At 41.8% G+C, this 144,179-nt stretch overlaps 1 protein-coding gene across 1 annotated transcript; it reads right to left on the bottom strand.

Annotated features, from left to right (window-relative positions):
* Nucleotides 1-39,184: 39,184 nt before the first annotated feature.
* On the bottom strand, nt 39,185-121,546 carry FSHR (follicle stimulating hormone receptor). The gene is given in 11 exon segments (XM_059469291.1): nt 39,185-43,222; nt 48,984-49,169; nt 53,942-54,016; nt 54,128-54,196; nt 57,661-57,738; nt 60,239-60,310; nt 67,858-67,932; nt 68,324-68,398; nt 92,110-92,181; nt 121,282-121,462; nt 121,465-121,546. Coding segments are annotated over 11 exon segments (2,193 nt in total). The 3' UTR covers nt 39,185-41,994.
* Between the last annotated feature and the right edge of the window lie 22,633 nt (nt 121,547-144,179).

Here is a 144,179-nt window from a genome sequence, read left to right as displayed (position 1 = left end):
CCCCACTAAATTCTGTGACCATCTGCCCCCCAAAAGAAATAAGATAGAAGCAGGATTAAGGTACTTTAGGAAATTGACTGGTGGTTCTGAAGATATTATGAACACCTCTGTCCCCTAAATCATCTATTCAAGAGGTAAGCACTTTTTTATCCCCCAGAATGGGCTTTTGCTACTCTTTCATCCTAACCAGTGAAAGGAATGGCTGTTTCTAGTGGTGCCAGAGGAATTAGTTAAATGGTTGGTTAGTTGCTTTCTGAAGAAGCCCCTGTAAATCATCAATGGTCACTCAAGAAATACCTAATTTTCATAGTTATCAATGAGAATTTGGACCGAACTTGTGAAAACATACAGCTTTAAAAACCCATACAATTTTCTGGTAAGTTAAAAAGATAGGGGAAATAGACACTGGGATGACAACCAACCAGGATTTCTGACAAAAGGCAGTTACTGCTGAGACAGAAATAAAAACCATCAAAACTCAATTTTAATATCCTGAGACTGTCAGCCTTTTTCCTGACTATAAAACCCTTCTACATGTAATTCCTTGATTTCATTTTTCAGGGTTAGAGGTAGTTTTTACCACAAAGGTGGTTACTATCACAAAGGTTACTGTCACAGAGTTCCACAGCAATGGTGCATTTTCATTGTGGAGGATTTTCATCTGAAATTATTTATTTGGTGAGTTGGTGAGTTACAAACCACAAAAATGGATCAGATTAGGGAATGTGGAGAAGTACTAATGCAGATAACTCTGCCAGGTGGTTCAGTCTAGGATGAATTTGAGAGTCATCATCAAGAAAAATCCCTTGAGTTTCAGCCTTGGGGCAGCGAGATCCATTTTCTGCAGGGCGTGGAAAGCGGGTTCATCCTGCAGAACAGATGTTAGCACAGATGTAGTACAGGCTGAGAAAATAAACCAACTCCCAGTGTGAGGAGTGCAGGCAGTATGTGGATGTGTACCCACCTGGCAGCTCATGGAGATGGGAGCAGAGATGGTGATGGTGGTTCTTGTGCAGTTTCAGCCCACTTGTATGGTGAGTAGAGAGGTGGCTTCCCTCCAGCTGGGCTTGAAAAGTGGCTCCATGTACATTTCCAGTCGCAGTCAGTGTCAAGGAATATGCATGTGGAAACACAGGACTTGGTACCTTTGGCAATGATAGGTGGAGAAATGTGTGGGTGACAATCCTGTTTTTACATCAGCACTGCAGAAAAATGTGTTGTGCCATATTGCAGTAATGACTTACATGGCATCAGCATTCCTGGATTTTTGCAGCCATGGCATTGCTGAAATGAGAGAGTTTTTCTGTCAATGTATTCTTAAATGTTTTTTCCCCAGTCTGAGCTAAGTGTCTAAAGATTTTATGTTGATTTCACACAGTTCAGTCTCACTGTCTCCTGTTACCTTTGTGTAACAGAACAGCTACCTTAAACTGAGTAGCTTCTGGCTTCTGGCTGGGTAATTTAAAATTCTCAATTGGGAAGACTGGAAGATAGCATTTGCTAAATAATTAATCACATATGATCTTGTTTGCAGGCTGAATATTTTTACTTGTGGGGATAAACGTATGCTTGCATGAAGAACAATCCTTTTGCACTAATATGTCCAGACAAAACTTTGTTGTAGCCAATATCAAACATCCTGGGAAATCAACATGGCTGCAATGAATAGCTGTTAAGAATACAAATGAGGGAACTTAAGTTTTTTTGGGTTATCTGAAATCCAAGCTGAATGCAGCAGCAGCCCTCAAAGAATGATTTTTTTTTAATATATAAATAATTCACTGTGTGCACAAAGCCTGCATTTTATTTCTATTTAGCTTTGGATTGCTCAAGTTTATTTTCCTGGTATTTGGGAGGTGTGGAAGCATAATATTGGCCCTATCATTGCAAGCAGAGATGTAATTCTGGGAGTGGTGGGAGAGCTTGACTCATGCTGTGATTTCTTCCAGGGAGCTTGAACCATGACAGCTCCTGGTCTCCTGTTCTCTCTGCGCACCCCTGGAAAAGGCAGGGAGCAGGAAGAGTATTTTATGGACAGGGAAGGGAGGCCAAGGACTGTTTTGTACCCTGTGGTCCTGCTGAGGGGAGGCAGTCATGGCTCAGAACAGCTCTGGGCAAGAGCTCAGGTTTCACTCCTCCTTTCCTCCAAAATGTGTGGCACACCTTGCAGTGCAGCAAACAGGCAAACCTCAGAAAGGGAAGCAAAATTCTGCCCTTCCTCAAAGATCTCATCAGCTCATGCAAGGGATTTCAAATAACTTTGGGAGTTTTTACTGGTACTCCAACTTGCTGTTCTCTTCACAAACCCCTTCAGTCCCCAAATAGCATCTTAGAGATCTAAAAATCAGAGCCCCTGGCCCTCCTGCAGGCATAATAATATTTGTTTCCTGTGTATTGGTGTGTGTCTGTGCATGTTTAGAGCAGTGAGGCTGGAGCAGGGGCTGAAGGGAGCTGATATCAGGCTGAAGGACCTGTTTTCTTCCTAAACTGCTGGGAACACGTAATTATAATCGGCACCTTAAAATTTCAAAGCATCTTTCAGAATTGCTTCCACTCCATGGCAATAATTATTGCTGTACAGTCATGAGGAAACTTCACATTCAAGAACGCTTGGTGTAGTTCACTTGATGAGGACATGTGTATTCAAAGACTAAAAGAACAATAAATGGAGTTATTCCTCTGAAGGCATTGAAATTCATTCGAGCTGATGGCCTCAAATGTGTGTTTGTCAAATGCAGGTAATGTTCAGTCATACTGTAAATCACAGACTACCAGAGCTGGTGCATACTGATGTTTCATGAAAAGGATGTGCTAATGCTGCTTCTGCTTGATTTTGTCAGCTCTATTTAGCCTTATATTGGTTGTCTGTCTAATAGTGGACTGAACATGTATAATTGAATGTGTTTTTTCTTATTAAATGTAGATTTGGTTTGGCTTGTAGCAGAGGTGTGAGAACAGGTCAGGCAGGAGTCTGCCTCAGAACCTGAAGGCTTAAGCTAATTTCACTTTTTATCTTTTATCAAAAAATTAAACAGTCTATCCTTTCTGTCTGTTCTTATAGTCCTGAAAACGTGGTGAGCTGAGCTCACATTACAAGTCAGGGTCTTAACCATCCCCTGAAATAATTGTGGTTTTGCTAACACATAAAGCATTTAATTAAAATGTTGAAGGTTTATACAACCCTTCAAACCGGGAGGCTGCTTCCAGTTTTTAATCACATTTTTGAAGTAGAAATGGAAGAGTCTGTGGGAGTTTATTTTCACTGTAATAAATATTTCTCCTGGGTGGTGGTTCTAGGGGCTCAGAAATTGAGTGGACTTCTCTAGGGTCTTGGCACAGAGTTGGTGTGATCTTATAAGATCAATGGGATTAATAACTGGGCTTGAGCTTTGTTCCTCACCAGTAACCTCCAGCATCGGCTGAAGCCTCCTGCAGCCTCCAAAGGGAGTACTGGCCATGAAAAGGCAGTGTTTGACTACCTGAATCACTGGTTTAACATTTATTCCACTCCTTTTTGGCCTGTATTTAAATTCCATGTCTGCTGAAATGTCTTCTCAAAGTGTAAACCAATTGCTGCTGGGGCTGGAACGAGCTGCCCCTTCCCAAATGAGCCCTGGGAGGTGTCTGGGTGAGCCCCAGCCAGAGCTGAAACACACACAGGGGAGATCTGGTAGGCAAAGCAAGGTGCTCAAACAATTATCAGCTTCCAGGACACAAGCTGAATAAGTGTATCCATCCTTTTGGAACAGCCTGGGAAGCTGGTGAAAGGAACTGGTAGCGCTAGAAAATAATTAAATAACCCAGAAATGCAGCTCTGGCTACCAAGGGAAATATTCAATTTTGATTTTTGAGAAAAAAATTTGCTGCTCAGTATAATTTTGCCTGAAGTTTTCTCACACTGTTTCTGCTCTTGGAAGAGGTTATGTGGGAAAATGAGGTTCTGTCCAGGGATATGAGTTTGTCTGAAGGCCATTCATGAGAGTGCATGTCACTAAGAAAGCACTGGCTCCCTCTTCATGGCTTCTGTCTTTTACTACCATGAAGGAAAAACATGAGATGTGTTTAGCATTTGGGGTTTTCATATGTCAAAACTACAAAAAAGAAGGTGATACAGAGAAGGACCAGACCACATTACCCTCTGCAAGTCCTGCAGAATTTTGCCTCCACAGACACTGCTCCTTAACTCAGTTTCTTGGACCCATCAGGGCAGCTGTGTGACAAAACTTTGCAGGAGGTGTCTCTAAAGGAGTTTGGTTTTGACAATAACCTGCAATAAGTTGAGGAATGTCAGTGAGGTGGTCTCCAAACTGTCAGAGATAAACAAGTAGGGATAAAAATCTCCCTTTTATTTTTTTGCCTTTTTCTTTTTTGATCTGTAATTGGCTTCTAATTTCAACATTTTAAAGCATTTTAAACATCCACCCTAATGTTAATTGACTCACAGTTGGGTAGCATGATGAGCAGATGCCACTTACCTGTTCCTTGGCACCCCGAGCAGATACCACCTGCCTTCTACAAGGCATCATAAACAGATTCAACCTGTTCATTGGCAGTGTGAGACAAAAACACCTTCTGTGTTCCCTGGAAAAATGAGGAGCTGCCACTTGCCCTCTGCTTATTGTCTTGAACAAAGATCTGGCACATACATTCTGCCTTGCGTCAGCAGGAGGGATCAGAGGTTGCCATTTATCTCAGGTGCACTCTCACCTTTAGGTGCACGTGGTGTCTCATTTTTCAAGAGCAATTAGGTGCAGAAGAAATCATCCCAGCAGTTACACTAGTGCTGTATTTGTGCCTGGAAACTCAGTCTCAGATCTGTTCATGAGGCTGCTGGATTTTCCCATAAGTAAAAGTTCAGGAAAGGTGCCAGCTGAGGTTAAGTAGTTTGTCATCATTTAACTTGGCTTGTGAATTGAATTTATAGTGGTGGTGTACAAAGCTTGAAGGATCTCTGAGTGTTTTGGTCAGAGGTTCTTGCTGTTTTTGAGGTTTGCTCTCTCCCTCAACCTGGCTGATCAACTGGTGGCCAAAAAAAGGAGTCCAGGTTGCAGTGAATACAAATGTTGGCTGGAATGAGCCACTGGCAGCTCCTTTGCAGCAAATGGAACCTGGAGAATTCGCTCATGCTGGAATTAAAAGCTTGAACAGATATAACCCAAAAAGTCTGGAAAGCAAACCAGAGTGTCCTGGAGGTGTTCTAGCTGTTCTGTGAAATGGTGTGAGAAGGACAGAATTCATCAGGGATTGTTCTGAGTGAAAGACTCTCGGTTTCATTCTCATCCATGCAAGGTATGCAAAATGAGAAAGCACTGCCCATTATTTACATCTTGCAGGTATCAGTCCCTGGTGCTGTGACAGAGAGAATTTTCTTAACCAATCCCTTAGGCTATGTATTTCATTTTCTCTTTCTCCACAGCTCTCCCTTTGCTGTCAAGCAGTAAATACACTTGTTATGTGTCCTCACTCCAGCAAATGACAGATTTTACCCTTAAGTATTATCTCTCATTAAGATGTCACTCCTGCCTCTCCTGCCCAAGGCAGCAGCCTCCAATACCTTTGTCTTACTGGCACTGCAAATGTTTCCCTGTCTTCTCCCGTGCTGCCTTTCATTCCTGAATACACTTCTGTAAAAATTCATAAACCCCCTCAGTATTTTCCTTTAAATCCCTTTTAAAAGATCTCCTAGGCCATGTTACCCACAAGAAACTCCTTGATTACAGACCCCTGGGTATAGAGACCACGGCTCCTTGCAATGACCTTGGTGCCAGAGTTCTGTACTGCCTTCACTTCTTCTCCTGTGTGAATAGTGGAGTTTTAATATGACCCAGGCTGCATGGAGCTCCTGCAGACATGGAGCAGATGCTGCAGAATTGTTTGCCTCCTGGAGAGGCCAGAAGAAGCTCTCCTGGGCTTAAACCAGAGCCTAAATCAGAGTGGCAGCCCAGAGGGATGGCACGGGTATGCCTTGTTCGAGCCAGGACAAAACCATCTCAATTTGTTTTTTCCTGTTGCCAAATTAAAGCTCAGTTCCAGCTTTGCTCTTCTACACAGCTGTTACATTTAGAAGCTGGGCTCTCTAAACTACTGATGAAGCTTTATTTTAAACACTCATGGTGCTGGGAGAGCAATGTTAAGCTGTGCAGCGAGTGTCCAGCAGGCCATGTGGACAACAAGATGCAGCTAATACAGAATTTCTGAGCATGCAGACATCTATTTGAGCAAGCTCTTGGGCACATCAAACTGTCACATAAGATTCTTGTGACGAGTTGGCATGAAATTCAAATTATGGGCAACTCTTGCTTTCCAGTCTGCTGACAATTTATTGGGAATTGCTCTGAGTCTCTGCTGCAGGCCACTCCTTTAGCTTAACATGACCTGACAGACAGTACCCAGTGCTGTGCTTCACGACACAAAACATCACACAGTGCCTCTGAAGAGAGAAGGGGGCAGTCCTGGGGGTAGAAATGCTTTTTAAAGCCTTTATAGGGAAAGAGAAGAGTCTTTATTCACAAACGCTCAGGATGGAGGCACTTGGCTTTAATTCCCCTCTATATCCTCAGGAAACTGGTGATGTGCTTGTAATGCAAAAATTGCCACCAGTACCACCCTAAACCATGGGTGATGCTTGGGACAGGGGGATATTCAATGACCAAATCAATTGCTTGCCTGGGGCAGCACAGTGACACCCTCAGCCCGGGTGACACCTCCTGGGGCATCACACACCAGCAGCAATTCCCAACCCAGGCTCATGTGGCTCTCAAATGGAAACATGCCTCCAGCCCCTTCTTCTGCAAGACAAATGTAAATTGCACTTAAACACCTCTGCCTAATTGAATTAGGAAATAATTTAAATCTCAACTTTCTCTCCAGGTCAGAGATACATGTGCTGCATCAGGGAAAGACTGTGCCCAGAAGGGCAGTTTGGCACAACCATCTCCTTTGTGTATGAAATATCTAACTGCATTTCAGACTTCATTATAATTTATCTTGCTGTTCCCTTCTCTACTTCTTTCCCCCCACCATATATTAGGTCCTAAAAAGCCTGCAAACTCACACAGCTTAATATGTCATAAAACTTTTTGCTACACTCTTTTACAAGCGAGTTTCAAATTAGATCAAATGAGAAACTTAGCTGACTCTGCCCAATATCTCAGCAAGCTTGGGTCCTCCCAGAAGGTCTGTACCTATAAATACCACGTTTCTGCAAGCTCAGTAGCAAAGCACAGACATGCAAATGTGAGCTGGCCTCCCTGAACCTGGCAGTGGCAAGCACACCAGCTGCATTTGCAGGCAGTTGCATTGCACAGCGAGCAGGCACTTTGGAGCAGCTCCACTTGAAATGATCTGGGAAAGCCACAACCCTCTGCCTGACCACTGTGCCAGGAAAGATGTTGGTGGGTCCCTGGAAAGAATGAGTGTGCCTTTTCCAATTTCACCACAGCTGTGGAAACAGGAAGGCACAGCACTGTTTTTGGCCAAGGGAGTGCCAGCAGTGGTGGGGAGGGATCAGGGGCTGCTGGTGTGATCAGAGCAAGGAAAGTGCAGTGCCAGTGGCCTTGCATGGAAAAGGCTGTGGGGCTGTAGGAGGGACAGGGTGCTCTGCATTCAGCAGCTGTGCTGCTCTGTCTGTGCAGAAAGTGGCAGCCTGCAGGTCTGGGGATGTGGGCTCATGATGAGCTCAGTTCAAAAGCAGAGTCACGGTAAAGTGATAAGAGAGTCCTGAGGCATCATTCCAACTGAGTGGAATTAAGGTCTTATGTGGATTTACATTCATTTACCAATTTCTGACTTTCAGGACGTGTCTCCTCCTGAATTTAAAAGTTCCATCAACCAACCTCAGCTCTTCACTTTGCAAATCAATCCCCTCTTCTCTCTGGTGGGAATAAAATTGTTGTTTGTAAGAGCTAGGATAATACAGGGAGCTGTAATTACCATCCACATTTTTAGTTCATGCTACAGCAGGGTGAAAAGTCCGTGTAATTTTTGAGTGTTCTCCACCCTCTTCTGTTTATACTCTTCTGGTAGTGAAACACAGACCAGTTTCTCCATTTGAAATTGCCTATTTTACTCTATAGAGGTGGTGGTAACTCTCTGAGTACTTGATGCAGGTCCATCTCTGCCTGCCTCTTGCAGCCCCTTTGGCCCTGACCCCAAGAGCTGATCCCTGGCTTGTGCTGCTGAGAGCAGCTCCCATTTTTCCCTCCTGACAGAGATGTGCCAGAGCTGAGGTGAACACTTGTGGATTAAGTCTCTAATTAGAAACATGGTTTCAGTGTGCAACTCAGTCTAGGACAGGTGGGAAAGGATTTTCCAGATCTAAGTCTGCAAGGATGGGGCTCAGGGGCCTTCCAAGGGTGGGAACACAGCACATACAGCACGTGGAGGACACGAGTGTAATGTCACATGGATGTGCTTTCCCAAGTCCAGCTCACAAGAGGGAACAGAAACCCTGTAGGATTCAAGGACACCTAGGTCCAAGATCTTACAGGAACTCCCCATCCTTTTGTTTGTCAGTTAGGGAAAAGTGGAGCATGAAAGTTGCTGTGCTGTTATTCTTCCTGTTTTGCTTGGCTCCCTACCCTCACATCGTTTTTAAGCTCTTCTTAAAAAGAGCTTCTCCTCATGTTCCCCTCTGTTCTACATGTGAGTTCTGTGAGATTTTCAACCCATCTCACATCCCATTTTCAACCAGTCTCACATCCCATTTTCTCCTTGTGCCCATCCCATATTTTCTCCCCCTTCTCTAATCCCTCCCTGCAAAGATTTGTTTGTCACTTTCTCTTTGAAAATACTTCTAAGCATCTTCTGTTCTTCTCAGATCACCTCTCCCCCTGATAAAATTCTGTAATAAAACCCCTTTTGACAGAATCAGGCCGTTGCAACATTCATTTTTCTTTCCCAGGCTGTGAGCTGACCCTGACTGGGTGTAGGTCAGATTTGGTGGCTACCCAGGCTACCCAGTGGCTGTGAAATCTGGCAGCTAGACAGCCCTTCAGCTATTTGGCCTACATGATGCAATTTGTTTGGTTTATGAGCACCAGGCTCTATCTCTGCACAGAACTTATCTCTTCCCTGGGTGCTGTTGGAAATGGTGCTGTCATCAGGTGTGTTGTAGATGCCATTAAGTGAAGTAATTGTCATTTGACCCCATTGTGTGGGAAGTGTGAGAGTTCAAGGAAGCCTCTGAGGATGGCTGGGCTGTCACAGTGACAGATGGGAAGGATGAGATCTGACTGCCTGATCCTTGGGTGGGCATTAGAAGGACACTGTGGTGCTCTGTCAGCCTGTCACTCCTTTCAGCTGTGCTCTAATGTCTCCACGTGGAGCTCAAACCCTTTCTTGCACAGGCTCCAGGTAAAACAAATTAGCACCTCAGTACTTTGAATACTGACTTTTAAACAGCAGAGGTTGTTCCCCTTAACTTGGTTTGTGCATCTTTGCCTCTGTCTCATAACTGATGTTTTCCTGCAGTGGTACCAGTCAGGATTAGCTGGGGAGCTGTCTCAGGAATTGCGAACTTCTGGAGATCTTCTCACAGTTCTGGCTGTGGCTCAAATAGAGATGCTGACTTTGGGATAGATTTACCTTCCCCATGGAAAGAGAGTATCTGATGATAAAGGGGAAATTGGCGGCATGGAGGGAAATGAGCGGGTGGCATTCACCCATCAAAGGGTCTCTGGGGGAATCTGTGATGGTGATAGAGCTCCTTCTTTAAATGGAGAGTTTGGGTGGGCACATCTGGGGCCCAAGGCAGAGCCTTAGGATAAAGCACCAGCTTTACTGGTCTGGAAATGATATTTGGAGCCTACATTTGGAGCCCTTTATCAATGTGGTAGCTTAGTTCAAATTAAGTTAATAAACTCATGTGATAAAATCTGAGGTAGATGCACTCAGGTATATTCCTGACTGTTCATGAGAAGGGAATGAAATAAAAACCTTAATTATTCTAGCTCTTATAAGTTAAATGAAATAAATCCTATTTTATAGGTTTTTCAAACTAAATGATAGCAGGCAATAAGAATGATGGGACAGTGGACTGGATAATGAATGCCATCCTAAACACCCAAAACAGTAGGCCAAAACCTCCTTCTCTGCATTTCAAAAGCATCAAGTTTTTCCTCAAACCTATTAATGTGCAAGAGCTGTGCACAACTGAGGTGCAAGATAGTGGAGACAAAGAATCATGTTCCTGAAATACTACTGATTCCTTAAAATGCTCTAAAATAAATTCCCTGTGTATATGTATCAGTTTGTATCTTCACTTCCATAGCCTTGAGCTGAGTAGTTATCAATAAAATAGTGTGTGATTGACTTACAGATCAAAATCTGTGAGTGGGATATTGCTGCCAGTGGGGTGACAATTCCTTCCACAGCTGGCTGGAGCTTTTGGCTTTAGAGTAAGCAATGACACCTTATTTCTTGTTCTTTACTGTTTTCTTTCACTCTTCTTTTTTTTTAAGTGCTTTTTTATTTTCTCTTTTTTTTTTCCCCAATTTCACAGTTCTCTGACTATCACACACACTGTGTCACTGCCTTTGTCCCCTGTGGTTTAGTTCTGGGTCACCTCTCCTTCCCAGTCTTGCACATCTGTTCCCTTGTGATTCTCCACTTTCTCCTCCACAGAGCAGCAATGAACACAAGCAATCATCTTCCTCTCTTTCTGCCCATGGAGGTCTCAAGCAAATATCTTAGAGGAAAAAGGGGCAAAACAAAAGAGCCTGGGATCCTCCTCTGCTTGCTGGTGAGTCCATGGTGGGAAGGAGTCTGGTGGGAAGGAGGTGGGCAGGCAGAGTGGCTGGGAGGGAGGCAGCTCAGAGATCGCTCCCTGAGGCATCCCTGGGGGCTGGGTTCAGTTCTGTCTGCTCCTCTCTGTTTCTGTGCTCTCCTGCAGCCTTTGCTCTTGGTCACTGTCACAAGGAATGAGCTGAGGAGCCCCTGGGTGGCCCAGCAAGGCCAGCCCCGAGGCAGCCTGCAGTGAGCAATGAAACTCTGCTGCCCACATCCCTCAGGTGCTGGAGGGGACCCAGACTCTTGGTGAACCATGATAATTTCTTCCTCAGAGGCACAAAGGGGTTCTCAATCAAGCTCTGGCCTCCTGAGGGCTCGCACAAGCATTTTCAGCCTCATCCAGGCCAAGTTTCACATGGATGGCTGAGTCTGGCAGCTCTTTTCACGTTAGAGGGATAATCTGCCTGGCCACAAAGAAATGATAGAACAGCACTGTGAAATATTTGGCATCTTTGTTCAAGTTGTCTTCTCCTGGCCCTGGGAATCAGAGATGTGCCACTGGATACAGTGCACACTGGAACTGTGCCTTGTTTTAGGAATAGCCCATGGAGAGGGAACCTGCAGGACAGGAATGCAAACATGAGAGGCATCAGCTGGTGAACCAGGACATGTGAAAAGAAAGCAGCCACCGAAAAAATAGGAAATAAAATATTCTGGGGATTATTTTAAGATGGTGTATTAGAGGGAAAACATTAAATTTATCAAATTTGGCTTCTAACTTACTAAAGTCAGTCCTGTCCTCACTTAAAATGCTGCCCAAAGCAAAATTCAGTGGATGCTGAACTTTCTGCAAAAGAAACAACCACAAACTGATAGAGCCATGGTCATCCTCACATGTTACCAACTTTTTAATATGGTACTATGTTACTATCTTAACAAATATATTACTGTGTTCTGTCTAGATGCATAAACTGGAGTTCATTGCAAAGGGATTTTTTTTCTTTTTCCCCAAGCAATTTGCTGTAATCAGTAAATTCTGACCAAATATTTAGTCTACAGACTGAAACTGATTTTTCTTCCAGAAGTAACGCAAAAAGATGAGTACTGAAAAATAAGCTTATGGGCATGGCTGTGTTAATCTGATTTTAGACCTAGCTCTCATCATTTTCTTTACCCTGAAAATGATGGACAGGTAAGAAAATATCTTGGCTGTAGCTCTCTATTCCAGCTGGCAGAAAGAATTCTCTTACCTTCCACCAGAATTTCCAATAAATCTATATTTAGTATCGTTCATAGTCTATCACTTGATGAAATTACTTTCCTTCGTGAATGTGCAATAAAGTCTGACAGTGAAATATGTGAGAACATTAAATTCTCAATGGCCATGTTATGAGCAAAGGTGATCCAACAAAAAATAATATACTTTAAGGAGCAGACAGCAGCGCCCTGTCTCTGATCTCATTGACAAGGCTTAGCAGTGGTAGACCTCTCTTTACATTATAAAATCATTCATTTATATGGATGTATGGGAGAGAAGTTATTTTTTCCACAGATGTGCTTTTCCTCTCCCACACAACATTTCAAATGTTTGATTTTACTAGTGTAAAGTGTTTTATTTTTTGTTAGATCACCTTTGTTCATGAGGTCTAGTTCAGTGTAAAGCCAGAGATAGAAATTCTATTAATAGAAATTAATGAAAGAAGAGAACCAATGAGTTGAGTGATACAGGCTGAAAAAAACTATCATCATCACACCCAGAAAAAATACTCCCCTCAGGCAGACTATGATTTCCTCTATCCCATTCCCTATTTGTGTTTGGAAAGCTAAAATTCTGCTGTTTCTTATAGAAAGGAGAATTTTACTGTTGGTAGTCAAGTTTCTCTGAGTCCCTGGTGGTTATTATCTACTCCTCTGACGTGGTTAAAGATCTCCTTCTATTTTAAGATGTAAGAAAAAGACTGGAATTTACTTGAGGATTAGGGTTTAAAGTGATTGATGTGCTCACGTGCCTTTTCTTATATCTGGATATTTTACATATTTTCTTATTACCTCCATTCTTCCTAGGAAAACTGCCCTTGCACAGCCTTCTGCTTTTCTCTCTCTCTCCCTTTTAATTGTGTGTGTTTATTGGATTTCATTTCTGGAGGACCCCTTACAGAAAGGTTTTTTCATATCATAGTTAAAAGGTGCTACCCTTTTATCACCCAGCTAAGGCTGAAATCCAATCTGAGCCCTCCCTTGTGGTGCTCTTTATTTATGGTATCAGTACAGTTTGTTTCAGAAGCACAAACCCTCTGCAAAACTTTCAGGATGCTTATCTAGCAAGGAATGTCACTTAGCCATGGCTGGCCTCCAATCTGATGCCTTACATACGAGCCTCACATGAAGATAATGCTTTTAATCAGAAAAGGGAGACAAGCTGTAAGAGCTTGTTCACAGTATCTGCCAGCAGGGAGCTGTGGTGGATTCAGGACAAAATCAAATTCTTTGTTTCCAGAGAGGTTTGGTCCTTGGGCTCCAAAGGCTTTTTGAGCAGCAGGACCAGGTGGCTGCCCAAGCTTGTCCTCAGTCCCTGCTGCCACCCCACAGAAAATGCCAGAATGGGGCTTCTCAGCCCTGGAGAGACAAGAGGGGCAGGGGTGAGGGCTGCAGAAGTGTTGGTGGGGTACAGGTCTGCCCTCCAGCACTGCTGGGGCTCTGGAAGCTTGCTGTGGCACAGGTGGGAGCTGATGAGCCAACAGAGCTCTGCTGCAAAGTGTCTGAGGTCCATCACTGCTGTGGGAATTGTGGGGCAATTTAATTTCCCTCTTCTTGTAGGCCAGCACTGGATTTTCAGAGGAAAGGTGTTGGTTGAGGGAATTTGGAAATAGCTGGTTATAATAGCTAAAATATTTATATTTTTATATATAATTTTATATATTTATATATTTATAGTTATAGTTTAGTTATAGTTATAGTTATAAAATAATATATATAATGTTATATATAATATATTATATATATCTACATACATAATAATATATAAATATATAGCTATTATATCTATTTATATATATATAATAATATATATTATATATGACATAAATATATTATATATTATATAAATATAATATATATATATACACACACACAATTTTATATATATATATATATAGCCAACCTGGTTTGCTAATTGCTTTTCAATTGCAGCTGACATTTCTAACGTGATATCGCAGGTTTAGTTCCAACATTTCCTCTTCTATAAGGGATCAGATAAGAACAGACAGAATTACTCATTGCATTAGGGAAGGATTTACATATATGACTGTAAATTCCTGACTGGTAAATATCAGCCACTTTTGCACTGTGATAATTTCTACAAGCTTGGAGTGATATACTGCTCATGTATGAAAAAAACCTCTTATAAATAATCTGCCTAATATCCAACTCAAACTTCTGAACTAAACATAAAAGCATAGTAACTTTCCTAAGATTGATGAAATTCTATTTGAGTTAAACATTTCCTCACCATCACTATATTTTGCCCTATAAAGGAGTGTACAGGGAAGCACAACCTTTACAGTTTAAAAGAAGCAACTTTCTGTGACATGTTATAGTTCTAAATATGAAGAATTCATTCATCTTAAAGCCTAGCTTCAGCCTTCTATAAAACATAAATATTAATTGACTTTGAATAAAAGACAAATCAGAAGATTTTATCCTTAAAACCCAGTTAGGTTCAGGTATGTATTCAGCAACATGAATCTAAAATAACAATTCTTACATAAAATACCCATAATGATTAAAATACAATTCCAAACCTTGCTGCCTTAGTCTTTATGGGAGTTTTTAGTGATATGGAAAAACAGAAGTGCTGATGATCCATACCTTATTAAGGATACTCAATTTTTAACATATGCATTCAAAATTCATAATTTTATATCTACTGGAACTCTGCTGTATACCTGCATCAAGTAAAAAAAATATCTCTGCAGAAGACAATATCAAGTCCAAATGAGAAAGGGGAGCACTTCCCACCTAATCACAGAAACAGGAGAAAATGCACCTTTCACAGCAGGACTGGTAAAAGGATGTAATCAGCAAAGCAGGGCAGGAGTCACATGTGCAGGTTTTAAAAAATCCCATTTCTGGTTAAAGTGATGAGCCACTGAGCGGCCAGACCTCTCCTAGGGAGTTTGCAGCAGTCTGAGCCTGCAAAGCAGTTATGTGGCTCTGGGTCCACGTCTGTGAGAGAGGCAGAAATTGAACTGGAGGTGTGAAGAGGTGGGAAAATTCATAGCATGCCTGGGTGCTCTCACTCAGGGGTTTTAAGTGGCTGTAGATCTCTGTGCTTTATGCCTCAGAGAATTAAATTACAGTGAATTAAAGACTCTGCTGCACAAACTCCAGTGATTCATGGGGGGAAGATTTAAGTGATTATCAGGCTGTTCCCTCCTCTGGCTGGAGACTTCTTCCAGCAGGGTCATAACTTGGCCTGCCTTCATCCTCTCTGCAGTGAGTGCTGCAGTTATCACTCTGTCTCATTAATTGCTTACACAATCAATTGCAGTTTGGATTAACTCTCGAGGCAGTGAACTGTGGCACCAGGAATTAGAACTTCCCCATCACCTGCACTTCTGCTTCAGTGCTGGGGATAAACAGAGAGGACAGGCAGGTGGAAAAGGCAGTGTCCTCTGTCATGCCAGCTAAATCTTAGCAGAGCCAGTGTGCTAGGACCCTGAAGCACCTCAGCATCTTGCTGCAGATTGAGTGTGCTTTGAATTATGTGCATTGTCCCCTGCCTGCAGGAGGTTTGCTTTGACCTTCCTGAGTGTGTGTGTGCAAACAGGACCCTAAAAAGGGAGGCTCTGCCCTATCCAGGAAAACAGGAGAGGGAGGACAGCTGAGTGTCCCTGCCACCTGTCACCCCAGGAATAAACATGTGGGAATGAACAGGCAGTTTTGCTATTTCCCTTTTTATGTTGTCTGGTTTTCTTACAGAAGCCATGAGCCTGAGCCTGCCACACAGGCAGGGATGCAGAGTGACAAAAGATCTGTGTTACCCACTTCAAGGAAAAATATACCAGTGTGTGATAGGTGCAGAAGGAGCTGAGCCCCATGGGGTGTAAGTTTGGGAGTGTCAGAGCACCTTGAATCGAAGGAAGGGAAATAAAAGGGAGTGAGGGCATGAAAAGACCCATAACTGACCTGCAGGGGCTCCCCTGCAGTGGCAGGAGAAGGGGATGCTCTGGCTGTTGTCTCTTTCTGTGCCTGCTGAGGTTTCCCATGGAGGGGTCTGCACTGGCCATGGCAGGAGGCAGGACAGCTTTCTGCCTCTTTTGCAGGTCAGGAACAGAAATTCCACACACTGGGAAGCCCAAAGCATCCATCAAGGCCAAAAGACTGGCCTGATTTAATTCTTACTTGAATTTTAAGTGAATCCAAACCAACCCCTCCCCCTTTAATGCAACATTTTGCTGTGGTGGAGAATTGAATTTACCCTTGGGAAATAGATCTGGTGATCAAATACAAATATTGTGTAAAAATGGCACTGGATTTTTAGCACCCTTTTTTGTAGCCTCAGGTTCTATCCATTTGGTATTTGATGCATTTAACTGCTAGATAGGAATTTTTAGAACCTACCCAAGTAACCACTCAGGCCTGATGGGATAAATAGCTAGAGCTCCTGGTATTGGTTCTTTGTAAGCATACTTTGAAATCCCCCAGTAATTGTCAGGAAATTTCTTGGAATGTCTTCCAACTTTTCAGAGTTTTTTTGAGTGACAGATGCTGCATTTTCATCACAGATGGGTGAGTCTCATATGCAGGGAAAATCTAAGCTGACTGCTTCTATCAGTGCTCTTTAATCCTGCACCTAATGGCTGCATTTGTCCAGGGCCACTGTGTTGTACCAAGAATTCACAGTGAACTGATTATCTGCAAGTCTGTCCTGCTGAAGAGAATGTTTGCTTGCTGTAGAGAGCCAGGGGAATGTTTATCCCACTGCTGCCTTAAAACACCCACACTTTTTCTAGGCGCCTTTGCTAAAACATGCAAGATGCCTCAGTCAGTGAGCCAGGCTCTCCAGCCCAGCCAATATTCTGCACTGCCTTGTCCATGTTTCACTGTGTGAATGTGAGGAGGCCTTTGCAAGGGTGCTGAGTGCCACACTTGGTCTGTGGACACGGGAGAGAATTTAAATAGGTTCAGAAGCACAGACGGAGGCACAACACAGCAAGCAGCACCACTCTCACTCCATTTCCCATAATGGCTTTGTTATCAGGGCTACATGGACTTGTCAAATTTCCTCTCCCCTGCAGAAAAAGAGAGAGAAGAGCTGACAACAGTACATCCCTGAGGGCTGCACACCCGGGGCTAATCTCTGCAGCTCATCCCAAGGCTGTGAAGAGGCGCCTGAGGAACACCAGTTTGTGAAGGCAGCATAGCCAGCATGCAGTTTATTTATAACAGCAGTGATACCAGGAGGAACAGTGCTTGGGGGAGGGTAGAGCTCTCCATGTGGGTTTCATATAATGCAGAATGAATATTTAGTCCTTCAGGCCCCTCTTGATGCTGTGAGTTTGCATCATTATAAGGTGGCTTGCCCATAACCTGCAGATATTAGAGGAGAAGCAGGTCATATCCTGGTGGTCATAATGCCTAAGATCCTAGGGAAATAATGTGATTAATGGGGCTGGAGGCACTTCTCATGTGCTACAGCAGTGAATTGCACAAATAGTCCTCAGCAGAACCAGCACTGTCAATAATTTCAGTGTAATAGGTCCATGTCACTGTGCTATAATGGCATCCAGAAGATTTCTGCAGTGAATGCACTTGGGAGGAGGAGGGGACAGCTGGGCTTAAGCATCATGAAGTGAATATTAGAAACATGAAGATACAGGAGGAAGTATATTTAAGAAGGGGTTTGGGCATGATTGTCTACACCATTATGTTTAAGTGTCTTCTAAGTGAGGCAGGGAGAGTTTCATCCCTGTCACAGACATCTTTTCATGAAAAATCCTTTCCTTGGGATTTTTCCTCCTGAGAATCTGAGAGGCCTCAGGAACAAAATGCAAACAATGATTATCTGCTGCTGTGGAATGCAACAGGTGGATCTGTGATTGGCCCATGTTGGTTTGTTTATAATTAATGGCCAATCACAGTCAGCTGGCTCGGATTCTCTGTCCGAGACAGAAGCTTTTGTTATCATCCCTTCTGATTCTATTCTATTCTTAGCTAGCCTTCTGATGACACCTTTTCTTCTATTCTTTTAGTATAGTTTTAATGTAGTATATATCATAATAAATCAAGCCTTCTGAAATATGGAGTCAACATTCTCATCTCTTCCCTCATCCAAGAACCCCTGTGAACACCATCACAGATCCCTGGGTGTGCTGGCACTGCAGAGCTGTGGGTGGCAGGGGAGTGGCTGGAGGATGTGTGTCTTGGTCTGAGACAGCTCTCCATCCTCTGGGGAGCTGCCTGACCAAAGTGACTCCAAAGATTTTTCTCTTTCCCAAAATGAGAGAGAATTAGGAACACTAACACAGCACGTTTGCTTCTGTCATGTTGTAGCAACAAAGAGAACCAGAGCACTGAGGCATTTAAGGAAAAGCAGATCTGTAGCAGCCTTCCTACCAAACCAAGAAGCTTGGGCAATAAATAAGAGGAATTACACATGAAAAGAAATTGGATGCCCTCAGGGGTACTGAGAACTGGTTGGAAGCCCTAAATATCTGGAGTGCCCAAATACTGGGCATGACCTCTGTAGAAACATTAAATTGTGCAGAGAGGTGTGTGTTTTGGATGCTTGTCATAGGCTGGAAGCAGTTCTCTCTGTCAAAAAGGCCATTTGTACCCCAGAGTGACCTGTTTTTGAAAGGCTAAGAGTTCTTGCATGTAGGATAGATACAGAAGGGCTGGGAGGTCACCAAGAGGCCACCAACCCCTTATAACCTAATGGAGTTCAGCAGAGGGAACAAGCAAAGGAGGCCAAATTTTGAAGCACATGTACATTCTTCCATTCACACCATAACCTTAGAGTTCCCAAATATGACTGGTAGTTTTCTAAGCACAAAAAAAACCCCCAAATGTATTTTAAATATCATTAAGAAAACCCCAGTCGCATTTGCTGATCCTGACAGGAAGGTAGACATATCCAGCAATTTCCTCTCTGCTTTAAAAAGAGATAATTCTCAAAAGACAAAACCATAATGAGAAAAATTGAAACACCAGAGTACACACAGTAATAGAAAACTCTTCAGGAAATGTTTATTAAATTTCAAGCCTCTGCAATTCAGCAGTGGGGGAAAACCAGGCCACAACCTCCTGCTGATGAGAAGGAGGGGCAGTGATTGTAAGTGAAACCAAATAGGTGTATGCACATCCATACACATTCCCAATAGGAAATTGGAGTGTGGAGCTCTTAAATTTAACATAAAATTCAGAATATTGATGAAAGAGGCTAAAGACAGTGCTGAACAGCCTGAGGAACAGATGAAACCTTAGCATTAGTACATGGAGAGTCATAGAGAAGGATGATAAAATTATGTTGATACTAAAAAACTGAAATCTTTGTCATGAGGGTGCTGTTGGAACCATGGTAGCTTAAAAATGGGGGAGGTAAAGCAGATTTTTCAGGCAGTGATAAAATCTTTTATTATACCTGCTATCAGCATGGTCAAAACTATTTGATAGTCCAACAAAGATATTGCTTCTCTTCAAAAGCTTTGCCTCAGGACTGTTCAATAATTGTTTGTTCTTTGCCCAGAGAGAAGGGGAATGATAGTTTCATGTTAAGAGCATGTGTGATAACACTTTCTCTTCTGTTCTTAATTAGGGAGGATGTTAAACAGCAACTACTGAAGTGAAACATTTTAAAATCTCAGGATTTACAGTGCTTGTATCCAGAAGCACTGAAAGTGTTGCCTGAGGAGATTTATGAACTGCTTGTGCTGATTTCTGGCAAGTCTTGGAGCAAGAGGGCTGAGGGATGCCAGAGCTAATATTATGTCACAATTTAAAAGGGTAAATCGAATGACCCAGCAAATTACAGTCTAATTAATCTAGCAGCTCTCTGAAGGAGACATCATGTGAAAATAGAAGAGGATCCATAAGTAATAAAAGAAAAATAATAGCTGAATTATTGCTTTAGGTTTATAAAATATCAATTTACTCATCTTAATGATGTCAACACAGTACATTTTGATTTCTGGAAAGCAGCAGGAACTTGCCATATTGATGGAAACAGCAGTCTGGAGATATCGTGGCGGGCCCTTTTTAAAAAAGAGAAATTAAAGTTGTTTTTATTACTAGTCTTTGTCTCATTTATCCAAGGCAAAGAGGCAACTATAAAAATCCTACCCTAGCTAGAGGAGAAGCTGCTGGTAAAAGGCAGCTCTGTAATGCAGCAGGAAAAAAGAGTAAGGACAGAGGCGGGAGAGGTATTACATAAATGGATGGACAGAAATGTGTTAAAGCATGCTTTTCTTTCTTTTCTCACCCATCTTATGCTGGGGTCACTCGAGCTTCTACTCATGCTTAGTTACCTTCCCAGGTAAGCTGAAAGTCTCCTGCAGGTAAGGCTGGGTGAGGTTCTCTGTGCCAAGCAGGTACCACTGCCAGCATTGCCTTCCTGGCCTTAACACTTTAGAAATGAGGAATATCTCACTGGTTTAAATGAGCAGGGACATCAGTCTGAAGAGGTGAGTAAGCTCAGCAGGCAAAATCTGGGAATCTGCTGTCAGGTTTGAGTTTAAAGGCAGTAAAGTGTTGTGGAGGGTTGGGGTTTTTGGGCAAAGCATTCATTGGTAGTGCTGCTTACACTGACAGAATCACACCATGTTTCCTCTCCCGTAGAATTTTAATGATTCTGTACAGTCATAACTTTGCCATTATGGGAAGCTGGTTCTTTGTTATGAACACAAGTGCTCAGCTCTGAGATCTCAAGCCACCTTTACAATCTTCATCCCTGCAATAAATGCTTCTGGATGGCAAAAGCTTCAGAATACCCATCTGACTTTTATGAAACTCTTAGGCAAAACTCATTAAAAAAACCAACCAAACAAAAAAACCCCAACCCAACAAAGCAGTTGGAATAGAATGATTTTTATTTTGAAGTACTTTGCATTTTGCTATGTATTAAAGTATATTTTGCTCTAGTCTATTCCTATATTTGTGAGCAGGATCTAAAAAGAGATAATCTCATGTAAAGAGCACAGTGACCTGATACATTTACCATTACCATACACTTGTAGAAGCCAAGTGAAACAAGAGGGCTTTCAGTTCCATGTAAATAAATATGTATTTTAATAACAGCCAATGTTGGTTCATAAAGGGAAACACACTGGGAGAGTTCTTTAGGAGAAGATTATACTCTCGATGCAAAATCCTTTCCTAGAAAGTGATTGAAAAGAAATATGAACATACAAAATATCATCTTCAACACAGAGCAGTCTTGGCTCCATTTGTTTTCTGACTCCCTTAGGAAAGTGGAAAGGCATTATTAAGGCACATCAATCAATTTTGGTAGCACCTTTACTGCCTAATATTATCATTGTGTACATACTGATAATTTCTCCACATGCTGTTTCCATAGCACATTTTACCCATCCATGCTTCCTCCTTGTAACAGTTATCACAAAAAAGTGCATAATTTGAATAATGCACGTGCACCAAGTGCTCCCTGGTACTTTGACATTATGCACCACTGGCAAAATCCATTAGAAATGCAGAGAAGAGATGGTCCCTTTCTCTCTACTGCCACAACCCTTTAACATCACACATGGCCTGTGCTCCTCACTGCCTTCTCCTTCAGATTGTATCTTCCAGGAGAAATGTCTCACACAGTGGTGCTTCCAGAATAAATTATAGGTGTAGATAGAAATGTAAAGACCTGCACTGGGTCACAAACCTGCTGTCAGAGCCAGAGTTCAGCCCTCTTTTGGATCTCCACTCACTGCAGACACAAAGTCGTAGTCAAAACTCTCAGTAGTTGTCTCAGCATCCCTTTGGCTCTTACATTTATTGCTTGCTCAGCTTGCTACAAAATAAACTGAAGAAATGTGGTGAAAGACCAAACCCTCCAAATCCAGTGTGTCACAGGACACCTGAGGACATTTCCAGAGTCCCAAGACTTCCAAAATTGACGTTTTAGCTGGAGAAAAATCCCAAACTGCCCTGAAAAGGGGCCCATCCCAAGCCGCAGAAAAAGATGGAAAGCAAAGAAACTAAAAACAGTCAGCCAGGAAACAATGATTGCTGCAGAGTGATGTATAGAAAAACAAGTTTGATTCCAAACCAGATGATGAGTTTAACCCTGAACTAATGGGGGAAAAATGACAGATGGCCACCTGGAGGGGTTTAATATCACTGAGCACATGCTGCACTGTCTCCTGTGGACAAGCTCTTGTGCTTCAGAAGAAGATGGAAAAAGACCAGTCCTTCAGAACCCATGTTGTGTGTGCTGTATAAAGAGGAAGAAAAAAGCAAAAGAAGCTCCCATGCCCCTGTGCTGCTACTCTGAGAGATTTGAGCCATGTGTAAGTGGAGAATAGATAGGATGTGAACAAGCAGTATTAACAAGTGAGATCTGATCCACTCCCTACTCTGCAGATATTGAGAATTTGGAAGTTTTAGGATTGATACAGTCTTAGTCCCTTCTTTATACAATCCCATTAATATATCATCCTCACTTTAAAACAGTGGGAGGTCCCAGTTCCCACTATCTTCTATGTAAGCTACTTCAGTTTCATTTTTTTTATTAATCAGAACCAGTTTTCTGATTTCCAGTCTGAACTCATTCTTGATTCACTCATGGCTATTTGATTTTGTATCAGTACAGTTTTTAAACTATTATTATTTTCTTGGTATGTGCTTTCAAACCCATTTAAAGTAATTATGTTGATGGTGATGTCACCAAGAAAACCGTGTTTGAAAAACAGAACTGGGACAGGCTACCTTTTCTGGCAATGGGTAGTAGCTGTTGACTGACTGAGGCTGTGACTACTCCTGAAACTTACATTTTTTTGGCTAGTACTATTGAAACACTCAAACCATTTCACAATAGACCTCTTGCAAGTTAGAAGTGAGAAAATTATGTAAGTGAGTCCAGAATTAGCATTTCAGAGAGACCTGGGCTCTCTTAGGACACACAATGCAGTATCTGCATTAGCATCTTTCAGCAGAACTGAAGTGTATTTTGAAATTAATTTCCTGCCCATTTCTCCTCACCCTACTTTTGGTTCCCACTGGGGAGTTGTTTTGGACCAAGTGGCCTTTTCAGAGCATGCACCTGCTGCACTCTGCTTGTGAATGTGGGTTCAGCTTTATGGGCCCAGACTAGAAATAAACACACAGCAAGAACTGTTCACGTGGGCGCTTTGAACCCAGCACAAATATCCTGGGCCTCTTCAGATTTTTCTCCCCACAGCTCCACTCCTCCTGGGCTGTGCTACTTGATCAATTTTACATGTCCTGCACGACCACAGCAAGGTGATTTCAGGATCTGTGCCTCATGTTTTCCATCTGTAAGGCAGGACTAACTTGTGGTTTTCCTTGAGACCATTACAATTATTGATGACTTGTGCTGAGTGCTTACAACAGTGATCACAGCAATTTTTATGACCTTTCCTCTTTGTGGTACCAGAAATTTCTCATTGCTGTTAATTAGCAACCAACTGAGAAAAGGGAAAAAAGAGAAAAATCACTGACAATTAATTTACTGAAAAAACCCATGGTTTGTGAAGAATTGGTCTTAATTTATTATTTATTTTTGAAACAAAAGAACTTTTTCAATGCTTTACATTACTTTTTAAAATTTCCACAAAACATGGTGTTTTCCATTTAAACTTAAAAAAATTTTGCTTAAACTATAAGGCCTGATTATATAACAGAAAACCATATCCAACAGAAAACTATATTCAAAGCATTTGAGTTTTAGGTCAAATATGACTTTTTGCCTCTTCCAGAATGTATGTCTTTCCTAGAGTTTTCCTGTGGCATTTTTCAGGTACATGTGAATATTTTGATCTGACCTGAAACAAATTTCTTATAAATTTTCAGATGAAATGCAAAACTGGGAAAAAAAAATACAAACTCACAATTTCCTAACTTATCCAACAAAACACTGAATCCAAGCAAAATAAACCGAGAGCGAGATTACTTCTGAAAGAAAAATCCTTGTGTAACCTCAGTACTCAGCACAAGCCTCCTGTGGTTAAACTACATCACTGGAGTGCAGCTTTGAATCCTAGAACAGTTTTTGGTGCACTAATACATCATTAATGTGTCTGCCTTTGCCTCTGAGCTGGCAGAGCATCTCTGCAGAACGTCTCTGCTGGAGACAGGAGATGTGCTCCCTCTGGGAAGAGGGGTTTGCAGCTTCATGCAGCTCAGGCAGCAGGGAGTGCCTGTCCTCAGGGGGCAGCCACCATAAACAACTGGGGCTCATATGCAGATGTGCTGAATATATTCACACATTTAAAGCACTCTCTTTACACTGAGTCAGGCTCTGCTAGCAGTAACAAACCCTTTTAGCACAATTTGACAGCAGCTCGGATAGTTTTCTTCCTGTTTTTTCCCCTTTCTTTTTCTCTCTCTCCCTCTCTCCCTGTGTCATGAAGCAAAGACAAATATGTCAGAATTTCTCTCTTCTTATGGTTGCAGCTTGAAATTTTAAACTCAGTAACTCCCTTCTACCCAGCAGTGAGGAAGATTTTCCATCATACCCAAAAGTCATGTGATACTCAACTGGTTTCTGGTCCTAGCTCCAGCAGGGCTTTCTTTGAGATCTCTTAGTGACTGCAAATCTTAAACAAAGATTGCAAGTGGAATAATTTAGCTGCCTCCAGAGCAGCACAAATTTCTTGTGTCAGGATCTCCATTGATTTGTTTCATGATCGTCAATAAAATCCACATGGCAAGTGTTCTGGGCCTTCATTCTTCAGAGCTCACATGCAGGAGCAGATAGAATAGACTCCATGCCAGTCCCTGTTAGATATTTGTTATGTACCAGATCATTCCTTTCCTTGTGTTTTTCATAGCCCCAGTGAGCTGAATGTGGAAGGCTGCCCAGGTCTGTAAACCACAATTCTCTAGCCTGCCTATAGGAATGGACACACTGATTAACTGCAGGGAGACAATTAATTAATACAAGATTTTGATGCTGTAGAGCATCTGCTCCAATAAAGACAGGCCAAGCACTTCAGATTCTAGAAGAAAAATCATAATGCTATATGTAGCAATATTTCAAAAAAAAAATCTGCTTCTGCCTATGACCCTCCAATCAAGCAGATAAAAAAGAAGAAAGAATTTTTTAAAAAAACAGTCTGGTTTTGTTTAGCCAGGGGGAACAGTGCTGGGTGGATCTGGAGGGCTCTTGCTGCGATTCTGCTTTGTGTCTGCATTTGTTATTTCTGCCCTCATCCTTGAGGCAGCAAAACAGCCAAGGAGCCTTGAGCTAGCCCTGAGAAGAATATAGTCTTCTATCTATCTGAAAAGCACTCTGTGCATACCTGATGAGAACTGGATGGCTCAGTCTGGGTTTACACCATGATTTAGGCAATGAGTTGCTCAGTTTTGTCCCTTCCCGGGTTTAAGGTTAACCCTGCACTGTGATCGTGTTGTTAGGGTGGCACTCTGTATGCTCCTAGGGTACATCATATTTATGTGATGTGAGGTGGAATGTCCTTTGTCTTCAAGCCTTCAGTACTCTCACAAGATCAGTGACAGGAATGAAATATTGAGGAACCCTACAATCACAGAATATGCTGAGTTGGAATGGACCCATCAGGACCACCCAGTCCAGCTCCTGGTCCTGCACAGGACAGCCTAAGAGTCACTCCATGTACGTGAAAGCTTTGTCCAAACGCTTTTATAGCGCTGTCAGGCTTGGTGCTGTGAGCACTGCCCTGGGGAGCTGTTCCAGTGCCCAACCACCCTCTGGGATATAAAAACATATATGTTATGAGTATATGAATAAAGCACACTTTTTGTTGCAGATATTCCTTTACTTATTACCTTAATAATTACTAATTAATACAATTCAGGCAATCCCATTGGAGTGAGTCTGTAGTCTGCATGCGGTGAGAAAGGCAGCAAACTAGGAATTCTATTTCATGTTCTCATTTTCCTCTTACACAAACCCCAAGTACGTTCCTCAGCAGACATGGATGCTCACTACCACTGCTTCTGACAAGAAAATAAATATTTTCCAGGGCACAGCCTCTGTCCATGGTGCTGGAGACCTTAGGTACAGCTTTAATGGGAGCAACCATTCCACAGAGAGCCCCTTGTTCCTCAGACACTGATTCTCCCTCCTGTGGTCAGGTTTTGCTGTTGTTGGCAACCTGGCATTATGATTTTCTTGGAGCCTAGTGGTTGATTGTTGTGGTTCTGATGTGTTGGGGGTAAAATCAACATTCCTTGCGCACCTTTCCCTTCTGGGTGTCAAAAAGCATTGAAGGGTTGTTCAGTTTGCTTGCAGTTTTTCTTCTTTCAGATCGTATTATTGCATTGAATCTAGCAGTGTTGTGGGTGTTTGGGGTTCATGATGAGCAGAATGCTTGCACACATTCCCTCCCCAGGATTTCACACAAACATGACAACCTTTCCAGGAATAGCTCCAGGAACATGGTGGTGTTTTAAGATTCGTTTTGTGGGAGTTTTGCTGCTGCTGTTTTAATTTGCAGACTTTTCTCAAATTTTTCAAATAAATTGTCTCTTGCATTGTTATAATTAATAAATAGTGTGAACATGTTGGGCCAATATAAGATACTTATATTCTTGGTATTTTATCAATAGATTATGGTGGTACAGGTAGCAATGCAGAAAAATCAAAATAAGTTTTCTTATTAAAGATTTAACACCAGTTTCTAAGTGTAAGCACCAAAGTGTATCTGATATTAGGCAAACTAAGGGAGAGCGCCAGCCCTGCAGCCCATTTAATCTGCCTATATTCAAAATTTATAACCTGGGCATCAACTTTTGTCCAAGCACATATGGAAAATACTTATTTCCACAGTCTTCACAAGGAAACTCAGAGGTTCTTCTTCCTCCTGAGCATGTGGAGTGTTTTGTAGGAGCTACTGGGACCTCAGGGAGCTGACCTCTATATAGGAGTTGTAACCTCAGTATAGCAGAACTGACTCACAGAGCACCTTTTTATTGATACAATAATTCTTTTGTCCCATAAGCGGAAACACCCCAAAATGCATAAAAATGTCCTTGAAAGCACAGTGTAAGTCTTTGCTAATGCAGAGAGAGAAATCCCGAAGTGAATCTGCATCTCTTACAGGGCTGGAAATAATCTGTTTCTCTGGATTTTCTTCTAGATGCAATATATATTTGAGACAGAGGAGACACAGCAACAAAATGACATATTTTCAGCAGTACATGACCAAAGATGCATCAGGATGAAATCTACCTTTTTGCTGAGTGAATCTCTTCTGTCATGCTCCTGTAAAGGTTCCTTCATGTGTGCAGCACTGTCTCCAGTTCCTCACCTGGTATTAAATGCATCCTGTCGGCTTCAACAGCAGGGGCAGTGGAATTAAAATTTGGGGGGTCTTTTACACAGCACAGGAGAAACTACAGCCATGGTGCCCATGGTCTGACTCAGCCCTGTTACAGCCATTTTTTTTTCCTGTGCATATTCCAGTTGACATGCAGGAGGCAGCAAAGTGCTGAGCACTTGCAGAATGGTTGCAGAGGGGTTAAATTCTCATCACCTGCCTGTGCTGAAGTCCCTCCAGGGATGGGTTTACAGGGTTGGCCATGGGTCAAACCCAACCATGTGAGCATCCCTTGAAGTTCCCTCTCACCCTCCCATGCCAAAACTGAATGTGTACTTCAGGGACCCTCACAGTCCTTTGCTTTCCTCAGACCCTCAGGAGATGCTGGGTGTCTTGCTGCTTTTCCATAGATGGGACCACAAAAATTTCCTTGGACACCCCATCCTAACTCCAAACAGGTGTCTCCCACAGGTGGGAAGCAGAGGAATAATGAGGGCAAGGTCACAAGCCAGGGTGGAAGAATCCAGCCTCTCCCTTCCCTCCCTGTGAGCATCCTTGCACTTTAATCACACATTTTAATCATGCATTTTGAGGTAAACTTTGTGCTGTTGTCCTTAAGGGAGGACTGTTTCTCGGTATAGGCATGATGTAATGCTCCTTTTTTCACTTCAGAAAGAAAGCAGTCATTGCAGTCTGTGCCTCAGTACTGCCTGTGCAGTTAAATAGCTCACTGTGCAGCTGTGTGTGGGAGCACACCACAGTGCCAGCCTCAGACAAACTCATTTCCCAGGCACAGCAGCACGGAGCAGGAACCTCCCTGGCACAGGGCTGACCTGGATGGGGGAGCAGGAGGGGACAGTGGCATGCCAGAGGCTGCTGTGCCTGCTGTTTGCCATCTGGGAGGGATGGCATCATCCCTGCAAGGCATTCTGTGAATGAGGCAGAGTGAGCACTGTGGGATTGGATTCCTGAGATGGACCCGTCCCACATGGCTCAATCACCTCAGCTCTGGCTTCACAGTTCTCCTCGGAGCCAGAAGCTGCAGCAGGAGGCAGCTGTTGTGCCCTCCAGTTTGTGGCCTCTATGGGAGAGTTCAGACATTTGCCATGAATGAAAGCCTGTCCTTTCCATCACCTTGCAAGCCTGAGGTCCATGAGGCGTGGAATGAAAATGTCTCTGTGGGCAATGGGAAACGTTTCCCTCGATGTTCAGCAGCTTGGAACACTCCCCAGAGACCAGGACAAGGGTGAGCTACCCAAGCAGGTTGGATGTGCCCTTTGGGGCGCTCTTTGGGTGCTCACCCACCTCTTTGGGTTTAAGTGCCTGCTCTCTTTGTGCCTGGATTGCCCCAGGAGCTCGGTGTTGTCACGGGCCATGCCCATCATTCCTATGCCAGCTTTCCTGGCTGCAAGCTCTTCTGTATTCCCATAGGCAAAATGTCTGATTTTTATGCTGTTCAAAAGTTCTCAGTTACTCAGAAACTTCTGTCAGCTCCTGCTGCTCAGCCTTGGTTTTCATGTCCTTCTCTGAGCCTGAGCCTTGGGCATAAAAGCCTATTGTATTGCCACAAAGCAAGCCCAGAATTTATTAGTATTTTTACAGTTCCACTAGCACAAAGTGACTGCTGTGAAAGTCCATCATGATAAACTCCTCTGGGATGTGATGGCCTGAAACGGATCAAAGTCATGCAGGAAGCAGAGCAGTGAGTGAGCATTTCCAGCTGCTGCACGTGTGCCAGGAATGCTGGAGTCCCTGAGGACTGAAACAGAGGGGAAAAAGAGGTGCCCAGCATGTCCTGATGGCAGCCAGCACATGGGCATTACTATGAAAAAGGTGGTGGAATGTTTTGTTTAAATGCCTCACCTAAAAGCCTTGCAAGGTCAGAAGTTCTCTGGTATAATGAGCACATTTTCCTGGGATATGAAAGTATAGGATTTGCTAATCCACAACTTTTTTACTGATTGAACTGGTTAGTAAACAAAAAAACCCTCTCTGCAGCTCTGTGGAACCTTACTTTCTAAGATGGAAAAAATGAATCAGAGGTCAAAATCCATCTTTGACCCGAGCAGCTGTACAAGTCACTACATTTTACTTTGCAACAATCTCAAAAGTGTCAGGACCTTAAGTCTCTGCAGAAAAATTTATGCCATTTGTCCAAACTGGCTCAGAGGTCAATGGAAGCTTGACTGAATATAGAGTGTCTGTTGCTATGTGAAGACTGTTGGTCTGTGGCCTCAAAGCAAGAAGCCAGATCTGCTTTTTCTTTTGGAACCATGTGCACATTCTCATTAAGCTACACTAAAATGTCACATCCTTCTTCCAGATAAAGTAGAAAAAGCTCTGGGAGGAATAATTTTGGTCTAAGAGAAGTTTGGAGGAAGACGGCAGCAGCTGCTTCTCCCCCAGTCATGGGAAGAGAAATGGTTAAATGAGCTGTCCAGAAAAATTTGGTGAAGCTGAGGCATGAAAAAGGAAAAGGATATACTCCCTGCTCCTGGAAAGCCTGAGGTCCATTCCTGGCAGATGCACAAGTGGAGTCTAGATGGACAAACAGCTACTGAGCAGCAGGGTAGCTAATGCCATCCCATTCATATGCTAAACACCGGATGCTTCAGAAATCCAGGGCAGCTGCTTTCTGCGTTAAGAGGAAAAGGAAGTTTCTGAATTATGAATATGGATGGTTGAGACTGGGTATTCCTTGCAACTGTGAGTTAATCCCATTAAGGGAATGGATAAGAAACCACAAAAAGACATTCCAGCTACAGAAATAGGAGGTGGTCACAAAGCCCCAGGGTGCTCTCAGAGAGTTGATGTGCCCTGCACAAGCTTGGCCTGTCCTCTGGTCCCACCTCACCCAGCAGGTGGGGACAGCCCTTTGCCAGGTGCCCCCATCTGTGGCTGCTGTTCCCTTGCTCTCTGCCCACAGGGCTTAGCAGGCAGAGAGAAAATGTGCTAAGAGATAGGAATGTGAAGGGGGGGAAATTTTGTGTTCACAGCAATTTCCCAGCTACTGGCATTTCTGCTTTCTGGAGCAGCTTCTCAATCCTAGGAGCTTGGCTGGGCCACCTGTGGAGTGTGGGCTTTATACATCCAGTCAGCCTGATTTTGTGGCTGGAGGCTGCATAGCAACACTTTTTTTATCTGGCAGTGCTTTTAAAGCACAGCAGCTTTCTTTACTATTCCTCTTATTATTAAATGCCAGCAAATGTCCTGTAAATAATGTCAGAGTGTTTCAGTGTTTTTATAACTACTAGCATCCCTTCCTCTCCATCATAATGTACATAAACCTTCTGAAGGGTTCAGTCTTCGGTTTCAAAAGTCTATCCCAAATCAGGACAGATCCTTTGGGCTAGGCCAAGGTTTATCCTTCTTCTCCTTCTCCTTCTCCTTCTCCTTCTCCTTCTCCTTCTCCTTCTCCTTCTCCTTCTCCTTCTCCTTCTCCTTCTCCTTCTCCTTCTCCTTCTCCTTCTCCTCCTCCTCCTCCTTCTCCTTCTCTTCTCCCTCTAAGCCCCTCAGAAGAAATTGTCCCACCCATCAGCCTCTTGATCAAGCTCAGGTTTCTTCCTTGGGCCTCTCCAGTCTCTCCTCTCAGCTGCTTGTATGCTTGAGGAGCACAGAATATTCCTGTCAGAAGTGAAACATCCAGGCTGGTTCAAAGAAATGTAACAGGCAGGGAAAGGGCCGAAACAGAAAGCACTTGAGCAAAAAAGAGGGAAAGAGGACATGTATGCCCTGGGAGGTGGTGGAGGAGAGCACAGAATGGAATTACAGAAATGTGGTGCAACTTGGTGAGCAGTGAAGGAGACAAGAAGAGCTGAAATGGTAGCAGAGCTGCAAGTGCCTCCTGCTCCTTGTGACCAGACTGGCTGTGTGCTTTCTCCTGCTCTGAACAAGTGCATGCTTTAGCTTTTAGAATACTGTGCACAAAGAATATGTAGACCTGGGGGGAAACTCTCCCCCCACCCAAAGCCAGAGCCCTTGAGTAGCTGTGGAGCTCAGCTTGCTCTCATGGACCCTGCACATCATGCCCTTGAGTAGTTAATGGTGTTCAAGCACTGCCTTGTTTTGGTGTCCTGGCTCTTAGCAAGGAGCAAGGAGCAGGAAAAGTGCCCTAGCAAAGCACAACATGCTCATTTCCTCATTTCCTGAGCTCCACTCTTGCTCTCTTGCTCATCATATGCACCTGTATAAAAAAATTCTCACTAGAACAAGGGACCTGTGTGAAACAGAGGGGAGGGCAGGGATTCTCTATTCTGCTGCCTGCTCTTCTCCACACTGCCCCCACCCTCTGTTTGACTTTAATGCCCACCCAGCAGGTGGGACAATATGTGTTCACTTATTCCACATGCCTTTCTCTGCCGGTTGCTCTGCTGCAGAGCATGAACAAAAGCAATTCTGCAAAAGCACCGAGGTCTGGCTCTCATTTTGCAGCACCTACCACTCTGTCTGGGGACAGCACACCTTGCATATCCATTTTTGGGTTTGCCAGGCTGCACAGAGCTCTGGTGACCTCTGAGGGGTGAAGCAGAGGCTTGAGTCAGTCTGCAGACCCTGCTGTGATTGCTGGTATTTGATATCATTGCCCAGGAAGCAGAGAGGGATGGGGTCCTGGACTGCCTGTCCTGTGCAGGAGTGAGGCAGTGTCCTGGTTCAGAGCAAATTTGGGAGAGACCCCCCCAAAGGGGCTCCTCTAGGAAAGCAGATTAAATCACCCCCTCCCCAAAACTGGTCCAGGAGAAACTACCTTCTTGGAGAAAAGTGGAAAAAACCTGTTTATTAAACAATAAAACCTAAACAATATTAAACAATAAAACTCCTTGCTGCTCCAAAAGAGATGACAGAGTCAGAAAGTTCCCTCCCTGGATTGAAGTTCATCTCACTCAGTCCCTCCGGCGCTGGAAATGTCACGGCCCAGGCCCGGCCTGGTGGGCCTCAGGTGTAAGCTGCCAGTGCTCTGCTGGGTGTTCAGTTCCAAAGAAAAGGGAAAAAACCACAGTCCAGGGAACTTCTCTGCCTCAGCTAGCTAAACTGACTAAAAGCAAAAGAGAGCTCTATCCTGCTGTCTATCCACAGACAACACAGTCTGGAGCAGGAATGTGTAGGAGGAGGGCAGTGACTGAAAACAAAACTGCGCGCTTCTACTCTCCCCCCTTCACTCTCTGGAACATGTCTTAAAGGTGCAAAACTTATTATTCAGCATAAGCAGAACAAGACAATTGGGGATAAAAGCATCATATAGTCAACCCAGGGCAGGCAGGAAGAGAGTTTACTCTGCCACTAGTGGAGATATCCCTGCCCTGACCATACATGGGAGGACTGCAGGAGGGCTTTATTGTACACAGGCTTTCTGGCACTAGGAAGGGCTTGATTAGGAAAAGATTTCTTTCAAGAAAACTGTAAGGAAATATAGAGATAAAACCTAGAGTGATGAGGCAGTGAGATAATTGCACACAGTAATGGTGAAAGTGGTGCTTGGTGACGAAACATGAAGGTATTTTTTGTGTATGCTTGTAAATTTGGCTGTAATTTAATAGAGGAGTTAATTGGGCTTGTTTCTAAGTAAGAGCAGATAAAAATCCATGTCAGAAGCAATGACAAGCCCACAAGACAGATTTGCTGGGGGTTTCATGATCTTCCAGCCCTTCAGCCACTCTCTTGCAGAGGGAAGAGTGTTGGCTCGAAGAGGCTGAGAGCTGAGACACTCAAATCAGACATTCCTTCCCTTTGCTTTCTTCCCTCTGTTTTTTTTTTTTAATTTTTTTTTATTCATACAGCTTGAACAGATAGGAACTCAGGCGCTCCTGTAGCCTCTCTGCCACCTTTCTGTGATTTTCAGCTCAAAAAAGGCTGCCCTGATCCCAGGCAATAGGCAGGAGTCACCTGTCTTTTGGGGAAGGATTTTACCATGCATTTCGCTTTAAAAGAGTGTGTTTTAAATAGCTCTGGTGCTATTGTGTGATGCAGAGCCCTGGAGCCCGAGGTGCACATAAACAAATGTGTGTTGAGAGGGGCTGGGGGTGACGGGGCAGCAAAGGGACATTTGTCATGGGCGAAAGACATGAAAGACAAGCCTTCCCTCCTCAACATGCAATTTGCTGCAGTGCAGAGGGCCAGCACAAAACTTACACATCATGTCAGCCCCACTTTAAAAGGTCATTTTTTGTGGAAATAGTCCTTGTGCTGGTTCTCTGAGCAGGGATGGATATTGGTCTCTGTGCAGAGCATTGTTTGCTCTAGGAGGCCCAGCTTAAAAAATTAAACATTGCTTTTTTTTTTTTATGAGCCACCTCAGTGCAAATCTTTTCACTCCCCTTGAAAGAATTATTTTTATAGGTGTATTTTAAGTAAGAGAAATTTCGTTCTCCTTGTCATCCTCTTCCCTCCTTCCCCAGCACTTTTCCCTCAGAGTTTGCCAACATTAAAAAGAAGTATAAAACCTTTGAAAGCCTCACTAAGACTCTCTCCTCAGACAGCCATGTTCTCTTTGCTCACTGAAAAACACAGGACGTGCAAGATTTTCCTTCAATACCACCTGGTTTCTGGTTACAGCCTTAAGAAAATAATTCTAATTCTGAAATATGGCAAAAGCTCCTGTTAAGTACACCTTCCTTCCTTCCTTCCTTCCTTCCTTCCTTCCTTCCTTCCTTCCTTCCTTCCTTCCTTCCTTCCTTCCTTCCTTCCTTCCTTCCTTCCTTCCTTCCTTCCTTCCTTCCTTCCTTCCTTCCTTCCTTCCTTCCTTCCTTCCTTCCTTCCTTCCTTCCTTCCTTCCTTCCTTCCTTCCTTCCTTCCTTCCTTCCTTCCTTCCTTCCTTCCTTCCTTCCTTCCTTCCTTCCTTCCTTCCTTCCTTCCTTCCTTCCTTCCTTCCTTCCTTCCTTCCTTCCTTCCTTCCTTCCTTCCTTCCTTCCTTCCTTCCTTCCTTCCTTCCTTCCTTCCTTCCTTCCTTCCTTCCTTCCTTCCTTCCTCCCTCCCTCCCTCCCTCCCTCCCTCCCTCCCTCCCTCCCTCCCTCCCTCCCTCCTTTTCCCTCCCTCCTTTTCCCTCCTTTTCCCTCCTTTTCCCTCCCTCCCTTATTTGCAGTGCTCCTCACCCTAGCAGCAGTGAGTGCTTCTCCAGGCTTACCTTTCAAAAACCTTTTCATTCTTTTGGTCTTTTGGGAGGGGAAGAAGACCACGAGGATAAGAAGGGCACTGCTGGAGACCGGCCTTTGTGTCAGCAAGTATTAATTAAAATAGGGCAGATCATCATCTTGTCCCATGAAAAACCCTTCCCTCAAACAGTTTCCCGAGACCAAAGGGATGCTCAAAACCCCAGCCTTCAAAGTTCAGAGTTCTCCCCGTGAATGTCCATGAATCCTGGACAAGTGAGGTCCCTCTGGAGCTCTCTGCCTACCTTGTCTACATGCAAGTGTTAACTGGAGCTTTGCAGAGCTGAGGGAAGTGTGGAGATTGCATTATGCAAACAGCCTCAGCTCCTCGCTCACAGCCTCGGGCGCTGCCATCTGTGCCTGCTTGGCAAGGGGAGCCAGGCACAGCCCTGGTGGTGCTTCTCACCTTTTGAACAAAGTGACAAAGGGTCTTTAATTATGAAAGAAGGAACTAGAAGCCACTTGGGCTGCAACTCACAGGGGGACTCTTCACAGAAAGGAAATGTATTTGCTGATGAATTATTCTGAGAGAGGAAGCGAACCAAAGGATTCCTGGATGGTTATTTTCCAGAAATTAGGTCAGACCTAATTAGTTGCATAATTAATTGTCTGATTGCCTAACTAGTTAACTCTTAGAGACCTTTATTGACTCCTGGTGACAAATGCATGCGTGCATGTTTTACAGGGGAGGTCCCACTGTGCTTTACACACTGCAGCTCAGCACTGTGAGTTCTGGGACACAGCACTGGTGCTGCTGTGTGATACATGGAGGTTTAACTACAGCAACAAGGGGAGAGACAAAATTGTAATTACATATGTTTACATGTGAGATTTGGCTGCCCTTCAAGGGTCCTTCGAGGTGTTTGAGCAAGGGTGAGGCTGTTCTGAGCACAGGTCACCAATTTCCTCCTCAGCTTCTTGTGACTTCACAGCTCACCCTACTCAGGGATGAAGGCAGGTCTCTTCTGGTGAGCATCAAAACAGGACTAGTACCTGCAGCTTGAACAGTCAAACTGGGAGGTCTCTAGTGAGGATCTGAGAATGATGACACTTGTCTGGTTTACACAAGTGCAGAAAGGATGGTGAAACTGAGACCAAAACCACCACCAACCTCATGTCTGCATAATGGTGTGCTGTAGGACAGACACTGAAGCTGAGTGCTAGTTATGATGGTATTAGGTGTGTGGAAAAAAATATCCTCAGTGTTCCCATGAAGAAAAAAACTCCACCTTGCTGGAAGAGAATAGAGTACTGACACCTTGAAGGCTTTTTCAGGGACTAATGGGTGTTTTGGTGCACTCCAGTGTAATCACATGAAAAGATGCCGCCATCCACAGAAGGAAGGAAAACTGGTACTAAAGGTGGTGGTTGTGGGCAGCAGTGGTTTAAGAAGCAAGGAAGAAAGAAAGGATTCCAGGAAGGAAGGAAGGAAGAACAAGCATTCCAAAAGAAAGTTAATGTTGGGTAGCAGGAGAAGTTGCTGGGAAAAAAAAAACCTCAAACCTTGGTTAGATTGATGTGGTTGAAAACAGTACCATGGATATGCCACCTCAGAAAAAAGCCTAGTTCAATGCAATTTTTTGCCCAGTCCAGGCTATTAACTCTGTAGAGAAAGAGTCTTTTGGGACAGGTACAGCACTGAGCAAAATCACTGTTTCTGGTGTCATTGCTAAATTTGGTATTTGGCACAGCCTCCTGACAGCCAGATCCTATGGTTATACTCAGAGACCCCTTGTATCAGGGAATCCTCTCTGACTGCAGGCCTTGGTGGCAGGAAGGAAAAAATAGAATGGCTTTGGGCTTTTCTTTGATGTGGGTTTTGGTAGTTCTTGGAGCATTTGGGGGTCATTTAAAAACTGCTCTAATTTGGGTGTGCTTTTCCAGCTTTTGATGTCCCCACTTTATCCAGACTATGTTTCCTCCCCCATCCTTCTGCAGTCTCCCCAGGGCACTTAGGGTTGCCCCATGCCACCATGACATCTGTTAGACAAGACAAAAATGCAGCTGGCAATGTGGGAGAGGAAAATTGTGAATAATCTATGTAAAAATTAGGGTCACCCCTCCAGTAAAGTCCAGAGAATTTGTAGAGTCAGAGAGAGGGATCTGTTCATATCACCCTGATTTTTGGAAATTGTCCCGCTCAAACAATGACAACTTCAAAGCAGAATGTCTCAAGCTTGGCAAAGGGCCAGTTATCCTCATAACAGTCACTCAAATAACAAAAAAGGAGAGGCAGAGAAGCTGCAGGGCAGCATAAGATGATTTGTGCACCCAGAACAGAGAGCTACGAGCAGAGTTCTGGTCTTCCAGCCGCTGATTTCTGAAGAAGTGTTTCTAAGGGATGTGGATTCTGTTCCTCACATGACTGCAGGTAAAAGCAGAGCACTTCCAAGCACAGATGGCACAAACCATCATTGTGGAATGGGGTAAGGCTGAGGCAATGAAGTCTAGATGTCCAAGGGCTACGTGCCTGTCCACACAGCACAGCCAAGAAAAGAACAAAATGTGAGCATTTAAAGCTAATCAGACATTTGTAGCTCACAATAAATACCCAGAATTGCAGTGCAAAGGTGACTGGTGCAGTGTGGTGCCTGGATGGCTCCTAAAGGAGCTGCTATCTCTTTTTCCAGAGACAGCACATACTCTCTCATATCAATATTTTGCTTTTAAACCCCACTGACTTGAACTTTACCTTTAAATTTTATCTCTCCATAGGAATTTTTCCATGCAAATTTCTGTTGCTCTCTTCCTGGGAACTATTCTTCAGCTAAACTGCCCCTTTATAGCAGAATTTTAGCACTGGATATTCAAATGACTCAACAGAAATGTCCATATAGCTCAATTCTGCCCGGCAATCTTCCACCCACTCACAAATACAGCACGTTCCCATCTGTGCACTGCTCTCATTGTGAACTTGTTGATTTTTCCTGTTCTTTTTTTGGTGGAGATATGACTTGGTGCAGGCGTTCAGGCTGGGGTAACAAAGACCCAGGTGACACATGGCAAACTCTGCGTGAGGCAGAAAACAGAAAATACAATATTTTAGTTACAGCAAGTTTAAACAAAGCATATATCTGATGAGTTGGGCCTGGAAACATATTTTTGCCTCACCCAGCATAATTTCTCTTGGAAAACCAATGCTTTACAAAAGATTTTCAATGGACTTGGAGAAGTGGAGAGAAAAGGGCTCCTCTGCAGTTTCTTAATGTTTGAAATCCATTCCTGAGTACTTTTATCCCTAATTAAAGGTCACCTACTGGTTTGTGAACAACTGTTAATGAAGAGTTTAATTATCCAGATGACAGCTATAAAATCCTACTCCCGTTCTTGAATATTTTAAAGCAACAATGCCCAGACTTTCAAATATGTGCTTGTAGCCAAGTACTCAGACAAAAGCTCTCAGGGAAGAAGAGTGTGTATGTGCAATTCCCACTTGCATACACCATGGGAGATTGCTTATGCCCATATTAAAGATGCAAATCTGTGAGGAGGTTTGTGTGTGCTTGCTTGACCATTTGAACCAGACCTACCTTTCTTTTCTGTTCTTTCATTCAGGGAGGGGAGGGATGGTTAAATTATTCCTTGAGGATAAATCATTTCGCATTATTAACTCCTCTTAACAACAAGGCTGCATAAATTAAATGTAAGATTATCTGCTGTGTCCTCAGTGGAATGATTAGGAGGGAATCTACAGGAAAGAAATGTGGTCAAATGATTTGAAGACTTGCTAAATGGGATGCAAATCTCATCTTGAATTCTTAACAAGCTCAAACACAGACCTGCCTTCTAATGAGCAAACTCTGCTTGGCATATCTGTGTAACCCCCAGAGCAAAGCTGTAAAGAAAATGGATCATGGTTCATTTTCTCTACCAAGTCAGGATTTTGTTTTTATTGGCACTTTTGACCAGGTGCTCCTGATGCTCCTATTACCTTTACCCATGGTGGCAATTTCTGTGATGCTGCTTTTAGTCTGCCAAGCTGAAGTGGCCCCATTTCTCATTTCCCACCACAACACCTGATGAATGTTTATTGGGGAGGTCAGGTTTGGGTTGTCCACAAGGTACATGCCTGAAGGGATGATATTTCTATCAAACATATTAAGAAGTTGCTTTTTGTGTTCTCACTGCCAGTACAGTCTCTTTTTTGTCACTCTGGTGATGGCACTGTAAGGGCAAACAGAATAATAACTCTTTAACTCAGCCTTTTTGGGGGCTTGGTGAAGACTAAAATGCCATGAATTGCCACAATGAATGTCAATTCTACCCATAATAGACAAATTATCAGTTTTTCCCTGTGAATCAGAGCTAGGCTTTGATTCAGTTTCCTCATTACCTTTGGTCTGTCTCTCCTACTCACATGAGCATATGTGCACACGCAGTCATACTCTTATTTGTTTGAGCAAAATACTAAACAAAAGAGAATTACAAACCCTGGCTCTAAAAATGAGGAGAAAAAATTAGAATGATTAGAATGCATCACATAAGAGGAGCTGTTCATATGAATTAAAGAGAAAAAACCATGCCTGTCTGAGTTCTGTCAATGGTTAATATCTTATTTCCTAAGAAATATGAGTTAATACAAGAGATTTGTTAAAACAAAGACAGGTCAGTCCTCCTGTGTTATTTGCTGACGAGGTTTCAAGCACACCTCTCTGTGCTTTGTTAACTCTCCAGGAGGGTTTTCTCTGCAGAGTCTCTCATCTGTAGGTCACAGTGACCTGACTGTGGGGGCTGCACTGCATAAATGGAACTCTCCAGATAAGCAGCAACATTTATTGCATACTTTGTCAACATATCTCTGGCCACACACTTGTTCTCAAGGCACTCTGTTTTGATATTGGTTTTATTAAAACAGATTTCGGAAAGGGAAATGTAAAATGGTTTAGGGATTGCAACATAAACATTTTGTTCAAGAGCTGAGGAAACCCACACCAAACACCAGCAGGCTTTTTTGTACATTACAAGCATGGACAAAATGTATCCTGAGGTATTTTTTTTTCTTATACTGCTTTCTTCAAATAAAAAATAATGATACAAAAGTACCAGTATCTCACACAGGAAAAGACACAGGTTGCACAATGTCCTTCACAACGTGGAAGATTTTTCAAATTAAAATCAAAAGAATAGCTAAAGCCAAGGAGATCTAAGGACTGGAAGAGGGAGAAATTTGTCTTGGTAACTGCACAGTCAGTCTTTTAGCTTTGGAGCTGCCACCAGAGCTCCTGAGCAGCATGTGTGGGCAGGATGACATATTCTACACGGGGCAAGGTGTCCAATTTTGCAGGCTTTACCTGCTCCTCAAGTACCAACAAGTATCCTCTGGAGGAAAGCCCATGGGCTAGGAGGCTCAATCCCAGGCCCTGGTCTGACTCTGGGTACAAGACAGAACCCTGCAGGGTCTCTTTTAAGGGATGTTAATTAGAAAAACATATTTAACTGTGTTCTGATTCTGCAAATGTCTGGGCAATGGGTTTGCATGGAGTAGATGGTCTGTATCAAGCTCATGTGCCTGATTTATCTGTGAGAGGATTTATTAGACTGGCTTCTAGACTGCTGTGCTTGTGTTTTCCTGAGCTGCCAGGTCTCATTCTTGGAAAATGGACAGAGCTCAGCCAAAAAAAGTGTGACATGACATGTTGCAAGAATTTTGCATATTTATCATCAAAAGTGGGGTAGTGTTTGCCAAAGAACATCCCTCAATTTTAGGCAAATAATAGAATCAGGACCCTTTAAAAAATATAACTAGATTATTTGTCATTTCGGAACATCGTCATTCAGTCACTTCTATCGGGATGGGTTTTAATGGCTGCACACCAGCACACAGTATATGACATAAAGCATTGGTGAAAAAAAATGATTCCTCTGAGTAGTCAGATGATCTTCCCAGAGATGAAGTGTCTTTTCCACTTTTCTCTTTCGTTCTTCCTTTTCCTGGATCTTGGAGGGAGTGTTACTTGTGTTGAGTAATGAAATTTCCCCCGCCAAAACACACTGTCTTTGATCTCCCCTGTTTTATGCACTAGGGAGCTGATAGTTCCTTCCCTGGCTAGGCTGAATGAATAATCACCTCCTGCTGTTATTCACATAAGATTCAGATGCTGAAATGTGAAACTGATGACAGGGGAAATTATGGATAGAAGCATCACGATTTGCTACTGAAATTTTATGAGCTGTAGGCAGGGAACATTTAAAGCACATCACATTTAACCATGGAGACTCCAAGCTTTTATAATTTCATGGGGCAGAACTGTGAGTTGTTTGTGAGATGGGAATGAAGCCCAGACTGCTCTCCTGGTGTTTTCTTTATGCCCACATATCCACACACAGACACATAATCAGCATGAGAAAACCCTACCCATCCATAAATTTTGTTGCAATTTGGAATGATGAACCATGCAAAAATTAGATATTCAAATCATGTAAAAATTCTGTACATTCATTGAGATGTTAGTAAAATCCCCTGTAAAATCAGAAAATCTTGATTTAAACTTTTTTCTTTCTTCTTTTTATCGTTTTTTTTTTTTTTTTTTTTGGTTGTTATTTCAACATATGCAGCTTGTGATTTATTTCCAATCTGGACCAGCACGTAATAATGTGTGCACAAAGGATTTTTTTTAGAAGAGAAGGAGAAATCCTGAAAGGAGTATACAAAAAATTAGGATTTCACATTAACTTTTGTGCAGGGATTTAGAAGCCACATCTAATGTCATTGTTCTTTGTGCAGCCCAGGCAGTATAATACACAAATGCTCTTGTATGGCAAACCTGACTCACAGGTCTTGGTGGAGCAGCCCATTGGCTCGTGCTGGCATATCCAAGGCTCTCAGACACACAATTGAATTCAACTTTAATTGTTGTGAAAACATCTTTAAAGAACACCCTTTTTATTATGAGGGGTTTCTCTTGCCCTTGCTCTTTCTTACCTTGAAAACAAAACCTAAACCAAACCAACTCTTTAATACAAACTCAGAAAAAACAGGTTTCTCTGAGCCTGCCAATCTAAACCAACACAAACACCACCCAAAGTGACACTTCTGTGCAGGGAAAGACAGGTCCACACAGTGTGGAACTGCAAAGATCCAGCATAACTGGAGATGCCTCCTGCCTCCCTGCTGTGCTCAACAGAAATGGAAACATCACGAGATATTCTCATTCCTAGCAAGCCTGTGCTGGAGGAGGGCTTAAATTGGCCTTCTGTCTCCTGTAACCCCAGGAGATGTGATTAATGAAAAAAGCTAATTATCTGTATTGCTATAACACAATTCACAGGAAAAGAAATTAATTCTACTTGTTTTTTTTTTTAAACTGTATATAACCGCTACTTAATTCTCAATAAGCAACTAACAACTCCCTAGAATGAAGGGAATCTCTGCCCGCATGCTGGGAGATACCAGTTTGTGATCTCATTTATTTCTTGAGACAGTTCTACATGAACACTTCAGCACTTTGTTCTTCAAGAACTGATGAAGATGGTATGTCATCTCTGATGATTGTTCATTGAACAAAAATAGGGAATTGGAAAGAATTTTCTTTTCATAAAAAACAAGTTTGCATGCTATGCTGAAGTCATTATTCAAATTCACATACTTGCAAGTGATTAGCACACCGCCTCAGACATAAATTTATGCAAGCATTTCAGTTCAAATGGTTCAGGGGAACTAAAGAATAAATAGTGCCATCACCGTTTTTTGATGCAGGAGGGCAATGGCCATTTCTTGTGTGGAAAGTATGAGCAGACGAGGAGATCTCTGTTCTGTAAATCTGGGCTTGCATTTCACAGCAACCAAACTTGCTCAGGAGAATGAAGAAATCCCTGCGGAAAGTCTTGGTGAAAATGGCGTAGAGGAAAGGGTTAGCGCAGGAGTTGATGGGGTAAAACAAAACCAGCAGGATCTTGGAGTTGGACACCGTGATGAGAGGAACCTTGAGCGAGGCCGATATGGCAAAGAAGGATATTGGTGCCATGCAGAGGAAGTCGGTGAAGATGAGTATGGCCATGCGCTTGGCGATCTTGGTGTCGCTGTTGGAGGAGACGACGTTGGGGTTGCGCACGGTGAAGTAGATGCAGGTGTAGCAGACGCAGATGACCACGAACGCCAGCACGTTCAGCACCAGGAGAAACATAACATAAACCTGGGCAAAGGGTGTCTCTATATCCATGGGCAGGCAGATGCTGACCTTCATGTAGCTGCTGACCCCGAATATGGGGAGGAGCGCTACCGTGAAGGCAAACACCCAGCCAAAAGCCATGACGGTCACGGCGTGGCGCAGGCGCACCTTGCGGTGCAGCTGCATGGCGTAGGTGATGGTGTGCCAGCGCTCCAGGGTGATCACCGTCAGCGTGTACACCGACAGCTCGCTGGCAAACACCGTGAAAAACCCCGCAGCGTTGCACCCTGCCCCGGTCTGCCAGTCTATGGCATAGTTGTAGTACTGGCTTTTGGTCTGGATGTCTACAGAGGCAATAAAGAGCAGGTAGATTCCTATGCAGAGGTCGGCAAAGGCAAGATTGCACATCAGAAAGCGAGGAACTGTGAGTTTGTATTGACTGCTTATTAAAATAATGAGGACAACAGTGTTCCCAGTAATGGCTAGAATGTTGATGAACCATATCAGGACTCTCAGAATGTTGTATCCCATGATATCTTCACATGGGTTGAAAGCATCAGGTTTGGGAGAGCAGGCTACATTCACTACTTCATTGCATAAACCATAGTCAAATTCATTCTCTGCTGGGTCAAATCCTATGCCATAGTTGGAAATATAATCTTCAGCTGCAGACCTTCTCTGTAGTTTTTTGCCAGGCTTCTCCTCAAAGTCTTGCTTCACCTGAGATATGCTACATATAGGATGCAATTCGGTCCTGAAATTGTAAAAAGAGTGGAGTTGGAAGCTAAGAAACACAGTATGAGGCAAAAAACAAACACAAAATCCTCCAGTTTCCATTAACAGCACAGTTTTTCTGGTTAGCTGATTATATAGATTACCCTGGAGCCTGAAATTAATAGTGCGGCTGGTCCCTATTTATAAATACTACAAGAACATGTAAATGACTTGGAAACATCATAAACTGCACAGGAAAGGAAAAGCTAATGTTTGCCTAACACTCAGGATGCAGTTATCCACCTGGATAACACAGTCTGTAAGAAGCCTCCCTCATCAGAAATTAATTTCTCACCTAAGCTGTCACTGACAAGCATGGGGGCAATGCATGACAATGAACACCGGTGTGACACTGAGCTTTGAGGAATGAGTCAAGTCAGCTAGGAATTCTCAAATTCCCTCTTTTCTAAAGGTTTTGACCACCACCATGTTGTAACTCTGCCAGGGCACAAAACTCCATTTTGTGCTGTTAATTTTTAGTATCTCATATCATATTAGTGATTAGCCAGTAACACAAGTAAATAGCACAAATAAATTCATTCAGGATTCCAGATAATCTCTAGATGACCGATGCCAACCGAAAGACAAGGCACAGGAGACCATTTTGCTTAAAAACTGTTTTTTAAAATAAGTGGATTAGGAATCAAGTGAAGCGAAACCAAACCAAACCAAACCAAACCAAACCAAACCAAACCAAACCAAACCAAACTGAATGTTTTAAGGCAAGCAGTAGTTGCTTTTGTTTCTGTCAGAAAGCATTTTTAAAACATTTTAAGATTTTTTAGTAGCACAAGTAAATACTAACATTTTTGATAGTTTTGTGTTTGGGTTTATTTTGTAGAGTATTAGCTCTGTGCCCTTCTCCATGCATAGACTACAGAAGAAACAAATATTTTGGCTGATGATAGAAAGATGATCACCTCCAACAAGATCATAGATATCAAGAAATATCAAGTATAAACATGAAATGAACAATGAGTTTTTACAACAGCTCTTTGGCTGCCTTAGAATTTGGTTGTCCCATTAACTTGCATCCACAGTTTTGGATCTAATCTGAGTTATGGAATAAAATACTTGATGTTTTGTTGTAAAACCAACCCAGTTCAGCTCTGCCTACATTCAGCTACAAGCCAGACTGCAGTTTATATGTGTAATTTCTAGGAAAGGACCCCAGCTTATCTTCCACCCTGACTCTGAGTACAGTTGAGAGAAGAACTCTCTAGGCAAGTAAAGTTGAAATTTTTAACAACTGGTAGCAGCCTAAAAGGGAGAATTCTTCTTTGTAACCTAATTTTACCTTTTGACTTTCTGCACTCACTACATCTTCTGAAAATTGAGTTTAAAGGGTCTGCAAGAAAGGAAAACTAATGAAGGTCCAGCACCAGAAGGTGAGGGACATTTCCTATGAGATTCTGAACATCCTCTACCATTATCAATATTTTTTATCTTGACTGTCAACTGAGTCAGAAAACTGATTTTCTGTGAGGTCAAATATTCACTATGAAGGTCACAGTAGCAATAACAAGGCATTACATTTTGCTGTCCTGTGTTCTACTCGCATAAGGATGAGTGAAGGGTCCAGAGTATTGATCAATATATCAACAGCTCTCTGGCTGAAAGGGAATAAAGGCTTCCAAGGAGCAATAACAGAGAAAAAGTCCTTCATTTTTTAGTGCAACAGGCACTTGGGGGCACTGAAAGCTACAGCAATTGGTGGTTCTTTGAAAATGAACTGAGGGTAATGTTTGTAGCCAATCATTTCTCAGCATGAGGCAAAAATGAAGTTTTTCTAAAATTTTGGAGGCACTGCCTGGACCTAAATATATACCCAGGCAAGAGTGATTTGTAAGGACAATTAAATATTTCTGATGATTACACTTCATTAATTCTTGACTTATTTTTACAGCCTGTGTCCCAAATGAAAGCAGGATCCCAAGGAATAAGGTGCTTGCTCCAGGGAAGGGCAATGGGGAGTGTCCTGCTGGTTCCCTGTACTGGCAGCAGGCAAGATGAAACTCCCAAGGGAAGGAAGAGCCATCCTCTGATACTGACTCTTTGTCATATCTTTGCCCTCTGTTTCTCCCCCTTTGGGCTGTGCAGTGCACTCAGAGCAAGTTAAAACATCATTTCCCAAGGGATGTTTGGGTCCTTGCTTCCTGTTGCCACCATGGGTGTCATCATACAGTTAATTCATTCCCTCTCTTTGTAAACTTTCCTTACTGTTTAACATTATTTTGCTCAAGTAAACTAGAAGAATAAACTGCAGAAAGGGCAACCTGGAGAACAAAATTGAAATTGGCAGAGTGCTCTGACAAAAATAAACAAAAATTACTACCTTTGTACAAGTTGTTATTTAAGTTGTTATTTTATGCGCCTCATCTGGATCTGCTGGCAGCAGGATATTGTGTGCTGAGAAACATGCTCAGCAGAATAAATAGTCTTGACCTGTGTTCTGTAATAAGTCCTATCTCAAGCCAATCATCCTCACCAAAAAGTGCGATTAAGTGAGTTGTGAGCAACTGATAGTATGTTCTTGTGAGATGAGGCCCAAACACCATTCTTGATGCTGCCACATTTTTTGAAAAAGTAGGATTTCAAGTGACAGCTCCTCCAAAAAATAACGATCAAGTGTAAGGACAGAGTCATATCAATGCCATTCTTTTGGGCAGAAGGTGATCTTTATGTCAAGGAAAGCCAAAATCTTGCTGAAGTTCCTAATGGCCTATGTCAAGTTGAGGGTTTTAACATCCGGCCTCTGCCCTATCCATACTTCAAGGATATTATTTTCCAGTCACAGAAAAATGTGAAGGGAGTTCAACATACTGTACTAGACTTGTCTTAAGAATGCAGCTTATCATTTCTTAGGCCAGCACCATATTATTCAAACTACAGATCAATATTTAGCACATAATCCTTATTGGAATGAGAAAACAAATCAAAACTGTCTTATGTTTTAATTGTGTTTCTTAGACTGGCAGAACTGTGCTTGATGTGGCATCCTCCAAAAGTTAGAAAGCGCTGTTGCTGTAACAGGTTTAAGCTTTCTGTTATCACAACAGCACCTGTTTGCTGCTGCAGACAGTTTTTGGAGAGGTGATTGAGCATGATCCACTATGGTAACTTATTTTATCTAGGGATTTGAGTGCTGCAAAAGTCTCAAAAAGGGGAAATCAAACATGAACAGCCAGCCAGAAAGGGGCTGCACATCCCTGTCTTAATTCCTTCCCAGAGTTCTCATGTGAACACCAGCTGCTGCTGTGATCTTTAGAAATGCACTTCTGGGGTGATGAGGATGAGACATCCTTTTTGTACTCCCTGGACTGCCTGGAAGTATTTTGTGAGCCAAATGGCCACAGGGAATGTCCCTCTCCAGTGAAGGTGCATGACAAGCCAGGTCACACCAGGGCTCCCACCACCACAATAAATCCCTGCTGCTCTGAGCTAAGCACAGCTCTCACCAAAGGAATATTACACATTGTGTGATCAAGCACTATGCAAAGTATTAATAACTTCTAAACAGCCTGAGCAGCCTTCAGTGAACACGCAGCTTGTGCCAGCTGTCATGAAAACTGCTTTGAAATGAAAGAGGGTGTAGCTACTGTATGTGTGACTAATCTCTGCTGAAGTGTATGGTAATACTTTCAGTCTTCAAACCAAACACATGCATCCACTTTCTCTCTCTTTAATCTGGAGAGAGGATCTCAGTTTCACACCAATTTCACTACAAGAGACATGACCGTGTGAAAGAAGTGAAAATTTTTAATTATGTTAAAAAAGAAGCTGACAGGAAGGGTTCATGTAGGCAATAGGTTCTCATAATTTTGCATTTATGCCTAATGTTTGGTAGAAAATAAAAATGGTAACTGTTAAAGGCATGGATAAATATTCCCAATTTGGTTCTGCTGACCAGGCAAGTGGAGTTGTGACCAGACTTGCTCCAGAAGCAGCCCCACCAGGCGTGGTGCTCCAGCCCAGCCTCGAACATCCACACTGGGGCTGTGTGAGCTCTTCACAGCTTTCTTGGCATTTCTTTGCAAAATTACACTTACCCAGGCTGTGCAAAGGGCTCTGTTGTGTTCTCCTTGCCTTCTTGCTAGCCAGGGAAAGGCTTCCAAAAGTGGGGCTGTACTAAGGGGTAGTGGGTGCTGAGGACTTCAATTCCATGTGCGAGTGTGTGGCATGGAAGTTTTTCAAAGCCCAGGTGAGGGGACTAGACACTGAGAGCTCACCACAGGGTCAGGACTATTTCCTCCTGTAGCTTCCCTTCAATAGCAACTGTTACTTTGTTTTTGAAAAGTCTAGTTGGCAAATTTAAGGGCTGGATTCTGGGATTTGGGTCCTGATTAGGCCCAAGCAGCCCAGAAGCCAAATAAATCCCGTTGAAAATATCAATCAGAGTGATATCAGTGTTCCTTTGCACATCCATAACTAAGCATGTTTTCACTGGACTCATCGGAAAACAACACTTTGCCACCAGTTCTGGAAGGACTGGACCCATTTCTGCTCAGAAGCCACCAGGCACTGTGTCTGCATAAGACTGCACAAGTGTGTGGAAACGTTGTCTGCTGATCAACTGTTCTAGTGAAAACGTAGCATTTTGGACCAAAAATGGGTGATGGATTTTGTCAGATACTTCTGTCATCACTACAGTCTCCACCATCACACTTGTGCTCTTAACACAGTTTTATAAACACATGTAAATATTTATTAGTTATCAGCAAACTCAGTTATCTTCCCTTGTCTGGAGACAATACAATGCTAAAAGTAAAACAAAGGGCTATTAAAGGGTATTAAAAGAGAAGCTACTAACAGTTTATGCTTTCTCTGCATGGTTTTACTTTTCTTTGAAGTTTTATGCCACTTCTGAAGATGTTGTCTTGAATTGTAACAATGGTTCATAATTTGTTTTCTCTCATGGTAAAGTCCAAACCTTTCAGGACATGAAGTGAAGGAAAAATTTCAAACAATACCAAGGGTTTTTGTAGGAAACAGTTCTTCATGTTTTCCAGTGGCACAGATTCAGAAGGTTCATTAACTACTAAACGTGAACGTTTCAAGACTGTGTGACTGAGGTGAAAATACTCAATGAGAATCACTGATACCTAAAGCCTCACTGCAACTTGGTAATGGAAAATTAAAAAGAAGCATGTAAAATTGCTTTTGGAGCCTAAAAAGGCACCTTAGCCTCCCACCCTGCTCTGTTGAGTTGTGTGAAATGGATCTGCTCAGAAAACATGTCCCAAATTGCAGTGAATGTGGACTCAACAGAAAATGTATCTGTGATGCTTGGCTGGGCAGTGCTCCAACTTCAATGAGGCTTTCCGAAAGAAGAGTTTGGGATCACTCAGTGGTCCTGTTGCCTTCCTGAAGTGATGAACAAGTGTTGACCAGCTTCTCTGCAACCACAGCCTTCCCTCCAGTCACCTTCTGAAAGAGTTATCAAATGTTTCCTGGTTAATATCTTCAGTGTGGCTCCAGGCTGGTCCCAGTGAAAGATGGATTTATGACAGGTGAGGGCAGAGTTGTGCCTGGGGAAGGTGCTGATGCTATCAAAATTTAATAATTCCCTGTGTGCACTGTGTGGCATGCATAAACCTGGACGTATTGTGTATTCATTTATTTCCATCCATTTACTTACCTGCACTGAAGAGACCTTTTCTATCCACACTTTGAGGAATTTTATTTAATTCACTATCAACTGCTGAAAAGCACCAGAAAGAAAAACAAGTTAAATCACTTACTTTTGTCTTTTCCAGTTTGTAAATGCACAGCAATGGCTAGGATAGGTGAAGTTTGCCTCAATCAAAGATCTAAATTTGCTTAAGTCAGGAAGCTTTTTTAAATTGTATGTAGACCTTGCTCTTAGCTTCTTAATGAGTTCTAATCCATGACTTGGCAGGAAACTGATTTTCGTGCTGGAAATATCCCTTTAAGAAAACATATGAAAATCTTGGTAAAAAGCAAATTTACTGCTCAACAATGGATATGTGTTTTATACTGTCCTACTCATTCTCTGAGCAGTGACTGGAAACAGATCAGCTGGAAATCAACACCGAAAAGATGATCCAGTGCTAAATTGGGTGTTCCTCCAGCAAACTGAGGTAATATCCATTGCAAACAACAATCAAGTGGTGTTAGTCTGTGAGAACAAAAGAAAAAAAATCCCACAATGTTCTGGATGGAAATTAGCAGGCACATAAACTATTACTGCAATATGATGCTGAGCTTAGTAAATACCCAGAATTGAAGCAATCATCCCATAATACTGTTAAAGGACAGACAAAATGGCTGATGAAATCACAATAGAAGTTTGCTATACGAACATCACATCATGGGAAGGCTGCTGTGGAAAAGGCAATAAACACAAAGAGAGAAGCTCACACGTGGGTACAGGTTGGGGATATCAGATTTTGTACTCATTAGGAAGAAAAACATTAAAGAGAGACAGGGGTGGCCTTGTTCAGCCTGTTAGGAACAAAAAACTCCCAACAAAACCTTCTTGGATGTTTAGAAAACAAATATAGCAGAGACTGAAGCAAAGAAAGGGGCAAGACTGCAGGAGTTGGGAGAGATGCGTTTGTGTGAAGGCAATTACTGTGGGACAGGCTATCAGAGGCAGTGATGGAATCTGCAGCCATGAATGAACTAAAGGGAGCATTAGAGGGGCTTTTAAAAGGAAACACGTTCTGCATACACTTAATCTTGACTTGTGCAATGCAAGTGAAGAAAGGGAAGAAGGACCAAGGGTGCTCCATCTCCAGGCTAAGAGAAAATCCATCCCCGTCGTTCCAGACTGTAGCAGCTGGGGCGAAACATCTCTGCAATTCCCTTGCAGGAACCATGTCCCTCAGATCATGACAGCCTGAGAGCAAAGGTAAAAGTGAATTGCACAAAATCACTCTTCCTCCTTTCAGCCCTGTGCTCTCACAGCCTGAGACTGATCCAGGATGCAGGGTTTGCTGAGGCTGCTCTGCTCCTTATTCTCCAAGAAAAGAACAGATTTCTCCCTAATCAAGGAATTGGACTGACAATATTTGCAGTTTTCTCCATGTCCCCTCAAAGGTACAATTTCCAGTTCATCTTTGACAGTGTGATGTCAGGACATTTTATTTGATCTCTATCACCCAACATGCACAAATTGTTTTTATTATTGCATTATTACAGGAGAGTGGTGCCATGTGAGGGGGAGACCAGGTTTTAGCAGCATGTAATAAAGTTTAGACAGTTACTATGTACCATACACACATTTGCACCTCTGTTCTCTGGTCTAAAAAGCAAAATGAGTACCAGGAAAGGGCTCTATTTGAGCACCAGCCAAGCGTAAGAAGTTTATAGGCAGATGATGAAGCAGTTTGTAAAATTGGTAAAGAGGATCTTGTGTCCATGCTGTGCCCACAGTTGAGGCTTTACATCCAGGCTCTGAAGGAATGTGCCACCTTCAGCAGCTGGACAATGGGCTGTGGCAGAGAGGAGCAAACACAAATCCCACTCCTCTGCCCCCAACTGGGACTGTGGCTTTTACAGAAGACAGATTGGTGTGTTCCTAAGTGCTGTGAACTTCTGCAGGGCAGGCTGAGAGAAGCCACACCTCTCACAGAAGAGGTCCTGAGGTCCTGGGCCTGTTTCTACAGGAGCTAAACCTGGCAGCTGATGAGAAATTTTGGGCCATCGATTTCTACCTTGGACGCTTGAAGAGGCAATTAGGCTGCAATGAGCAGCCTCAATTTTCACTCTGATGCTGATGCTGCCCTCAGTGCTCTGCCTAATGAAAACTGTCACCAGAGCGTGTGCTCATGAGTCAAAAACTAAACAGCAGGTTTCTGCTTAAATCCAGAGACAGCAACTCTCATGGCATCATTAAGAGAATGTGTAACTTCTTAGTTCTGAATAAGAGCACAGGAAAAAAAAAATGTTTCCTTTGGCTTGTTAGATAAAAAGCATGACTGCATCCAAATTGGTTTTACACTGTGTGGAAATAAATATGAATAGGGATAGAGCTTAAAAATATCTAAAAGTTTTCTGAATCTTTCATCATCTCTAAATAGTTTCAAAGATATTTAATAGTTTTCCCAGAAAGACTTGTTACTTATTGAAGAAACTTTTCTTTTTATGCTCATTATCACACATAAACAGATGTGAGTTAGGGAAAGTGCTTTGCATACCCTGTGGGTTTTTTTTCAGTATGTCTGTGAGGGATAGCTATGGATACACCACTGAAAAGCCCCAAAAAGCAAACACAGACATTGTGCAGGTGCTTTAGTAAATTACTCCACTGAGTTACCACACACACCTCAGCACAGAGGTTCTTTGGGATGCTGTTCTCTAGTTAGAGGCTTGATAAATTAAATAAGTCTGATGGAGAAGATTATAAAGTGGCAGTAGGAAATCAAACCAGAAGGCATCAGCAATTGAAATACATGTTCTTGTGTTATTGTTGCTTGGCTGTGAGTCATCAGCCTTGGCAGCAGCCGGTGCAGGAACAGCAAAATGAATCTGCCTTCTCCTCCAAACACTTCCCTTTCCCACTGGGAGTCTCTGTTGGATTAGCAGAAGTACTGACCAGCTGATGAGGTCTGAAAGACACCTACAGAAACAGCAAAAAATAGCTCCTGGAGCAGAAATCAGAGCAGGATAGGCGGACTGGAGAGAACAATTTTCTTCGTGCTTGTATTTAAACTGATCTCTGCTGAACTTCAGGGCTCAGCTGTGGAGCTGGGGATCTGCTGGAGCTCTCCTGCAGCATCCAAATGTGGGACTATCAATGAAGAAAAATTGCAAGGGTGAGATGGGGCACAGCCATGGCTCGCTCTGCACTGAGCCAGGACACAGCTAGAGAACCAAGGATGCCAGCAAAGGCTGGTGCAAGCCACTGCAGCTCTGAGAGGAGCTGCAGACCATTAAATGAAACAGTGCAGCTGAAAATTGAAGCTATGAAACTCAAAGTTGGAAAGAGAGTCTATATCTGTGTAGAAGGAATATGTATAGTTGTGGGATTTATTAGCTATTTGATTTACTGGCTTACTGTCAACGCAGAAATCCTTTAACTCAAAATTTGATGTCTTTCCCAAAGAGAGATTCTAATTCAGCCAAGAGCTGTAAGTCTGAGAGAGGAATTAATTTGTGAAACTCTGTAGCCTGCACAAGGCCCATGATTGGTGCTGTCTATTTGTGTTTCTTTTACATTACTTTAATATGATGGATTATAAAATAGAAGTTGGCATTAATTGACTCCTTAACACTGGTCCAGGAAGATCAGGAGTTAAACCACCTTGATATTCATTCTATTAGAACACTGCAGTCTGCAACACGGATTTGATTGCAGCAACAGCAAAAATATGATTTGTCCCAGCAAAGATATGATTATGGGTCAATCATTTCCACAAGTGAAAGCACATCCCTGGTGATGGATGAGTAAGAAGGCTCTTCTCTCATGATCTCAGCCAGGATAAAAAGGTAATTTCCCATCCACAGAATAGTGGATGTATTGGTAATGGAACAGAAAACTTTTTACACAAATAACTCAGTGTTAGAAATTGAACTATCAAATGAATCTCAACTACAGGCAAATCAATTTGATAAACCTCCAGAATATGATTGTATCAAGTATAGCTTGCAAAGAAAATGCACTTATTTTTTGCTACAGGAAACAATGATTTCCCAAAGAAACACCTAAGATACTACTGATTCAAAGATGCTCCAGTGTCAGTCTTTTCCAAGAAAAAGAAGATGCTTTGAAGGAACAATGGAAGTGGAGCAGAATGCAGCAAGCCCAGCTCTTTATATCATAGGTGCACTGATCAACACACAGTGGAAAATGAAGCCTTCAGATGAGCTCTGGACTCAATTGAAGGTTAATAATTTTTTCTCCCTCCTCTTCAGATGTGTAACCACTCTAGCATCTGTGCAAAATCTTCCAACAGCTCCAATGACCCCTCTCACTTATTTGGGGTGACTTTTAGCCCTTTCTGGACAACCAGGGTAGATGCAAAGAGAGAAAGGCTCCAATGAATCAGTGAGATGAAAAAAGAACCTCACATCCCTCTTGCAGCCCTTACGTGTGGTGCTCAGAAACACAGGCAGATGAGCAAACTCATATATTTTTGGAGGCTGTGGCAAACTGTGGCTTGAGGTAATGGTGGCTGAGATCCATGAGCATCCTACTGCTGAATTTCTACTGCTGAGTTATTGATTCCCACCTCATCACTCACCAAGGACATCCTGCTGCAACTGGGAGGGATGTATCTCATACCTATCCCAATCCCCATCCCTGTAGGATGGGAATTTCGCTTCAGAATCAAGCTGCACAGATGCAGGGGCAGATTTTCAGTGGCAAGTAATTCAGATTTCAGCATTAGAACCACTCACCCAGTCTTGATTTTGCTCAAACAGAAAACCAAAAGCTTTTTTTTTTTTAGCAGAAAAAACAAAGCAGAATGACTCCTCTCTTGATCCAGTTTATGACCCTGGATCTAAATCTCTCACCTTCAATACTCACAAAAACTTGAGGACAAAGTGAAAATAAAAGTTCTAGACTGATATTTCAGTTATGGCTTCCTTTTTTTAAAATTCAGAGCTAGACCTCTGGTCTTGACCTCCAAGATTTGCAAGATGCTGAAATCCAGACTGGCATTCATATGTTCTTCTCTGACCTTTTCTAAGGAGTCAGTAATGAGAAAAATGTTATCCAACTGCTACTTACAAAACAACAGGTCCATTGGCTCCTTGGAAGACCTCATTTGGTAATTTTTCTAGGTTGTGATTATCACTTAGATTTCTGAAAAACACAATATTTTATGCTGAAACAATCTGAGACTAAACGAAAAAAAAAATCTTGCAGAAGTTACTATCTTCATTTTTCAGAATTGCAAACAACAGAAATAGTTACAGCTCATCCAGATATGTTCCATTAAATGCATGATCCTCAATGTCCTGAATTCCATTTTTATTGAGCCATCTGCAACAGAGAAAAGGAGAAGAGAGTTGTGTTCTTATTTATGCTTCACGATTGAAACGTATGCAATTCAAAACAGGGAATGTCAAACAAACAAAATTGGTAAATGGACATTGAAATGGTGAAATTTCTACAAATCCCAGCCTGTAAGACCCCAACAGTGGAGGCAGGCTTTGGAGGGGGCAGACATGAATAGGGTGGATGAGGGCAATCATGAGAGATGGCAGCTGGAGTAAGTTCCACAGTAAGGTCAGAGCTGGTGAAGATGCTGTTGCTGCTCATGGCTCCACTGGGAAGGCAGCAGAGGAGCCAGGGTGACCAGAATCTTTCCTGTTGGTGCTGTCAGTGCCACTCACTTTTACTCTTATCAAGATGCTTTTGAAACGCTGGGCCACGGCCTCACCTTTGCCAGTTATTAGGGAAAAAAGCCTGCTGCGTGCCGTGGGCTGACATCCACAGCCAGGCACGGGGAGGAGGGGAGATGATGGTCACTGAGCCAGGCAGGAGGGCACAGGGGGCAGCCAAACTGCCCAGGCAGCAGGTGATTCCTCCTACACTGCTGCCTTGACAGATTACACCCCCTGTCTGCCCTGCTGCCCAGCCCTCCCTCCCCAGGCTCCTTTCCCCAGGGGGAGGCCACAGGTAGTGAACCTGGCTATTGGAGCTCCTGGGGCTCTCTGCCAAGTTTTTACTCTGGTGCATTAGCTAATTAACGTTTAATGACCTTCCCTCTGTCCCTTCACTGTGCTAAAAATTTACATTGAGGTCAGCTCTATTTATCATCTTTACGGTGCAATCTTTCATCTCGCCTTAAACGTCACCGCGCAGCTCACGCCCTCTCCAGCAGGCAGTGACAGGGCTGATTGATGGCAGAAATGGCCTGATTTAATTAAACTGTCAGCCAACCTGGACTCTTTTCTAATTCACTTTGAAAGCTGAGCATACAAGTGACCCACTTATCTGAGGTCTGAGGTGGTGAGCTAAGGTCAGCACGGAAATCAGTCATGGGTCTGGCTGAAAGGATTGCTCCTTTGACCATGACAGGCAGATGCACATATCTCTGTGTCTATAATGTCTGTCAGGATGGATCAGGAGAGCTGTCACCGTCCCCTTCACTTGCCAGCACCATTAGACATGAGTGAGCAGGCACGGAGGAGAGACAGGTCCCTGCTTACAGCATTTGAAACATTTATTATATTGCATTGATCTTATAAATTTGTAGCTGCCAGGCTGATAGATACGTTTTTAATCACACTATTAGCACTTGCTGCATTCTCTCACTGAACATGATGTTAATGCAATGAGATACTAAGGTTGTAAAACAGTCACTGTAGCCACACAGTGTGGACTATATACTCCTGTCACCTGGCTAATAGCATCTGAGTAGTAAAAAGAGCAAAAAAAAAAAAAATTACCCAAACCCTGAGACCTCATTATAGTACACATAGATGAATTCCTATTGAGGCATATTCTCCCCTCACTCCAACCAGCATCCTTACTGACTCCACTAACTCTTATGTTAGCAAGGTGACAGTGGAGGCAGAGATCAGAGCTTGGACATGGGAACTTTTCCTTATCATTTCATGGCTAGAGCAGATTTTTAAAACTCTAAAATTCACCCAGTGCAAGAGGTCACTGTCCCTGAGGAACAGGAATTTACACTCTATTTCAGGACTGGAAAGGCTCTATCTTGGAGCCTAAGTTGCATGCAGACCTGGGAACAAAGTGGATTTCTTCCACAAATTTCTAGCCCTTCATCACCAAATGTCTCCTCAGCTCCCACCTGTGCTGATCCCATGCATAGCATAAGATTAAATCCAAATTACTGGTGAAAATATGCTTGGAGTCATCCATAGCTAAGCCTATTAAAATGGTTTCTCCCTAGAATGTGGGGGTTCAGTGGGTCCTGGATGATTTCAATCATCTTGATATGCCTGCTTGCACTAAATGATGTTGCCGTGACTCTGTTGAGTTGCTGGGATTTAAGTTTTGTATAGAAAAATGGCATATTTGTGCCTAAAATGAACTAAATTCACCACAGCACATAGAAAGCCTAATCAGGGACTCTCAAAGGGTGCATGCAGGGCTCTGTCCCACATTGGTCTAGGGATAACTGGAGTAAAGTTAGGACACTGTCTGATCAGGGTGCTGGAGGCCAGGTCTGCTCACACAGCTCTTGCTGCTCCTGCACACACTGGTGGGTGTGGGGAGCCTGTGACAATCACAGAAAATTTGGGCTGGAAGGGACCTTAAAGATCCCCCAGTTCCAAACCCCCTGCCATGGACAGCAACACCTTCCCTAGGCCAGCCTGCACAAAGCTCCATCCAGACTGGCCTTTTGCACTTCCAGGGATGGGGCATCCACATCTTCTCTGGGCAACCTGGTAAAGAATTTCTTCCTGATATAAGCAATGAAATATTTTGGGGAGAAAGGGGAAAGCCAACCTCAAGCTGCTCAAGTGGCACAGAGAGATCAAAACACCACAAAACTCTGGGTTATTTATCTTACCCTCCAGTGGTATCATGAAAACAAACATAGAATTTGTTGCGCAGTGCTTTGGAAATAAATACTTGAAAAAAGCCTGTGTGCATATGTGTGTGTGTGTGTGTTTAAAACTTCAGAAAAGTATAGAGAGCTTGTGCATAACTGATAGGGAAAAGGGAGAGATAAAGCCAAATGACTTCTCTTGGTTATTGATGGTCTGACCATGCTCCCCCACAATTGACGTGAGCTCAGTCAATTCAAACCTCGCTTTTCTCTCTCAGTGTGCCAGGTAAACCACATGGTGGGAATTTTTTCCAGTCTGGCCACTGGCTAAGTGAAAGGAAGGCAGCTTGTTAGCAAGCAAACAGTATGTTTTGATATACAGAGAGAAAGGATCAAAGAAGCCAGTTCATTAAAATACATGACTGCTCAAATCAAATGTAGGGCCAGCTAACCACACAGCTCCAAACTGCATTGGGAACCCACTTGTACCAATGCATTAACATTGTGTACAAGGAAACCACATTTCCACAACATCTTCATACATTCTGCCCAAGTAATAAATGTCTTTGAGTGATGTGTCTGACTGTAAATATTTATGAGTCGTGCCATCCTTTTGAACACAATTTGTATCGCAGGGAACTGCAGCTGTAGGTGTTTAACCTTGGCATTGGTAATTACTAAATTCACTCTCTGATGTGCTTCTAAAATAAAGAGCAGGAATAGAACACAACAAAAAAAACCCCAAAAAACCCAACCCCCCCCCCCCCCCCCCCCCCAAAAAAAAAAACAATCCAAAAGCATTCATTTGTTTCATGGCAGAGAAACAGAATACAGAGATCTCAGGGGCAAGGAGAGATGTAAAATCTCAAATTGAATTTGGAAGTGTATGAAAAAGTGCCCAACTCCTGCTATCCTTGACCCTGTTCTGGAAAAGAAATGAGCTAACAAGGAGAATAATGAATTTGCTATGTCTACTCACAGAATCACACTTTCAGAACTCAGGCCCATGAATGAATTTCTTTCAATTGTACGTATATTGATATTGTCTTGAATATCTCTGAAAAATAAAATACAATAGAAACTACACCTTTTTGTACTTCTACGAGCCTTTCAATACAATATGCTGCTTCAAACACAGTATTTCCCCCCTATATTCAATCTGAGAAAGTACTGCAGACAGAGGGTAATAACCAAAATTTCCAAGACATTTTTCTCCCGCAGAGCACAAACCTTCCTGATAAAAAAAGGCTGGAGCAAAACATTTCCAACACCCCCATACCTTCCTCCCAAATAGGCTGAAGACATTAAAATGCATATAAGCTCAGGTCTATAACCCTGAGGTGGATGAAATAGCTCCTCCAGCAAACACACTCCCCAGAAAATGCAATGAGAGGGGGCTGTGAGCCACCCCTTCTCCCAGCCCCCCTACAGAAGGAGGAAAGCCATTAGCCTTTCTGGCCTGATCCAGCAGGGCACCTACCAGCCCATGAATCATTCCCCAGCTGATGTCAACAGGGCTGCTTATAAGCTTTGTATGTGCTTAAGAACTTAAATGCAGGACCCCTGTCAGTGCAATTTGTTGAATGGACAAATAAGAATTTCTGTCTTTCCTCAGTTGTGACTGATATAAAAATATATATATATATAAAAAAAGGAGCATTCTGTTGGTGGCTCAATATAGGCCTCAAAGAAGTTAAGTAATGTTACTCATAATTTAGACTGGGGATATTGCTGTTTCCATGCTGTTTCTTGTAGGGGCCTGAATATATGTATTGTTATAAAGGAGTCCTTGTGAATATATATATGTAGTGAGAGTCCTATGTATTAGATAGGTGGGTCCTGTTGCTCTGGATGAGCTACAGCTGTGGGATCCTTGGTTGGGTAGCAGCTGTAGCTCATGAAGGGCTCTGGGATAAAAGGGGGTTGGGTCGAGAGCCCAGGAGGAGCCCCTATGGAAGCCATGAGGAACTGTGCTGCAGAGAGGAGCTGCATAATAGGACCAGCAAGAAGGTATGGACTTTAAGATGGGACTCCAGAAATATGAAATACAATAAGATAACAACAACAGTTTCTGTTGGAAAGCACAGAACAAAATTAATTATCTGCAAAGCTTGAAATTAAGTGCAAAAATTATCTCATGCTGACAGCTCCATGCAGCCACCACTCTGCACAGAGTGACACTTAGACAGAGGCTTCATTCAGAAAACTGAGGGCAGCAGGGGCAGGAATAGGGAGGGAACACAGCACCCATGTGAGTGAACTGTACCCCTCTACGAAAGCTCTGCCCTTTATAAATTTCAAGATCTGTCTTTGGGACTTAAATATTGGCACAGCTGAGGCCAAGGGGAATTCTTTTATTGACCTCAGAAGGTCCAAGTTTTGAACTGAGGTCTAGTTTGGGACTCAATCAGTATCAAGGTCTGTTTATTCTTACAGGAAAGTGAGGAGTTGCATCTAAAAAAATTAAAAGCTCTTGTTGCTACAGGACACAATAATTCCTGTCTAGTTAAGACTGATGATAAACACAAAGGTGTGCAGGTGAAATTCCCTGTTGTGCCATAGCTGTTGCATTTCCTTGATGGTTTTGAGGAGCAATGAACTGAAGTTCTCAGAATTACAAATATTAAATGTATTCCTGAAATTGATTTCTTATCTTATATGTCTGTACACTATATTCAGGCATCACCTCTATGTTTTATATGCATTTTTATTGATATTAATGGATATTACTAAAATAGCCATTAATAATTGCAGGATTAATGTTTCTGCAGGTTGAAATAATCTAATCAAACATCTGAAGATGCAGAAATTTGTATGTGAATTAACAATAAATCTTTTCCAAATGTTTTCAGTTATACTAAGAACCAACTGAGGAATGTATGTCAAAATATTTTTCAGTGAAAAAGAAACCAAGTTTTTCTGATATGCATTTTTTTTGCAGAAGAAGTGCTTTAGGAAATTGACAGCCTGTTTTCACAAAGAAAGTTTTGCACAAATTTTTTTTCCTCATTGGCACTGGAGTTTTCCATTGTAAGAATTTTTAATTTTCTGGGCAGTTTTACTGACAGAGGAAAATGGAAAAGGGTATGGTAGGTAACCCCCTGAGTTTGGGTTTTGGTGTGGTTTGCTGCTGTTGTTGTTATTTTTCTTTTCTTTGTGGTGTGGCCACTTCTGATGGAACTCAGCTCTGAGATCAGTGACTCTTCCCATGCAGGTCAGAAAATTTTCACCAGGCGACAACAAATTTCCTCTGCCACCATCCTGGTTTGGATTTCAGCTTCTGAAAGAGGAGTCAAAGGCTGTTAGCTGTCCCCTGGGCCACCCAGACACTGCAGTTAAAGGACAAGTGGTCTGTAAAGTCAAAGTTCCAATGCTTTGTAGAAGGGAGACCTGGAGAGAACTGAGACCTCCTGACCATCAGCGCCTGCAAAATCACAATCAACACTGCAGAGCTAATAAATGAACACATGGGGAATCATGTCTTGAAAGGTTTTGCTGGTGCAGAAGAACATTCAAAGACAGCTTTCAAAAAGTGAAAAGCAAATGTTCAAACTTACAGCAAAACTTTCTGGAAAGAGTGAACCTTGTGGACAGCAGGTAAAAACCGAAGGCCAGTGTTTGATATTAACCTAAGGGGAAGAGAAGATGAAGATTATTCAGTCTGCCCCTGGAAAGAAGGCAGCAATTAATGAAGAAGAAAGAATATTGGACTGAAAATGGTTGTCACAAAAGGCAGAGTTTAGCCACAAATTGGGGTTTCTCAGTAGGAAACTTGACATCGTAATTTAAAAAGGTTTTTGTCCAAAGTACAAGCTGAATTCTGCAACAGAGGTAAAGGGAGAAACCCTAACTTGGATGATAACACAGTCCCTCCAGATGATCTCAGTAAATTGTCCATATTAATTTCCCAACATATTCTAAGAAATCAACTGCACTGACACAGGATAATTATTTTCATGGTAGCTGTTTTAAGACAAAAGTATCGACCCACCAAATTTTAACCTTCCTCTATAACAGAGGGCACATTAATTCCAAGGGAAATTAATTGCTGAAATTAGGAGAGAATTAGGATATTTTGCTCCCCAGAAGCTTTGATAGTGAGGAGCCAAAACCATGGGAACATTTCAGCAGTTTGTGCAGCTGGAAATGGACCCAAGCCTCTGTCCGAGATACCTCCACCCTCCCTCTGCACTGAGCATCACTGGCCACTGCACTGTGGCTCCTGTCCATGAAACACCACCCCAGAGCTGCTGGTTCTGAAGAATAACCCTGTGCTCACTGCCACTGAGGCCACAGGTATCCAGAGAGACGGACCACATCTAATTTAGTCAAATTTTGTTATCCAGAGCAGCGGCAAGGTCAGGAAAAATGTGGTGTTGCCATGACTGGTGGCTGCTGGTGGCTGGGAGGAGGGCTCAGTGCTGGAGGGAGGAGTTGGACTGGACTGGCCTCTGAACACTTGGGAGCTTTTCCCAGACACCAAAAAGTCTCATGTTTACCCCACCAAACAAAGAGAAAATATGGATTCTTGAAAGTTTGATTACATCTTTGTGTTTTTAATATATGAGATGGTAAAGAAGGTAACCTTTCACTGAGAATATTGGTTTCTTAAAGAACACAGGATATGTAAGTTTTTGTTGTTGTTGTTGTTTGTTTTTTTTTTTTTTTTTATTCTGGCACTTAGAACAACATTATTTTATTATTAGATCAGATCATTTTCCTTTTATTTATTTATTTTTTAAACAGAATCATTCCTGAATAGCTGAATTGTGATCAAAGGACCGGTTGAGACTGGAAAAAGGTAAGATTGTTCACATGATGTTTTTTTATGAACCTAGATCATTTCAGGAGAGTTGCAGTCTTTCAGGTTTCATAATTTGAACTGAAACTGAACGTCTCCATGTGACAACCAAATCCTACATTTGGGAACTCAGGGTGACACATAAGTCCATGAAAAAGTCATTCACTTGCATAAGTACTGCTCTGAGCTCCCTGAGATGGTATCTGGGTATCCTCAGATGCTGAAAAGACAACTTTGATCTGTCTCATCTTCTAACAGAAAGCAATAGTTCATATGCAGGGAAAAATTAAAGCAGTATTAGTGAATATTCAAGAAGTCAATTTGGGAAAGTTGCTGAAATGTCAAGACTGTTTCGTCTCAGGGTTCAGAGTGGTCTGACATTGTGTTAACTTAAAAATAACAGCTGTCACGTGTGACCAAGAAAGCTCCACAAAAATGCCTGTGAAAAACTATTATATATAGTTAAATAGAAAGCATGGTTAATGAAGCAGGTGAATTATACAAGGCCCTTGTTACTTAAAACATTTCTGCACTTACACTTCATAAAAGGACTTCATCAAAAAAATTAGAAGCAATAGAAGAACCTGTAACTCTCCCTTACAATATTTAAAAATACACATTCTAAATTACTGGAGATATACAGGGTTTTAGTGGAAAGCTGCCTTTCATTTTAAATGAGTCATATGCTAAAAATCGGTGCAATCCTATTTTACAAGCCCCTTTTAAACACAAATTGTGGCATACATTTCCCCCAGCAGGAAAATGAAGGAGGAGACTGCTGCCAAGCAGTGTGTGGCTACTGCAGGGCAGAGAAGACATAAGGAGCTTTTCTTTCTGCAGTCCTTCCCCAAGAAAATCTCAATCCTCATGGTGCAGCAATGAAAGGTAACAGGGTTCTAGCATCTGCTATTCAAGCCCTGCTCCCAGGGGCAACTTGATCCCAGCATAGCAAAACTCCACATTGGCTCTCAGGGCTTTCACCCAGCATGGGAGAAAAACCATCCCCAGTGCCTTGGGTTAGTTCTGATCTTTCCAGTAATTCCAAAGTTTTCAGGGCTCAGTTTTCACTGGTGTCAACTGAGCAGCATGAGATGAAGAGGGAAGAATCTCTGACAAATCATTTCATATTGAAGTAAATCTACAGGTGGTACAAGGCACTGATTGCACAGAGGCACAGAATGGTGATTAGGAGCAGGAGAGGATGTTCTTTTAATTAAAAGCAGAAAAAAGAACTGAAAAAATATTTAGCTAGACTGCAACCTAGATCTTCCCTCTCTTTTTATTCCAGCAGCAAATCTCCAGAGGCCTTAAAGTGGATAATCTTTTTAGAATGTAGATAATCCAATTTACTGAATATCTTTCCTGCAGGACAGCTTTGTCAATATATTTGCCATATAATGTATACATCCTTAGTAACCTCACTTTAAACAAGTGTCCTCTTTAATCTGTGTTATGAGTCCCCCCTTGCCATGCATAAACAGCTTGGTGAGAATATTTTTTTTTCAGATTGCTGATGGCTGCTTTCCAAGGTATTAATTGTCTTTCTGAAAAGGCTTACTAGAGTCAATACTTAAGAAAACAGAGCACCACAATCAGCAGAGAAAAAAAAAATTTCAGAAACTAATTCCTGAAAGATTCTGGCTGCTTATCTCCAGATATAGCAATTTGTTTGGGGTTTTTTTTTTGTGCCAAATTGTAGGAGCTATTCTGACAAATCTGGGAGCACGGTTCACCTCATCAATTTACTGTGGGCATTTGCTAAATTGCAAACTCAAGGTAGGCAGAGATAAACACAACTTCGCTCAGGAAGCATTATTTTTGTGTCCCTTAGTCACACTGGTCACTTGATGGTGCTTGTGAGCCTGGTTGCAGCAGGACATCCCTCTGATTCAGGTATTCTGAAATCTGCAGCCCCCACTCCTGGGGAAAGGTCTTTAACAGTGAGGCCAAAGGAAGGAGTGGGGCATCACTTCTTTTTATTGAAGAGTCAACTCCAAGAAAAGGGTCAGGAGTTCTGTGGGGTTTGCTGCACCTGCAGCAAATGCAGATTTGTGCTTAGGAAGCACCAGACAGGCGCAAGCTGCTGAAAGACTTTGGAGTTGGGCTCTGCTCCTTCTGCAGGCAAAACCTACAATTTTGGGACCTACATTTTCCCTCCCCTCCAAGAATTCAGCTGTATGCCCTCAAAATTAACCTGTAAGAACTGTTACATTCAAATCTTTGTATTGTAAGCTGAGATTGCTTCATACAGGACATGGACACCCCTCAAAAATGAACCAAAGGACATAGATCACATATGAGAACTAATTTTGGAAAGAAAATGAGTTTGAAAAGCCATCACCACATTATTAAGGAGACTGTGGCACAGGTCTCCCTAATGAGGGCCAGATAAATAATCTTGTACCCATGAAAAGGTCAGTAAGTTACCATTTTGAAGCAGCCTGTCTCTCTGGCATATACCCAAGAAAACCAATTAGCAATTATCTTCACTGTTTCTAAAAGACTGGTGGGAAAGTTAAGGTTGCCTGTTTCTAGAAGGTTTAGGCTGTTCAGTTCTGTGTTTTTTCAGCATTTTCCTCTCCTTTGTGTTTTTGCCATACTGGTAATGATGATGCAGGAGACAAAGGGAGTGCCAAAGGGGCTGGGAGGAAATGCATTTGTCTCCAAGCTGACAGAGATAAAAGCATATTAATATTCAGCAGCTGGTGGCCATAATGAGCCCATGAAACCAACGAGGGGACTGACAAGGCTAGCTAGAGCTTCTTGCCTGCCCATAAAAATGACCCAGTGGCTTTACAACTATTTTTGTAGAAACACAGAGAAAGCCTTGCAAACAATGTGTTGCAAAGGTCATTAAACTAATGGGCTGTAGTGCCTGGGCTCAATTTTGGACATTGAGACTGATTAATTTATTTTTTTTCCTCTTTATTTGTTTTCTGAGCGATAGCCACCAGTAAATATAATTTTTTTTCTGGAAGTTTTTCTGCATTGTGTTTTAAGAGTTTTGCTACAGCCCCAGAACTGTGTAATGAATCAGAGCACGTGTCTTGAACCCTGCCAGACTGTCCCCATAGCTGGGAGCTTCAGAAGAACCACAATGATCCAAGGATGGTCTGTACCTCCTTAGACAGTCAGACATTATCACCTAATCTGTTATATGACAAGATATTGACAAAACCATGTGCTATTCCTTCCTAACTTACAGCAATTAATGTGAAAATTAGGCAGTGATGTACAGGTTTACAAGTTTCCAGGTTTTACAAGTTTCCGGGTTTTACAAGTTTCCTTTCATGGCCTTAAAATTTTTATCATTTCTGCAATAGCTACTCCACACAGATGCTTTACTCTTTTATGAATTATTTTAAACTATAGTCCCACATGTTTACAACCTTTTGCTTGTGTATTGTATAAAAAACCCTGAACAACCACCACAAAACAGAACAGAAAAAACATCAATCTATTAACCTCCTCGACACCTTACCTTATATTTTTAGTACTGCCTCTTCCCTGCATGTCACAGGAAGGAGAATATGAGGACTGGGTTACCTTTATCAGAAGGTGTTTGACACCCTTCCATCAAGGTTTCTGCTTTCTCATTAAATTAACTATCCTACCCTTTCAAACAGCAAAGCTTTCTGCCTATTCAAGGGCAAGCACCAGTCAGTGAAGCCAGGGCATGGAGAAAATGGCATCTTTGCTCCAGAAACGCAGGGGAAAACACAGAGAGAGGTGATCTGAGCCTGTTGATTTGAGCATGATGTTACTCAGCATCATGCCCTGCTCATTGGATGCACAAAGTCCCCGACAAGAACTTTGTGTCCTGCTCCCAGTCCCTGTGTTGGGAAATGCTGTGGCTCCAACAATATTGCACAGATTTATACCCCCAGCACACCTTCCTCAACCCCTGTTTTTAGAACAAACCCCACATTCATCTCTGCAGAAGCTCCCAGCCATGGAACCTGCCCCTTTTGAGCTCTCTATAGTCATGCAGGGCTGGGGGGTTTTACCTCCTAAAATGAAGGCACAGAGGGGATGCAGCATGAATCCATTAGTGGAGTAAGCGCCAAAGATGGATTTTATGAACATAAATTAGAGAAAAGCTCTGGCACAAGAATGAACATGATCTGAGGGGCTGTGAATAAACTAGAGGAAATCTTCTAGTTACCAAATCATTAAGTTTCTAGAAAAGCCTCTCCTGGAAAATGGAGGAAAGCAGGCAACAGTGAAGAGCATCAGGAATTTCAATAAAACACCTAATTAATGGGATATATGAAGTGGATCTGGGAAGAAACAGGATACAGCAGCTGGAGAGTCTCTTCTAGCCCTCCATGCTCACAGGAGAAAAACCTTGGAAGAACTTCAAAATGCACTTTCCTCTGATATCAACAAGCAAGTAAAACTAGCTCAAGAGGACAGGGGAATGGTCAGGTAGACAAGAAATCCTCTTTATTTTCAACTTGTTGCTTCTACAGGTCATAGGATTGCTGCTGCAGCTGAAATTTACATAGGTGAAATCTTTGAATGTTTGAGCAAACATGCATGAGAGCATGGAATGACAAGTGTTCACAAGTGTTCAACATCCACTAGTGCCAAGAGAAAAACTTTCACTATTTCAGATATTTAAAGTGTGAATTTACCCTCCCCTATGATTTCTGTGTCCCATGTTTAAATGCTCACTGTGTGTTCTTTAGTACGTTCACATTTCTGCTTCGATTTCATGTGAGATAAATGTGCTCTCATTCTTTCCACCCATCTGTACATCTGACAACTGGACTCCCCACAGCAGATTGTTCTGGGCATTTCACATGGAATAAACAAATGCTGTGGTTTTGTTCTTAGGTGGCCAGAGCTACTCAAAGGCAGCAGTCACTGCTGAATGACTCAGGCTTGAAATGGGAGGAAAAAGGCACATGATATATCTTCTCATGACAATGCAAACTTAGAGCTTTATTTCCCCACTGTCAAGAGAAAATCTGTGTTTCAGTTAGGCAAACACAAAATTTAAAGTTTACCAAGATGCCTGATGAATTTGATAAAGTGTGAATCAGTCAAAATACTGGGAAGAGCAAAAATCCTACTCCAAATCTAGACACATATTCCAGTTCAATGAGGGTTTAAACTGTAATGGCTTCTGTAGTGCTAAATACACCTTATCTCCTAAAGTCCAAGTCTTAAATCTCAAATCTTAAAGTAAAAATTCAAAGCAATGCCCCTTGGCATTTTTGAGCCCAGAACCTGTCAGATATTAGTGATTTTCAGAGACTTTAAACACTCCTTGGCTTACTGGGAGCTATGCTTATCAAACCAATGACCTGATTTCATACTGTCTTTATAAAATCGCTAACCAGACAATTAAATGTTTCCTTTTATGTACTGAAATGTACAAACCATGGCCAGGTTTCTCACATGAGTAAGGAAAACAAGGCTTCTTGTATGAGTGAGGTTTCTTGTGTCAGTCAGGAAGATCAGACAGGGTTTATTGTTCAGGTTGGTGGACATACAAAAGTTAAGTTGGCATCCTGCTGGGTGAATAAACAGGTGTCCTGCTCACCAAAGGGCACCATTTGAGCTGTATAAGCTGCCATCATTAACACCAACTAGTTTTAAATGGAGTCCACTGTACTTCATTGGGGTTCTAACACAGAGGAGAGATCATCAGTCACATTAAAACCATGTGCTAACAGCAGTGAAAATGTATTTGAGTAACCAGCTTTCTGTAAGGATGCATTCAGTTACCACTGAATTTTGATGGCAACTCCACAGAAGCAGATGTGGCAACCACAGAGATGCAAATCACATTCCTGATGAGGCTGGCTGAGGAAATAAAGCTGTACATACAGCTTTATTTTGCATACAATTATTTTTTATCTGTATACAGCTATATGTTTGTATTTTGGAGATCTAATCATCTCACATCAGGCATTTATGAAGACCATGGCTATAACACCACCTTTGCCAAAGAAAAAATAATCTGAATGTTTAACGTCATGTATGAGACATATAATAGAAGGCAGCACCATAGCAAAGACAGATGAGAGATTTTAGTTTTGTCTCTAAGCTTCCAGGAGGAATTTCAACCTAAATTTGTTTCTACAGATGTAAGAAAGCTCCAGCTCCTCTGCTCATCACTCATTTTCAACCTCTTGCTTAGAAAGGCTCGAGGAACTTGTGTGTGGGACTCCTCTGTGGAAGCTTTATCTTCAGCTTTTCTGAGGAATGTGCAGACATGAAAATGTGTCTTGATAACATGCAACTGGTAGTGAGGAGAGGGAACCATCCTGTCTTATCACCCAAAGTGCTCAGCACCAGCTGGACAAACACACAGGTGTGTAATTCAAAGTGACTCTAGGAGCTGTAAAGAGCAAAAGGTCTTACAAATATCTGAGGCTTGGAAGGTGTTGGAAGGCATCTTTATCGATGTACACGAGGTTGTTGGCTTTCTCAATTCTTCTGCAAAGAGGAAATGAAACATCAGAGAAAAAATATATCAATAAATTGATCTTAAAATTGTGTTTGTCCCATGATGCAGTGGAACAATATGCTGAGGTTTTCTTTTTGGCAGCAGAAGATCTGGATGATTTCAGGGAGCAGCCTACCATGGACAGGCAGACCCCACCACCTTTCGATCCTGGCAGTGATCTGAGGATAAATTTTTGCCTGAGCAGGTAAAGAAAGGGGCAGCTAGATAAGAGGATGGAAAAGACAAAGGGAGATTTCAATTGCTCCTATAATGCTACAAATTCTTCAGTGCTTACCTGAACCAAACTGCAAAACCTTTGATACTTGCCTATAATGAATCTTTATAATTGTCTCCTTTGCATTTAGATTGCTCATTACTTACATTTCATGTAGTTTGGGAAGGTTGGAAAACACATTTGCTTCTATGACCTCCAAGGCATCATTCTGTGAGATCTCTCTGAAAAATAATTTAGAAGTCAAGATATTTCAAGTCATGGTGAAGCGGAAAATGGAGAAGTGAAAAATTCACAAGGAACTTCTCAGATTACTGATGAGTTTTAAAACCAAGGGGGATATCAGATAAGAAAACAGAAATGCTGATGAGTACAAGGGGCAAGCAGCAACAACAGTCAGGAGCAGAGATCTGAGGCTGGAGTTTGTATCTGCAGCATCAGGCCTGCATGTCCTGCTGTCACCATTCCCTGTGCATTAGAAGTCAGGGTCTATCCATCATGGACTTCTGGCCTTCTGACATTGCTAATTACTGAGGGAAATTTAATGAAACCTTTTAACTCAGTGAAGAAAAGAGGGGAGTGAAGGTGACTGGAAACAAAGACAGCTAAAAAGTTCCCAAGAAATATTGCACAACTTCAGCAACAGGACACTGCTGTCTTCACTCAATGGGAAGAACAGAGATTAAAATTAAGCCACCAGCAGATGTGCCCTTGCTAACAGCAGCTGGAGAACACAGAAATGAAGAAGTCTTCCACACCTTGGAGCAAACCTCATTTGACATGGTGTGCACACAGTTAATGCCCACTTACAGCCAGAGAACTGCAGAATATAAATGGCCAGTTTTACTGCTCTCACCACACCAGAATACATCTCCTGCTAGTCCAGAACACATCTTTCTTTGCTTCCTTAATCTGTGGGCCTGGGCTCTGGTGTAATTTAGAGCTCAGGATTTCCCCTGGTGAGTCAAGTGGGCATTACTGCAGTGTCCCCTGTCCCAGTCCCATCACTTATCCTGGCACTGGCCAGGAAGGTCGAGGTAAAGACAGCCATGCCAAAAGATTCCTCACTGCCATTTTTTTTTGGAAATGGTGCCAACATGTTATTTTCTCAGGCTGAGGTCAGGTGTAGGAAGTAAAATTTGTAATACAGCTGTAATTCAGTGATATTGTCATGGTCTGTTGCATTTTAATCATAAGGTAACTGCACACATTTTTGGAATGAAACCTTGGATAAATAGATTGGAAAAGGGATGACACTTGTTCCTGAATATCTTGTTCTTCTGAAATTATGATGGTTGCAAATAGATTCAAATAGGCCTGAGTTAAAACAAGAGATTGTAATGTCAGGTGCACAGCCAAAAAAATAATCACAAAAATTAATCAGAGGAATATAAATGTGTTCCACTCTCTTCTAAGTAACAGCTGAACCATACCTGACAGATTACCTGCCCATTTAAGACAAACAGAAGCCTTGCAAAAGAAGACATGTTTTTCACCTGACCTTTTCAGTTTTAAAAAATGCCTTAGTGGTTTAATATTTTTTAGTTTAATAAGAAGTTTTCCCTTCTGTTTCCTCAAGTTTTTTTTTTTGTGGAAGAAATCCAACTCTGCTCTGCTCCAGGAGCTCTAAACTGGCTGGAGAATAGGAAAATAAAAGTACACAAGGACTGACAATAGGTGCTTGGCAGGGTACATTGAGGACTGTGTTTGTTTAGCAGCGCTGAACCACCAGCTCACATGTGAGTGTGTTCCTCTTTATTACTTAATTTTCAGCAGCAATAAAATGTTTCATAATTACTTAATTTTCAGCAGCAACAAAATCCCTGGAAAGAGGGATTCCTTCATGCCATGTGAGATATCCAGACATTGCAAAGGATACTTCAAAGAGTTTTTATCATCTTCCTGTTTGCTTTAAAAATAATTACAAGATATAAGTAGAAATATCAAGAAGAATAGAATAGAATAGAATAGAATAGAATAGAATAGAATAGAATAGAATAGAAGCATATAAATACCTCATACTCCATATGAGTTATTTATGTGACTATATAAAATTCACTTGCCTAACTAAGTCTCTAAGATTTAACAAGGTGGGAGATGTCTCACATTTTTGAGGTTTGGTTTGGTTTTCCTCATGCCCTTTTTGGGTGGTCAGGTGTATTTTTGCCATTCCCCACAATCTAAAAATCAGTTTTCTGGAAAAAAGAAAATCTTCAGAAAAAACATCAGGTTTAATACCAACAAATACATTTAGTCAGAAGATACTTCATGCCACTAAGAAGTTCAGGAAAAAAATGTTGCAGATGTGTTGGCCTTACACAGGGAAAAAAGGGTTATTAAGAAACCATAATACAGTTGTGACCTCACCCAGCAGATAGTGCTGCTGAGGGTAATAATTTTTTATTATCCAATCTGCTATCTAACTTTGCAACAACTTGGATGACACAGCTTTTTTAATGGATTGCTTAAAAATGAATGTTTCTGCATCAGAAGAGTGTTTTGGCTTCCTGTGAGTGTGGTAGGTTATTGGCTTTGTTTTGATTCAAGAAATGGAAGATACAGATCTGATTAAGCTGGGGCACCAGCAGGCCATGGCACTCTGGAAGGCTTGGAGAATTCATGGTGGAGCAAAGGAATGAAGAGAGGGAGGAAGATAGGAATCTCCAAAATGTTTTTGCAAGATTAGATTTTTAAAATAGTAGGTTTTTTGGAGATTGTGTTTTAAACAGAATTAAATAACACCTGTGTGAGGGGGCTTTCAGAGATGTGGGAAATGACTTGGCTTTTATTCTAACATGCCCATTCACAGGTACACAGGCAACAGGCTTGGTTTTTTTAAACAGGTAATGAATATAAATATGTCCATTTACAATGACATTTTTTTTGTCTTCCAGCTGAAGCAAACCTCTTTTTCAGCTAATGAGGTTATGAGCATCTCAAAGTAACAGAAGGGAAAACTGTCAGCGGCAGAAGGCAGCAACCCTCCTGGTGCTGGGTTGCATCCTCTGTGTTCAGGGGATTGCAGTGGTGAGGGAAAGGACCCTCTGTCCCTTTAGGCAATGAACTGGATCCTCTGCTACACTCTCTCCAGGAAATCCTGGTGGTGATAACCTTATGAACAATAGGCATCACTAATCTGGGGTTTGGTTGCATAATTTGTGTGAGCTATCTATTCATACCTAGCAAAGTGTGCACACCTGCTCCTGGAAATCCCAAACACTGTCTTGGATACAGGCATCCATGACATTCAAAGTGCACACCACTGCTGCTCACATCAAACAACCAACTCATCAGACTCACATCCTCTGCAGAGGAGAGCAAATAACACCTGAGGCAGCAGCTACAAAGAGAAAAAAGGGATTGCTGGCTAGTGTTTGTGCAAGTGTTTTGTCTTGCAGTATAAATACACACAAACAGATGATTGTTCATAATGCAAATCTGATTATATGTCATCAAGAGAGAAGATAGGGCTGTTATTACGTTGTTTGTTTGGAATGAATGACACTATTAGTGCTACTGGTAGCTATGGCAGGAAACCCAGCCAGCAATCCCAGCATCACTTCTCAAACAGACAAGCCTTGGAATAGATGGTGTGCAAAAAAACCAGGGGAAATTTCTTCAAAAAAAACCCAAATATCCAAAGCACCCAGTGGTTGCAAAGTGCTTAGGCATCTGCCTGAGCTTAGTTTTCGCTGCATGCAGAGTTGAAATCACCAGTGATCCTTGAAAGCATAAATTGTTCACTCAAATACATACAAATACAAAAGATGAAATAGCATTCAGTAAAGGCATTTTCCAAAGGCACAAAGGGCAACAGTTTTTATTTTTCTGCAAAGAGAATGTAAGACTCTAAGATGTGACATCACATGATTAAGGGATCTCTAATTTGACACCAAAGCAGCAAACTGGAATCACTATTACCCATTCCCAGCAACTGGGTGCAGTGTATAATTTCCATGTGTGACAGTCAGAGCCTGTGTTAAAGGAGAGAGAAATGGAAAATAATTTAATCTGCCTGCAGAGCTGCCCTTAGGCAAGGCTGGGGGTACCACTTTGTGACATCTGTGGCAGAGCACAGTGTGATCCAGAGCAAGGATTCCTCTTCAAACCAGCTGCACCCACAGTGCAACCTGTAAAAATCAAGACACATCAAAATGGCCTTTTAAACAATTCTGTTAGCAAAGGACTTAGGGTTCATGGCAGTTTCTCTGTAGTCCACTGAAGGAAAAGTCTCTTAGGCTAACCAAAGTCTTACAGAAAAAACATGACTGTATTAAACTCACAAACTTGGGGCCAAGTGGTCTAATGTTCCAAAATAACAAAAGAATAATAGACTGGAAGTTTATGTCTTTTATGACAGGAATTCCTTTCAGGATCAGCAGGGATAGGATGCAAGGTAATTTCTTCTCCCGCTTGGAAATATGACTGTTTTTAAAAATTGTGTGCTTATATATGCATGTCCATATACAGATAAGAGAGATCAGTGAGTGGTAAGTCGTGTCAAAAGAAGAGCAGAGCACACAAGAGGCAGAAGAGCAGCTTGGACCAGCATTAGCCCCTCACACAATGCCCAGGGATGTGTGATTTAGAGCATGAAGACCTTGTAGCTCCTGCAGCAGGAATGACAGAGAGAAACTGCTGCCCACCTGGTGAGTTTGGCTGTCTGATGGCCACAGTGAATGTGGGATTTGTGGATTTCTGCATTTCTTGTGGGATTTGTGGATTTCTGCATTTCTTCTCTCTGTGGTGAATTAGCATATAGGACTGCCCTGTCTGTTGAGGCCTCTGTGGTCCTTGCTTGGCGTGTGCACCTTGCACACAGATGTGGCACATGGGGTGAAGAAGGGATTTCTCCTCTCTCCAGGCACACAGTCCTGCTCTGTTCTCCTGGTGGTGACTCCATCCCTGTAAACTCCTACAGTCCTTAAATTCCCTTCCAGTGCAGGTGTGTACACAGGTTATACACCTGATCTGCTCACCTTGTATTTCCTGTGATACATTATAATTGGGTATTTATTGGCTATTACCCTTCACCTTTGATGCAGTTTTTCTGTGGCATAGCTGTCCTGTGGATTCCCAGGAATGCTTTTCTTCCACTCTGAAATCAGCAGTGATGCTGGAGGTTCAAGGTACTGATTCCCAGAGCAGGTGGCCTCACTGTGCTCTCTGTACTGCTACAAATCAACAGCATTGTGCTCATTTAAGGGAAAGGAGAAGGGAAAAAAGGCCAGCAGTGCTTATTTTCCCCCCTTTCTGTAAATATAAATGCTCTTTAGAGCAATTTTCCAGGTCAGTTTTACTCAGTGTTTTGACTGATGCCACAATTTATGTCAAGCTTCACAGGTAAATGTGGTGCTGCCCAGGCAATCCTGCCCAGGTGAGCCCCCAAGGGACCTGCCTGAGAGTGTCTGAACTGAGAAATTAAACACCTGGCTACCTCTGTCTCCTCCGTCTCTCTGTCATGGATGGAGTGGCTCTTATTCCTTCAGCCTGATCAGAAACAAGGCAGTCTAAAATCTACTTTTGAAAACTTGCCTCTGAAGTGACAGCAAAATGCTACTCCATTGATTTAAGCAGGTTACAAAAGGAAAGCCATTTTTCTTAAAAATATTAGAGACTTTTGACCTTTAAAAAATAGATAGTTGACACTTTCTCCTGTCACTTTTCCTTGTGAACATGAAAAACTTGTCTCCCTGCCATGATTTATTGAACACCAGGGAGTTACAGGGTAATATCTCTTAGCAGATATTGATGTTTCAGAAATGAAATCAAGGACTGACTCTTCTCATCATCTCTTTACTTTGCTGAAGACACACACACGTGTTGTCCTGGCCTTAATAGGTGGAAAACCCATTTAACCAACTGCACACTAATGGCAGCTCCACACTTGGAGTCAGAGAGTGCATCAGTCTTTGAGGGAGATTATCAGGAGGTGCCAATGCTGTGCCTTCCTGTCTTCTCCAAAGGGCAGGAAACCATGCTCCCAAAGAAATCCCTGCAGGCTTGGGAAAGAAAATAAAATGCAAATTTCTGCACGGCAGACAGAAGCAAAGGGGATTTTATTTCTATCTGTGCTTTAGCACCATGCCAGCAGTCCAGATGAAAGTCTGTGGAGAGTTTGGTTGCATCAAATTAATTGTCCATGTAAAGGTTTTAAATTGGTCTCTCTAATCTGAAAAGGCACATGATTAGTCTGCAGAATTGGGACTGATAACAACCAGATCCCACAGACGAAGCTACATCGTTACAAGAATTGATTTTATAATCAGTACAGTTTGGGGGACAGATATCTGCTCATACTCCAGCACTAAGGGAGTGTATTACACTCCTTTCAGTTTATTGCCAGCAATGCTGAAAATGCATGAAACTTTGTAGGGCCAAACAAGAAAAAGGGTCTTTGGAGGAAATGGCAACTTTCCACAGAAATCTGGCTCCACACAGGCAGCCCAGAGAGATGGGGCTCAGAACTCAGTGCCATCCTGCCCCTGGGACAGACATATCTGCTGCCCCCCACTTCAGGAATTACTAAATTTTATTTATGGCTATGGAAGCTTGCAGGGAAGACAGAAAAATGTGTGTAAAAAAGAAACACCCACTCAGTCAATGGCACTTTTTCCCCTCAGGCATGGTGGGCTCCAGAGGATGTGGAGACCAAAGATGGAAGAGGAAGGGACCTTCTCTTTCAGAGATGCTGATATTCCTAAGCTGTAGCTCCTTCCATGGAAATGGGCAAGCAGCATTTATTGCCACATCTTTTATTACTCCTCTCTTGGCTTTAGTAGCCAGCTAATGATGAATAGTTTATTAAGATGACCTGGGGAGATGAAGAAATTGCATTGGAGACAATCACTCAGCAGAGCAGCTGAACAAGGAAGTGCAGCAAATAATTTCTGGGAAAAATCAATAGGCAGACTGTCCTGGGCTGGGAGAACATGTGGCTTCCAGAGCCCAAAGTCTAGTGACAGCCTTTCCAAACAGATCCTCCTGGAGCAGATGCTCCCAGATACTTAGCAGACAGTTCTGAAATGTTTAAGGAAGCACACACTCATGAGAGGCCTCTGGAGGACAGTTCATTACTAATTCAAATACATTACAGAAACAGGGATGTCCAGAATAACAAGTGCCTCAGATAGGCACAATTAAACATTTTAGCTAAGATAGGAAATTCTAAAAAAAATATTTGTTCTTCTCCTGATTTTTTGCTTTAAAAATCCTCCCAGAACACTGAGTATTATTCACCAGAGCAAATCATATAGTACATACAACACACAGTGCTTTTCATTTCAGTGAAAATAAATCTCCATGACTTGACCCATCATAAGAAAAATATTAGCATTGCCTAATGTTAAGGCCAATTATAAATATAGGCATCATCCAACAGCTGCCAGCACCATGCACTACATCTTTCAAATGTTCTCTTGAAAGGATTTAGGTTTCTATTATTCAATGTTAAGAGCTCTCCCTGAGAAATATTCTTTTCCAGCACAGAGATTTCCTTGTGTCTTTATTTTGGTTGCATTCATTCTTCCCTTCAACCAAAGCAACTTACTGTCCTTATGTTTTGTGTCTAACTGAACTCTACAAACCTTTATCCTTGAGCTTTGGCACCAGGCTCAGCTAAGATGGTACTGCATAAATGTTTGTGTGATTACATATAACCTAACCAAGGAAAAGGATATTCTTTTATATTTCCAGAGTTAAATCCAAACCTCTGCCTTGCAACAGAATGCCAGAGAAAAAACACACACCACTAAGAAGCTACTAAATCAAAAGCTTTTCAAAACAGGTGTGCAACAAGACTTATTTATATAATTATGATATCATCATGAGCAGAAAAAATTACTGCTAACCCCAAATCTGCAGGTTCTGTACTGGAAGATGCAGAGATGACATGGAAACATGGGAATTGCACACAGTCCCTACCCCTTTTGCCAAGTGGCAGCAAAGAGGAGCTTGAATCAAGACACCCAGTGTCTTATTTATATTACAAATAACTGAACAGCTGTCCACTATGAAACCTTGGAAAATCATATGCTTCCACCTGAGTTACAATCCTTATCAGCAAACTCTGCAAGGCTGCACAGGAATAAGGAAGTGTTAACAGGGATAAGGGAAGATGTCATAAAGCTTGGGCCAAAATTCACTAGAATATATTTCTGTGCTTGTGTGTGTATACACACAATATTCCAATAAAAGCAATAAAAATAATAAATCCATGGCCACAGGATGGTTGTTACTCACTGAAAGCAGGCAGCAGCTGCCTTTCTGCACACCTCACCCCGTTTCCAAGGAGGCTGCTCTGTACCCCACTCTGGAGAAGCACAAAACATAAAAAAGGCTTTCTGCTCTTGTGGGGCTTTCACAAGGAGCCCTCAGGAAGAACCATTCCATAGGAATGAGGCAAAACCCAGAGGCAATTTTCAGCCCTTGGGAGCAGCCTGTTCCTCCTGTGCCAGAGTACTTTGATCTACCTGGGAATCATTCTCCTCCCCTCTATCCTGGGGCATAGAAGAAAGTTTGACCTAGAGGTGATGCAAAAAGCCTTATTGGAATTAGCTCTTCCTTCCTCATCAAGGAAAAAGAGGAGTCTTCCCCCCTAGCCACGGCACTAAAGAAGAGGCTGAAAAACAAATGTGGTTTGAATTAAAAAAAAAATCACGTTTTCCTTAGAAGTTGCTGTGCCTATTCCTTTGCTGAAAAGTGTCGCATATACTTATGATATTTTTTGTGTCTGACTTCCTGTATTGATGTAAATAAAATGGAACTTATAGTGTTTTCACAGCGCTCAAACCTGGCAAAACCTTTTTGTATTTCCACTAAAACCCTATGAGGAAACACTACTGATTAGAGGGAAAAACAATTCCTGAAGAGATGCCAAACCACAAAAATCACCATTTGGAAAAGTCATGATGATGAAACACAATAAATAAATAAATAAATAAATCAACCAATCAATCAATAACTAAATAAAATTAAACCTGTCATTTCTGATAAATATCTCAATCTTATTTGAGACTGAAGAAGATTTCAGACTCTGCAGCAGAAGGAATGAAAATTCATTGATTTTAATAGTTCATATGTATTTACATTAGCATTCTACATTTTAGAGGAGTGCGTATTTTCCTGCAATTTTGAATAAGTGTTTTCTCTAGAAAGCACACAGCTCAATACACAGAACACAGAAGTACACAAAGTTAAAGGCAATCCTGTGACAGCAAATTAGCTCAGATTTAAAGGAAAGTTAAATACTGAATTAAAACTAAGAGAAAAATGGTATAGTTTCTTTTTCTACCAGATGGAAAAAACATGTGTTTTAAAATAGTTTTAATGGCAAAATGAAGAAACAAATATAATATTATGGAACATGATCAGATTTCTCTCCAAAAGATACTTTGTCTTGAAATTACTGAAATTTGGACCAGATGCCTGGACAGAAGAGCATTTTTCTTACATGCAGAAATATCCAGCAAACAGAAAGCAACCAGCAGCACCAGCACACACCACGTTCTTCTACACAAAGGTAATAGAGTGGCATTGTACTCTTTCCACCAGTTCCAAGATGGGTCTGCAGTGTGGCTCTGGCTAAAAATTCTCCGAGTGAATGCCCCGTGCTCCACCTGAATGCCTTTGGTGAGGACAGATTATGTAGCAGTTTAAATACATGGGGTTTTAATTTTTGTCTTTGCCCTGAAATCGTGCAATTGCTACTTCAAAATGGCAGGGTCAGGACAGTGGCACCTATTTAACTTCAGGACCACACAAAGCCCCACATCAGGTGTTTTGGATTTAGTTGATCCTAATGAATTCAAACCTACTTGTGTATTTTGATTTTATTTTGTATGTGTTTTCTTGTGAGTGTGTGTTTGTTTGTTGTTGTTGTCTTTTTTCAACTGGCACACAGTTCCAATAAATTTTATAATTTATTTTCAGTGAAATGAATGAACCTCTGCGAGCATGCAAGCCCCAAGAAGCCACACAGAGAAGATTTATCAATTAGACCTGTTAAAAGAGATTAATGCTACAAAACAACTCCACTTCTGCTCACTTTTTTCTCTGTATGCTGCTGAAGTCAATTTGAGGACATTCATCCACTGAAGACTGAGAGGGGCAGAGAAACTCCCCTGGAGTCCAGGGTATGACCTGAGCTCAGGACACAGCTCTCTCCCATCTAGACCTGTGACTCTCCTAAATCCATTTTGCCTCATCATTCAAAGAGTCCAGAAGGGTGGCACCAGGAAGCAAGCTCTTATATCCTCTTCCTTAAAAATGTACTGATGGAGACCTGTTAGGAGAGCTCAGATGTGTCAGGGACATGATTACTCAGGAAGGTGCCAGAGGAGAAGAAGGAAGGCCGCCACTAAACAGGGAGAAACACACTTGATTTTCTTTTAGGTCACATTTAGTTAAAAGTGAGGTAAAAAGACTTTATTGATGTGGATGGCAAAAATCTTCCATTCATCCAGAGATGAGGCACAGCATGGCCAAAGCAATCAAGCCATCCCACAGTGCCCCACGAAGGAGCCTGGACACCCACTGAGACCCCATTTCAAAGTCTGGCCAAGAGAGGCTGCTGCTGCTGACAGCCAGCTGTGGCAGCCCCAGCTTGCAATGAATCACCATCTCCTGAGGGCACAGGCTGAGCTCACCCTCCCCTGGTACGCCAGCCATCAGCCCACCCAAGTGAAAATAAAACATTCATCACACACATGCAGACTGGATATGAACAAATGACCCAGAAATCTGGGGGGTTCCAAGTCCCATTACCCTCTGCCTGAGCCGTTCTCCTGTCACACCAAACTTGATGTGACATATTTTGTGTGGGCTGCCTGGTGGGGGTGGAGAACAACCCAAAGCCTACTTTGTCATTTAGTCCTGAAATTCTGTATAACTCATTCAACATACAAATAAAAGGAAAAAAAAAAACCAACCTACCACGAAAGAGGAAAATGTGGTAGCAAGGGAAAAACTTCCTTGTAGCGTATTAGGTCTTCATTTGAATTCCAGCATACATCTGAATGAATTATATTTTTTAATTTGTTTAACTATGCTAATAGTCACCATGCACTGGTGGTTTTAGCAGTATTTTCTCTTTATATGTGTGACTCAAGAATTGCCATAGCAACTTGCTTCCTAATTAACCTTCAGTTCCTAACAATCAATACGATTAGACAAGGTCAGCGCTGGAGTAAGAGCTGGAGTAAACTCGACAGATTTACAAAAAGGCTACTGAGAGTGAATAACAGCAAGAAGAGGAAGAGAGGGCTCCTGGATGGTCTTCCTCAAAGAATGGTGGTCTTCCCCAAAGAACAATTATTGCTTTGTCTCCTGTGATCCAGAGGAGTTGTGGCAAATGAGAGTTTTGCCCCTTGAGTGCAGAGAACTTTCAGCCTGCCAACAGATTCACAAAATATGGGGAACAGAAGCACCCCTACATGTGCAGATGGAAATACACCTTACTGTCACATTGCTGGGATAGATGCTGACTGCACACCACCAAAATCAAGAACAATTATGTCCTAGATTTTTTATCCATATGAAATCAATCTCCCTGTGTGGCAAAGGTGCCTGAAACCTGGAGACTGTCCAGTTCACAGGAAGGTGCTGCCTGGGAATTAAGCCTGTACAGTGCTTAGCTGAGGTCCCATTAGGAGGCCCTCTGTCTGGAGACCTGAGTGATTGCCCCTGCTGACACAATTCCCCCCTCATTTTTACAGCCTGTTTCAGTCGTTAACATGTTATCTGTTACCCTGAAAGCACAGTGCCTGGCAGCACAGTGGGATGGAAATATAATGTGCTGCTCAGAGCTACTCTGGGTCCTGGGAATACAAAACAGGATCCTTGATATTGACAGATGAAGGCTTGTGAAAAACCACTTTACTTGTTAGTGTGTTTAGGTCTGCTACCAAGAAACACAGGCAAAACCAAGCTTATTTTTAAATAAACAGTTTGTGTTGTCAATTATGCTTGGGAACATGGCTGCTGCAGATGAACTGAAATGCATTTTCTTTCCTCTGTAGAAATTCATTGCCTCCTGGCTCTGTCCTCTGTTGCTCCCTTGAGTTTACTCCTATGCTTCAAATGTGCCTGCAGCCTCAGTTCATGGCACTGGGTCCCCCAACAGAGGGTCAGGATCAGGGAATGGAGGAGCCAGGATGGTGAAAACGTAATGACAAAGCAGTCTGGACAGTGCCCTGTGAGGACACTTCAAGTCATGAGTTTTTAGGCTATGTGCATTGACCTTCCTCTGCACAGGATGTCTCAAAGAAGGATGAGAGGGTTTTAAGCTCAAAAAAGGCAGCTTTTATTAGAATATCAACTAGGATAATTAAGTTCAAAGCAGAAAAACCTTACAGGATATTGGAAAAGAACTGGGAAGATTTTATATCCTCCCTAGCCTGACGTCCAATACTTTTGGAGGTTTGGAGTTCACAGAACCATAGAATAGTACAGGTTGGAAGGGACTTTTCAAGGTCATCCAGTCCACCTTCCCAGAGGGACATCCACTAGACCACATTGCTCAGAGACCAGGACAACCTGACCTTAAATGTTTCCAGGGATGGCTCATCCACCACCTCTCTGGGCAGTACATTCCAGTGGCTCAGCACAAAAACAGCGAAAAGCTTCTGCCTTAGATGTGATCTAAATAGAACCTCTTTTAGCTTAGTTTAAAACCACTATTCCTTGTCCTGTTGCAACAGGCTTTTTGTCCCCCTCTTTTGTGCAGACCCTCTCTAAACATTGAATAGCCAAATTCCTCAATGGCTCGTGGCAGCAAGCTCTGCTCAGACCTCCTCCAAATCCTGTCCCTCACCCCTGGGGCTGCTCCCTGCTCTCCAGGGCAGACCCTGAGTGGCACATATCCATCTCTGGCCTCTAGCTCTCCTACCACTTGCAGCCCCTTTATCCCACAAAGGAAACACCCCACAGCCCTTCCTCCAGGGAGCTCTGCTGCTGCCAGCTCTCCTAGAGAGCCTCGTCTCATTGGAAACAGAAATAATAAATAAGCACGTTCTTTTCACCGCGTTGTGCTCACCCCTTCTCGCAGCACAGATGGGAAAAGCATAAATCTTAAAAATCCAGCACAAGAAGCCTTAAAAATGTGGGGAATAAAGATGAAAAACAGGCCAGTATAAAATCCTCATTCCAAATAAAAGATAAGATTGACAAAGGGATTAGACATGTCTAATGAGCACCTTCACTTCATAATTACGCTAGGAAGGATAAACACTTCCAGATAAAGATGTAAATCTTTGTGCTCTTGAGCAGAAAAGCGAGACAGAAGTAAACAATGCTTCCAAATAACAAAAAATGGTTTAATTCTGTCCCCACTTGAAATGCTGCATTATTCCTGCTTTTAGTGAAGAAACTTTCAAGCATAAGACAAAATGGAGAGGCCATTCCTGGCCGAGAAACACCCTATTTATTACATGAATTTGTTCTGCTCAGAGGAGGAAGTGCCCTATGAGGTGGACAAAATACATTCTCCACGTGGATGAACTATCTCACAGTTGTTCCAGAAATGTTGTTCTCTTGAACATCCTCCTTCAGAAAGTGACATCAGCAGCTCTCACAGGTGAGGTTCTGTCCCTGTCCCCAGCTCCCAATCTTCTGCTGACTTCTCTGGAAAACTTACATACACCAAGAGCCCTCCAGCTTTCTGCATTTCTCTCACAACCATTTGTAATTTCCATCTGTGGTGTTGGCTCCCCAACATTCAAAATATTTTCTGGCTTAGTATCTGTCTACCATTCTAAATCCTAGCAATTTAAATGTTTCCCAGACTAGTCTCTGTGTATGTACCAGCACACATGCATGTATTTAAGTATATAAGTATATATATTCTGCCATGTGGTGAGTGGTTTAGTCACAAAAGGTTCACCACTCTTACTTATTTTTAAAGGCTCACACACATATATGGGAGTCTTCATCCAAACCAGGCTCCTGCTCTAGAAATCAAAATAAATATTCACAATATTTTGTGAGCAAATTGTTCTTGGCTTGGTCACAAAACAAACAATGGGCAAAATGAATCTCTGTTTTTACACCTGGGATGAATTAGGGCCAGCAGAGCCTTTGATAGAAAAATCAAAATGCAGCTCACTAATAATGATAAAATGCCCAGTTGCCTCTCCACTGAGCAAAGGAGCCATCAAACTAATGATTAAATCCACATCAATCATTAGGCATAATAAAAATAAAGGCTGTGCAATACAATGTTGTCAGAGAATCAACATCCCCTGCTTAGAAAATAAATGTCTTGACTTCATCTCAACATTTGTTTTCCATAAATGCTGAGGTTTATATCAACATTTGTATAGCAATGGGAAACACTCCTTCATTGCAGCATGTCAATTCCACTAGCATTATTCCTAAAATAAACAGAAAAGCTGGATAAAATTAATATGGGAAGGTGTTTATGAAATCCTCCTGAAATGGAATTGCCATTTCCAATCTGGTGCCCAATTTCTTCTTTCTACAAACAGTATTTAGTAGTGGCAACAATAAAAATTGAGGCAAATCCCATTTAGAGCAAATTGGGCACAATTTCAAGGAGGTCACACCTGTTGCATTCCCTCACTGGTACAGTAACAGTACACTAAACAAGATTAATATTTAAAAAACAATAAAAACATTTTTTAATATTTAGAAAATACCTATTTTTTCTTTTTTTTTTCCCTAAAACCCCTTAATTTTGTATTCACAGTTCTGCTTACAAGTCAGTACATTTTAATTCTGAATTCTATCAAGAAATTTGGGAGTTAATATGTAACTAACACACAAAGGGGAACATTTTTTGAAAATAATTTAGGGATATTAGAATGAATATATTGATTTTATAATGAAAAAGATAATTATTTAATTCAGGACAATATTCTGACACATCACATAAGAAAAAACATATATTTTGCCACGTAGGAGTGATGAATTATATTTGAAAATGTAAAATGCAAATAGAACTGGCAATTTTGAGTTCTTAGTTCTGTGCTATATGCAAATAAATTTTATAAATGTACCACTCTGCCACTTTAAGAATTATTTTAAGTTAATTATTAAATACGTATTTTTATATTTACAAAAATTGTTTTATATTTACAAAGATGGTTTTATATTCACTTAGATGGTCATTTATTCTACCTTGAAATCACATGAATCTCATCATAAAATACAACTTGAAACTTCCTTTCTTTCCAAATAGAGGGAATCTTCTGGAGGAAAGAGATGAAAACTGAGGAAATGACAGATTTTGGGAAAAAATTTTTGATTTTTCCAGCATTCCATCCTTCCCTTTAGAACAAAAAACCCACTCAAAGGCACCTGAGATGAATGTCAAAAATCTGGCAGACATAGCAGCCTCCTCAGCATGCAATGACCATGCCCAGGGGAGAAAAGAAAAAGATGAAAGGGTAAATTCTGCACCACAGGATGACCATCAGTCCTGAGGCTCCTTGCTAGGTTTGCCAGACGCAATAATCAGCTTCATCCCTCAAATGCAAGGACCTGGACTGGGGCTGCCTTGCAGAATTTAATGGTCCAGAGGAAGGAATTGTCTCCATGCGATGCTGAACCTGCAGCTTGTCTGACACAGCTTCTTGCCCTAGTGGTGGCAGGGGAAGCCCAGCAAACTGACCAAGAGCAGGGCAAGCCAACTGAGAAATATTCTTATATTGATAATTCACAACGTTTTCAATTGCAGAGGGGGTGTTTGGTTGGCTTTTTAGGTTGGATTTTTTTTCTTCCACCAGCTGAGACTTTCTTTAAGAACTGTGCATTTCACCCTCAAATCCCATTTTGGATGAATGAGGCTACTTGAGATCCTACATTGATATATGCAAAAAGGCTATCTTAATTTTGCATGCATTTAGTTTTATCTGTCTTATTAGGATAGAGGAAGGCAGAAGAAGACTGGATCAAAGTTTCCTCCTGAAACAGAGTGGGAACTCACACAAGCTTTTGCCCGCGTTTCATGTTTTATAAATTCAGGTAATCTGAACAGTATGTCACTGGGGAAAGGCATTAAAGCATTTAGCATACATTCAGACAAGTTGGTTCCCTTTTTTTTCTCTCTCTCTCTGTCTAGACAGCTGTAAAACAGGGACCTGAAATGATGTGCAAGATGATTCTCTCATTAAATACTTCAGTCTTTAATGCTGGCTTCACACCAGTGCAGTTAACAAATAAAGATTCTGCTAACAGTTCATTACCACAAAGCTCATTCTTGCTCAACAAAAGCAAGTAATGACCAAATGTATTTTCTTTCTAAATTTATTTTATCAAAGAAAGCAAGCATCAAGATAGTAAACCACATAGAAAGAATTATGGAATACTTCTTTCTTGTGCTCTGATGTGTTTCAATTAAAATATGCAAATATTAGTGTGTTTTTCTGTGACTTTTTGAATAGAAAATTTGGAAAATGTTGATATGGACACCATTAATTGATTTTACATTTCCTAGCTTCTTCTTCTAAGGGTTTGTACTTTATTTGTAATTTTGTTCCATCCAAGCATTAGAAAAATCCTGAGATCAGATTATCTTTCCCTGAAATGTAGCAAAACTGTAATTAAATCTCTGCTCTTTGACATTGGCAGTGAGTAACTGACATGGATAATAAATTTCTCCTTCAGGTTTTTTTAGTTGTGCAAGGGATGACAACAAGTGGAAGATCTCTTCCACAGTTAAGCTTTGGCAGGGAAAAGCAGAAAACCAAGTGATGATGCAGCAAAAGGTTTATGGGTTGTAATAAAGCCACCCATCCTTCCTTCATTGCTCGTTGCAATGAACGCAAGGCATAGCTTCTCCTGGCGTGAAATAAACTGAATTTGGAACACCAGGCTCCCTATACAAATGTTAGGGGTGAAAATAAAGGGAGGGGTGATGTTTCCAAAGGTTGCAGCAATGCAGGGTGGTCTGAAGCAACGGCACTGCCTGGGGAAGGAGAATTACCCCAGCAGCTCACGGAGGGACAGTGGCACAGTCACTGCTCCGCCCGGCTCCTCCATCACCACCATGGATACAGGAGCCCTGGGAGAAGCTCCTGTGGCTCCTCACCTTCCACATGCCGTGTGTGGGAGCCCATCCCGAAGGGCAGAGGGGGCAAATGAACACTGACACACCCTGGAATGTGGCTGAGGACAAGCTTTCTTACGTGATTCTGCTGCATCCATCTTGGAATGGACCAGAGGTCTGAAGTGCCACCAACCCCTCCTCTGAGGAAAAGCCCTGTTCCAGCCACTGATCACCATCCAAAATAGACTGTCACCTGTGGTGGGGACATCTGGGACTTGCAAATCCAGCTGCAGGAGCCAGGAAGCCTCCTGTGATTGCTCCCTGCCCGATCACCAGCCTGCTGACTTGTCCAGGGCTGCAGGGAAAGCCCCACATCACAGCAATGGCCCCATTCAAACATTTATTCTTTGGGATAACTGCCTGGATTTTAAATTTCTTTGCCTATGTTGGTTACTTGCCTTAATGTTTTTGAACAGTAGTCCTCTGTTCCCTGAGAGAAAATGCATAGACTAATTTAAATGCATTAAGCAGCGTACTTATTTTCACGGCCTGCCCTCAAGATGCTGAAAGTTACACAGAAGTTCCTATAATGTAAATTAGAATTTAATATCCATAGAGTTGCACCTTGAGAATATACCCTGGAGTATTTGCTACCAAAGGATGACTTTTACCTTATTCAGTAGGTATTTTGGTACACAGAATGGTTTGTGTACCACTTTCACCTAAGGGATGTAAATAAATACTTTTATAAGCATGCACTACTTAACTTATATATCACAGCAGATCCTAAAATCCATATTTTTCCACTTGCAAAAAAAAAAAAAAATAAAAAGCAGATTAATCCAAATGATGCAACAAAAGGTAGAAAGCAACTCCTGCCTAGACAAAATTTTGAAATGCTTTGGCTACACTTAATCATAACCATTTTCTTATTTTGAGAAATGAACTTATTTTAGCCTGGTCTTTTGCATATCAAATGAGGCAGCACACAATACAAGGAAAACTGGAGAAGCTGTGAAATGCTGAACAGCTTTCTTGGTAGCAGAAGACACAGCAGAAGACACAGCCTGCTCCTCCTTAGGCGATCCTGTGATTCCTGCCTCCCCCCTTCCCTCCCACGTCTTTGGGCTCTATGCTGAAAAGTGTCACAGAGTCACCTGCAGGAGCTTAATGAAGCTGATTTTAGGAGCACATGGGATGGGTTGGCCCCTTGCTAGCCCAGGCAGCCTGATGGCTACTGCTGAAGAAGGTTTGGATGGTGAATGCATCAATTTGCCAGGTTGTTATAACTTTCTAGAGAAAGAAAAATCTTTCTAGAGAAAGTGAAATCTTCACGTTCTGACAAATTTTCTAGGTGAGACTTACAACCAAGGCAAGAATTCTGGTCCTTCCCCAGCCACAGAAAGAGAGACACCCCTTGATTCAAAATTCTGTCTTCTGGTCTCCATTGTCCACAAGTAACTCCTCTGATTTTAGACAAATCACTCAGTGTGATCCAGCTGAGTCAAAGGAAAGTGGGACTTGCCTTTTAGTCTAGAGGGGCAAACAGGAGAGGTTTGAGCATCATCCATCAGGTTGGTTGTTTGTGAAATTAGCTGGTGCTTGTGTGTCTAGATCACAGAGCAGCACCATTTGTCCTTAGGAACTATCAATGGATCCACAGTTTCAACAAAGAGAAAACCAGAAAATCTTGAATGCACCAAGTAATTGAGTAAATACATGATTCAGGGCTATTTTTCTCTACCAACTCATGAGGAAGCAGTAGACAGCTGCTGTCTTCCATGGACAGAAAACTTCCCTTTCCAGGAGTGTCAGCTCTGGTGGTTTCCCTCCACCCTCAAAGCTTTAGCTTTCCATGGTCTCCAGAGCTCATTATGGGTTTAGCTCATCAAGCTCTGTTGTCCATACCATGGTTCATGCTCTTAAAATGTGTCTTTGTCAGCATCTGCTAAAAAAGTGCTCCCCTCCAATTACCCCAAAATAAAAACGGGGCCAGTAATGGTGCTTTTTTCCCCTCTGTGACATGTTCTAGTTCCAGAAGTACTTCATCCTCACAGCTGAGTTTCCTTAGGCTGCACATAAGTTGGGTTTGAGAGCAAATGATGAACCAAAGCATTATGTTTTAGCTTAAACCCTTCAAAAAGAACAAATAACTGATGATGAATTTTCAAGGGCATTGTGCCTGAGGGTACAGACATGAAGCCTCTTTTCCTTGCACAGGGTAACACAATCAGATCAAGCCTCCTGTATATATAATGCCCAAATCAAGCCTTGTTAGATCAAGATTCACAAATCTACTTTGCCACCTCATAGTAACAGCAGGAAACTCAGAAACACAAAAAGAGAGACTTGGTGTTGCTTCTGACTCTCTCTACTCCAAATTAAGCCCTTTCTGTGCAGGTTGAGGATAACACAGCTGCTGCTGAGCATGTCAGATTGATTTTGCCGGGTATGTGCCTGCATGGGACTGCTTTTTAATTTAGTAACTGGAGGGTTAATTAGCTCTGGGAGTGTAAATAAGTTAGTTAAGCAGAAATCCAGAAGAACTGCCACGTTCCAGTTGACTGAGACCTAGGAGTAGACTAAACATGTAGCAAAATTAACCAATCTGCTTTCCTGAACACCTATTTGCTAAATTGACATGAAGCCAGAGTTGTGCAGAAGTTGGAGAGCTGCTGGCAACAAGATGGCAAGGCTGTTCCTCAGACCTGAGGGATTCTGAAAGGTTTTCTGTAGGAAAATTCAAGTTGCATGTTTAGTAAGAGAAGCCTCTGATATTTTGAACCCATAAGGTTATTTCATAACTCCAAACATTTTATTTAAGAAGCAAAGATCCTTCTCCCAGAACATTCTTCAGGAAAGTTGTTGCACCATAAGACAGCCTGTAGAATGGTCATTTCATGTTTTGTCAGCAACTGGAGGAATTTAGACGGTTGAGAAGTTAATGACAAACCAGAAAATTGTTCAAATGGGCTCTTACTCTTAAAAAAAAAAGGCAGAAGTATCCCAATGACAACATTTCCAAATTTAAACAAACAAACAAACAAAAAAGTTCAGATGAAACCTAAAAGATTTCATGTTGGTAACTAAAACTGGGGCTTCACCAGGGAGGTCAGATCAATATCTCCATGCCAACATTTCCAAGTCACACTAGTTTTTCCTTTATGAATAATGGTCATTAGTGTCCATTATGGAAAGTCCTTGGACAGTTCAAATAGAAAACATTGAAAACTTGCCTGGATACTCTGACTGAAAAGTATTTGACATTTTCTGGCAAAATACATTGATTTAAAGGTCTCAGAATCTTGAGACCTTTAGGAAGATACTAAATGTTTAGGAAGATACTAAAATGCATAGCAAAAGCAGGAAAATACCAAGGAATTATTTTTCTTTGAAAACCAGAAAATTCAAATGCCTTCATTCACTTTGAGAAGAAATATAACAGAGTTAGGATTCTGAGGGAGGACTTATCCCTGATTTAACCTAGAATCATAGAATCATTAAGGTTGGAAAAGACAGATATTTCACAGGATATTCTGACCTGGAAGGGTCCCTCAAGGATCACTGAGACCTCCAAAATCATCAAGTACAACCTTTGACCAAACACCACCATGTCAAGTAAACCTGTGATGTCCACTCGTTTATGGAAAACGCCTTCAGGGGTGGTGACTCCACCACTTCCATGGGCAGCCTGTTCCAACTCCTTAAAATGCCTTCCAATGCCCTTCCTGGAAATTCTGACATTCTCCATGGTGCAACCTTGACCTCCCCTGGCACAGCCTGTGGCCATTTCCTCTTGTCCTATTTGCCTGGGAGAAGAGGCCAAACCCCATCTGGCTACAACCTCCTTTCAGGAGATGTCCTGAGGCTAACCAGTCTTTCTGTTAAAGGCTGAGGCAAAGAAAGCATTCAGTACCTCAGTGTTTTCCCCATCCTTGGTGACAATGTTTCCCCCTGCGTCCACTAAAGGAATGAGATTTTCCTTGGCCCTTTTGTTGTTAATATATTTATAAACCCCCTTTTACTTCCTTTCACAGCAGTGGCCAGATTGAATTCTAACTGAGCTTTTGCCTTTCTAATTTTCTCTCTACATGACCTAATGACATCCTTGTATTCTTCCTGAGTTGCCTGACCTTTCCAAAGGTCATAAACTATTTTTTCCCTGGCTTGCTGCAAAAGCTCTGTGTTAGCCTGGTTGGTCTTCTTCTCCAACAGCTCTTATCTTTCAGCACATAAAGACACTACTTCTGTGCCTTTAAGATCTCCTTCTTGAAGCCTTCCTGAATTTTGTTATTCAGGACTCTTTCCCAAAGGACTCTCTGAACCAGTGTCTTAAACAGGCCAAAGTCTGCTATGCCCTGTCAGGACCCAGGACATCCCTCTGGCTGTCCTGAGCAGCCAAGACCCCTGCCAGGGGGCTCAGAGACCCTGGCACAGAGCCCAGAATGCCCCTGTGGTTTTGATTATGACCCGTGGAGCAAGTTACCAACCTTAGATAAAGATCTGCAAACCACAACAGTTTAGGTAGAGTAATAGTGAAGTTATCATGGGGTGAAAAAGTAGATTTTGGGGTTTTTAGAATGGGAGTTCAGGAAGGTAAGTTGGAGGGATTTGGACGTTTCCAGCCTTTCTCCTTTTTCTTCTTGGCCTCCATCTTCTGCTGTAATGGTGGCACTTACAGATTGGTTTAGAGTAGAAGCTCACTGTCTAACATAGGTGATTGGTATTGGAAAGTAATTGTAAACATTGTAAACGTAGTTTTCAGTATAAAGACATAACACCATCCCAGGGGCAGCCAGAGTGCCTGGAACTGTCCTGCTGGATGGACCTCGGCAGGACAGGAGAAAGAGTTTTATAGATATAAGATACAATAAACAACCTTGAGACTGAGAAATGAAGAGCCCTGACTCCTTCTTCAAGCGCTGGGCTGGGAAAAGAGACTTTGGAACTCTTCTTGGGGTCACTCTGAGCAGCGAGAGGCCCCAACAATGCCCAAGATGGCCTCTGACCATCACATTTCCAACTTGCACTCAACTGCCTCATTCCCCAGGGATGATTCCAGACACCACCATTTCCCTCCAAATTCTGGGCTTTAACACCCACCCTGTTCTCAGAAACACACACAGGAATGATGTATTAGTGATGAAAATCCCAAGTGCAGCTATGCTGGACTGAAGAAGATGCTGTTTTTCTTCAGTAACATGTTTAGGAAATATTGTCACTCTCCATTTTTAGCCTACTCAGTTCTAGGGGAGCACACACATACACTACGTTGAAGTGTCTCATTTGTATACATCAGGCCATCCACATTTTACCATATGGAGGTATCACATTATTAATAGCTGTTTTCCTTAAATAGGCTACAGTTTGCTTAATCTTTCTTTCTGTGCATGATCTTGCAAGAGTAAAAAGGCTTTCATACAAAGGCTGTGTTTTTATATGCAAATCTATTATTTGATTACTGACTTTTTTTGTCTCTACATTATCATGAATATTTCTGATGAATGTTTTATGGGTTAGGTTTAGGATTTGTGAGCTATTTCAAATTTTATCTGTTTGCTATATCATCTGCAAATACCACAGTTTTGTTGATGTTGATTGGCCTCATTTACATATTTATCACACTTCTATTTTCAAGGAAATTTCACTATAAACTCACTGTCCCCATTTCTCCTCCATGTACTACTAGTAGATGGATGTATTTTCAAATTGAGCCCATTTCCATATATAATTTTTTTGGTTAACAATAAATCACCACTTAGAAACATCCCATTCAATGCCTTCATACACATCTGACATATGGTTTCTGAGTAATTAAAGATAACAGAAGCAGCTCACAATGCACTTTGCAGCCCACTTCACAGCCCAAAGTGCTCAATGATTTTCCATAAGGACGAGGCTAAAACGAACCCTCACCACCTTCTTGCTAAATCCCTTACTCATGCAGGAGTACAGGGGAGAAGGGTAGGAATGATGCAGAGAAATGTCCTTTGGAATTCTGCCATTGCACATACAGCACTGAAAAAGTGCTGCATTTAAAATATATTTCCCTACTCCCACTCAGAGTGCTCCTGGGTGAACAGCCTGTTTGTGATCCCCTCCTGTCAGGGTGCAAGTGCTGCTCTGTTTCTAAGCAAAATGGGATTTGCCCATATATGAGATATTTCAGAAAAATCATACATGAGGCAGCATAGTTCAGATTGGACAGTGAGGGTTATAATTTTTGGCGCTAGCACCAGCTAAGGCTTAGATTTTCTGTTGTTAAAGAGAAGTAGGAAACATGTTACACAGGGTTTTCACTTCCAGTGGTGGAGCTGCAATGCCTCCACAACAGCATACTAATGAATGCAAGATACATCTGTTCATCAAAGGTGCTCATAATTGTACCTCCAGGCTGATCACTAAAATTCACAGAAATGAGCTGCTTACACTCTTTGTGTACTAAGATTTTTGGATCCATCACCTGTAAGAAAATTCTCTCGTGCATCCTGCCAGTTGCCTCCTAACATGCACAAAACAATCCTATTTAATTCATCAGTGAAAAGAGAATTAGCTGGCCTATTATTAACAGGACCTCTTTCCTCCCTAATCTTTCCAACTGCTTCACTCCAAAACTCACAAAATATTCAGTTTCCTGTGGTCTTCTGCTATGGCTCTGTATTTATTACCTGCAATGACACTCCATGCTCAACCAACCCTTTGACTGAAGACTGCCTGGTTGCTGATATGAAAATGTATTTATGACAACATTGTTCTGGAAGGTGTCAATAAAAAAACCATTCCATTTTTTTTTTTCTTTAGACAGAAAGATAAAACTATATGAAGCTCAGTGATAGGAACTTGCTCACAGGCTGTAAAAGGAGTTGCAATCAGAAAGTGCTGCTTGGAGTAAAATAGTTGTTTCCTGGTAAATATTAACACAATACATACATTTTCTCTAGGTCAACAAGTCCTGTGAAAGCTCCTTTGGGAATGACTCTCATCTTGGTGAGGACAAATCTCCTGAAAATAGAGAAAACAGGGTGATTATTTACTATTCACAGCACAGGACTGTGCAGTAGCCTTGCCAGCACAGGAGAAGCCTTTCTCACAGGCACAAGGATGGCTGATGTCTTTGGCATCTAAATACATCTGTAACATCCAAAATTTCAGCACAGCATTGGGGCTCCTCAGGGGAAAAAGCATCATTAGTAGTTGCCATTTCCCTTTTTACTACAGGAAGAAATCCAGACTTGCAGCTTCTCTGTTTGCTGAGAGGGAACAGCATCTTTCTCCTCTCAACTGCTCTTTTGAGTGATGCTCAAGCACAGGATGAAGCAGCCCTGTGGAGCCAGACTGGGATGAGCTGCTTTCTCAAGGCTGTAAAGGGCTCCATCCACACTCATGCAGGAAAATTCCCTGACCTGCTTGCTGCACAGATAATTTGAGGGGTCAGCTATTGTGTCCCATCATTGCAACTTTAATAACTTTATGGCTTCTCACAGTCTCTCGTCTAATTAGTTCACAATGTGCCACAAAATTGGGACTTTGGAGTACTTGATCACACATGCACCAGGACAACATTTTTATAATTTTTAAAGGTCACAGAGTATGCTTTATGAAGAAAACCCATTTGAAATAGCCATTTGAAATATTTGAAGTGAAAGGCTTTTTGTTAACCTGGAGTTGTCTTCTTTAATCTCTATAAACAAAAAGGACTAGTAAACTTCTGATACAACCCAGCCAATGATATATAGGGTTTCTATTACTCCTCAGAGAAATAAGGTGTCATCTGCATGATTGTTTTCTTTCACACATTTAATCATTGATAAGAAGCTAGCACAAACAAATGCATATGACATGACCTGCTCGTCACAAGCCATCAGATATTGGTTGCATTAAGAGACAGTTGTTAAAAAGGATTTTTTTCCTTATTTAAAAAAAACACCCAGCCAAGTTACACACATGAACATGTTACATACATACATCCCACCCTGGGATTCAGTTACTTATTCTATTTTTCTGTGGAAGGGGAAATGAATTTTTTTCTGCATTACTATGGAATTATTTTATCTAGTAAGCATATCTGCCAGACCACCCCTAACTTTCATCATCTCAGAACTGGTTTTGCATGGCTGTTTAGGATCACCTGTCAGCTCATATGCTGTCTCATTGTAAGGTCTGCAGGAGGACAGAAATGAGAACTCAGCCTGCTATTACCTGCTGTGCAGTCCTGCAAATTTTAACACAATGCCTCAAAACTAGAGACTTACTTCCTTAACATTCACATAAAGTATTCATGCAATCCCCATCTATGTTTTATTTCAGATGATTAGCTGAGAATTTTCATGGGGGATTATCATGTTTTAATCAAAATTTTAGGGGGAAAAACCCCCTATTATTCTGTCAGAGTACCAATGTGACAAGTTCACATTTTTTTAATTGTAGGTCTTTAATAGACTCTACCCCCTCATGAGTTAATATTTACTTAAGCAAAAAAAGTCAATGCACACCTCACCTAGTTCCAGAGATGTCATAGTGATAACACCAAGAATGAACTTGGTCCAACACTTTTTTTAGACATTGAAATTTATGGTTTTCTCAGTTGTGAAAGACGATGAAGTCAATTTTGTATTTCATTATTCTTGTACTATCGTTAATGTAAATCAGAAAGAGCTTCAACACACTGTCACACAAGAATTACAGTATTGAGATCATTATGCAAATGTTAGAAGGATAAAAGAGCTTCCAGAAAAGGCCTAACCTGGATTAGGCAATTTGTAAAACCCGACTGAAAACGGGGCTGGTGTAATGCATGCAAAGCTGAGGCTGTGCTTTCAGAGAGGATGGGTACAATGGATCCTTGCAGAACACCCAGCAGGCTTAGTGCTACAAAGATGAACCATCAGGAAACCCTTTAACTTTGATCTGCTTTGAAATCTCTCTCAAACTCTGCTTTGTAGAAACGCACGCCTAATGTCTGAGCCCTAAAATAAAGGGCTTTGTCTGAAAAGCCACCTATCATTTTTTTTATGGCAATGTGCTAAAATGAATCCTCTCTCTGCAGGCACAAGTCATCAGGACATTTGCAATTTTTAATTAAACACTGGCCTATGCTGTGCTTCACCACAACAAGAAATTGCAGTCTGATACAGAAACTAATGAAAAGGAGGGAACCTCATTCATGGATGGGGTTACTGATATGAGAAAAGCCTCATCTGCATAAAACTAAAAATCAGACCTTGAGTTTCTTTGTTAGAAGATCCTGATATCCTGTGTTAATAAGGTGCCAGAATTCAGGATCCACGTGTCTAATGCCCTGAAGCAGTTAAAACAGAATTGAAGTTTAATAGCTGAAATCTCATATTCCACTCGAAAAAAATTAAGGTTAATTGTTTTTAAACATCTCTGTGTGAGCTATAGAAAGTCAGACTTAAAGGCATAACTAACAGTGAAAATTAGAACCAGCTACTCATTGAATTATCAATTGCATAATGAATAGAATCTATTATAACTAGCCAAATTCTTTAGTGTCAATAAAGCTCGCCAATTAGTCTCCAAGAATCAATCTGTACTTAACATGAGATACTGGCTGTTCAGTACCAATTCTTTCTGAGGTACATGCAGAAAATAAATGGAAAGCATTTCCTAGGTTTTGTTTCTGGCACTATTTTAGGGTCAAATAAATGAATACAGCCCACCTTTGCTCAAGCATGTTTCATGTCAAGGGAAGCAAGTAAAGAAAAGCTTCCTTTAAAAAATGTGTACTTAAGACAGAGTTGCAGTGTTTGGTCCTAAAAATTTATGTTGGCCCTTAGGTACCAGCAAGGAAAGCACTGAAAGGCCTAAATATTCAGTGAATGGTATGGGATTGAAAACCCAGAGCCAGGTGCCCAACACAAGGCATGAGAAGGTCCCAGAAAGGACTCCAGTGTTGGAGCCACCAAAAACTTAACAAACAACACATCAGGAAGCACGGAAAAGGAAACAAGCACCAGATGGTCGCATGGTTATCCTGCATTGTGGGAAGGCAATATACATAGCTGGAAATATAAAAATGGCAATATTAACTATTGTTATTCACTATGTAAAAGGATAGATTTCAGTCTGGCCCATTGCTTCAATGACATCCAGGAGAGGTTTCTAAATCCTGGCTTAAATATCTGTTGAAAGTGATTCTTGGATAGTTTATTGGTAGGGACTGAAGCTGTCTGCTCCAGTTTTACAATCGCACTCATACTCTCTCTATTTCTCTGGACTGAACATACAAAATTCCCACAGCTTTTTTCCATTTCTCATTTTTAATTGTTTTACATATCTCTATTGTATCAATTTCATTTGTCCCATGAATGGGTTTGAGTATACTCCTGTATTATAAAGCTACTAAAAAAATGTTACAACTTAAAGCTAGACCTGTCAAGATGAGGACAGAACTATCTCCTGTAGATTTGTTTATTTATACAGGACATTTAAACCTGATGTTTAAAACAGTAGCATCACTGACACGGATGACTTGCACTTTATACCACTATGAAGAACAAGCAATAGAAATGCATTTTGTTTCTGTATGGCTGTGTCCAGTATCACAGAAATATCACAGTGGCAAATTAATCTCAGAGCCCGTAGAGGACATGATGCAAAGAACAGAAATTAGCAGGCACTGCTAAAATGTTCTGGAATAACCCTCTAACATTTCCAGTTATGAAGAGATTTATTGATCTTTTCTTAAAATAGAGTCTTCAGCTGAAGTAGTTCAGACAGGCAGAGCATAAGACATGAAGAAAAAAAATCTTCAGAAAAATTAATGTTCTTTCATGCAGCCCCACATGATTCCAGTGATAGAAAAGAGATTGACCTCTTAATGAAAGGATAGAGGGCTGGATGTCATTATTTAAATACCTGATGCTCAAGGTACAGGTGATTAAAAAGGCTTGTAAAATTAGAAGATAAAAAAAGTGGAACTATACAGGTCACTTCTGCTAATTGTCTCTGAAAAAAAAGTGCAAAGGAAATCTGAAGCCAATGTAGCTACACTGTGTTTGTGAGGTTAGCCATTTGTGTTCAGAATGGTGCATTTTACATATTCATCAAAAGAATTCTCAGACCCTGGTCCCACAAGTTTTTTTGAATAATTAATAAGGTGCTCTTTGGCACAAATTTTCCACCAGAACTTGCTCCCACAATGATTTTGTGTCCCCTCTCCCCAACTCCCTTCCTTGGCACAGGCCTCCCCCTGCCACTGGCAATAACCTTGCACAACAATGAACTGCACTGATTATCAGAAATTAGACTGGTTAAAAAAAAATAAAACAATTTCTGCATCATAAAGCCTGGCTGAATTTAGGTCTTTCAAAACACTCGTTAAAACACATTTCTTAGATCTACTTAAGTCACACACAGTTAATCAGAAAAGTGTGTGCATTGTGGAATTATCTTCTCTGCCTCATGTAAATTGCAAATTCTTGACGTTAAAATGAACTATATCAAGCAGACACTATAAACTTTATAACTTAAAGACCAAAGGAAAATAAAATAAAAAGCCAAAAAAGATTCAGTGACCATAATGCTAAATCACCAACTTTGGTTCCAAAGAAATAAATGTGATAGGATTTTGAAGAACATTTTTACTCTAATCTCTGAGCTAATAGACTGATGCTATCACCTTCTAATCCTCTGCAGCAATGTGCATTTTGTCAAACAAAGATTTACAGTGAAATTTAATTTAGTCTCTGTAATTCTTTTTGATTTTTTCTTTGTTGTTTCTTTGTTTTTGCTTCTTGCTTTGGAGGTTCCTGCACAAGCAACAGATGAATTTTTGCTTTACATCAGGGAAAGGCAAATTGATTCTATGACCTATTTAACGTGCCCTTGATTAAATGCACAAATCAACAAGATCCTGCATCCTGGTGGGGTGGGTTTTATTCTGTTTTTGCTTGATTAGTCAATGCAACAGTGAAAGAATATTTTGCTTTTCATGCTGTAATAGGAGACAAATAGACACTGCAGATCACATCCCAGATGGTGTAAATCAATTGATCTGTGTCACTTTGGCCCTAAACTTCTGTCCTAATTCTCACCAGAATGAATAATGAGATTCCTTAGAGCGGAATGCGATGTAATTTAAATTTATGAAGAACATTTGTAAGCCTCCAGCTCCCTGAAATGGGTTCACACTGTCATCTGACTTCACTGTGACTGGGGCCTGGTTCTAGTGAACACCTCACTGGGAAGGGGCATATGTAGATATATAGGAACATTAAAGTATTTCTCCTGCTCAGCTGCCTAGGTGGAAAACCTCTGGAATCTATTAAGTAGCTTGTAGGTGCATTCAGAAAAAGCTATGTTTTCCCTTTCCTAACAGCAGGCAGAGAGAAGTACAAAAGTCATAAATTTGATGCTAAACATCAGGCTTCAAAACCCACCAAGCTAAATGCAAAAAGCTTGGGTTTATTTTCTTTTTGGTTTTAAAGTCTTTACAGTGCATTCATGTCATGCTGCTGAGCTATTTTCAACACTCATGAGGCTTTAATTTAAGAATGGGGAAAGATTTGTATTAGTCACCTCAATTCCATGGGGTTCTCAAGTAGGGACTTTGTGAAGCTGAGTAAAGCAGGATCATGAGGAATGCCACAGGCAGTGACAAAAAACATCTCCCACCATCCTGCTGGCTCGTCTTTTCAGAGAGATATGGCATTATCTTAAGAGAAACCCAAAGCCAAGCAGAATATTTCTCTAATAATGACTATACATGTAACTACAGATTCATTTCAAATAGTGGACCCTGATAGCTCAGGCACACTTGAATAATGGAGGAAGAGCTTTGCAATTCATTTGTTCAACTGAGACATGGATTTCAGTGTCTGAGAGGCCCTACTTCATACACATGTAAATGGATTTATGAGAGAAAGAGCATAATCCCTTGCTAACATGCACAATCTGGACTGAAGCATCTGATCACTGCATCCACCTAATGTGCTTAAGACAGCTCCTCATCCCTTTTAAATGCTCAAGGAAGAAGTTATCTAGACAGTGCAGCTGGTTTACTCCTCTTGTGGGATAATAAAAGCTGGTAAAGTTGAGTATTCCAAAGAAAATCTAGGCAATGCACATTTTATGAAGAAGACAGAAAACGTAGGGTTAATCTGGGAGGGAATGTGTCCTCCTAGCAGGAAGGCTGCTTGGGAATCTCTTCAGGTCTGGGAGAGATGTAAAGGGCATCTATGAGAAAGAAAATATTTTGGTTTGTGAGCAACTAAATAAAATATTTTACAGAAAAAGTAAATACAATTGGAACTGTGTTGATAAAATTTTTAGTGATGTCCATTTGCTTTGCAGGTCTGAATCTAAAAGGAATAAGTGTAGCAAGCTGATGAAAAATCACTTCTTAATCTTTATCAGGCTTCCCATAAAAATCAATTTCCTTTTCTTCTTGGAATTATATTAAAAGGATAATTAATAGCACTGATTGCATTCCTATTCTAAATTTAGTTAACACTTACGCAGTGTAATATTGTCCCCCAGCCACAAAAAGCTGCAGGGAAGCTGCATTTCAAGATCACACCCCCAATGCCCTTTTCACTTGCCCAGTGCCCACAACACCAGAGCAGGGATAACAACAGGTCTGTTTTCTCAGCAGAGCTGTGATGCTGCTCCCACAGGCACACAGCAAATTTGCTCTGGGATTTGTTTTTCCCTGAGGACCTTGCTTAGGTCAGCTAATTAATTGCCCACAGTGCCAGTAGGCAGCTAACAGCTGATAAGGAGAGATAAGGAAGCAGAAAACTGTTGAGGAAAAAAAAAAAAAAAAAAAAAACCAACCAAAAAACCAACAAAACAACCAAGCATGTAAAAGACTGTCAAAGTGGTCAAGCAACTGGCCTGTAAAGCTTACTCTCCCTCCTACTTGGGTTAGTTTTCCAAAGCCAAGGCATGTTTAGTCTCAGCACTGATAGCCTTTTCATTTCTGGACAAAGCACACCCTGTCCTCAGTAGCTGCCTCATCCCCCAGGACACAGCAGATAGCTTCCTTCTGAGGTCACACGTGCAGCCAGTTAAAAATAAAGCTCCAAGATGCTTTTAAATAGCTCTGCTCAAATAAGGTGGGAGGAATCAGGATATGGAGGAACAGGAGAAAATAAAAAGAGAAGATGGCAAAACTCCTAATCAGAAAAAGGAATACAGCACCAAAGCTTTTACTCGTGAATGGTCTACACTTATTGTAGTTATTTCAGTGCATTTAGGTTGGGGCAAATGCACTGAGGCAAAGCTGGAGATGCACAAGAGTTGTGATTATTCAGACCAGCTGCCTGTGTGAGTTAACTGATTTTGTAAAGTCCCTGACAATTAATTTTGTTGAAGATTTAGGAGCAAGCAGCAGTAACTACACAATGACATCAGGTAAAGCAGAAAAAGCAATGCTGGTTTGGCAGGGAGGATCTCTTCACTGCTTTAAGCTCACCCAGAGCTGTAGCAAAGCAAATCTGGAGCTCTGGATTTCTCTACAGTGTATACACATACAGAGAAAAAGGGCACAAATTGCAACAAACAAGTCCTCTTTAGGCCTCTGAGCAGAATCACAGTTATCATGTTTGCATCTGGGAAGAGTTTAACTGCTTGGAATGAGTTAGCACAAAAAAGGCCAGCAGTAAGCTTGAAAGCACAGCTAAAATTGCTTCTATTAATGTCAAAGGCATGCTGTGAAAAGTGTTCTGTGCAAGATAAATAACACCAGTGAATGAAGTTATCCCATCTTGGTTACAGAGAGCCAGGAAATAGTGATTGCTTTATTTTTACAAATAGCTATACTTTTATTAGTTTTGACTATCCTGTAAGACACTGTGTTACTTTTAGAAGAGCACATCCTTGTTCCTCACAGCTTACTTGCAGGGGGCCTTTGAGAAATGTACAGCATGTGATGAATGTACAGCTTCCTTAAAACCTGACCTTGATATCTGCAACCATCTTTGTGGTGAGGAGGAGACATTAAAAATTCATTCACTCTGAGCAACATTCTTGGTGTTACATCTATTTATGTTAATAGCTCTAAATTAATATCTCTGCATATTTTCCTACACAAAAGGAGCATTGTACAAGTACTGGGTATTTTGTTCTTGCAAAAAGAATGTTTCACTTTGTGTTCTTTCCCATGGGCAGCTTGTCAAGGCAAATACAGTTCTGGAAAATGTCCACAGTCCAATCAGATGGGAAGCTTTTTAGGTATTGTCTTCACAACTTTCCTCCCCTCTTTTGATGCAGTGCAAGAATAGCCATCCTGCTCACACACAGCCGGTCACTTAGACTCTTCCTGTCCCAAGAATGAGTCAAAAAAGGTCTTACTTCACAGCAGGGAGAGAACTGGGGTTTGTTCATTGCCTGAGGTCATTCCCAAAAGGTGACAAGTGTTCTTTGTGTGTGGTGTTTCTGCCTCTAAGACTTTGGGACTTTCTATGTTGGCAGGGCCACCATACATGATGTTATTTTTATGGATTGAGACAAATCCTGCAGGGACAAAATCCCTTCAGTTCTGAGTTGGGTGCCTTAGGAAACGTAAAAGAGAAAAGGAAGCTTTTCTGCAGAACTTCTTGCTGAGCCATCACTGGATAGCAAAACACCAAATTAATTATTTGTAACTGTGTCACTTTATCTTGATAAATTCATTAGAAACAGCTAGAGTGCTTTTTATCTCCTTTCCTATCCATATCTTCATAGATACTGTACCTAGGCTGCTTCATGGGACACAGCTGAAATATCCCAGAATATTAATGAAATAAATATCCCAGAATATTAATGAAATAAAGAGAAAGACACTCACTGTTACATTCCCTACTTAGCACACAGTCTAATAAGTAACAGGGTCCCCACCAAATATTTGGATTAATTTGGATACATGCAAAGGCCTATTTGAAGTTGTAATGAGATATCAGATACTCCCAGTGCCACAGCAGTCAGAAACCATTTGAGAAACAGTACTGAGACACTGTACTCCTCTTTCCTATCTGAATACAAGCTTTGCAAAAGTAAATATTCTCTCTGCTATCTACTACGTGCTGTATTTTCCAAAGAGCAGCGTGAGTGTCAAACACAACTAACTCAAGTGGAATTATTGGGAAAACAGCCTCTATGGCAGGAAGGGTCAAACAGCACCTACTCTGCTCTTCCCAGGGCACCAGATTTGTGCTGACGCAGCTATCCTGAAATGCAGAAATGTACTGGGCCTGTGCCCCATGCTCCTGCTTCTCCAGCACCATGGCAAGGGGAGAGTTTACCTCTTTTTAACTACCGAAGTACACATTTAAATTTTAAATGCTTAAGTTTTGAAATAACACTCAAAGTGACATAGTGGAAAAACATCCCAAACTTAGGTCACTCCAGCAGCATGCAAAAAAGGAAATCTCCTCTGGTCATACCTTCCTCTAATCTGAATCTCTGCTGAATCTTTCAGGGGCTGGTTCTTGGAATTGCTGCTGCATGTGAAAGGGGGTGAGCCACAAAGCACACTGAGAATGGGAGTACCCATGAGATTAAAGTGAGCAACAGGTTCCTGTAATTGTGAAAGAGCTCACAGTCCTCGCAACTTAATGCACTTTGCGCATTTTATTCAAGTCCTGTAAAAATTCCTGTTCACTGCCATTGCTCACCACACACACTCCCACATTCCTGGTCCTCTTCTCAGTCACAGAGCTCCCATGTCAAGAACTTTTCTCAGCTCATCTCTTGGAGATTTCTGAGGGAAACAGTCACAGGGATATCAACTGCAGGTGCCTGGACTCTTCCAATATTGTCCTGCACTCTCCTGAGAGTGTCTCTTCTCCCTGACAGTCTTTCTCTGATATTGAGGTCTCTTCCCCATAGACATCACCAATTTGATAGGGAATGAAAAAGCAAGGATTTCTCCTTCTTTCTCCTTGTACAAAGCAAAAGAAATAATTGCATTTCCCTATTATTTTAGCAGGAATTACCTTGCCACTGCAAAAAGCTGAATTTATCTATATACCTTCCTTTAGCCATGGATTTATTTTCATGTATTAAGATGATGCCCCTGACTAAATATAGCATGGCAGCTAGTGTGCAACTATCCTTAAAAATAACAACTGTACTGTTTCCTTTAACACTGACAGGTCTCTTCTCAGTAATACAGAGGACAAAGCCTGCACTGTTGTCAAGCATGGACCTTTATTGTATTTGAAAGTGAGTAGCATTGTTTCAGAAAGAGGCCACCTTGACCACACTGGCAGCTGAAATGCTAGGTTGTGCTCAGAATAAAGATCTGTTTTCTGCTCTCCCCTTCAGACTGCTTCTCAAACATGAACCCTCAACAGAGCACTTAAAAATAATAAACATACATGGTACTCCTAAACAGGGTGATAGAAGAGTAAAATAGAGATGGGAGAAACTTGACCTGCTTATGGCACAGCTGCAGATTATGGAAGACCTCTAAGAATGAGCTTAGCAGTTATGCCTGGGAAAATATATTCTTTGCAACATCTAACCTCAAAGGATGAGACTTCTGCCCCCTTCCTACACACCCTTCCATCATATTTCTTGATTTGACTGTGACATCAGCTCTCTAAATGACTCTGATAGGCATCTCCTTGCATAGAACAGGGTAAAAAAAGGCATGTGGATGTGGCACTTGCTGATAGGATTTAATGCTTTCAGCACCTCGTTCAGACTCCTATTTCATTGCACAGAACTGGCTCCACGAGACACTACCAAAAATAAATGTGACAAGAACAGTTCAGCATACCCTAATAATGGAAATATTAAAAGAATGTTTCAGATCTCCACAAATTCTTTTCCTAGGTAATTTTGATAATCTTTGTAAAATCAGGCCAGTTGAACTGCCAGTGCAAAGTCTCAAGTTGTCCCTTACTCTTCTCCCAGGCTCTCTTTGGAAGATGGACTAGAAAGCAAATTGAGGCTCATAATACTCCAAATGCTAAAGGGTTTTGTGTCACTTGTTTGCTGCACCCTTTCTCTAAAACCTTCCTCTCCCTTCTCTAATGTAAAAGCAGAGTTCTGATCCCTTCCATCTCAAAAAGTGTATTTGAGTATTGGGAAAGGTAAAGAGGAGGGCACTAATGCTGATCAAAGACATGATATGAATTTTGTAAGAGGAATAACCAATTTGACGTTTTGGCATGGAAAGCTTAAAGGGATGCTAGAGGTCCACAGAAGTCCTGGAGAGGGTGGGCAATGACTGATGTTTCAACACAAATTCCAGGCAACCCCCTGGGCTGGAATTATTTGGGGGTTGGAGGAGTATTGTGCTAAAGTATCTTGAATGCTTCTCTGATTCTTAAGCTACCCTTAGCAGCTCCCAACACTCCCTGTAGTGCACAGGATGCTTGATTCACATACAGCCACAGCTGATATTGCAGGGAGAGAGCAGGCAAAGGAGAGAGACCCTTTGTACAGAAGGAGAAACTTGCCATGATCTGCCTGTGCTGGGCTGTAACCGTGCCTGGAGACCCAGGGACAAGGAGGTGGAAACTGGGAATAGCACGGCCTCAGCTGGAGCTGATGGGTCAAATTTGAGTTGCTGACCCCTTGCAGAAGATGCTCCCTGGGCTATCCAACATCTCTGTGAAGGTCTGGGGCAAGATCATATTGTAAACAAGCTGTGGGAAGTTTCTCACTGCATCTGAACAACTGTGGTTTTACTTAAATATTGGTTAAAGCAAGTATCCCATCAATAATCTACCTGTGGCTCCCAAGTCAAAACAAAGATAACTTCCTAATGCACTACATAAGGCATTTCTAACCTACAGAGATGTATTCAGCAACACTGACTCCATCTTGCTGTGCCCATATTGATTCTGAAGTGAAGCCCAGTGTTTTCAAAGCCACACCAAGGCTTCAGAGGATATTACTCTATATTACCTTTTGCCTGTTTCCATCATGACAATATCAAGGCTTATGTTTTGCCTGATTGACTCCAGCTGATAGCTCTGACATGCTGCAAAAGAAATTGCAGGCTTTAGACTGTGAGGATGACCAAGCAGACCTCAGCATGAATTAGGAACTGACTATGAGTTTTTTTTTTTTTACTGTGGAAAGAATAGATTGCAGCAGCAAACACTGAAAGATGCAGTAGGCACAATGTGCAGTCCCTTCACAAGCTGGACACTCAGAGAGCTTTGAACCAGCCAAATAATTTGGAAGTTAAATATTTAAATAACTGTGTTAAACTAGGGGAAAGAAGGCCCAATGGCATCACTAACAAAATGCACCTACAGTAAATAAAATACAACTAAGTCACTAAATGCTGATCTTTGCCCAGAAACTCAAAGCCAGCTTGGTGCTGAAAAGTGTCTGTCTCCTTAAGATTCCTCTTTTAATCTGTTTGGAATAATAAGGGCTTCATTCTATTTATCTAAGTCTGAATAAAGGTATTTATTTTTAGAGAACTATCAGCCAGGCCTTAGACAAACCCGTGCTTCCCAGGAAGTACAGGGAAAAGATTTCCTCTGCTGGCCCTTACTTTAGGAACATGGTGACTCCCATGAACCCCTAGATGGCAAGACTGAGTGCTTTCAAGCAAACAAATTTTTTTCCTAGCATAAAGGTAGTGCTTTGATTTAAGACAACAGAGAACAATACACAGTAGGACACCTTCTGAACAAAAACCTGTGTGAAAGAGTCAGGTAAACTTTCCTGAGCTCACTTCATATATCAGAAAAAGGAATCTAAGTGTCCCTGCTTGCACTAGAGGTGTGAAACAAAATGCCTTTTTTCTCAGAGAGAAACAGAGAACCAAAAGAAAAAAAAAAAAAAAAAAAAAAAAGAAACAGAACAGAACTCTGCTTGAAAACAAAGTGAAAATAAATCAGCAGTGAATGGATTAGCTTCAGATCAGACTGCCTGGAGCAGCCTGATCTGGAACAGCAGAGCACTCAGGGCTTGTGTTTTTTAAATTAGTTTTAATAAATAGAATCAATAGCTCAGATTATGAAGAAGAACAAAAGCACAGATCAAATCGATCAAGGCTGTAGCTTATCATTATAAGCCAAGGGGTGTCTTCTCTTGTCTGAATGTGATAAGATGGCAAAAGAATCCACTTGCAGCTTTTCAGTATCTCTCCCAGAACAGCTGTACACAGAGCTGGATACTGAAAATACTCCAGGTTATCCAAACATAAACATAGACTCCCTTTCCTTTTCCCCAGAAGGAAAAAAAAAGCCCAAAATAACAAATAAAACACAAAAAATAATATTTTTTTCCTGAAGATAAATGTAGGAATTTACAGGGGGGACAGAACTAAATAGATAAGCAAGAACCAAGTATCCTGCATTATATATGGGATTTAATGCTCAGGTGAAGAGATTCTTGGTCAGCTCACTGGAAAAATGGATTTCTATGGAGTAGGTTACGAAATGGTGCTGGAGAACACCATGGAAGTTCTCTCTAACCCCAGTGCTCAGCCAAGGGTTATCCACTGGAGGGGAACAAGGGAGGTGAATTAACTTCAATCAGGCTTTGGGCAATGGGAGGGGATGGGTGCACACAGGCACCTTGTTCCCCTTTATCCTTTTTTGTTTGTTTTGTTGGATTCCTTTTTTCCAAAGGGACTTTGCTCTCGGGAAGCTGCAGTGTCTTATTAATGGGAGGACCTGGTCACTGAGGAGCTCCCCTTTCATCACAGGGGTTTTATCCTGGCACCTGGTCACCCTTTCATCACAGGGGTTTCATCCTGAACACCCTGAGCATCTGCTCTGAGGAATAAGTGCCACACAGAAAATTAAAGTACTTAAACAGCCCCAGCCCCCTTTTCTTCCCCTCCAATGAAACTTTTTGTTTAATTTAAGCCAAGTACAAACCAGCAGTCCTGAATTTGTTTTATCAAATATCGTAAAACTGAAGAGGTTTTTGGCACACTTTGGGATGACACCCTGGATGTGTGAGAACAATGCAAGGTGCTGATAACCTCTGCTGACTCCCATTCATCCTCAGGTTGAAAAGCTGGCATCAGTTATGTGGGATTTGTGCTCATGAATAGCACATAAGAGTCTTTTTCATTGTTGTGGTTGAATTATAGATAAACAGCAGAAGAGGAATAGTAATCTTGTAATAATAGAATTTATGACAGATGTACTACTGAAAGTCATTCACATGCTCCAGTGGTGAGCGTGGTTCAAAGCCTATCTGGAACAGACTCCCATCTTGCTAATAAATATTCAGAGACTTTATAGTCTTCAAGGACGTCATATTGAACATCTGACAGAAAATTCAGTGCAAATCCATGAACATTTTTTATTACATTTTGATCGGAAGTAGATTCCTTAATGTTTATAGCAAGCAGTGCCTTTGCCAGAAGACACAGAACTTTCCTGGGCAAAGTACCCAGTGGTGAACTTGAAGTCCAACAAAATAAACAAAATACCAATTATGATTCAAGCATAGTGTAATTTATTTTCTATTCAGTGAGGAAGAATTGATTTTTCCAGCAGTGTCACTTACACTGTAATGACTATTGCGCATAAGACAACTTAAGAAAATGATGGAAAAACAAATTAGATGGGCTGCAGATCATTGGCTTATCTTGACTGCTCACCTTGAAGAGGGAGTTAGGGAAACATAAGATACAGTACTGGATGTCAGGGCGCTTGAAACCCCTGCTCTCCTTCCACCTCCTGGATGTCTCATATTAAAATTTAAATAAAGAAAACAAAGCAACATTTCCAGCAGGGATGAAACAGCACATTTGCCAGTCTGAGGGCATCTGCTAAATTAAAAACAATGATAACTTGCTGTGAGAGAAGTTAATTAAAGGGTATAAGTTGTGTAAGAAGTTAGCTATTTCTAATGCTCTCATTTTATTCTAAACATCCATTCATGAGTCACATGAGAAAAACATTGCCACAACTCCTTAGCTTTTGCTAGCTGACACTTCACTGCTGATGACCAAGGGCTAAAGCAATGCAGTAAAAGACTGGGCCCAATATTATGACACAATCCAATGGAAATCAATAGGAATTCTTCCACTGATTTTTCAATATGTATTGGACAGACAATTTATTGCATGCAGAAACCTGAATAATGGGAACAGAGGTTAATCAATCAGTGGTGCAGTGATAATCTCTTCATGCTGAGATGGAATTGTCCCAATCAGAGTTTCTAACAAAAAAATGAGTTGGCCTCACATTCTTCTCTGGCGACATCCACAATCAGCCAACATTCTGTACATTAAGTGCTGCACATCTTATCTAGCTGATAGAATTTGCTGCAAGAGGCTTGGTTAACCATGTTTGGTTTAGCTTAAGGGCAAGAAAAAATGACAGTCAGCATCAACCACTGAACCTGAAACGTCCCTGTGAAGTTTCACACTCACCCTTCCAGAATCATTACGTGTTCCCTCAGATTTATTTCAAAGGTCTGCAACATTACTCTACTCTAATTGCAGCTTCCTTGCGGAATATCCTATCTTTTCCCTCTGTTTTACATGGCAAAAAGTCTTTTAAGTTTCAAAGACAAGTTGGCCTTGGAAAAAAATGTGAGAATGCATGGATTTTGTAGCTGATTACTTTGTCAAGAAAATGTGCTGCTAATTTATACCCCTTGACCTGTTGGGTTAGATTCAGAGCTTGTTATTTCACCCCTTTTGATTATTTCACCTCAATAGCCAACTACTTTTTTTTTTTTTTTTAGTGTGACATTCATATCTATTCTTGCAAATGGATTGTTCAAAGAGTAGGTATGATCACAGCCATTCTGTCTCACTTTCTCAGATTAAGAAATGCTTCTGGCAATGAGAAAATGAACATTTGCTCTGGGTTTGACAGCTGTAAAGGATGTTTATTTCCCAGGGCTTTGTTTACAAGGCTGCATTGTTTAAAAGAATATTCTCTGCTGCTTTTGGACTCCCTCTCCATTGCCCTTCTCTGGAGTCTATCCACCCCCTCGATGTCTCCATTAAATGAGGGGCCCAGAACTGGACACAGCACTTCAGGTGTGGCCTCACCAGTGCCAAATGCAGGGGGAAAATTACTGTCTTGGTTCTGCTGGCCACACCATTCTTGAGACAGGCCAGGATGCCACTGGCCTTCTTGGCCACCTGGACACACCTGGCTCACGTTCAGTGCTGCCAACCAGCACCCACAGGTCCTCCTCTGCTGGGCAGTTTTCAGCCACTCTGCCCCCAGTCTTTAGCACTTCATGGGGTTGTTGTGGTCTAAGAGCAGGACCAGCACCTGGTATTGCTTAACCTCACAATGTTGGTCTCAGCCCATCTATCCAGCCTGTACAGATCCCCCTGCAGAGCTTCCTGCCCTCCAGCAGATCAACACTCCCACCCAGCTTGGGGTCGTCTGTTATCAAGGGTGCCCTTGATACCCCATCCAGATCATGAACAAAGATATTGAACAGGACCGGCCCCAGTACTGAGCCCTGGGGACACCACTAGGCACCTTGAGTGTGGCACCATTCACCACCAGGCCCTCGGTCCAGCCTGTTCTTACCCAGACAAGAGTGCACCCATCCAAGCCATGGGCTGCCAGCTTTTCCAGAAGAATGCTCTGGGAGACAGCATTAAAGACTGCACTGAAATAGAGACAGTCTGAAATCCTATATCCACAGGCTTTCCCTCACCCACGGGGAATGAAGGTCACCTGGTCATAAACAACCAAGCTGGTCAGACAGGACATGCCTGTCCCAAAGCCCTGCTGACTGGGCCTGGTTCCTTGGTTCTCCTGTATGTGCTCACACTGTGAGCCCTTGTGATCACACTTAAGGTGATCCCTTCCATAACCATCCCTGGCACCAAGATCAGGCTGACAGGCCTGTAGTGTCCTGGATGCTCCTCCCAGTTCTTCCTGTGGATGGATGAGACATTGTCCAACCTCCAGCTGTCTGGGACTTCCTTGGTTAAGCAGGACTGATGGTAAATGAGGGAGAGTGACTTGGTGAGCCATTCCACCATCTCCCTTGGTGCCTTTGGGTGAATCACATCTGGTGCCATAGTCTTGTGAGTTTTCAGGTGGCCCAGCATAACACTAATTACTTCCTCCTCGATTACAGGGGGTCTATTTTCTCTCCACCTTGGTCTACCAGCTCAGGGGGCTGGTTACTCTGCAGAAAACTGGTCTTACTGTGTAAGAGGCGAAAAAGAAATTAAGCATCACAGCCTCTTCTACATCCTATACAGGAAGCATTGAAAATATAGAAAGCCACAATCAAAATATTTTCTGCCTCTGCTTATGCTTTTTGATTTTCCTATCTCTTTCACTCAAGGGTAATCTTCTAAGGCACACAGATGTTTTAGGTGATTATCCTTTATCTGGCAGAAGTAGCCTCTCAGTGAGTATTGCTATTTCAGCATGGAGATAGCAGGGAATGATTAGTGATTGGTTTGACACTGTTTTCTTTCCAGGCAGTATTTTCCATCACCTCTTCTTCAATAAGATCAGCAAAGGCAAAGACAATTCAGATGACCATGCAAGCTAGGCATAGCTTGGAAAGCATGCTCCTCAGCAGGCTGGCAGTGAAAATATGGGCAGAAGCTTCTATTAGGCAGCTGATGAAATACAGATACTGAGGTTGGAAAAAGACCTTCCACTAGGGAGGAACTCAAAGCCATGGAAATTGCTACACTGATGCTATACTTGATGTTGAAGGTGAAATTTAGACTTCCACATAGTCTAGGTGCACCTTTTTCCTTCTTTGGGCCATTTTTAGAAAAGCAGTTGGCATCTTATTGAAGCTCAAGGCTTCTGGGACTTTTGGGCTTCTAAGATTGAGAGCCATCCTGAATCACCTGAGTTCAGACTAACAAAACCCTGAGTGTTGCTATGCAACATGGGCTGAAGCCCAAAGCTGTTCATAAAAGTAGGATACCAGCATGTGGTGTTTTACAGAAATCTATAAACTCCTGTACACAATGGACATTGTAGAGATGTACTCTAGCTAGCAAGCCAGCCTAATAAAAATAGCAATCTGCCACCCCACCAGATCAGAGGTTAACAAGCTTTCTGTGGAATGCAGAAAATCCTCAAGGAGACGCAAGCAGGAGCTCCTGAGGCGCCCCTTGCCTCATTGCCTGTTTCAGCTGATAACCACCTCGGCCTGGAGGACACTTGAGAGATGAATGCACACCTAGAACCAAGGCCGGCTCCTGGCAGCCTCACACCCAGGGTGAAAAAAACGCAAAGCCTTTCAAAGCCTTGAACAAAGACCCAGTCTCCCTGATTCCCAGTGTCGCCAGAGTGTCTCTCCCAGACAGCGTCCACACCTCTCAACAGACAAACAAAATGGCAAGGCCTGAGCTGGTGCTGGGCCACAGCCCTGAGGCTGCACGCTGTCCCCACCAGGCCAGGACATCAGAACATGCAAGGGAATGGGAATCAATCCTCTCCTCAGTGGAAACTTCATGGAAACTGCTGGCTCCTTGTCCAGCCTGTACAGTGCTCTGTTAAGCTCAGGATGGACATGCTCCAATTTCTAAAGTGTTCAAAAACCAATGTGATTTCTGGGGTGTGGGCCCATATTCATATAACCAACATGATTTCTGGGGTGTGGGCCCATATTCACATAACAAACAAACAATATCCCTTGACTTCCTTCATTTCTCTATGTTATACTGACATAACACAGCATAGAATGTAGAGAATTGAAGGAAGTCAAAGAAATATTGTTTGTTTGTTATATGAATACTGTAAACATATACTAAAAAATTCCTGTGGATGCAGCATTCATGCATTTATGAAGAGCGTTAACTAAGGAGAAATATACAGAGAGCAATTAAACTCATAAAAGGGTGAGAACCTTCCAATTAGTGCTCCATAGGCAGCCCTACTGACCATAATGGAGCCAACCGTTAGCCATAATTGAAATACTCACAAAATCTCCACCTCAGCTCTCTTTAAATTACTGGCTGTAACACTGCTGGGAAATGCTGTTCTTCTAATACAGTGACAGAAACTGATGCAAGAAAAGTATAGAAAGGAAGAAAGTGAAAGAGGTGATGATGCAGATGTACCAAGTCAATAAAAATGCATTTCAGGGAAAAAAGCCCTGAAACTTTACACCTCACTTGATATTAAAAAATAGTAGAGTTATAACTTTCTCTGCTGAGAAATAGTTATTAGAACGAAATACAAATGTGCAAGAGGTATTTATTTTTATTTGTTATTTGGAAAAGGGAAACATTTTGCCATAGGAGAACAGTCTGGTGAATAAGGTTAGGCTAAGCCATGGGGTTAAACCCTGTACTCTTGGGAAATTGCTTGTCTCTTGCAGCCCATAGCTTTGCTGTTACTGTAATGGATAAAATTATGTTTACATACTTACCAGGAATGTTGTGAAATCTGTTGAGACAGAAAACTTTGTGAGCCCTAAAACAGTTTTATCAATTCCATGTGGCCCATTAAAACAATTAAAATCTCCCCTAAAAATTTAAAACAAATGCAAACTTTTAAAAAGCTATTTTATTTGCGTGTTCAATGCCCATTTTATTTCTCCCCACAGTGGTTTCCTGCCTACTGCAATAGCACAAAGTCCTGAATCTGCAAATCAGAGCAGACAGGTACTTTTGCACCTGCGATTTGTCCCACTGGGAAGCAGCGGAGCAGCCTGGGCAAGCAATTAGGATGTGTATGAACGCCTGTGGAATCAGACCCTAGATTTTTTTTAAGGTATTCCCTCACAGGGGCCACTAATGCTGATTTCAAAGGACTGGAGAATGAGGTCTGGGCTTCATGTACCATGGCAACAATATACTGCAGAGAGGAAATTGCAGCTTGTGGGATTCGGATGCAGCGAGTATTTCCCCAAACCAGTAATTCCACCTAGAAAGTTGTTCTGCCAAGGCAGTTCTTGGTCTGCTGTCATTTCCTAGCACAGCCTGTGCTGCTTTTATGACTCTTCACTTGCCAAAAATGAAAAGCAAAAATTTCCATAGCAGTGCCGTTGGCCAAAGAAAACTTTGGGGACAAGAGAAGTTTTTTAGCATCAAGCCACTGTCTTTCCATGGGTTTATAGCCCCCCTACTTATACCTTCCTTGCTCAGAAATTTATGTGTGTCTACAAATGTTCCTGCTGGGAGACTGGACTCCAAGGAAAGACTCTTCAGAATTGATTGCTTCCCAGTAGCTGTCAAGAGGCAAAAAATGGATTTGGCTGTTGGTGTTCTTTCTTTTAAAGCTGTGGAGAGACTGGAGATGCCAGAGGAAGCAGCACAGGTGGTGCTTCCACTGCTGGAGACAGATGTGCTTTCTTACCTCAGTGAATGTCTGTGGCTCTCACAGGCATGAATGTTTCCCACAGAACCCTTTTACAAAGGGTCTGGGCCTCAAAAATGCCTACTGGGCTACTAAAGGCAGCAGCCTAATGTGGTTATACCATGTGATGGTGAAAAAAAGAAATCAAAGCTTACCCTGAAGGTAAGCCCTGAAATCCAAACCTCTCAAAGCCAAGTGTAAGCAGGGCTGTCACACCAGAGATTATTTCTAAGCACAAGACATAGCACAGAATATAAAACCATTAAAAGGCTCCCAAAGGTGTGTCCAAAAGAAAACCATTATAATTCTTACCCTGCCTTTGTGACATCCTTTTCAGTGAAGAAAACCAACCTCAAATAACCACATATCACTTCTTTCTGCTCCTGGTTTTAGGAAAAAGGGACAGGCAGAGGGTGTCTCCTACCATTATTACTCTCTCACCTCAGCCTGGGCCATTTTAGGAGTTACAGCTATAGATCCACACTGGTGTTTTCCAATCTCATCCCCTTTTCCCAGGGCCAAACTGGTGCAGGAAGAAGTTAAACACACACTCTGTGCACATACACAGGTGTGTGGGCACACTTCTTGGGGTAGGATTTGGTTTTGGGGTAAGAGGGAGGGAAGATATCTTTATAAGTATATCATGGTATCCCAAAATTTTGGAACATAAATATAGGACATCAAAAAAATCTCGTGAGAAAACAAGCACCACTTTCTTTTCCAATCTTCACACAGTCCATCCATTCATTGCATGCTACTATTTCAAATAAAAAAAAATAAAATCTTCTCATCTTCATTTGAAAATATATCCCCCCCTTGCTCCACTCTCAAACAAAAGATGAATGAAACACTGAAAACTTGGAAATTTTCCCCACTGCATGTTTATGCACAGAGTGTTTTTGGAAAATCACTGAAGATACACAGATTCCTGACTAATAAATATTTACAAATAAATTCCAATTAACTTGCTGTATTTGAGCAAGGATTCATATCAGAAAGTACATCCTCATGTATGTGGATATGGGGAAACTTTGTGCCAATAGGACCATTCTCAGAATCATGCTCCATAGGCATTCACAAACCAGAATTTCCAGGCAAATATGTTAAAATGCTGACCAGTAATAGCATTCTTCAATGGATAAGAGAGTGAGAAGAGCTGAAAGCTTCTGCCTGCAGCTCACCCAGTGGGTACATGCTTAAAATTGAGGCTGTCCTATCTATAGGAAGATCTGAGTATGTTACTTATAAGGATAGAGCATTTTTTAGTTAGTCCAGGCAAAGAGGGAGGCTCAGCAAGCTCAATACACTTATGAGAAGCAAGGATTTGTTCAGCTGAGTTGGGTTGGAGGCTGTTTTCATTTCACTCAGACACATATCTCCCCCTGCATATAATAACAGTCTGTAAGTTCTCCTCCAGCTACCCAGGAGCAAATGATTGTAGGTGGATTGATAAGGTAATGGGAGATAAAAAGCATCCCTACCTTCCAGGCTGAGCTCCTGAACGACCTATGGATAGTTGGAGGAAAACATCGAGCAAAAGTAAACAAACCACAAGCTTTTCTGACCCTAGACCGTCAAGATCAAAGAAATTACACCTGAGTAAAAGGCAGAAATCAGGCTCCTTATTATAGTGTATGTGAGACAATTACAAGAAATAATTTTCTATGCTCTTACATGAAATCCATGCTTGGTCTGACCTATAATTTGAAATAAGCTTCATTTTAATGACTTAAATTTCACTGCTAATAAGAGCAGCCCAATCAAACCACAGGCAAAGTGCGTGAAATAATTTAGAGATTTTGTCTGAAAAGGTCAAGGTCTTAAACAAAGAAAAGTGGCTTTTTCTACCAGAGTGCTTGCCCCTCACTGTGTAAAACTAATAGACTGCTATGAAAAATAATACCTGCCTTTTGTGCCTAAACTATTTTGTTTACTGGACACACGCACATACACAGAGACAAACACATTCCCAATCAGCTGCTGCCAAAATGAACAACACATGGCTGAGAGAGCTCCCCATTGCCAGATGGTGAAAATGAATGGAGTCCTTTCCACTGAAATTAATGAAGCTATGACAATTTAAATTAACTGTGAGCCTACCCCAATTATCTGTTAACTTGCCTGCACAAGGACTTGGGAAAGTTAAGCAGAACTAACTAAACTAAACTGCCAGCAGGAGAGGAGACAGTGAGGCATGTTGAACTCTGCACGGGTTTCTTTGGCTCCTCAGCTGGATGTCTCACAGGTTTGCTTATTTTTCTTTGGCAGATAACTCTGCTTGCCTCTGCAGGACCCCTTCCTGCACACACACTGCTGGCAGTCAGAGCAGCTCTCCCTTTGGGATGCATATTTTTACTTATAATCTCTCCTCTGGGCAACTCTTTTCCTGTTTTTGTGGCATTCCTCATCCACTTTCTCCTGTCACCCTTGTTAAACTCTCGCACAAGCAGTGTTTCCAGTGACATGTCAGCCTGATGAAACCCCCTCAGCATCTGCACAGAAAACCCTGGAGGGGCACAGCAGACTGGCTCCTGCTGGCTTATCAGGTGACACATTTTATGTGTGACACTCTTCCAGGGGAATGTGATTTGCAGTTTTTACAGGCACTGTCCCACTGGGGATCTCTTCTCCAGAAATCATCTCAGAAATTTATCTGGGATTATCAAGTATTTGAGAAGCTTTTTTAAATTTTATTTTTTTTATTTAATTGGCATGGCCTGGGATATTGAGGGAGATAATAAGCTTTACTCTTCGAGACTGCAATGCTGACATGAACCAGCTAAGTGTCTGATCTAGAAAATTATTAACTCAAATTCCCAAGATGCTAAATGTGATTGAGGAGCTGAAAGCACAACGGCATGGACAAATACAAGGATAACAGATGAACTGGCCTGGCTTGGTAGCTCCCACAGTACAGCAGCTGGGTCAGAGCATCAGTGGCACCCACACACATGGCCCTGTCTGCATCCCTCTCTTCATAAACACCCTCAGCTCCCTCTGTGAGGGATGGAAAGGCAGCTCATTGAAGCTGAGACTGAGCCACATAAGCACTTTAATGTCACTCAAACTCGTGAAAGCATTTCCCTAGAGCTCTGAGTATGCTCTGCTCTCCCAGCTAGCAGCAGTCATCTTTGAGTGATACTCAATAGGATTCCCTGTGCCAAAGTGTCCCCGCATGGGATGAGGGATGGAGTTAATACATTGCAGTATTAGACATGAGACGGCAACAAAGTCTGGAATGCAGTGTTCTACTTCTGCAGAGTGAAAACTGATGAGTTGTGAGAAACTGTCGTACGAGGAGTAAATGAAGACAGGAAATCATCCATATTGTGGAAGTGTTTAGCCTAACACACCATTCAGAGCAAAGGAAATTAACTGGTGCGTGACACCAGTGAATTCATGACTCCTCAAATCTGCTCAGTGATTCATTTTCTCATTGGAGAAGCAAAAGACAGACCTCCATCCTACTTTGCAGTGTCCCCTAGGCTAACCAGCTTCCCCATTTTTACCACATTTTAGTTTAAAACTGCTAATTTCAGATCTTAGTAGGGCTTTTTTTTTCCTGCTGTGTCTCAACACTAACTTTGGTATTTACCAGATCCCATCTCATGAATAACATTACTGTCAAACTCTCCTGGGTTTTTAACTATATTAATGACTTGAATGGGGAGGCACACAAGATGAAGACACCATATTTGAGACAAGAAAATGTAACTCCCACAAATGACTACTTTAATCTTCCAAACACTTTAGAAAAACATTTATTATTACCTCATTCACTAGGCACCTTTTGATTCTTTGTAGGAACTGAACCAGAATATATCTAAAATGTCTAACAGAGAGACTTTATTTCAGCTCATCAGCCCAGAAGCCCATTTTGCCTGGTTTCAGATGTGTGGGGATGTGACACAGCCGGTTTGTGTGTGTGTGTGTGTGCATGTGTATAACAGAGACTGCTGGAAAAACCAGAATTTATATATTGAGAGAATCTCTCTGTAGCTGACCCCATTGAAGGGCATCAGCTTTGTACCCTCCCAATGCTGCATGCAAACAAAATCAAGTCTTGGCTTTCACTGTTTCCCTGCAAAAAGCTCAGTGATTTAGCAAGTCATTAAATTTTAAGTGAATGCACTTTCATAGCAAAGATATATTTTATACATACATACATACATACATACATACATACATACATACATACATACATGTGTGTGCATATATATATATATATATATACACACAATTATACATCTTCAGACTTTGCCATCCCTCTCTCATGCATGCACCAAGCTGCAGACCCTATAAGTAAAGTGGGAGCCATGTGCAAGAATTTATTTATATCATCAGGACTAAGCCAGCAGAGAACTGCACTGCAAGGCACTTCCATTGTGTGCAGTACAACTCCCTGTGTTCAAAAGCTCCTGGAGGTTTAGAAATTGAATGTTTCTGTAAATATATATATATATCTTTGGTCATTTCTACCAGCCAAGGATCTGTCCTGCTGAGTTTACTATCCTTTTGTGTAATTTTCCTCTGTTTCTTTCTCTTCCTCTCTTATGATCTGCCCATTTCTTTTTGTCCTCCCAATTAAAATGTTAAATAAGAATCCAGCCTAAGGATTGGACCACTGCACTGATATACAGACAGCAATCTTACAGCAACTCTGTTTTTTACTGTTTCAAAGTAGGAGCTGATCATAAATTCAGGAAGAGAAGAATGTAACCCTAACAGATGCAAAACTGGTTTGAATTAAAAACTAAAATAATTAAAAAGGCTTTAGTCAGCATGTAATACGTTCTCAATATGCTCTGCTGTGAAAACATTCTCATCTTATTCCTGAAAAGATGAGAGTGGTATTATTGATTGACTGTAAGATTAATCACCACAACACAGAGAGTTCAAAGCTTTATGGGTCTTAATTTTGTGAGTTTACTTTATCCTCTCACACCTTGCCTTTCTCAGGTTAAGGTCAGTCCATCAGTATAAACACCCAAGCAAGAAGTGTAGCTGTTTGCAAGTTTCCGTGTAATTTCAACTCTAAGTGTGAAAGAATAAAGAAACATCCTAATTGCAGCTGTCAGTAACAGTGTTGCAGCTACAATTCACATAATTTGCAGCTTCTGTCGCTGGGAAGCACATCTGACTCACTCAGTACACAGCACAGGACTTGCTATTTCTAGGCAGCTGATGTTTTAGTGCTCAGACATCTACTCAGCCTTGACTTGATAGTCTAAAGTAAATATCCTTGAGCAATTGTAAAAAAAACACCTATGCAGCGAGCAAGTAAAAAACCCTGCTGTTTATAGTTTGCAGATGCTTGGGAGAAAACACTCTATATAACACAGCTCTAAACTGCTCTGACAATGGCTAAACTGCCTCCTAGAACCATGGAATCATTATGGCTGCAAAAGAACTCCCAGATAATTGAGTCCAACCGCGAAGCCAGCACCACCTTGTTCACCGCTCAGCCGTGTCCCCAAGTGCCACATCCACAGTGATTCCACCACTTCCCTGGGCAGCTATTCCAATGCCTGATGACCCTTTCAGGGAAGAAATTTCTCCTAATATTGAACCCAATGAGCCCTCGGCATAGCTTGAGACCATTTCCTGTTTTCCTGTAACTTGGTGCTATCCAAATGTTTCTACTTAGTCTGTTAAAACTTAAGAAGGATCCCTTCTGAAAATGTTATTTTTGTTTGCACTACAAAGCAAGGCCTCTTATGAATAAATGAAATCCCACTGAATACTGATGATGGATTACAAAACTTGATACTGGATTTTAAGGCTGGAATAGATCTTCAGGGAGCAAACTGCCTGCAATTGCTACTGAGTCACTCCCTCCTCTCTTCCCTAGAGGAAAATAATTGTTAATACTTGACCCAGGTGAGCCTACATTTCCCATCTGAACTGCTGGACTCTGGTTTCTGATAGATTGACTCCAAATTTGTAAGTCAGAGCCATCTCTCAGGCATTATGGTATGTATAAAAAAATACCAAAAATTCTTCTGCCCAGACAAAGATTATAAAGCAAAGCAGCTAATAACCACAGCCTCCCCTGTAACTCAGAACATGGCACCTGCAGAATGCTTGGAAGTCTGCAAAAAGCAATGGACAAACCAAGCTGTGATTATCCTCTCATGAGATTTTGGCCTGTAAGTGAAAAAGTAGAAGTGGCAGAAATGAGAGTGATGGAATCATGTGGATTCTGATCCCTGCTCTGTTTCCATGAGGTGAGTACAGAATGAAATCACTCACTCTGAGAGGCTGCCGGCCTTCCCTCTGCAACACCCTTGCTAAATCCAGCCAGGAGCAAACCCCTGTCTCATGCACCACACTGCAGAGCTCAAGTTTCCCTTGCAGCCCAAGCTCTCTCCGTTGGGAAGCCAGCCACAAAGAAACCCCTCATGGCAGCACATGCTCAGGACCAACACTAAACACTAAAAAATAACAACAATTTAAAAATTCAGCAGTGGAAAGAGATAATTGTTAGGGAGGGCACTATTTTTACCTTTATCATGAGTTTTCCTACCAAGTGTCTAAGCTGGCTGAGTGTCCCAACTTCAGACACAGCTGTAGTGAAATAGAAACACACAGCAAAGGGAGAAGTGCTTGAGGCTGATCAGGCTCATGTTCTCACTCTAAAGCATTCACCAGCATGCTATTCAACATTTTAAAGACACTAGGGAAGGACTCTGAGATAGCTTAGGAAAGTTATCAAGATCACATAAGGGAAGGTGGAGAGCTGTAAGTGTACTGAATGAATCCTTCTCCTTTATATTTATATAAATAAAAACAGACTGCATCCAGACTCCCAGAAATGAGCTCTTAGGTGAAAAAAGTACCTTGTATGATCTGTATGTAGCAAGAAGTCTCTGCTTGCATCCTGTACAGAGTTCTTAGACACCATGGCCTTCTGTGCTAAAGTTGGTACACTGATCAAAAAACTCTTTTCACCCATTAAGACTTTTTGAGAAAACATAAAACAAGATTTTCCTGCTAGCAGGAGTGTACCTGCAGTGTCATCTGGAGCAGTAAAACTTATTTTAGTAACCTGAATCACCCCACTGGGCACTCAGTGGAGAGATGCAGAGGAAAGCACTTTTCTAGAGTTCCCCTTTGATCCTGAAGGAAAAATCTAAGATTTATTTGTCACTTGATAGCTCTTCAGCTAATGTATCTGCCTTTGGTAATGCTAAGGTTTGGTATATTCAAAGCTACTCTAGGCAGCTTTCAAATTTTTAAGGCATGCTGAAATCAGTCCCAGGGCTATACTGATGGAATGGGACCTGAATTACTTTCTGAGAAACCAAAAGCTGCTTTATTTTGAGAAAGTGAGAAGAGAGTCAAGTTGAGAGATTCTAAATCCAGTATTTGCACAGCACTGGCAGAAGAAAGGATTTGTTTGCTGTTTTCAGTCACACTAATGTTGTATTCTGCCTGTTTCAGAGAATAGCACTTGTGCTAAGAACCCACAAATTAGCATCCTCAACAAACCCTCGAGAAGTTAACAAGGAGAAAACAAATCCCATTTTACTAACAGGTGCTTTTCAGCAAAACTCTACTTCTTTGCAGAAATAATTAAAAAATGCTTTTGCTTAATCCCTAGAAGGCAGACCTTAACTGTGTAATCTAAAGAAACAATCAAAGCAAAATTAAACAAAATTAGCTGTACATGCCTGGAGCACAGTGCACTCAAGATTTAGATGACCTAAATCACAGATGGATTAGTTTTTCCTCCGGTTGTGAGAATGATTTAAACTTTTACTGACCTTTTGTGGTTAATTCAGACATTTCTCTCAAGTTTTCACTGCAGTCTGCTTAGTCAGTGAGCATAACAACCCCTCCTTATGAAGAAAACAAAACTTGTACCCTAAGAAAACTGTGGCATAATAACCATGGATATATTGTGGTGTGTAAAATTGGGATGGGGGTGTATTTTTCTTACTAGTGACACATCATTCTTTGTTGCATCCTCCCTTCAAACTTGCCACTCCACTTATTTACCAAAGGCTTTATCCAGGACTACTCCTTTTGGTTTTGCTTTATGTTGTAACAATGCCAGCTGTCTGTGGGGGTGTTGGCAAAGGGTGATATTTGCCTTCAAACTATTAAAATGAAAACAATCACTTGCAGTTAGATATTTGCCATTGCGCAAGCTCCTTTGCTTGCCTGTGCTACTGACACAGAAAACAGCTGCCACACGTTATTTTTTCATTGCTCACGTTACTTTTATGAAAAATAATGAGAAGCTTTAAGATAGACAAAGCCCCCTCTCTATCTTCACATTGTTTACTCTCTCCAAGCACGCCGCTCCTGTGGCGGAGGAGGATCCCTCTCTGAATGTTTATCAGAGTCCTTTCTGCAATGCCTTTGAGATTTCAAAGGGAAAACATTAAGTTCCTTCTTGGCGAACAAGCACAAACCTTTGGAAAGCTCCTGCAGTACAAACAAACACTCATCGTTGACTTGTTTGGGGCAGACAAGTTGCTCTGCACGTTCCGACAGCGCTAAAAGTAAAGCTGTAAAGAAAGCTTAGACTTTATGCTTCAAATTACTGTCACAGCACCAAGGATGCTTGTCTCAAATTTAGCCTCCACTTTGTATTATAACGTGCAAAATCCTTCCTTAACAGAGACCTCACAATGAGCACGATCAGAGAAACGGAGAGGAGTTTCAAGGTGTAATCGACCGAGCATCAGGGGAAGGGCTGTGCTCTGCAAACAGCCGGCTTGGAGTCTCCCAAGTGACTCCTCTAAATCTGACCTTTGGCTGGCCGGGCAGCAGCTCCTTTGGAAAGCCAGGCTCTCAACCACAAGGCTGCTGCTCCCAAACACAAAGGTGCTGCTCCCAACCACAAAGCTGCTGCTCCCAACCTCAAGGCTGCTGCTCCCAGCCGCTCCCTCTCCCTACTTACAGCTCGGTGGCGTTGGCAGGGATGTCCCGGGGAACCTGGACCACCTGGCTCTCCTGGCAGATGAAGACCCTGCCCAGGCAGTGGCAGGCAGGGTGCTGGCATGCCAGGCAGCCTGCCAGGAGCAGCAGCAGCAGGCAGGAGAGGGCTGGAGACATCTCTGCCCTCACATCTGTGCCCGTCCCTTTATCGGAAAAGGAGGAACGCTGAGACCTCCCAGGCCAGCTCCCTGGATGGAAGATCCGCCCCAAAAGCTGGGACAAGCCATGTGGCTCTTAGGGGATGACTTCTCTGCAAGTTTCACTTCATGACCCCACATTCCTTATGGCGTTGGAGTGGGGATAGCGATGGGAAATGCTGATTTTTCATGACACGAGTGTTTTGTATTTCAAGTGGTGTTGAAATGAGGGGGCCCAGCTGTACTAAACAGGGCTCTTTTAACGTGCTGGGGAAAGGTTCTTCCTTCTCAGCTACACTATTTTTCATGTCTTGCTTGGTGAGACCAAGGGACAACAAAGCATTTTTACTTTCTACAGCCCAGACCCTTTTTTTTGTCCCTAAAGGAGAAGCACTCTATTTATGGCACTATTTATGCTCCCATTCATGGATCCAAGGACCCCTGCTTTTGTATTTCTCTTAGGCAAAAGTAGGGTGGTAGTATTTTATATAGTCCACTTCATGGGGTAAGAGCTCTACAGACCTGAAGCCAGAGCTAAATAATGCCTTTTTCCCCACAACTGTGATTATTTTTCATGCAGTTGCTGATTCATCTTTTTTTTTTTCCATTTGGCGCCTTTATTGGAATCCAAACAGAAGAAAACACCACAATCCAAATTGTCCCTGTGGACTGGTAAACTAATTTCATCATCTAGAACAGAAATCCTAGAAATATTGCCAGATGACTATTTGTGGCACAACAGGAGGAAAACAGCCTCAAGAATATCATCAGAAGGCTTGGATATTGAATCTTGTCTTTGAGTCCCTATTTATATTTTTTTACTCTTTGAGTGAGCTAAATTATCTCACTACAAATATTAATCCTTGAGGAAGGGGCCCTGTGAACTCTTTGCTGTCACTGAGTCAAGCTGCACCAGGCCATTGCCTGGGACCAGAACTTCTCTACAAGGCATCTGAAATGAGCATTTTGACAAAAAATTTTTTTTTGTGGTGTTTTAAAAAAAAATTATTTGTTTTTTTGAGTGTTCTATTGGTTTGTTTTTCTTTAAAACTGTAAATAGTTGCTTAAGACATGCAGAGCTTATAAATCATGTGCATTTTAAATAAGGGAGGGAGCCATGGGTGATTCTGTTGAACCTGACTCATATGTAATCCTTCCCATTGCTTGGAAGGATTTCTTAATCTTGTTAAAAACTGCTGTTAGCTTGTTTGTCATAGTTTTTTAAATGGCTGGGTTTTTTTCCTTGTCTTTCATAATCAAAAAGCATTAACAAATGTAATGAGACAAAAGACAGCATGTTTTCCCTGAATTGTGTGACAAAAAGTTTCCACCATTCTCACTTTTAAAACAAGCCTCATAATGTAGATGTTTCTTAAGGGAACCAATTAAATTTTTAAAAATAATTACAATAATTCTTAAACTTAACTTAAGACTTACCCCAGCTGTACCAAATATTTGTTATTTTCCCCCCATTCATTTAAGCTTACTCAAGATGAGAATTTAGATTCACTTAGGAAAAAATGTAAGGAAAAATCTTGATAATTTTTTTCTAACAATGGTAGGCTTATAACAAGGTGTAAGGGTATTCTTTTAGTTGTATGTGTATAACAGAGTCCATTTTTCTAAGTTTCATGAGAAAGACAGTGACTGCCAGGAAAAAAGAATTTCTGAAACCTTACTGACCGACTTTTTTCTTATCTCTCTGTCTTCCCTTTCCTTTGAAAGATCTTAAACCTACAAGGTCTTCTGAAATAAGTAAAACCTTCAGTCACCTTCATCCTCAATGGGATGAAAACTGCAGAATTGCACCCTATGATCAAAGAAATTCCTATTTAGTTAAATTTTTGCTGTGGCCCACTGAAAGTTGGAATAACGACACACTTCAGGATTTAAACAAATGCCAGGAAGACAAATCATTTGAGGCTTTTGGGGTTTTGTCTTTTCAATACAAAGTCCTTAACTCCTGCTAGTCATAGACTAAAAGCAGGCTGAGAAAATCTCCACAATATGAAATGTAAAGTTTCAGGCATATAAAGGGTACAGGAGTATTTGGATAAAAAGGAATTTAAGCTGTATCTCTTCATACTGAAATTCATCAGTATGAATGGTCATGTTATACTGATGAAATGGATAGTAATATTTATGACATTGTTGAAAAAGTGGTAACATTCTCTGAATGTCAAAACAATTTTCACTGATATGAAGACATCACAATTTGATTAACTTTGGGATTCATATATCAAACAATGAAAGTTGTTTCAAATGATGGCAATAATTCTTCTATATACAAAAGTCAGGAGATCAAAAAATATCACAATTATTACAAGGGATTTTTCCAATTAATTAGTGGAAACCAAAACCATAATAATTATGCTTGATTTTAATACAGCAAGTAAAATAGAGATATTTTAAAACATCAGGTCATGCTCAGTAGAAGATCATGAACGTAATGAACAAATATTGGAGGGAGGTTGTCTCTTTTCCATTTTTGTCTGGTGAGACTGTTTTATCAGTACTGTACACACTGCTCCACTTTCACTTACATCAGTTAAGAATGAGATGACAATTATTAAATAATATAAACCCCTTATCCAGACTGCAAGCTTCTCTTGTAATACTGCAGAGATAAGATTTTGATGGAAATATGCAAGTATCATTACATTCAATAAAATCAGGCTAGTATGCTAAACAGAACTGACATTTCATTCATATTGGAACAAGCACTAAATCAGGACCACACTAAAACTCCCTGAGGATACATGAACACTCAGAAGGATCTCTGAGTTGTTTTAAAGATACCATCCAAGCTCTTGAGGAATAGATTCTGATGTCTATTAATGTTTTGAGCTGAGAAACTCTGTCCTAATTTTGCACATGAATGTCAAATGTCACAGGGCCACATCAGCAAGTCCCCTGCACTGATGAATCAGCTGGTGATGCTCTCACTCCCAGCTCAGGAGCACAGTTATCTCCTCTTGGGAAGAAAATTCTTATAAAAGAAAGGGGGAAAAAAACCCTTCTTGGTATCTTTCTGTGGAATTTGCACTCCCAAGTCACTCCTGAGCGCCAGGTTGGAGCTATGACCACATCTGAAAACCCACAGGACCTGTTGCAGGGGACCCCCATCAGAGCATCAGTGCTAGGAGCAAGCATGCACTGCCACTGAGATTCATGCTGTTGAAAGTGTAAATGCAGAGATGATGGTGCTTTCAGATATTTATGAGAGCCTTATCTTTGCATCCATTTGCAGAAGAACTATGCTCCAGCTGGCAAATTGATCTTGAGAGTGTAAACTGTTTTCCTGAGTAAGAAAACAGAAATTTCCCCAAATTGAAGCACTGTAGCAACAGAGATGCAATTAAGTGAATTATGACAGATATTCAATGATGATGTTACAGATTATGAAATTAGATGATGTCTGAGACAAGCAGTTAATTCAAGGTTATGTGCTCAACAGGGGATCTTGTTTTAAGATGGTAGTTAGGGAGTCTGGTGGATAGGACTGGCCTCTAAAAATCAGCACTGGCCTCTAAAACCAGCTCTGGTTGAATTTTGCAAACACTGAGCCAGAGGAACCAAGGGGATCTGCAGACTCCATGCTCTGACCAAGCCGCAGTGCCTGTGTTGGGCCATGCTGTCACCTGGATGGATGAGGTTACAGTGGGAAATAAAATGAGCCACCCCACATCTGTCTCTCTTGCCCTCAATAAACTTGCTTCAAAGACAGCTCTGAGCTCTTTCTCTGCAGTGTTCACGTGGCCAGGTCAGCCCCTAAATCCAGCTGCTGGATGTGTGGGAGCAGCTCTCTTTTCCTTAAGGCAGGAAGGTCACCAGGTGCTGGAGTGCCTCAACCTACAGGCAAGTAAGTCCACATCAGCATCTGCTTGTGTTTCTCTCCTCTGAAACACAGCATGACAGCTAATTAAGTAAATACTGTTCCTACTGATGTTTCCCAGCCTCAGAACTCTGTTTAATTACTAAATGCCTCTTTATCAGTGGCTTTGCTTAACAATAAGCATTCTCTAAAAATGTGTAGGCAAATCAATCACCTGCGTGAGCAGATGACATAAAAAACACATCCAAAAGAGGTTTATCCTTTCAGAGTGGATATTTCTTTCTCTTTTGAGCATTTCCAGCACAGAGTTTCTCCCTGTGGCTTTACAAGCTGCAATAGCCTCTACTGTCCTGATTACCATGCTATGAGAAGAAAAAGGTGTTTTCTATCCAGAAAAGCTGGCAATGTGAGCTGGAGCAGATCCTAAAAGGAAATTAGAGGAAATTACTAAAAAGGTCACTGACACATCACTGATTTACCTTTTTTGAATGACCAACATGGGTCTTAAAACAGCAGATCATTGAGGCAAAGAGATCATTGACCTGATAAAAAGATAATGTTTTAGGCGCTTTCCAGAAATAGCCGTTCTGAACAGAATATGTTTAGCTTCACCTCTTTCTGCGAATGGGGATTATTTTAAAATACATTTGAATGGACAGATTTTATCTGTGCCCTCGGTGCCGAGAACATAAAACCTTAAAGTAGCCTAATAAAAGCAGTATTATTGCTCTCTCAGTTCCTTTAGCCATCTGCTCGCATGAAACCTCAACTGCAAAGCGGAGTGGAGCAGAGATGGTAAATCATCCACCAGAGGGAGTGCATTGACTCGGGAAAAAAACACACCCGTGTGAGGCAAATGATCAGAAATTGCATGGAATTATGCCCATGACGATTTCCTGTGGCTGCCTGACTCTTGACCTCACAACTTGGCTGTGATGAGTCTCTCCCTTGTTAAACTGCACCCCTGCAGAAGCTGCCCATCACATGGAGCTGCGTCCAATGCAGCAGCCAGTAGCTGCACTGTGGCTCTTACTTTCCTCCTGCTTGAAGATGAATTAGGATCTTGTATAGACAGTCCTACCTATCTATTCAGCTCAGGAAGGACGTTGCCCAGCATGGCAGGGTCTCAGAAACTTCTAATGTTTCTGCTGACACTTCTCAGTGACTTCGTGCTATGGGCTAGGGGAGTTTTGACTTTCTTTATTTCCCTCTGCCCCAATACTTTTATGGCTTGATGGCTAACAAGCTCCCACTCAGCCCATTATCTGTGTGATTTTTCTGAGGCAATCTGAGGATATAAGCACCTCATGTGTTTTCATAGCACAGGAGACATATGCAAGAGGCAAGAGTGAAGTTAGAGACTAATCTTTGTCACTCCACCTAGTGCTGCTCCTCGGGTTCAGGTCTGTTCATCCCCAGCCGATAATAAAAGACGCAGCCCATCTGCTGGGTTTCTCTCACATGTCTGCAGAAGCACAGTTATAGAAGTACTTTTTCTTTGCACTGTCCATGAGTGGGTTTGACTAGACCAAAATAATGCACAAGAGACACCAAAGCCTGCCTAGAATCACACTTTGCGCCGTATTTTCTCCTCTGACGCCTTCCCCAGCCAGAAAAAGGTACCTGAAGGTCAGGAATGTGAGGAAAGAGAAATCTTGCCTGAGTGTGGAGTCAAGGAGCCTGCCCACGGGCATCAATACCCATGCACTGCCCACGTCAGCACCAGGGGAAACCCATGGAATCCAACAGGGACAGACAAATATGACAGTGTTCACAGGGGTCTCAGGTGGAGGGAAGAGATGAGGATCTGACTCCATGTTTCAGAAGGCTTGATTTATTATTTTATGATATATATTACATTAAAACTAAAAGAAGAGAAGAAAGGACTTCATCAGAAGGCTAGCTAAGAATAGAATAGAAAGGAATGATAACAAAGGTTTGTGGCTCAGCTCTCTGTCCGAGCCAGCTGGGCTGTGATTGGCCATTAATTAGCAACAACCACATGAGAGCAATCACAGACCCACCTGCTGCATTCCACAGCAGCAGATAATCAATGTTTACATTTTGTTCCTGAGGCCTTTCAGTTTCTTAGGAGGAAAAATCCTAAGGAAAGGATTTTTCAATTTTTCATAAAGATGTCTGTGACAGACAAACACAAAGCCCCAAAGCTGTGGAGGACAAAGTCCCTGCAGCGATGCAGGTGGGCACTGCCTGTTCAGGAAGCAGATCTGCTGCTAAATTGAGACATGTGGTTATTACCCTTTACTCAGGACTTTTGGACAGCACTGCATCCATTCTGGGATGCCCAGGCATCATTTAACTGAGGGAGGGCAGGGAAGAACCAAGATGGGCAGGGCAGGAGCGCTTGAAGCTGAAGCTGTGAGAACAGGGTTTGTTCAGCCCAGGGAAGGAGTGGCCAGTGGGCAGCTAAAAGTAGCCCCCAGTGCCTATGAAGACATGGCCTGTGGACACATAAAAACAGTCCCCAGTGCCTGCAGAATGATGATCAACAAGTGGACCGAGGCTCATTGCAGAGGTGAAGGGTGCGAGAGCAGAAAGTAGCAGATTTGGGTTGAAATAAGTGGCATTCAGAGTGGATACAAGGAGAAATTTTTTCACCTTGAGGACACTGAAGCAGGGGCACAAGCTGCTGGGAGGTCACATTCTCTCCTTCCACAGGCGCTTAAAAGACCAGACTGAATAAGTCCCTGTGCAGCCCAGTTTAGCCTCACATTGAGCCACACGTGGGACCTCCCCAGGTCCCTCTTTCACCTGAATCCTTTTGTGATTCTACTTATGGCTCAGGGAGGAAAACATCTCCCTAGGATGTTTAAAATAGAGACTGACTCTTCATGCTTTTCCTCATGCCACTTGCTTTTGAGCATGGTTACAATATGCTACTGAGCTATAAGTCTTTAATCCCTAAAGAAGGGAGAACTGTTTGTCAGCATCAACAAAATAGGCTGGCAATGCTTTCTGCCCGGCATTTCAAAGTTCACAAACCTGCCATTCAGGACAGTTTAGTGACAAACCTGAAGTCCTTACTCATTAGAATTCAAGAGGCTATTAATTCTCTCAAGTACAATTTATTATGACATAAAATGAATTAAAGAAACTTTAATGATGTCTCCACGACATGCCATAATTATAATCTCATATTAAAGAAGGAGAGCTGCCTGGCAGAGCATACATGAGAAGTTTGAAAGATTGAAGTATAGAGATATCTGTAAAGAGAAAATTTGTTTAATTCCTCTCATACTTAAAATTGGCCCATAGACAGTGCTAACAACCTGTTGTTTGGCCATTTGAAAACCAAATTTCCTTAAATTCACTCAAGTTGGGTGAGCATTTCCAGCATTAAAATACATTAAAGAGATCCGAAATGGAAATATCTTTACAATGTATCTATCTTCTACTTTTTTTTTGACCTCATACAGCCTAAGAGAAACCATCTCTGCATGAGAAAAGGAAGAACTCAGCTGTGATTGATACATGAAAGACACTAAATATCCTTCCGGGAAATTAATTTCATTCTGACACTTAATAAAAAAAAAAAGAGAGAGGCAAGAGTGAAAAATTAACATTTGTTAAGGCCTCTGAAGAAGATGCAGATGACTAACTAATCCCTATAGCAGATTGAAGAAGAAGGAGAAAAGAAAAAAGAAGCATTGTGCAATTAGAGTAGATTATTAATATTGATAGAAGGAGGTTTAAAAAGTGGCTCAATTACTTAGCAGGAATAGTGTTTTGTGTACTTTTACCTTCCTGACAGGTAGGCTAAATAAGCTGCCTGAGGTGACAATTAGGAGCCAAAGAGTCACTGAATCTTCTTTTAGCACTATACAGCGAGAATGAATATAGCAGATTTGTTTTAAAGCATCCTTGAAGGTCATCCAAGGCTTTTCCTACTTTTGCTGGAGCTTTTACAGCAAAAAAAAAAAAAAAAAATTATTTTGCTTCATTCAGTGGCTGATGTGGAATGACATTAAAACCTAAATATTATTCCAATCTCTGGCAACCATTTTCCTCTTCCACTTTTCCCTGAGCTTCCTGCTGGGGCTCCTCAGCTGCTGCTGAACAGTCCTGTTTTCCACAGAAAGATCCACTGGAATTAATAGGATTACTTATGGAACAAGGTTCTGCCAAACATGGCTAAAAAATTCAGGATCTTCCCCTTAGCATATAAAATAATGAAAAATGACACATGCACTTGAAAGCAAGCAAATGAGCATTGAAAGGAAAGATGGGCATGTCTAAGTCTTTACGCAGCTGTAGCCCTGGAAAAAATGAAAAAGAACAACTCCAAGTTGCTTCAGAAAGCTCAAATTAGTGCTGTAAGACTGCCCAGTGATATATTAATCCTTGGAATAGCTGTCCTTTGACACTTTTTCTGTCAGGAAGCAGGTTATGGCATGGAAGGTGACAAAGAGTGACAAAGAGGAGCCTGTGATCCTTGATTTGCCGCAATTGCTCTCGATGCAGAGGGAGCAGGTCAGGCCCAGCTCTCTGCAAGAGGAGAAGAATAAGGTCCTGACTTTGCTCTTAAGGCACAGAATAGAGTGGCAGGTAGGCTAATGAGATTCTGCAGATGATGAGAAAGAAGCTTGTCCATATCTCTGAGGTGCTTTATAGCCCTCATTACCATGCCATCAAAGCGCTCTGCAGCTCTAATGCCCATTTTTGTCCCCATTTCTGCAGCAAAGAAAGACCTCCAGCATCCTTTTACAGATTATATCAGGGGAATTAATGGAAAATTTACTGCCTGGTGGTGGGGAGATCCTCTGGGGTACAGCCAGAGACCCCAGAGAGGTGCAGATCTGTGCACAACCCCAAAGAGAGCTGCCCAAGCTGGGCTTTGGGCTCCTGAGCTGCAAACACACACAGGAAACTTCTTACCTCCCCCTGGCCCACCTGCAGCCCCTTTTGGCATCTGCACTCTGCTCCTGTGCACACCCAGCTGTGGCCTGGCAATGCAGGAGCATCCCTGCTGCCTGCAGGGACTCACTGGCACCCACCCTGGGAAGCCGAGGAAGGACAGAGAAGCACTGGGGTTCCTCCTCACATCCCAGCCAAGATCTCAAATTTCCCTTGTCTCTGAAACCCCATCCCCAGCATTTCCACAGGATTTACTTACTCTTCAAAGGATTCAAACAAATTTTACAAGCCGCAGTTGAAGCCCTAACAGATGTACAGCTACCCAAATTGAAATCTGGCCAGTGTAGAAGACTCTGACCTGTGTAGGAAAAGCAAGTGCTAACAGATTTGTGTTAGCCTGCCCACCCTGACAGATTGCATGTCTTTCACTCAGAAGGGCTCCTGTGGCTGCTACCACCCTTGTGACAATGCTGGGATGTCATTCACTGATGGGTTAGAGAAGAAAAGTTTTAGATGTTTAAAAAACATTTAAATCTCTTGAGTGCTGCAAGCTAAAAGCAGAAAAAAAGGACATACTCCACCATATATTTCACTTTTCTTACCTCAATATATTTCACTTTTCTAACCTCAATATATTTCACTTTTCTGACCTCAATATATTTATTTTTTCTTATCTCTACTACAGTTTTCACTCACATGACATGGTTTAGCATAATATAATTTATCAACAATTGACACATCCTGTTGTATGAGATGAAAAAAGCAAATACTTTTGGGACTAAGTTGACCACAGTTTAGGCATAACAACCTGAAACCAGACTGCAAGACTGTTTTACCTTTAATGGCCACCTTCTTTGGTGTTTTTAAGATGCACCACAAAGGTGAAAGACAACCTGTTAAACCCTGTCAAATGAAGACCAGACCTTGACTAATTTTTGCTTGCCCAGATGAACTTCAAAGTGCTTGGAGACCCACAAGCTCTCAGAGGTGAGGTTTTGGTACTGTCTCTTAGAAAGTGATATGATTATATTTTACAAGTGTGTTCTGCACATGCTCCAAGCTGAACAGAAATCTCATTAGGGCTCATTAGCTCATGCTCAGTGCTAAGCAGCATTTCTCCTGATGTCACTCCTGACTGGCCTGGCCTGTGGGTAAAGTGATGTGGCCTTTGCTAGCACAGTAACATGTGGAGGCTGCATTTTCAGCCTTGGGGACATCAATGCTGTTTGTCCAAATACAAAGCAAGAGAATATTGTTGTGCACCCTCCCAAACCACAGCAGCTGTGGAAGGGGAAAGAAGGCACTTGGCCTCATATGCCTCACTTGGCCTCTGTGGAATGCAGGAGGGCTGGAAATTCCCTTACAGATCCCAGCTGAATTATCTGCTCAGCCTGGGCTTGCAGTGCTGCCTGTCCTTGGGGAGCCAGTTGTGCTGGCTGGCTGCTGTGCGGGAGCAAAGGAGCTGCTGTGCCTTCAGGATGTGGGGCAGTTTAACTGCCCATCCCTTCCATTCGTGGCCCTGTAAGCATCCATGAAGATTCATTTCCAAACTCTATTGACACTCACCGAACTTTCAGGGTTTTCTGTGTCCTTTCTCCCAGAGCCCACAAAAACATTTCAGCATCATCATGGAAAAGCCAGGAAGCAGGGCTGATTCCAGTGGTGGATCCATTGACTAAATGTGGACACGGTATTTGTACTTGCTGAAAATGATTGTGGCAATAAAAGAAATTTAAAAGTGCCAGCAGGATAGAGGTCACATTACATAAAATGAGGGGATGTAAGTGAGAAGGAGCCAGGCCATACTGTCCTTGACTTCAGTGCAGCTATGCCACTGCACCACTGCTGAAGGTCTGGACTGCAGCAGCCTGGATAAACAGCTTGCCTCTGTATCAGAGCAGCAGCAGAAAGACATTCCAAAGGTGATAAATCTCAGACAGTGGTGGTAGGGATGTGCTGCTGGGCCCAAATATAATCAGCTTTTATGGAGAGCTTGCCAATGCTTGCTCTTAAGGCCTAATTGCAAGACATTATCTGGCCAAACAGAGTATGAAGTAGCAGGTAATAATGATTGCCTGCAGGAAGCTCAGGTAGTGCAGCACACAAGATGAGGAGCTATTCTTACCTCACTTATTACCCAGGAGCTGATTCAAGGAGTAGTTACAGTTGTGCCATTAAGCCACTGGTCACCCTCATACATCTCAATTCAAATTCATTACAGGAGTGATTTTACCAAATGCTAGCAGTGACACTGAACTGTGGGAAGAGGATTGGATTTTGAATGAGGAATAAAATGACTTACAAAGACTTTCTTTGGAGAAAAAGAAAAAAAAACCAAAAAAAGAAATTAAAATATTTAGCCTCTGCATGCTTTGCCATCTTGGCATTAACAGCATGCACACTTATGCATAAAGGAAAAAAGAATGAGTAACAGTCAAGGTACACAAGTCAAACCACCACAAAGGTCTATAAAGCTTTTGGGGAAACAGAAACCCAGGCCAAATATGCCCTTCAGATAGGATATTCGTCCAAATCTGAAGCTACATCGGTGACAGAACACCAGAAAGCCATCCAGCTTCTGGGCAGAAAGCTTGCCAGCAGCAGCAGGAGAAAGTTCCCAAGGCTGATCATGGCCAATATTCACACTTTCACATCCCACCACAAACCCTGGTTTTTGTCACTGACAGACCACAGCTGTGGAGGGAGCATTCTCTGATGTGTGTAGGAGAAGGTGACATTTCTGCCATGAACGAAGGTGACAGCACCAAAGTTAAGCATCTGTAAATAGCTCCTATTTCATCTCTTTCCTCCTTTGTCTTCAACTGATCTGTCAGTGTCATGTGGCACATTTCTGACAGCAGCAGAAGAGTAAATACTATTTGATCCTACTTAGTTTCCTGATCCTGTGATGAGATTAGAGCTCCAGATTCATTACAGGAAAACCAAACATTTCTCAGATACTAAACTGTGAATCTGCAAAAAAGCTCGAGACAATAGATCCCAGCTGTACTTGATTTCTCAGCTCAACCCTAATGCTGAAGCCAGATGCCGCCTACCAAAGAGAACTGACTATGGCACAACATGGGCCAGGAGCAGGCTGGAAGCAGAGAAAGTGGAAGCAGAGAAAGGTCCAGTTTTCAACTTTTCTTCCATTTATTTTTAAGTGCAGCTTCCCAGGAAGAGGATGGGGAGAGAGCTGTAGAGGAGGATTAGCTCCAGAAACATCATTAGGACACCAAGAAGGGCACATGACCATGCTGAACTGTCACAGACATCTTTTCATGAAAATCCTCTCCTTAGAATTTTTCCTCCTGAGAAGCTGAGATGCCTCAGGAACAAAATGTAAAAAATGATGATCCACTGCTGTGGAATGCAGCAGGTGGATCTTTGATTGGTCTCATAGAGTTGTTTCTAATTAATGGCCAATCACAGCCCAGCTGGCTCAGACAGAGAGCCTGAGCCACAAACCTTTGTTATCATTCTTTGCTATTCCATTCTTAGCTAGCCTTCTGATAAAATCCTTTCTTCTATTCTTTTAGTATAGTTTTAATGTAATATATATCATAAAATAATAAATCAAGCCTTCTGAAACATGGAGTCAGATCCTAGTCTCTTCCCTCATCCAAGAACCCCTGTGAACACGGCCACGCTGAACCCCATCCAGGGAGTGGTGAGGATGCCCCTGAGGAAGCTGCTGGCAGTGGCTGCTCTGTGCTGAGAGGAATCAGAGAGCCAGTGAGGGCAGATAGTACAATTACACTGGTTAACTCCAGCTCCACATGACCAGCAACCCTCACAAAAACCAATGGCAGTCACCCAGGGGGTGTGAAATAACTCCGATCGAGCAGTTGAGTTATTAATGGCAATTTGCAAGCAGACCAACCTCTTAAAATATCCTCCAATCTAAAGATTAGGTGCAGTATCAGTCCTTGAGATAAGGTTCCAGGGAGATCTGAGGAATCACAGGCCTGTAATCATGACAACGCTGGGCAAATTAGCAGAAACTGTAATAAAGGATGCATCTACAGAGCATGGAAATCTGCCAGAGCTGAGAGAAACTGCTAAGGGAAATCCTGCCTTGCAGATCCCTGCAGAAAAGGGAGATTGTGGTATTTGATATTTGTATTTCCAAAAGGTTTTTTGACAAAATTCTTCACCAAAGTCAAATAGCTAAGGGAGAAAAGGAAGAGTTCTGACTGGGTTTAAAAAGAAAAAATAGCCAGGGTCAAAATGAAGAGGCTGAAAAAAGGAGATGATCTGAAAGAATTTGATACAAGTCTGCAAAATAAAGGTTGGCATGGGAGTAAAGGATTGGAATCAACTTTTTTACTACCTCTTTCATTCCAAGAGCTATGGGTTATCACATGAAGCCAGGAGAGCTGGTTTTGAACACAGCAGAGAGCAGATCTGTGAAATTCCTTGTTATTGTAGGTGCAAGAGTGGACACTGATTCAAGGAAAAATTGCATGATTGCCTGAAAAAGAGATGATTTAGGGTTCTAAATGAGCAAGCCACAAGAGATTTAGGACATCACTAGAAAGGTATGAAGTTGAGGGCTGAGAGAATATGAGGGGAAGGTATTACATAAGTTTGCCTGCTTTAGGTGTCCATTCATGAGCAATTCTGGAGACAGAACAGCAAATCCTTGGTTTAAATATTGTCACCAGCACTGAGACTCCACAACAGCCAGTCCTGGCTTAAAGAGAATTAGCTTTCTAGAGCAGCTGAAGTAGAGCTGAAGACCTTCTACTATGACAATAGAAATACTTTATGTTGGTCTCCAAAGTTTTCCCTTCAACATTCTTGCTGTTTGGCATAGAAGTTATAACAGTGAAATATTCTGGAACTGGCAATTCTGGAAATGGGAGACACTTTCTAGTAGTGAGCTCTTGAGTCATAGATCTCCACTGCCTCCAGATTCATGTGAGGACAGTGGTACTTTACTAACAGTTGAAACCATTGCTTGCCAAGTAGATGTCTAATTTTATGATTTAGAAATGTTTTATACATACCAAAATCACAACTCATGCCTAAACTTGGAGAATATTCCTGGGTTAGGGACTCCCACTGGCAAGGGAACAGCCTGCCCTGTTCTGAAGAGATGTAGCAAAGTTTTCCTTTTTTGCTTCTCTGTTAAACTAATCTAATTCTGGGCACCTATAGCCACCAGACCTCTGGCCTTCTGTTGCATGGAGTAAATGAAGGAGAAAATATGTTTCTCTAATCATTGACTTCAAGTTTGCTTGCAGAAGGGGGAGCAAAGAGCACCTGAACTAGGAGGTAGAACAACTGCAGCCCTGCCTTAAGCAGCATTGCTAGCAAATTATCACAACTACAGAAATCAGAGCAAAATTCAGCTGTGAAACACCTAATTATATGTGTTCCCTACCCTAGTCTCTCTCACAGAAACACAGGACATGGCATGATCTTTTGATGGTTTCTTTCTTCAAAGTGGTAGAGAAATTATTTTGCAAATTGTATTTTCTTTAGAGGCTTTAAAAAATTTCACTGTTCAGTGAAATATCGAGATAAAACACAAAGAAAGATGCTTTTTCTATGTTTTGGTCCTAAAAGCTATATGTGATCATGAAAAAGAAAGAGTTGTTTTTAGGAATTGCAGAGTTCTCTGAAAGAAAAAGCCTTAGCAAGTAAAATGCTCAGTGGCAAATGCCTTGATTTGGAACTTCTGATGTGTTTTAACTTAATGTTCTTTATCCTTTGATAAGGATTCCATGGATTTTTGTGGATTTCCAAAATAACACATTGATAGCAGCCTGTATAGAAAGAATTTGTGAACTGCTACATTTCCCTACAGACCTCAGCACTTGCCTGAGTCCTACAATGTACCCAACAAAATCATGACATGGCCCAAAAAAAAATCATGACATTTGCTGTGCTTAAATAGGGACCAAGCAGCATGCTGGACTATGGATTTTTGTGCATTAATATTTACCATAGGTGTTGGATATGGTTTGGCTGATCTAATTTTTAGTTAGTCCTTTGAGTCTATGAGACATTTTGTCAATAAATGATGATGGTCTTGTGCACATTTGGCACTCCTTGTGTCTAACAAACTGCATTAGCAGAACACTGTCTGCCAACAGCCTCTGGGAAACTCTGTGAGAACAAGTTTTCAGATAAAATATTTCCTTTCCCAAGGATGCTTCAGCTTCCAGAAGACTCCCTTGACTTGGATACCTCAAGCTCTTAGTAACAACGTTTTTGTGTTCCCTGAAACCAAGGTGCTTGATACTTTTCTATCAATACCATTTATTTTGATGTTTCTCTATTAAAAAAGTACCTAAAAACCAACAAACCACCAAACAAGCACCAAAAACCCATAAAAACCGAAACCTAATTGAGTTTCCAATAAAATCTGTCTGTGACAGCATTCACAGGGGTCTGAGGATGGGGGAAGAGATGAGGATCTGACTCCATGTTTCAGAAGGCGTGACTTATTATTTTATCATATATATTATATTAAAACTAGACTAAAAGAATAGAAGAAAGGATTTCATCAGAAGGCTGGCTAAGAATAGAAAAAGAAAGAATGATAACAAAGGCTTGTGGCTCGGACAGAGAGTCCGAGCCAGCTGACTGTGGTTGGCCATTAATTAGAAACAATCAACATGGACCAATCACAGATGCACCTGTTGCATTCCACAGCAGCAGATAATCAATGTTTACATTTTGTTCCTGAGGCATCTCAGCTCCTCAGGAGGAAAAATCCCAAGGAAAGGATTTTTCATAAAAGATGTTTGCGACATCTGTCTTTTACATTCTCATTTTTTTGTCTGATTTCTCATTACCATGGATGCTGAAAGCCCTGGCCAGCTGCAATTCCCATCTTCCAGAGGCTGCAGGATCTATCTCAGCAGGTACCACACTGATGCCTGCACAGGCCCTGGATTTTTCACCTCTCCATCTTCTGCTTATGGAAAGTAGGGAGCTAAGCAGCACACAAAGGATCAGAGCTCCATGTTGTCAGCTCCATTTTCAGTGATTTTGCTCCCTAGCTTTGTATACTCAACATTTTTATTCCTATGTGGTGCCCCTCCCGAGCTGCCTTAGAATTCTGTCAGCTTATGCACTTGGTCTGAACATGAATTGAAACAGTGTCACAGAATCACATAACAAGGGACTGTGATCAAAAAAAAAGAAATCACATTTGACAGAGAGGCAGCAAGAAAATGAAGGGGGGTGACAAAGAGTTAATGCTCAGACTCCTCAAAACAATTGCATCATCGGGGTTAGCAGCTTCTAGTGATTTTGGTGATTCTATTTAGCACTGAAAATGCTGTTTGCTGCTTGGCATTTCAGTGCTTACATAATTTATAATCTATTATTTGATAATGTATTGAAGCAGGTTGTTGTCTTTGGCACCATCAAAGGTGTCTGCTAATTCACTGCTTGACCTTCTCTGCGCGCGTGTAAAATGGAAAAGAAGTGGTGCGGGGCACACTGCGGCAGTTCCAAAAACAGCTCAGCATTCAGACAGCTTGGTTTGGCTGAACCTCACCACCAAACTACAGCTTGATTTGTCTCCGCTTGGAAAAAGCAGCAAAGAGGTGGAAAAGGAGTGTTTTTAAAGATTGGTGCATTCTGTTCTGTCTGGCTTCTCCAGGCAAGTATAATTGTGTACCCAAGGCAGTGAAAGTGTCCTGACATTAGGGTGAAACTGGGCACATTGTGCTTCTACCTAAACCCATGTCCATGTAGCCAAACGTGTCCTCTCCTGACTGTTTTCTCACCCCTGAGAAGAAGAGGAGATATGCTCATAGCCAGCATACACAGGGAAAGAAGGATTCTGCTTGGACATAAGAACATTTATGAAGGCATTTCAGCTTTTGAGTGCTGAACACAAACAGTTTGCATCCAGTTTCCCAAGAGGTTTAAAATGCTTGATAAAAGGGATCTACAAAAGTCCTCAAAGTGCTGGGAAAACCAGGCAGGAATATCAGTCCTGGAGAACACTTTGCCTCATGCATTCCCTGTCGTGGGGAGGACAGAAGGTGTTGCTGGAATGTCACAAATGGAAGAGAGCTCCAAGGAGACAGGGGCTCCCCAGCAATGCCCTGCTGCCCAGCAGACCCTGCAGTGACCAGCTGGGGGATAATTTGCCTGTGCCACAAAGTCCCAGCTCCTCAAACAAGAAGCAATGATTTTTAGGCATCAGCAACCACCCATTGACTTCAGTTTGCAGTGCAAAGCCAGGGAGTTGATGTGGAGACATTAAAAAAATTAAATAAAATTAATACCTATGTGACTCTGCTGGTGCAAGCTCACAGAAGGGAGCACATGAAAGTTCATGTGAAGTGGCAGAGCTGTCACCTGTCCCTCACAGGCTTCACCCTAACAGCCCACACTACACCTGCTGCTCTCCAGCTGTCCTAAATCAAAAGCACATTCCAATATTTCTTTCCCTTTTTGATTTCCATTCTGTATCTAATATTGTAGAAAAAAATAAGTAGAACAATGCACTGGGAGAGGCAAGGAAAATTTAAATAACTTTTTGGTGCCAAAATCATTGAAAGGGTTGATTAATCAGAAATGCCTGGTAGGGGCACAAGATGGAGAAGGTTTCATTGTGGCAAGGTTTTCTTGATGCTCTTTCCCCCAAGCATGGCTTTTCTTTTCCCCTGTGAGCCACTCTTATGTTCTGCAAAAACAGTTGTGAGCCACAAATACATGTTAACTGCAATTGATCAAGGTCAAAATGAATAATTTACTTTCTGAAGAAGAGATCATCTATATTGTTACAGACTTTTTAGGAAAGAACTTTTTCCCTGATGTTACAGCCATCCTGTTTCAGCTGCATTTCCATGTGGCAGGAGTGCTGCTTTGCTGCTTTGTTTCTGAGCTGGCACATCCCAGCAGAATTGCCCACCTTTTTTTTTTTGTTTCAGTGCTTCTGATCTTAAAGAACATGAATTATTCACAAAGAATTCCATACATCTTCAAAACTGTTTTATTCTGAAACAGTTTTATTCTGTTAAATAAAACTGCATGCTTAATTCCCGCCACCCTTGATTATCCACAGTGAGGAATAATGACTTGAGTTGAAGATGATGAATCCCTGGCAGCTCTCTACATATGGCTACACCCACCCTCTTGTCTTTGTCAGACCGGCTGCCAGTTTGTGCTACTTTGGCACAAAAAATTTATAATTTTATAGATTGCTATATTGCATCCATTTCTGTGATAGCAGTATCAAAAGTTGTTTTAATAGTCAAAATAAAAAAGAAAAACAACCTAGTGTAAAAGGTTGAATAAGATATGAGATTTCTCCAGGAAAGCAAAGCAAAGATGAAAACAGCTAAACACAAAAAAATTCACTGAACATAATATGTGTAAGAATAATCAGAAGGTCAATAACTCTGCTATTTTTCTTGATCCTCTTTTAAGCTCCTCACTTTAAGATACAAATAAACTCTACAACTACAATTAAAAAAATGACCATGCAATGTAACTGAATTCACCATTTACTTAAGGAAACCCAACAGATTTTAAAACCCTTTTCCTTCAGAAAGGTGTAGTTTTTCCAGTGGGTGGAAAAAAGGGGGAATTTTTTCCAGAACAGGAAAATGATCCACACACAACTCCAGCTGCCTGCCTGTCTGGCAGAGGCTGTTGGTTGCGCTGCGAGCTGCCTCTTCTAGAAAGAGTAAGCATGCTGCTTGCAAAAGTACTGAACACTCATGGAAATCAGAGCTTAAACGACTGTCTGTGCTCCAGAGATATCCTCCCTGCTCAGAACTGAAGTGCAAAAAAGGAGAAAGGCTGAGGTAAGGGCTGTGACATCCACCTATTTATTGTGGGAGGAGTTTGAGCTGCATTTGCAGCACCCCTGAAATCAGCTGCTAAATAAAGAGCCACTTAGATTGGCCAGCATGAAGCTCTCTGGTTTTGTGAGCCAAGGTGTGTGAAATGTGGGGAAGGAAGGCCAGGGAGACGCTCAGGAAGGCAGGGAACGTGATTAGCACAGAGCGACTGAGATCATTGGCCAGGCTGAATTTCTAACAAAGAGAATCTGGCACAAACAGAAGTGCAGGGAAAGCAAAGTCTGTATACAGATCCAGTGATAGGTGCTAAAAGATAAAGAACTGAAAGCCAGAAGGGAGATGTGTATTAGCCATCACATAGGGAATAAAGAAGAAAATTAAGATAAAAAACATTGCTAAGAACAATGTAATAACAGAAACACCAGACATCTGATAGAAATGCTGCATAACTATTATGATCCCCCACAAAAAATAAACCAGAAGAGGCCTATCATGTACTTACACAAGAATTTTAAACTTTCTTATTTACCTGTGATTTTCAAGGTGACTCCCTACCAACCACCAACCTAGGATCCCAGCTACAGGAGAGTTTGCTGAGTGCTTTCTCTCCGGAGAGGAACATACAAATATTGCCACACCATTTGGACCCCTCAAGTGATTAGAAAAACCAGGAAAATTGCAGTTTGGGGGCAAAAACTACCCCAAAAACACACAATAAAAAAGAAAAAAACCCAAAAAACTTCATGCACACACAAAGAAAGAAGTTCAAGTTAAAGAAAGCTGTGAGGCATGAGAAAGGGAGAGGTGCAAGGAGAATGTGAAATAGAGCCATCTGTAATCCCCAGCGCTGCAGCTATTTCAGGAAGAAAGGAGCGAGCAGAGCGTGCACAGCCCAAGGAGGCAGAGGGCTTTAGTTCAGAGGATGATGTCTGCAGTGCAACCCCAGGAAAAGCAAGGAGTGTGTGCACAGCCAAAGCCAGGCACCTGTCACTCAGCTGCCAGATTTGCAGCTGTACTATTAAATGAATGTTTTGATTCCAGCTGGGCTCTGGTGCCAGATGTAATACTGGTAAAACAACACTGATAAGCAGCAATCTTAGGCTGGGCAAGTGTGACCAACTGCAGGTGATGGAAAATAAGTAAATAAGTCTTCTGAGGCCAGCTGGCAGCAGCAGGCTGTGGTTGAAAGCTGCACAAAATGAAATCTGATCTTGTTTAGGGTTTACACTTGTCTACAGAAGTATTGTATGAAGCAAGCAGAGTTCTGCAGAGGTGTCAATGACTGGGCACACTGGGCAGAGCTTAGGTCTGGTCCAAATAGCTGCTCAAAAAAAAGGCAAAAGGAAAACTACAAAGGGACTGGTCTATATGAGGCAGGTATGGACTTTGGGCAGCAGTGGAGGCTTCAGAATCCTTAGTGCTCCTTAGCTAAAAATCTGAGTGAATGTCACCAGTGGCAAGAAAACATGGAAGAGCTTAAACTTGGATAGAGGAATTGCTACGAAAGGGTACGAATAGTGCAGAGGACAAGGCAATGTTCCTCCCCATTTGCTGTGCAGAAGTTCCTGCTGTCATCCATCACAGGATTAAGAGACACCAGGATGTGAAGGTGTGCCAAGAAAGGCTGTGTCCACAGTGCAGGAAATAGTAATGTTCACATCAGCAATTAGGAAAGAGCAGGCACAACCTGGCCCCAGATTTACAAAGATTTGTATGGTGGGAAAAAAAAAGGTGCAGCGCAGCAAGGAGGGTGGCACAACTGCTCACTGCAGAAATTTCCTGGAGGTGCCACGAGAGGCATCAGAGCCATTCCCAGGCTGACTTACTACAGCTGTGGCACCTTTACAAACAGATTTCTTCCTAGCCTGTTTAGCTTTATGTGCCTAAGGACCATGATAGCATTAGGGACCATAATAGTAACAGGACCAATATTTAGTGCAGGAGTGCTCACTGCTGGCACTGCACATTCATTTTGCTCAGAGACAGCATCATTCTGCAGTGCATCTTACACTGGTCCTAAATCCCTTTTATTATGGAAGAGGATGTAATCTTAGTAGTATTCCAGAGATTTTTAAAAAATTTTGTTGTATTTATTGACAATATATAATAAAGTTTCTTCCAGCATTCACTGGCTTTTTGACTGCCTCACTTAAACCTTATAACTGCAGGATTTTGTTCTTTTTTTTTCTATTGTTCATTTATAAAATTCAGATTTCTCTCTTTGTTGATTAAGAACCACAGGAACTGCATACCTGAGAAACAAACCACAGGCCTTTCACAGAATGATTAACTAAGGGAAAAATTCATTAAATTTCAAATGCATGTGAGACCTAGCATGGAGTCATAGAAGGAGGCTGGTGAAAGTACTGCAATGATAGATTAAAGAGACTACAGAACTTAAAAGCAATGATAAAGACAGGATGTATAATCATAATCTCATAAGACCAAGCATAAATAATGCTACCAGTTTGCTACAGCAGCTTTGCAATTTCTGAAAATTGCAATCCTGAAATCATCTTTGCAATCCTGAAATAGGATTTGTAGGATTCAGCCCATTCTGGTGTCACTGTTGGAATAGTTCATAAACTCTCAGGGGCCTTTCAAGACAGCTGGATAGGTACCTTCAATCTGAATATTCATGAGCTTGCTTTGAGGGTATGTGTTTGAATCAAAAACCATTTTACTTTGGCTTTGCATCACATTTTATGTTTGCGTGGTACAGATACGTTTTAACCAGTTTACCAGACCTCAGTCTCCTGCATTAAACCACAACATCAGCACAATGAAGGAGGGCTGCCTTCTTTTTGTGTGGCAGGAGGGACATCAGAGGACAATGTCAAGCTGGTGGGCTTGCTGAAATTGCTTCACTCTGCACTGACTCTGGACTCCCTCTACATTTCATGTCACCTGCCATTCTCATTGCCTTGCACTAACTTGCTCCTGGTGGTTGCAGCAGAAATATCTTTAAAATTCAGTTCCCAAGAGCCCCCCACCTTTGCATAGCGGCCCTCTGTACCGAGCTTCAGGACAATGAGGAATTCAAATATCCAGGGCACAACAAAATAAAAAAAATACATGTTAGAAAGAATTAAATTCTAGGGCCTGTGGAGGTGTTCTGCATGGAGACCTATGGACTTCTGGTTCACGAGAAGCAAGGATGCCTCTGACAAAGCCATTTAATCCCATGCACTTCCTTGGAGTTCAATGTATCTTTTTAACTATCAAAGCAAAGGATGTAATAAATAATCCACATTATCCATCAAAAAAACCAACAAAGCAAGAACATCAAACTCCTTGACTTTCCTCAACCACTATGCTTCTTTTGTGCCATGAATGCACTTAATTCCTTATCTGAAATTTCAATTATTACACAAAAACAGGTCAGGTGGAGTGAAGGGATTACAATAATTGTCTCTTTGTGCTGATGCAGTTCATAATTATTAAATAAAAACAAGACAAGAAACAAAACCCTAAATGTTTTAATCCTCAAACACACCTGCTGGATAGCTGGGCGACATCTGTATTGCATTTGCCAGCCCTCAATCGTGGCATGTCAGAATCTGGACACAAAAAATGTTCCCAATCAAGCCTGACTGTGCTTGCGTGTGTCTGCAAATATTTTTCAGATCATCTGGAAGAAAATATATTATTAAAGGACCCATGCTACCTGTGAGCTGTTTGCTTTGACTGTTGGCTTCTTCCTGCAGTGGGAGTGGCATGGCAGGATGGCCACCAGGAAAAGGAAAATATATCCTGTGTGAATTGAGACAGATAATGTGGCTCTCTGTATAAATAAACATTTGGCTTGAGAGCCCCTCTGCTTTAAAACATTTGTAAATCCTTCTACTGGACAAGGCTGTGCAGGGAATGATGTAATGACACCAATACTGTGACTTGTGCTAATTATTTAGGCACCACTGGAAAATGAGATAAAAGGAAAAATCCTAACAAATAACAAATATTTTTGTTTACTGCATAGTGTAAAAACAGAGAATTTACTGATGGAGTTCTTTATATTGAAACAACCTTCTACCAACCACCACCTTTTTCAGACAAGGGGAACTAGGTCCCTTCCTGGACTCAACAAAATGGTTGCAGCCTGTTCATTTCATCAGTTTGTTTAATGCCAGCAGAAAAGTTTTCTGTACCCACAGGTTGTAAGGGGAGCCTCGTGTGCAGCCACACTGGTAACAGCTGCTCACAGGTGCCACATCCCTGAGCCAAGGCAGGC

The sequence above is a fragment of the Ammospiza nelsoni genome, chromosome 3 (assembly GCF_027579445.1).
Source record: "Ammospiza nelsoni isolate bAmmNel1 chromosome 3, bAmmNel1.pri, whole genome shotgun sequence".
In the NCBI taxonomy this organism is placed as follows: Eukaryota; Metazoa; Chordata; class Aves; order Passeriformes; family Passerellidae; genus Ammospiza; species Ammospiza nelsoni.
This window is presented reverse-complemented; position numbering and strand designations above follow the sequence as displayed.